Below are 121,896 nucleotides of genomic sequence, written 5' to 3'. Positions count from 1 at the left end.
TTGGGCCGGGACCGCAGTTGGCTTTTCCCAGAGGCCCGGTCCCCACCTCCTGTCCTTCCAAAGGACGCCCCCACCCACGGGCCTCTTGACGTCCCCGCCCCCACCCTCTCCCCAGACCAGCTCCACCGGCAGCCGCGCGCGTGCCCTCTAAGGCCCCCTCCCCGCAAGGGGCAGGGCGCTGGGGTGCCTCTCGGATGGGGGTGCCAGGGCACGCCGTGAGAGCGCGGGGCTGCGAGCTGTCCACACAGCGCCCGCCGCAGCCCCCGACTCCCGCGGAGACCTCCCGTCCGGGGTCCTGTCGCGGGGCCCCGCGCGCAGCGCTTGGCTCGCGCCCCCGCAGGAGGCGGGGGGAGGCCGGGCCCGTGCGCTGCGGGCGGCGGCCGCGGGGGGCGCTGCGGGGGCCGCGGTTAAAGCCGGGGGCGCGGGCGCGCGCGCTCAGAGGGAGCCGGGCCGCCGCCGCGCCCGCCCGCCCGCCCGCGCCCCGCGGCCGCCCCGGCCCCGCGCCTCGGGTCTCCGCGGCCCCCGCGGACGCCTGGCCCCGCAGCGGATCCCGGCCCGGCGCCCGGGCGCGGCGCAGGGAGCGCGGGCGGGCGGGCGGGGGGCGACATGGGGAAAACCCAGTCCAGGCACGGTGAGGCGCGGGCCGGCGGGCGGGCGGGCGGGCGCGGGCGGGCGCCGGCCACTCACTGCCCCTTCCCTCCCCGCGCGCCCTCCGGCCGCGCCGCAGCCGCCGCAGCCTTCAAGCGGAGAGAGAGCCCGGAAGGTGAGCGCGCGGGGCCGCGGCCGGGGCGCGGCGCGCGGGCTGCCCCCGAGGCCTCGGGCGGCGCGCCCCGGCCCCCGGTGCCGGCCCTGGGCCTGAGCCCCGCGCCCCTGGCCGCGCCGAGAGGGGCGGGCGCGCAGCGCGGCGGGCAGCGCCAGGCGCAGCGCCCGCGGGCTCACGCGCGTCTCCTTCTCTCCTCGGTGCCGCGTTCCCCCGCGTCCGCCCGCGGGCCCGCAGGGGACAGTGTCGTGGTGTCTGCGTACACGGGCGGCCGCAGAGGCGCAGAGGAGGTGGGGCGGCGGGGCTGCGCGGAGCACGGCGCCAGGGACAAGCAGGTAGGCGTGGTGGGCCTGGCGGGCTCGGCGGGCTCCTTGGGCCGCGAGCACCGGAGCTGAGCCCCTGACCGGGACCCGGGGTCCGGGGACAAAGAAGGCGGCGGCGCAGATGGCCGGCACACGGACTGCGGCGGGGCCTAGGGAGCCCCTCCCGCTCCTGGGCGGGGACCTGTGGCCGCAGGGCCTGCGTATCCCAGGCGGGAGCTGGACGCGGGGCTGGGGCTCGACTTTCTCTAGGATCCATGCGCTGCACAGCCGTGGTGGCGAGTTAAAAACCACCACGCTGCCCCTCTGCTGTGTCGGGGGTGGCTGGGCTCACGGGAAAGCCAGGCTTCGGAGGCATAGAGGGGCCCCCCAGACTGAAGTTGCTGTCAGCATCAAGACCCCCACTTGGGACCGGCGCCCCTGTGAGTGGGCGTGGAGGGTGTCCATCCAGGCCTGGGGCGCCAGAGGGGCCTTGGGTGAACCAGACCCTGCCCGTCTGCCAGGGTGGGTGGCTCCGGGCACCAGTGTGCACTGGGTTTGGGTAGATGGCCGGGCCAGACGGCTGAGACCCCTCCTCGCCCACCGCTCGCTCCCCAGCGGCCCCAGGAGTCCACTGCGACAGAGCACGCCCGCTCAGAGGCACGGCAGCTCCCGTTTGGAAGGACACTCTCTGGCCAGCTGGCAAATGAAATGCTCGGAAGGTGTTTGTAAATGCTTGTGAGGGGCAAGACATGTCCTCAGATCAGGTCCACTTGAGTCAGGACTGCTTTTTGGGAGTCAGGTTTGAATCCCACACCTGTAAAGGCAGGAATCCCGTTAGAGGATCTGCTGGGCATGTCACAGTGCGGCTGGAGGCTGTGTGCTCCTCGGGGCCAGGGGCCAGGGCGGGGCCGCCCCTCCTGTGGGCCGATCGTGTCTGCCTGGGGAGGTGAGTGTTGGTGACGGGGTGCTGTCTCCTGCCTGCTTGGTCCTCCTGGGCGTGAGGAGTCAGATGCTGGCAGGGGACGCAGAGTGGTCCCGGGCTTACCCCTCCTCTTCCTGGTGGCCGTCCACCTGGGGGCTTTTTCCCAGGCATGGGCACCTCAGGCCTTGAAACAGGTGGACGAGCCTCCGTCAGCTCAGGGTGTGGACCACACAGCAGGTCCTGACACGTAGCCCGTGCGTGTTATTTACGGAGATCGGAAACGGTGCTCCTGCTGCGTGGCCGTGAGGTGGTAGAGCCCACTGTGCTGGCCTCTGTGCTGGCCTCTGAGGCCCACGGATCCCACGCTCCTGGGACGTGTTTGAAGGAGCGGCGTGGCGTGTGACTCGGGTAGTCCCCTTGTTGTTTTGTTCTTTGCTGTGGTCTGAATGTTGGTGTCACCCCGAAATTCAGCCTCGCCTCCCTCCATGTGATACCTTTGGGAGGTGGTTAGGGCCTAGGGGCTGAGCCCTCACGATGGATCAGTGCCCATGTGAGCCCCAGGGCGCTCGGTGCCCCGTCTACCACGCGGGGTCACAGGCAGCGGGCACCGTCTACGCACCAGGAAGGGGCCCTCACCAGATGCCGAGGTGGCTGGGGCTTTGGTCTCGGACGTCCAGGCGCCTCGGTCTCGGTCCGGCCTCCAGGACTGTGTGGTGAGTTCCTCCTGCTCACCGGGTCCTGGCTTGCGGTGTGCTGCGGCAGCCGGCCGGGCTGAATCTGCGGTGCAGGAGAGTGGAACCTCAGAGCAACGGACGCCCCTTGTGTCTAGCACAGGTCACTGTTCCCCGTCTCCTTCTGTCCTTTCCTTGTTTGGCCGTGGGCTGAGAGCCTCTGCCCTGGAGGGTGGACCCCGGCCCGGGAGCTCAGGCGTCTTGCTGCCATGCTGCTGCCCCCTCTGAGCACCCCGCCCTGGCTCTCCCCAGAGCCTGTCGGTCGGGGGACCCTGGGGTGTCGGCTCTCCCTCTGTCCCGTCTCCAGCCCCAGCTTCGTCCCTGCCTCCCAGGGGAGGCTCCGAGGATGGCCTGCCTGACCGTGCTGTGCCCCCAGGACCTCCGACTGGGGCCGGCGTGGGGACACGTCCCCGTTCTCAAGGCCAGTGTGTGCTTCCTTGTGGGTCAGTGCCGGTCGCCGTGTGGCCACAAGAACCGTGGCCAGTGACCTTGTGCAAATTGGGTGCACATCCCCCCACCTAACCCAGCCGCTCCCACCACACACGAGAAAAAGGGAGCGAGGCTGACTCTGCCCGCGAGTTAGTGAGCCCGGCTGGCTCCTGGTGCTCCCCTTGCGCACGCCCAGAATGCCTGGTGAACATTAGTTTCCCGGCAGGTGGACACTTGCTTCACGAGCTAGAAGGGTCCTCCCTGCGAGTCTGAGAAGCGCTCTGCGTTGCTTCAGGGCCGCGTGTCCCAGAGGGCCGGGGCGGCCGTGGGGCCGGGCGGGGGTGGCACCGAGGGTCCCGGGAGGGGCGGCCGAGTCTGCAGGCGCCTCACGAGGCCACGGCCAGCATTTGGTGATGCTGCTGCCACAGGCGGGGCGGCGGGGGCTGAGGTCGCGGGGGGCTGGCGGGGTCGGAGGGCTCTGTGGGAACCTTGCTGCCCCCCCAGCACACACATGACCTGTGGGTTCCCAGCAGGCGTGTGTGGGCGTCTGGGCACCACACCAGCCCCAGCGGGCATGTTCGGTTTCCTCTTGGGCCCCCTGGGCACCCAGGGCCTGGTGTCTGCTTTCAGACGTGGCCTGGCCCTGTGCAAGGCCAGCACAGGTGCACGCAGCCCTGGGGACTCCTCAGGGTTTGAAGGCACCAATCCTAGCCCTGGGGGCCCAGACCCTGCAGATTAGGGAATCGGGAACCCCCCGAGGTCGGGCAGCGTCCGTGTTCCTCTCCCCACCTAGGCTTCCAGAGTTGCAGATGGCCCCCTGGGACCCCACTCAACCTAAGGATGAGCTGGTGGTCCCAACTAACCCTCATCTGACGAACCACCCCTCTGGGGCCCCGGAACCGCGAGGCCGCTTTGTCGGAAATGCCTGGAGGGGCTGGGGGCAGGGAGGTGGCCCGAGCACCCTGGGCGGGGGCTGCTGTGGATGGGCGTGTCCGGAGCGAGTGCCTAGTGTTTGCCTGGTTCTCACCTGGAAACCGTGAAGGGGCTGCCTGCAGGTGGGTGTCCTGGTGACACGCCCACCGGGATCCCCTCGGGACCGGAGGGGCGGTGCAGGACTGGGGGTCACCTACGGGCCTGTGGCCAATGGCGCTGGACACCCAGGAGGGCCTGAGGGCGCCCGGAAAGGCCAGATACCAACATGCAGTACCCGCCGCACCCAGGCTTCCGTAGATGGCGCCAGGGCAGCGTGTGTGCCCGTCTCTTTTGTGCTGAGGAACCCTCTTGTGGTGCGGCCAGGACTCTGGGGCGTGGACACAGCCAGGCTGTAGCCGGGGCCCCCGCCTTGGCCGCAGTGCCGCTCCAGGGGACCATGTTGGCTGTGGGGTGGCCAGAGGCTGACGGAGCCCTCCTGAGGGCGGGCAGGGGGTGTCACAGGGCGGCGGGCGTCACAGGGAAGGTGGGCGGTCACGGGGCGGGTGGGTGTCACGGGGTGGCAGGCGTCATGGGGAAGGTGGGTTGCCACGGGAAAGGCGGGCTGTCACGGGGAAGGTGGGCTGTCACTGGGCGGTGGGTGTCACGGGGTGGCGGGTGTCATAGAGGGAGACAGCTCCGCAGGGGGACCACAGTGCATGCAGCTGAGGCCTCCCAGCCTGTGTCTTCCCAGCTTTGGAGGACGGAGCTGGGGCCCTTCCTTTCCTTCCCTTGGTTTGTCTGAAGTGATTTACGCTGTTTTAAAACCGAGCGTGGCACCCACGGTTATCTCCTGGCATGTTCCCCAGCCCGAGGCCTAGTTCCGGTTCCTTCGGGAGCTCTGTGGGTGGTTGCAGCCTTGCGTCGGTGGCTTCTGGGACCCTGCGGCCCCCTTACCCCCGGGGTGGGCAGGTCGGTGCCCTCAGCCTCAGGCCCAGTGCCGCCCAGAGGGAGGCCCCGGCTGGGACCCGGTGCAGGGCCTGCAGTCAACTCCACCCTCCTGCCAGGGGTCCTCCCCCAGGAGGGCACCGAGGTGCTACGTTCCTGCTGGCTGCCATGAGGGGTCCCCAGGCCCTCTTCCTGCGGCTCGTCCCGGGGAAGGACCGTGCGCGCCGTCTGGGTGCTGGAACGGAGGGACCCCCGGAGCTGCGCTGAGGGTCCAAGGGGAAACCTGGAGGAGGGTGGGAGGCGAGAGCAGGCCCCCTGCTCGGGGGGTTCGTCTGCTGCTCCCAGACCATGTGGCTGCCCCGGGCCAAGGGCCGCTTCTGAGATGAGGTCATCATGTAACAGACGTTTTCCGAAGAATAAACGCGCGAGGTCAGCAGGTCTGTGGAAAGGTGCTGGGCATCCTAGTCATCAGGACTGCAGCGAGGCGTCACCTCCCCCATCGGGACTGCTGCCACCAGAAGAACACGAGCGACAAACGCTGGGGAGGGTGTGGCGAGAAGGGAGCCCCCTCCACTGCTGGTGGGGATGCAAGACGGTGCAGCCGCCGTGCAGAACACTGTGCAGACGCCTCAGAAGTTGCAGCAGAAGTGCCAGGTGACCCAGCAGGCTCCCTCCTGGGCACGCATCTGGAGAAAGCAAAACCAGCTCCAGGAGGTGACGTGCGGCCCCGCACTCCCTGCAGCGCCGTTCACAGTGGCCTCGGCAGAGGCTGAGGCTGAAGCTCCAGGACTTTGGCCACCCGATGCGAAGAGCTGACTCCTTGGGAAAGACCCTGATGCTGGGAAAGAGTGCGGGCAGGAGGAGAAGGGGACGACAGAGGATGAGACGGTTGGATGGCTTCACTGACTCGATGGACATGAGTTTCAGCAAGCTCCGGGAGATGGTGAAGGACAGGGAAGCCTGGCGTGCTGCAGTCCTTGGGGTCGCAAAGAGTCAGACACGACTGAGCAACTGAGCAACAACGAGACACAGAAGCGACTCAAATGTCCTTTGATGGTGGATGAATGGATGAAGAAGATGCCGTGTGTACGTGCAATGGAATGTTTCTCAGCCACAAAGAAAAAATCTTGCCCCAAACACGGATGGACCTTGAGGTCATGGTGCTAAGTGAAGTAAGTCAGGCAGAGAAAAACAAATGCTATGTGACCTCTCACCTATGAGGACTAGAAATACGTAAATATGTTTATAAAACAAGCTCCCCGTTGCAGAGAATGAGTTGGTTGTGGGAGGTGGGGGCGAGTGGGAGGAGCGGGGAAAGGAGGCTGGAAGGTTTCAGCGAGGCAAGCGCAAGTCTGCTCAGGGCTCTCTTTATCTTCCACAGTGGCCTCGCAGATGAATTGCTCTTGAGTCAATTTTGGTTCCTGTTTGTGAAACCAGGGAGGGGGCGCCGGTCTCCGCTCCGGCCCTAGGGGTCTGGACGCAGCCACAGAGCCGGCGGGTGTTGCCTCCCTGCAGGTGTTTCCACCTGAGGGTGTGCTGGTGCGTCCAGAGGTAGGGAAGCCCACATCGCTTCTCAGAGCAGCTCAGCCCTCAAGGTCTTGGGCTGCGATCAAGTGTAAGCCTTTAGCATCTCCAGCATGCTTGCCTCTGCTGGGGACACTGGCGTCACGTGTGAACATGTGGGGCCTTCTCAGCTAAAAACACAAAGCTGAAAAGGTGCGGGGTTCTTCTCTACTTTGGAACTCATCTTCTTTTGAAATGGGAAACACGAGGCTTTAGTACGGATGGAAGGGAATGAAAGTCCAGTGGTTTTTCCAAAGGAGGAGCCCAGGTGGAGGAAGGTGAACCTGGGTCTGCATTTCAGACCCAGCAGCAGGAAACCTCTTCTGCCCAAGTGCGCTGGCGGGCACAATGGCTCCCACACGGGCACGGGCGTCTTGTCAACACTCTGTATGCGCTGTGACCTCAGTGGCCGGGGGGCTCAGAGGGGAAGGAGGGGGCAGGCACCGGGAGGCGGATCCCGGGGATCTTCCTTCCTCTGTGAAGCTCCTCCTTGTTGGTTCTGAAGACTGAGCCAGTAGTGGGCACGACGGAGAGAAAACGAAGTCTGCAGATTTGTTGCAGAATGATTTTGTGTTAAATGAAAAACTGCCAGGAGCAGGGGGTTTCCTGAGGCTCGATCCCACCTTTGCGTATGCCAAAGCCTCCTTCCTCATGACCTCTGCCGTGGGCGGAGTTCCTCACGCTGGCTCCCGGCATCTCCCCCTTTTTTTTTTACAAAGTTCCAGGATGCTGAGAATTGAAACCACTGAAGGTTTTGGCGTATGTTACGGGCACGTCTTGATTCTCTGTGGTAGAGACCGTGTGCATCCATGTATATGTGGGTGTGCATGAGCTCACACACGTGTGTGCATGCAGTTGTGCGTGCATGCGTTTATTTGATGGTGCATATAGGTATGTGTGCTCACGTGTGTGTGTGCATGTGTGTTCGTGCGCGGGTGTGTGCACGTGTGCGGGTGTGCGCGCGTGTGTAAATGTATGTGCATCTGTTGTGCTCATGCATGTGTGTGCGTGTTCTGGCACACGTATGTGTGCATATGCGTGCATTTTTGTGCATATGTGTGTGAGTGTACACGAGTGTGTGTGTGTGCGCGCATCACTGTTCAGCTGCTCAGTCGCGCCTGACTCTTTGTGGCCCCATGGACTGTATCCTGCCAGGCTCCCCTGTCCTTCACGATCTCCTGGCGTCTGCTCAAGCTCGTGTTCCTGTGTGCACATGCAGAAGATTATAGGTCCACACGCGTGCATATGCATCTGTGCACACATGTGCGTGCATGCGTATGTTGCGAATACATTGTATGTTCACACACATGTATGTACCTGTGTGCATTCGTGTGCGCGTGTGTGCATGTACATACATGTGTGAACATGCGTGTGTGTGTGTGCACATGTCTGTGTGCGTGTGTGTGCTTGTATATAGGGCATATAGGGCTTCCCCTGTGGCTCAGACGGTAAAGAATCCGCCTGCTGTGCAGGAGACCTGACTTTGGTCCCTGGGTCGGGAAGATCCCCTGGAGGAGGGCCTGGCTACCCCCTCCACTATTCCTGCCTGGAGAATCCCATGGACAGAGGAGCCTGGCGGGCTGCAGTCCACGGGGTTGCAATGAGTTGGACACGACTGAGTGACCGACTCTTCTGTTCACACTGCAGTTTCTCACTGGCTCTGCACACATCTTAGGGTGCAGTTATTTCCCCGCGGGTGACCTTGGTAACCCCACCACATAACTTGTCAACAGCCACGGGCTGTGGGCTGAGCTCCCGTGGTGTGTGTTTTCAGGCCCCCCTGCCGCACATGTGGAGCCCTTCTCCAACAAGCTTCACGAGTGGGTCCTTGGGGACCTCTCTGGGGTCAGGGTCTTTTTTGTGTGTGGTTGCCAAGAAGGAAATCCCCATAGACCAGGGCAAATGGGCGTGTGATACTGCTGCTAAGTCGCTCAGTCGTGTCCAACTCTGAGAGCCTGTGGACCGCAGCCTGTCAGGCTCCTCTGTCCCTGGATTCTCCAGGCAGGAATTCTGGAGGGGGTTGCCGTGCCCTCCTCCAGGGAATCTTCCTGACCCAGGGACCAAATTCGCACCTCTTACGTTTCCTGCATTGGCAGGTAGCTTCTTTACCGGATACATTCTGCCCCTCCTGTCCCCTAGCCCCCTCTGCCCGTCTTCCCTCTCTCCCCTCTGCCTGGACTGCCAGCCACACTGGGCCCCTCCTGCCCCCCTGTAGACAGCTCACCTCGGGACTCAGGAATCCGCCCCGCCCAGGCCTGGAAGCACCCTTGACCTTAGGTTCCTCGGGGCCAGTATCTCCAGGACCCAGAGCTCCTGAGCCATAAGGGGACTGCAGACTCTGGAGCGCCTGTATTTGTGACGGAACGGGGCCCTTCTGAGGGCAGCGGAGGGGCTTGGGCAGTTCCTGGGGGTTGCGGGCAGCCGGGCTCTCCGCTAGGGACCCTCGGGGCTCTGGTCCTGGCTGCCCGTCCTCGGATCTGTCACAGGAGGCTGAGCCTGTCCTCCGGGGGCCCCGAGTCTGGAAGGCTTGCCCTGGGGGCAGGTTTGTCCTTGCGTCCCCGCCGTGACTGTGCCGCGGTCTCTCCTTGCTCAGGCCAGAGGAGGGGCCTGGCTTCTGCTGGGTTTCTGGCCGGTGTACTTCCTGTCTGTCCCCATCTGAGGGGGACGGCGCCCCGTGAGCGTGTGCACGGGTGGTGACCACACCCCGTCCTCGTGGGGGTTTGCAGCACCCCGTCCTCCGGGGTTCACCGCACCCCGTCTTGGGGGATCACTGCACCCTGTCCTCCTGGGGGGTGGCCGCACCATGTCCGCGTGCTGTTGGAAAAGGGTGGAGGCAGTGGTCAGCGGCCGGTCCAGACTCTCGACTGGCTGGTGGCTCCCGGACGTGTGGGGCGGCTCCCCGTCCCCGAGCCCGCAAGTGTGATCTTGCTGGGAAGGGGTCTCTGCAGATGCAGCTGAGTGAAGGGCCTCAAGGCGAGGGGTGGTCCTGAGGCCCTGACTGCCGCCTCCCGTCTTTGTAAGAAGGGCGGGCGCGGGTCCGGCCTCGGACAGGAGATGCATACGCAGAGGCCGAGCAGCCACACAGCGGAGGCTGGGGACGCACACATGAGCCCAGGGCCCCCAGAGCTGGAGAGGCAGGAAGGGTCCCTGCCCCTGGAGCCTGGGGGCTCCCCTCCATGCCGTGAGTCCTGACTCTGGCCTCAGAACTGGGAGGCGGCACGTCTTCAGGTTGTGAGCTGCCTGGCTGGGGACCACTTGTTACGGCCCTGGGACTCAGACGCACTGTCCCTCAGGCCCTGGGGTCCTGGGGGAGCTCCTGTCTGTTGAAGCCCAGATCCCCATATCCACGCGCTGAGACCCCAGGGACGGAGCGGGAACCAGCCTGGGTCTGTGAACAGCGTTGGGAGGGGCCTTGAGTCCCGGCAGCATTGTGAGGGGGGTGGTCGAAATATGAGGGCTCCCCCCAGGCTTGCCACAGACACGCTGCACACCGGGGCCCTGGGTGGTTTTTCTGGGCAGGCTCTTTATCGGGGCGACGGTGAAGCGGGTTTGTAAAGGCCGTCTTCCCACGTGCTCCGCCACCTCATGGATGCACTGTCTCCCTCGGGGATCTTTCAGGGGCTCTAGAGCCGGAGGGCCTCTGCCCCAGCAAGAGTGGGGCTTCCTAGGGACCTGGCCGCCCTCGAAGCCCAGGAGCGTTTCCTGAGGTCGCAGAGGCACCGGGTCCTGAAGGAACCTGAGAGCCTGGGCACTGGAAAAGTGGATGAGCTCAGGGGGTGGTCGGCGGCGCCACTGGCGCGCCCTCCTTCCTGTGCAGCCGGCCACCCCACGCCCCGTGGCCTCCGACGGGCGCGTGTCCTGCCCCTCGACCAGGCTGTGTGTACCCCCTGGCCCGCCTGCGGGGTGGACGGCCCAGCGTCCCCAGCTCCAGTGGGCGGAAGGGGACCCTGGCTGAGGGAAAGTGTGGCTGGGCCTCCTGGCTTCTCAGGAGAGGCGGGGGTCTGAGCTTTTCCGTGAACTCCCCTGACACCTCCGTGCCCATCGCCCCCACCTGGGCAGGTGGGCCGCCCCCGGCCTTGCAGCGGGACCTGGGAGGGACCGAGAGCTCGGGGCTGCACCGTGCCTCATGGGGCGGACGTCCTCTGGTGTCTGGGGTTCAGGGCATTCGTGCCCGGGGAGGCGATGCTGGGCTCCCCGAGAGTCCCCTCAGCCTAAGAGGCTGGGACGGGGCAGCAGGACCCTGCAGCGAAGGCAGAGGCCGCTTGACAGTGACGGAGAGGGACGACCTGGAGGAGAAAGCGTCCAGCGCGAGGGCCTCGGCCCGTCTCTGGCAGCCCAGAGCACCAGGCTAAAGGCGGGCCCCTTGGACGCCGGAGGAGGGGGCGCACTATCTCCCCCCGCTGGGGGCCCCCAGGGTTGTCAGAAGGCCAGGCCCGGGTCTGAGCAGGCTGGGTGGCAGACTGGGTCACCCACAGCCCCTGCTGGTGGGCAGAGGAGCCCCGGGTGCCATGGGGACGGAGCCGTGTCCCTCAGCAGAGTCGGAGGTGGTTGGTGCCAAGGACCGTCCAGGATAGGGGGGCGGGAAGGCGGGGCTGAAGGGTTTGTAGGCGGAGATGCTCTCCCTTGAGCATCGGGGGAGGGCATGAAGTGGGAGTTTGCTGCTGGGGAGCGTCTGTAGCTGGGGGCTCGGCCTGGGGACAGAGGCCAGCACAGGTGGGCCTCCCAGGAGGGGTGGGGCCCGGGCAGTGCCCGTGCGTGCGTGGGGACGTCATCTGTTCACCCCCAGTCTTTCTGGAAGGCCTGGGTCTTCCAGCCACGGAGGAGGTCGCCGGCGGGGCGGCCGCGCGTCTGGCCAGCAGCCTGGCTCTGCGTGTCCTGCGTTGCCGTCCGAGTTCTTGGCCCTGTTGCAGCAGCAGCAGCAGCAGCACAGGTGAAAGGGCATCTGTGCGACAAGGATGGGTGGGACGGAAGTCACCAGACACAGGGCCGAGCGTGGCAGCACTTCCCGCAAGCCTCCTCGCCCCCTTGTCTGATGGCTCCGCGTCACAGAGACTGCTAGTGACCCCTTGGATCTTAAACCGGCCTGTCCTTCCGTCGGGGTGTGCGTGGAGGAACGCTCCGAGTGTCCTGAGCCCCCAGCCCCGTTAGGGAAGGCGGGCACCGTCTGGGGAGACAGGCACGTCCCTTGCTGATCAGAGGCTGCTTGGTTTTGTCCTTGGTGTGTTTGCGATTGTAGCGTTGGGAGCATCTCAGGGTCCCACCAAGGCTCACGCAGACACTGTCCTGACCCCTCCCCAGCCCAAAGCACGTCTGTATCTCGTCTGTAACCAGCACTGCCTACCAAAAGTAAGTGCTCAGATTATTTTAAAGCAAAAAGATGGAATTATTGAACTTTCGACCTTTTTAAGCTCATGTGTAGAGGCCACGGGTGGGCTTTGCTCTTCCTTTGCATGCTCGGCCGAGCCAGGTGAACAGTGAGGAGATTCTCAGGTCCCCCACCCCGTGGCTCTGGGGGCCGAGTCCTCAGGGCCAGCCTCCCTGCCAGCCCTGGGGCTCCAGCAGGTCCCCAGAGGCGGGTTTCGGGGCCTCGGACGTTTCCCCACCGAGACTGGCTCTTTTAAAGAAAGGCTGTGCGCAGTCTGGTCTCAGATCCTTAGACCCCAGGGAGGTGCCTCCTGCAGCTCGTCTTGCCTCTGTAATTTAAGGAGGTGAATACAGGGGGCTGTGCTCCGGGTGGGGTCGTCAGGAACCACACAGGATCTGAGCCTCTGACCACCAGCCCAATGGGGAGGCTGGCCAGGCCCCTGGCGGGGGGATGTGGTGGAAAGTGGGCCATCCAAGCTGTGCGGCAGAGTCCTCACCAGGCACGTCCTGCCGGTGCCTGAGCCCCTGGGCCCGTTCGTCCGTGTTCTGGCCCCGCAGCGCGTGGCAGGGACCGCAGGGCCCACAGCCCCACTGGACGCCGGCTGGCTCCGGCTGCCCCCTGTGATGCAGTCCCTGGGGCCAGCTGATCTGCCTCTGGCCAGGCACTGCGCCTGCTCCCTGCAGACACCCGGAACCTCTGCTTCGCAGCTCGCTTTGTTCTTATGGAAAAAATTCAACTGAAAGCCAGGGTCTTATGATTGGAATTTATCTCGGTGTCCACGGGGCAGAGTGCGCAGGCTGGACTCCGCTTGGCTGGAGGACCCTTGTGCTGGAGTGCGGGGAGACCTCGGGGCCCTCCGAGCTGGGCCGGCAGGTGTGTCCCTTGGTGGCGGGCTGCATGGCAGAGGCAGTGGTGTCTCCGTAACCTGGTGTTTTGTTTCCTATTAAAGCGAGCTCGGACACACCACCCGCCTGGCCTCTCGAGGAAACTGTGAAAGTCATCTGCTTCGAAGTGGCGTGACGGGGCTGGGCGGTTAGGGCCAGGGCCTCTGAGAGGAGGATGCTGGGGATGCCTGGGGGCCCAGGAGACAGATGGGCAGGGCCCCCTCCACCCTGGGCCCAGCCCCGCTCGCCCTGCGTCTGTTCTGACCCTGGGGTTGGCTCTGCTGGCCCCAGGGACTCAGTTCTGTGGTTTCCCAGCTCTGCGGAAGGTTGGTCCTGTTTTCTCGTAACTGGCCTCGGGATCGGCCGTGGGGGCCAGGGCTGGGTGTAGGGGGCGTCTTCTGTCTGCGCCCTCGGCCCAGCACCCTGAAGAAGGCGGCCCCTGCAGCCCCGGCCCCCGGTTCCTGGGCCACGCGGGGGCGCTCCCTGGCTCTTGTCCAGCTGGGGCGGGAGGTGCCGTGTGCCGGCCAGTGAGCTCGCCCGTTCACGGCCCGGCTTCTGGTCTGTGCCAGCTTTGCTCAGCAGAAGCCGGGGTTCCTGCTGCCTCGTGCCCTCCGGTGAAGGCCGTGTCCTCGGTGGGGGATGCAAGCTCCACTGAGAAGCAATGGCCCGACCTGGGCCCTGCGTCTCGCCCTGGAGGCGGTTCTGATGGAGCCAGCCAGCCCAGGGTGGGCGCCTGTCATGTTCAGAACCCGAGGCTGAGTGCGCGTGGAGAGGCTGGTGCTCCTGCACCAGGAGCGTGGCACCCAGGAGGCTGGTCCGGTGCCCGCCGCCGAGCCCGGGTGGGCGTCCACAGTCTGCGCTGTCCCTTCTCCCTGCAGGAGCTGCTGGGCGAGGACCCCAGGGAAGGGCCTTTCCACGACGACCAGTGTCCCCTCGAGGGTGAGTCCCACTCCCCAGCCCTCACTAGCGCCCCCTGCCCTGGACACCCGGAACCACTCTCACCCCGCGCCCCTCCACTTACCCCCCAGACCCTGGCCAGCCCGGGCTTGAAGCTGCCGCACCAGGCAGGCAGGACAGGGGGCCGCCCCAGGCTGGGGTCATCCCGAGGGCCGCCCTGGCCTCCCTCCCAGGCCGCCTGATGCCCTGTGCCCGGACTCTGCTCAGACTCCCCTGGGGGGGGTTCCCACGGGGGGCGGTCCTACCCACTGCCCCTGCCCCTGGAGACGCTGGGCCCACCCACCCCTGCCCTGGGCCCGGACGCTGGGCCCACCCCCAACCCCCTGCAGTGGTACTGCCTCCTGAGAAGGCCGAGGCCCGCGAGGGGCCAGGACAGCTCTTCTGCTTGGACGATGGGGAGAGAGCGGCGAGCCGCGAGGGCGCCCGAGGGCTGGGCAAGCGGCGCCTGAACGTGGATGTAGGTCTTTGTCCCGAGCCCCCTCCTGTGGGTGCCCTAATGCGGGGTCCCTGTGGCTCCTGGGGCGGCAGGCCCTGCTGGGCGGAGGGATCCCCTGGTGCCTGGCCAGAGGTGCAGCTGTGACCCCACGAAACCCACGGGACTTTCCCGAGCTTCAGTGCCAGAGCCGCAGGAATGACCCAGAAGCTGGGCCATGCACGGACCGTCCCGTCTGCCTGCCCAGCCAGGAGGGGCAGGAACTGGTCCCCGGAGGACGGGGCAGGGCTGGGGGCCTGGCGCGTGGGCGGGGATGACCCTGTGCCCGTCCCCCGCACCCCACAGGCGGTCCAGTGCGACGTCTCGGTGGAGGAGGACAGCCACCAGGAGTGGACCTTCACGCTCTACGGCTTTGACAACAGCGGCAAGGCCACCAGAGAGGTGGCAGATAAGGAGGGCTGGGCCCCGCAGGCGGAAGAGGCAGGGAGTTTTCTGGGCTCAGGCTGCGGGGAGGGAGCCACCACAAGGCAGGACCCAGGTCACCCGGCAGGGCCGGCTGGAGCCTCGTCTGTCCCCCCTGTGCCCAGCCGCTGTCTGTGCCGTCCCTGGTGGAGCCCGGCACGCCCGTCTCTGCCCTGGCCAGCAGCCCCTCATCAGGGCACTGCGGGTCCCAGGGGTGCCCCAGCATGCTGCTCTGCTGCCTTCTGTGACCAGGAAGGCAAGGGGCCCGCAGAAGGGAGCAGACGTGGAGGATGACCGAGGCAGCGTGTCTGAGTTAAAAGCGACTCTGATCATTCGTCTGCTCACTAAGCCCTTTGAACTCAGACTCAGTTTAAACTTGAAAAGCTCAGAGAGGCATGGCGGCTCCGTCAGGGCTGCAGGCTCAGGCCTCTCGGTGCCTCCGAGGTGCAGAGGAAAGGGGTGGGGAGGCAGGCGGTGTGGGTGGTGTGGGCGGTGTGGGCTGGCCCCCAGTCCTCCTGTGCCCTGACGTCCGCCCGCCATCCCCCCAGGACATGTCCAGCCTGATGCAGACCATCTGTGAGGCCATTGACGCCTCGGTCCACCACTGCTCGCGCAGCAGCAAGACCCTCCGTGTGAAGCTGACCGTCAGCCCCGAGCCCTCCAGCAAGAGGAAGGACGGGCCCCCTGCCGCCCAGGGTGAGGGCCTGGGCTCCCAGGCTGGCAGCTCCCTGCGCAGGTGCCCCAGAGGCCTTGCCCTGCGTGTGGTCCCCACACCCCCGCCCCACGCTGCCACCCCCCCGAGGGCCCACTCACTGTGCGGGATCGGGGGGTGTTAACTATGACCTCCGCTCAGCGACCCCTCACGGCGGAGGGCTCCGTGGCATCCTGAACACGGAGAGCGAGCCCAGGGCTGGAGACGGTTCCACGAAGGAGAACAAACGCGTGCAAGAGGGGAGGGGCACGAGTGCGCGAGGCGTGGCCGCGAGTGCGCGAGGCGTGGCCGCGAGTGCGCGAGGCGTGGCCGCGAGTGCGCGAGGCGTGGCCGCGAGTGCGCGAGGCGTGGCCGCGAGTGCGCGAGGCGTGGCCGCGAGTGCGCAGTGGCGGACGAGTAAGGGAGTGACTGGACGTGCGGGTGGACGAGGAGCGAGCAGCTGGACTGAGGCTCGAGTGAGTGGAGGCGCGAGTGAGTGAGCGAGCATGCAGGGGCTGGTGAGCACCTGAGCAGAGAGTGAGGAACGGGGAGCACCTGAGCAGAGAGAGTGAGGAATGGGGAGCACCTGAGCAGAGAGTGAGGAACGGGGAGCACCTGAACAGAGAGAGTGAGGAACGGGGAGCACCTGAACAGAGAGAGTGAGGAACGGGGAGCACCTGAGCAGAGAGTGAGGAACGGGGAGCACCTGAACAGAGAGAGTGAGGAACGGGGAGCACCTGAGCAGAGAGAGTGAGGAACGGGGAGCACCTGAGCAGAGAGTGAGGAACGGGGAGCACCTGAGCAGAGAGAGTGGAACGGGGAGCACCTGAGCAGAGAGAGTGAGGAACGGGGAGCCGGGTGAGTCAAGGCTGCCTGCCCGCGTCCCCCCCTTTTAGACCGCGAGCCCAGTCGCTGCAGGGCGGAGGCGGAGCTCAGTGAGGACCCCAGGGTGGCCGACAGGAGGCTGTCTGCACATGTCCGGTGAGGGCCTGGGCCCCGGCTCTGCTCCCCTCGGACGGGAGCACCCTGGCCACACCGCTGCTCCCCACAGGCCTCAAGGGCTGTCCCCTCGGGGTGGCCTCGGGCACTCCCTGCCATCGGGTGGGTGGCCGGCCCCCGGGCGGGAGCTGGGCAGGCCCAGTGGCGTCTGAGAGGCCGCAGGGCTTCACGGGCCCGCTCGCTTCCGGGCCCCGTGGTGCCACCCCTCGAGGGCAGCGGCCACAGAGCCCTCACCAGCTCCCGGGGACAACGGCGGCACCAGGTCCTGGGGCCCTGTGGGCCCTGCTTGTCCCTGACCTCACAGGTCAGAGCGCCGGAGATCAGAGCTATGTCCCTCTCCTGCTCCTCGCAGGAGGCCCAACGCCGACCCCCAGCCCTGCTTGGAGCGGGGGCCCTACTGCGTGGACGAAAACACGGAGCGGAGGAACCACTACCTGGACCTGGCCGGAGTCGAGAGCTACGCGTCCAGGTTCGGGCCAGGTGAGTCCCAGGGGCCCGGGCCCTGGGCGGCAGGCCTGGGCGTCGCGGGTCCTGGCAGCAGCGGGCCCAGCGGGACAGAGCCGGCCCCGTGGAGGTCCTCACAGCTGCCGTGTCTGCAGGGTCCCCCCCGACGCAGGCCCGGCCGGAGCCCCCCGCCAGGGCCTCGCACCCACAGGGCCCGTCCCGCTCACAGGAGTCAGACGTGCACGCCGCCCACCATCGCCGCTGCCCGGGGCTGGCCGAGTGCGCCCTGCCGGCCGCTGAGCCGCTGCCCCGGGCCCTGGACCTGCCGCCCCGGGCCCTGGACCTGCCGCCCCGGCCGAAGGGCCCCGAGCGGCCGTTCCTGAGGTCCCCCCAGGGCTCGGGCCGGCCCCCTGGCGTACCCAGCGGGCCCAGGCCTGGGCGGTCCTTCAGCTTCCACCCACCCGCCCCCCTGCCACAGGCGCCCCTGGAGGCCCACCCCCTCCCGCAGCCGCCGCCCCCGCCCTACGGCCACCGGCGGTGCCGGCAGAGGGCGCGGGAGGGCCACTCGCCGCTGAAGGCCGTGCCGGGCCTGCCCGCGGCGCTGGAGCAGGAGCTGCCGCCCGCGCTGCTGGGCGAGGGCTTCGCGGGGCCGGCCGTCCAGCGGCATGAACACCATCACCACCACGAACACCATCACCACCACCATCACCACCACCACGCGGCCTAGCGCCCTCGGCCCGGCTGCCCTGCTCCGCCACGCAGCCCAGCGCCCCCGGCCCGGCTGCACTCCTCACCACGCGGCCCAGCGCCCCCGGCCCGGCTGTCCTGCTCCGCCACGCGGCCCAGCGCCCCCGGCCCGGCTGCCCTCCTCGCCAGCAGCCCGAGGCCACGCTGTCCCCCAGCTGAGCTTTCTGTGTCGTCCCTAAACATGCGTTCGCTTCGAGATGCCTGCCTGCACCCGCTTCTGTCGTGATTCCAGCGTGAGGCTCAAGGGCAGGAGGGACCTGCCGGCCGCTCCCGGCCTGTTGTTTTCCCCACAGAGCAAGCCCTGGGGGGGGCTTCACTGGGAGGGGGCGCGCGGGTGTGCGAGCCTTCTGGTCGCCCGGGACTGGGTGGACGGGGCCCTTGCAGCTCCTACAGCTCGTCCGTCATGAAGCCGGGAGGGCGGTCAGGGAGCCCCCGCTGCCCGCAGCTCCAGGGTGTGCGTGGCCTGCAGACGGGGGAGGCGGCTCCCCTTCAGTCGTCCGGGAGCCGAGAGGAGGTAGGCTGTGGGGGTGCCCCCAGCACCCTGAGAGGACGCAGAGGCCGCGGCGGGGCTGGGGAGGTGTGGGTTCCCTGAGAATACATGTGGACAGCTGGGCGGAGGCGGCCTCCCATCCTCCATGGACCCGAACGTACTCCATCGAGCGCCGCGCGCAGCTTCAGCTTCAGCTTCGGGAAAGCGCCCTTCCCGCTGGCAGGCCCGGAGAGGGCTGCAGGGAGCAGGGCGCCCAGCACCCTGGAGCCTCGGCCTGTGAGCCCCCCGAGGCCCGACGCAGCCGCCGCTCAGCCCCAGGCGAGCCGCTTGTGACTCCGTGCCGCTGGTTTTGTGTCTGCTGCCTTGGCACTGTCTTTACGGATGAAGCCGCTTGGTGGTCGACCTGTGATTGCGTTTTCCCGTCATAATAAAAATGCGTGCATTTGGTAACGTCACACCTCATTTTCACGTGAGTTTTCAGTAGAGTCGATCGGTCCGCCTCTGCCAGCGCATGTGGCCACAGGTGGGGACAGCTGGCCGCTCGGCCGGGACAGGCGTGCTCTTCAGGGACACAGCGTGTCTGTGTCTGTGACCTGCAGGCAGGCCACAGTTCCATGTGTACGGCCCACTCTTGCCTTGCGTCACTGCTCCCCAGACGAGAAAAAAACCTAAGCCTGGAACTGGGTTTGTGCCACGCGCGCGCGCTTGCCCCGCTGCTTCATCGTGTCTGACTCTGCACCTCTGTTGACTGTAGCTACCAGTGGGTTGCTATTTGCTCCTCAGGGGATCTTCCTGATCAAACCTTCATCTTGGGAAGACCCCCTAAGCCTGAGATTGCGTTCATGCTAAGGGGCCTCTTCGGCTGCCGTCTGGGGGGCTGTGTGGACCGAGGTTAGGCAGCAGCTTTGGCTCTCAGTGGATGAGAGTGTCTGGAGAAGGCGGCGCCCTGCGCCTCTGGGCCTCCCCCTCCAGACCCTGTGTTTGCTGCTGCTTGAAAGACCCCTTGGGGTTCCCCAGGAGCTGGTCATCCGTGAGCTGTGGCCTGCACACTCGGGGAGGAGCTGGGGTTTCATTTCAGGGTCTCGGGAGGAGCGGGCCGGGCCGGGTTGGCCCAGAGGCCCGCAGCTGAGCGGGCGGGGTGCGGCCTCCTCGTGACCGCATCTCGTGCAGTCGTCGTGAGCCCTGCTCCATGTGGCCTGCCCCTCAGCCTCAGGGACCCACAGGACTGTCCTCCCCAGCCCCAGCCTTCCTCCGTGCACAGACCCGCTCAGCCCTGCCGCTGCCTGCACCACCCTTGGGCACAAGCTCGCCAACCCGGCGGCAGCATGGGGAGGTCTGCGCTTGAGCTGGAGCCCAGACCCTGGCTTTAAGGACGAAAGGTTAAGGGGAGGCCACCCTCAGATGGAGCCGAAGCAGAGCGTGTCTGCGGCTTGTGGCTCTCCGAGGACGGACGCCCACCCCCACCGACCCCAGCACGGGTCCAGGTGGCGGAAGGGACAGAAGCCACAGGACAGCCACCACGCATGGGGTCCTGTGTCACACGGATGCGGTGACCAAACGTCCACGTGCGGATGGCGCCTGTCTCCCGGATGCGGTGGCCTGCCCTGGGGCTGGGGGCTGGGGGCTGGGCCCTGGGACCACCCAGGTCGGGAAGTGGACGCCCTCCTGGAAGAGGCTGTGACAGCCAGAGAGAGGTGGGGAGTCAGGAGGCCACATGCGGCCTGCTTCAGGGGCAGCCCCTGCCCGCTGACCGGAGGCCCCAGGGCCAAGTCAGTCTCTTGCTCTGCACCAGGAAGGCCTCGTGGTGACCAGTCAAGGGAGGAGAGATGCCTTTTGTAACAGAAACAAAAAAATGAACTTACTTGTTTAGACCTGGCTCCTGGATGACCTCAGAGCTGGGCCAACCTGTCTCACGTTCTCGAAGCCCCTCTGGAGGGTGGCTGCCAGACGGGCCTAGTGCTGAGAGGGCGAAGGTCCCCGAGACTGCAGTGCGGCCTCAGTGCCGCCCGATCCCCAGGCTGGCAGTCGGCTCGGCCACTAAGCCCTGGTCCCGGGCAAGGAGCTCTGGTGCCCCCGCCCCCTCCCATCCCCCCTGCCCCTTTCTGGACGGCGAGGCTCAGGTGCACTCCGTCGGCAGCTCCAGGCGGGCCTGCCAGGCTGGCACCACCCGTCTGGACCCTGCGGCCTGAGCTCGGGCCTGTGCTTCTGCCTTCCCAGCTGACACGGCCTGCGTCCCCGGTGTGGCCGTGCAGACCAGGGCCCGGCTGGCGCCCAGCCCGGGGGTCTCCTGCCTCCAACTCCCTCTGAGCACAGATGAGACGAGTCCTTCACGGCCACAGCCAAGGCCCCTGGTGTGGGACGTGGAAGGTGGGCCTGCCCAGGGACCCCCCAAGCCAGGACCCCACAAGATCCCGGCCCACCCCACCCCAGGCCCCACACGACCCCCAGACCCCACACGACCCCACACGACCCCACACGACCCTGTCCCACCCCACCCCAGACCCCGCATGACCCCCACATGCCCCACACGACCCCAGCCCAGCCCATCACCACCCTCCCTCACCACCCTCACCCCTCAGGCCTCTCTACACCTGAGATGACCCCGAGCCGCAGCCCACATGCCCCCGCCCCGTGCCAGCCTTGCCTGCTGCCTGGCCCCTGGCTTGTCCTGGACCAGGCCCCTCTCAGGAGCCAGTGTGGGGAGTGAGCGGGCAAGCATGTGGGGAGTGGAGGACACGGCCCCCCACAGCCTCCACACCCGAAAGTCGCCGGGTCTGGGCCTGAAGGGTGGGAAGGGCAGGCCCCCCCGCCGGCATCAGCCAAGCCCTCCCTTGGGCTCCAGAGCTTCCGCTCCCACCCAACACCCCCGGCGCCTCGGGTAGGGTTGGGGGTGGGGCTGGGGGGGGTCACTGCCCTGGGAAGAACAAACACAGACAAGGCCGGGGCCCCAGCCGCCTCTCCGCCCCCTGAGGAGCCTGATGCTGCAGCGGGTGGGCCACGTCCCCCACGGGACAGGCGATGGGAGGACCGTGGTCCACACGCACCACGGGAGGGGGTGGGAACACGGTACCTCCCCAGAGACTCAGCAAACAGCTGGGCAGGGACACAGAAGGGATGGACAGTCTGCCAAGGTCTCAGCCGGTGCTGCATCCCCTGGGGGCGGTGGGGGGCTGTACTGATGAGAGCCCGGGGCTGGGGGACGAGAGGGGGTCTGGGGGGAGAGTACTGATGAGAGCACAGGGGAGGGGGACAAGAAGGGGTCTGGAGTACGGGAGTCAGACGTCGCTGGGGAAACCGGGGAGGTACGGACCCCAGTGCAGAGGTGGGGAACTGGCCTGGAGGCCAAGGGCTCATGTCCTCCTCGGAGCATTTTTTGTGACCTGAACAGGCTGCACGCCCGCCCGGCCTCTTGCTCCGTTACCCCTTGTCTGCCCCTCGCCCATGCCTGTCTCTGGCTCCACTTCCGTGGCCCGAGGGGCAGCTGACCGTGGCACCCATCTCTCTCAGCGGGATGCTCTGGGCTCCCTGCGGGCAGTTCAGCCCGGCGCCGTCTCAGGGCTGACCAGCACCATCGGGAACGCGTGTGTCCTGCCCGCCTGTGCTCCCACATGGGGACAGCTGAGTCAGGAGGGACATGCTCAGCCACGCCTTCGTGGAGTCCGTGTCCCCCGGCTATCGTGTCCACCAGCAAAACTGCTGGGTCACTCGGCTTAACCCCGAGAAGTGGCAAGAGCGGCCGCATTGGTCTCTCCGCATTCGGGCGCACCTGCTGGTCTCCCTCCCCCCTCCCTCGGGTCCCTGTCTCAGGCGGGAGGGCCGTCGCAGCCCCAGCCTGCGTGTCCATACAGAGGGCCCCTCATCACGGTTCTCGCCCAATGATCACAGGCGGTCACCCCAGCTGACAGCAGGGCCTCACGGCCGGACTGCCCACCGGGGTCTGGGGACAGCTCGGACCCCCATCACCCGCTGTGTTTACTCTGGTCTGTTTTTACTTCTTTCAGCCAGTTCACACGGTCACTCTTTCAGCATCTGGGTTTGCCTTGCTGATCAGACCTGAGATCAACTCCAAGAGCAACAGCAGACAGCTCTGAGTGTTTCCTTTCTAGGCTGTAAGAGTCATATGAGATCCAACACATTCGGATTCTACAGTTTTATTCTGCTAACAAAATGATTACAACCAACCTAAAAAAAGGAAACAAGAAATCAACTCTAAATGGCTTGCAGTTCCATGGCTGATGGTGGAAAGGCCGCCGGTGAAGACACAGACAGGGCAGGGGGCCGCGTGCCCCTGCCCCACGCCAGCCGGGGCCACGGGACTCGGGAGCGGGGCCCGCGGGCCCTCCCCAGATGCAAGAGGGGGCCGGAAGCCACTGGGCTGGGTTTCCCTGCTAACTCAGCCCTGAACCAGACCCCCGCCCACCCGTGGTGTTTGGCACTAGCTGTGGCCGCTGCCCGCTGCCCAAGCACCCCTCGGGCGCGTCCGGAAGCTCAGCCCCGCCTGACCTGAGGTCCGTGGACCAGGCCGATTCCTTGGGAGCCCACAGAAGCCAGTGGCAGCAAGGCTGGGCCATTTGGGGCCCCTTCCATCGAAGCGATCTCCGTACAGACAGCTTTTACCAGTGGACCCCCGCCCCTCAGTGTTTAAATAAATAAATAAGCCGTAAGGAGAGGGAGGCACACAAGTTGCTCCAAGTTGCGTGTGACGGCGCGCGCGAAGTGCAGACACAGCCAACCACTGGAAGGCGGCGCGTCAGCGGCCTGGGGCCGCCCGTCAGTACTCTGAACGGGGCTGGGTGCCTTGGCTGCAGCCGGACCCCTCCAGCGTGAGGAGTGGGAACCGGGGTCGCCGGGGCAAGTGTGCTTCAGACGCTCACGCTGCGGGGCTCTAGGTCCCAAAGGCGTCCCCGCCGTCTCCTGCCGTTTCCCAGAGCCTAAACCCAGGCGGGGCTGCAGCTGGGGAGACCCAGTGTCCAGGGCCACCCAGGGTCTGTGCGCCTCCTTGGGGGCGCCTGGGGCGGGGCTCAGAGTAACCCTAAGTGCGCATCAGCCCAAAGGCCCAGCTGCGGAATCAGCTCTGAGTCTCCAGGGGCTTCCCGCCTCGGGGAGTCAGCTCTGAGTGTCCATCCAGGTGCTTCCCGCCTCGGGGAGTCAGCTCTGAGTGTCCATCCAGCTGCTTCCTGCCTCGCTGGGCCACATGAGGTGGCTGCTGCGTTCCAGTCTCTGCCAGCCTCCTGGAGGGAGGGAGGGAGGAAGGGAGGGAGAGAGGGGCCCGGAGGATGGACACAGGGAAAGCTTGAGTGCGTGCCGACGCTCGGCCTGGACAGGAGCGCCTGGGGGCATTCTAGCGACTTCCACGGGATGCCAGCGCCAGCCAGCGCGCTCTGCGGCTCCATCAGCACGCCCGCCTGGCCAGCCAGCAGGATCAGGGCCCTAGGAATAGATGGTGACCACCTCCCGGCCACTGCCCCTGACCAGCAGCACCCTGTTCAGCCCCTCAGTCAGGACCTCAAGGAACTCCATGTCTGCGGCAGGGCTGAGTTAAGGACGCGCCGGCCCCAAGCAAATGCGAAGGGAGCCCCTGACTCCCCAAGAGCCGCGTCATCTGGACCCGGCCGGAGGTGGAGGAAGCTGGGACCCAGGTCCTTCGGGGTGGGAGACCGGGGGGGGGAGGGGCCCTGTCTGCCCACCAGGACCCCCCGTCCTGGGCTGCCCGCAGCAAGCGCTCCTCCGCTCTGACCCCCGCCCTGGGTGCCTCCTCTGAGCAGGGGGGCAGTGTGGCATGGTGCACCCTGCGGGGACGGTGTCGGTGAAGGATACAGTTCTCGTCCCCCTGCCGGTTCTTGGGGGGCCCCGGCATGTTCAGCAGGACCAGCTGGGCGTCCTGGGACTTGTCGAGGACGACACCGTTGAGCCGCACGGCCGTGTGCATCCTCCTTACGTTGGACTGGTTCCTGGGGAGGGAGGCGCACACTCGGTACCTCCACCACGTCCTGGGTCCCGGCCCACTCAGCTCCCCTCAGGAAGGACAGGTGGGCACAGGTCCGACCCGCCGCTCAGAGCGCCCCAGGGGCAGCGAGTCCACAGGGGGCTGTGAGGACGCCCGGGGAAAGCTGGTTTCCATGCTCTGAGCACAGCATGAGGCCCGCGGAGGAATCGTGGACCACAGCCTTTGATCAGCACAGCCCTTTGGCCAAATGGAGCCAATTACAGCCACCAATTACCAGGAGGGAAACAGGGAAACGGAGCTCTTGGCTTCCTCTCTCCAATTTTGTCTGATAAAATTACAGGCTGGGCCTCTGTCCACGGCAGTCGGGGGTCTTTTGTTATAAGAACCATGATTTAGTTGCCGGGATGGACCACAATTACTAGTGTGTTTGGGGGCAGTGACCCCAGGAATGGGCATGTGATATTAAAGGGTCTCTCTGGGTTAATGGTCTGAAAATACATATAATCTAAAAATCAGGAGTCTGGGACCGGACAGACCCACACCTCCCAGACGACAGGCCCCGTGGAGGGCAGAGGCTGGGCAGCCCCTGAGTGTCCAGGGCACGAACAGAGACCAGCTGTGAGGCCACCGACAGGGACGGGCGGCCGGGAGCTGAGCCTGGCAGGGAGGGGCACTCAGGCCAGGGCTGCGGCGCGGGTGGGGGCGGCTGGACACACGGAGGAGGACTCGTGGCCAGCCTGGGCGCGGAGCTGGAAACCAGATCCCCGCTCCGGATGGTGGCCCGGAGGACACCGGTGACCACACCCCCGGTTCACGGGGCACAGGGAGGCCCCCTCGGGGCGGGCATGTGTCGTCAGCGGGCTGACCGCCACCTTCCGGGAGTCCCTCCTGCCGACTCCAAGGAGGCGCCTAGGGGAGGCCGTCCCCGAGCCCGCCTCCCACGCATCCTGCTGGCCCCCGGGGCACACGGGGCACAGGCCCAGGGCTCATGGCGCCTTTTGCAGGGATGGCCGCTCCTGTGTCCACAGACGGGTGTTTGTTTTTCGGCCAGGAGGCTTTGCGTGGAGAGCGCGCTAAAGCCACGAGAGAACAGCGGGCAACGGTGTTCAGCCCTGCGTTCCCGGCTCGTCTGTGGGTCTTGTCCCCCTCTGTGCAGCCCACTTGGGTTTAGGGGCTGGAAGTGCAGTCCCGAACCCCACGGCTCTGCAGGGCGAGTAGCCAGGGCTTCCGAGGGAGGGAAGACAGCCCGGAAGTCACAGGGCACCAAGGCAGACAGGCACGGACAGACAACACCCCCGGCCTGGAGGCCCGGCTCCAGAGGTTCACCCACATCCCTGCCCCCGAGACTGAAGGCGCCACCTCCTGGGGGCAAGGCGTGCCCGGCGCCGGGCAGACGGAGGACACGCTGTCCAGCTGAGTCAGAATGTGGAGCCCGAGCCCCTGGCCCCGAGGGACGTGGGTGAACAATCACTGCAGTTTCGGGCACAGCCAGCCTCCGCTCCACTGCAGAGCCGCTCAGGGCCATCCTGGCCTGGTCCTCACGTACTACCCAGAGAAGGAATTCCGGGTGTGCGCCCTGAGCGGCTCTGGACAGAGGGAGCAGGCTAAACAGGATATCACTGAAAGCGGGGGGGGGGGGGGGAGCAGCACACGTACACGGACACGCAGACACAGGTCAGGCGCGTGTACGCGGACACGCAGACACAGGTCAGGCGCATGTACGCGGACACGCAGACACAGATCAGGCGCATGTACACAGACACAGACACAGGTCAGGCGCATGTACACGGACACACAGACACAGATCAGGCGCATGTACACGGACACGCACACATATTTCAGGCGCATGTACACGGACACGCACACACAAGTCAGGCACATGTACACAGACACATAGACAGGTCAGGCACATGTACACGGACACGCACACACAGGTCAGGCGCGTGTACGCGGACACACAGACACAGGTCAGGCGCATGTACACGGACACGCACACATATTTCAGGCGCATGTACACGGACACGCACACACAAGTCAGGCGCATGTACACGGACACATAGACACAGGTCAGGCGCACGTACACGGACACGCAGACAGGTCAGGCGCATGTACACAGACACATAGACACAGGTCAGGCGCATGTACACGGACACGCAGACACAGGTCAGGCGCATGTACACGGACACGCACACACAAGTTAGGCGCATGTACACGGACACACAGACACAGATCAGGCGCGTGTACACGGACACGCAGACACAGGTCAGGCGCATGTACGCGGACACACAGACACAGATCAGGCGCATGTACACGGACACGCACACACAAGTCAGGCACATGTACACGGACACATAGACAGGTCAGGCACATGTACACGGACACGCACACACAGGTCAGGCGCGTGTACACAGACACATAGACACAGGTCAGGCACATGTACAAGGACACATAGACACAGGTCAGGCGCATGTACACGGACAAGCACATACAAGTCAGGCGCATGTACACGGACACGCACACACAGGTCAGGCACATGTACAAGGACACATAGACACAGGTCAGGCGCATGTACACGGACAAGCACACACAAGTCAGGCGCATGTACACAGACACATAGACACAGGTCAGGCGTATGTACACGGACACGCAGACACAGGTCAGGCGCATGTACGCGGACACGCAGACACAGGTCAGGCGCGTGTACACAGACACATGGACACAGGTCAGGCACATGTACACGGACAAGCACACACAAGTCAGGCGCATGTACACGGACACATAGACACAGGTCAGGCGCATGTACACGGACACATAGACACAGGTCAGGCGCATGTACACGGACACGCACACACAAGTCAGGCGCATGTACACGGACACGCACACACAGGTCAGGCACATGTACACGGACACGCACACACAGGTCAGGCGCGTGTACACAGACAGACACAGGTCAGGCGCATGTACACAGACACGCACACACAGGTCAGGCGCATGTACACAGACACAGACACAGGTCAGGCGCGTGTACACGGACACGGACACATAGACAGGTCAGGCGCATGTACACGGACACGCACATACAAGTCAGGCGCATGTACACGGACACATAGACACAGGTCAGGCACATGTACACAGACATGCACACACAGATCAGGCACGTGTACGCAGACACACAGACACAGGTCAGGCGCATGTACACAGACACGCAGACACAGGTCAGGCGCATGTACACGGACACACAGACACAGGTCAGGCGCATGTACACAGACACGCAGACACAGGTCAGGCGCATGTACACGGATACGCACACACACAGATGTGCACACAAGCCAGGCACACGGACACGGACATGCGCACACACACACACACACGAGCACGCACACAGGCCTGGCAAAAGTACACAATGGACACATGCATGCACGCACACAGGCCAGACACACGGACACGCAGGCACACAGGCCAGGTGTGTATGCATATCATGGACACGCAAGTACACACACACGGACATGCACACACACAGACACACACACACAGATGCACACACAGGCCAGGCACGTGTACACAGACATGCACACACATAGGACCGAGCACACCCACACATGGGGTTGCATGTGTACGCACTGACCCACACATGAGGCCAAGTAAATATGCATAGACACACGCATGCACAGACCAGGCACACACACATACTCACGGAAGCACCCACACACTGGGCCCTGCACACACACAGGGCTGTGTACACACTCGGACATGCACACGCAGTTCACGGGGGCTGTGCGTGCAGCGCATGCCAGGCAACCACGTCTACGAGGTCCGGGGTAAGGGGGCGACTTACAGGTTTCCCCATTCTCTACACGGGAGAGAAAACGGAGAGTGTGTTACTTCAGGAGCACACACAGCGCGCGTCGCACAGCTTCTAGCTCCGCCAGGCCACCCTTCTCAGCCGACAGCGTCCTTCTCGAGGGGCGGGCCCCTCGGATCCCCCAGACCCTGTGGCCAGCAGGGCTCCGTGGCTCAGCTCCACCGCCCGAGACTCTGCAGATGCTGTCCTGGCCTCCCACCCAGGACCCCTCCATCTCCCAGGCCCAGCCACACCGCACACTGGGACGGGGCCTGCCCCAGGGCTCTCAGCTCAACGCTGCAGCCGTGAGCCAAGCAGGGCTTGGGCCCCGGGCGGAAGGGCAGCCCAGAGGGTCCCCACTGGGGCTTGGCCCTGACCTCTGGATGCTGGGACCCCCACCAGGAACACCAACCGCAGCCTCACTGGCCTCCTCACCCACATCCCTGCTAACTGTGCCCTAGGCTGGCCCCCCCACCACCACCGCTCACAGGCCGTGTGGGCTGCGGCTCCTGACGGACAGCGGGGGACCCCTCAGCTGCGGTCGGGGCAGCCTGACACTCACGGCTTCAAGCTGAAGAGGTCCTTGAACCCGGACACAGTGGCGTCCTTGTTCCGATGCTTCTCAGCGACCAGCTTCTCCTTCGTCCAGGTCATCTGCACCCTGTCGGGCGTGGGCGGGGCCTGGGCCCTGGCAGCCATGGCCGAATGGGAGGCCGTGTTCCTGTCGTGGATCAGCTGAGCCTGGCGGGCGTGGGGAGCACGGCCTCACTCACCGGCCCGCATGATCGCGGGCACACAGGGCTCCCGAGTGCGCAGAGCTGGCCTGGGGCTGCAACGCTCTCCAGGACGGGAACCAACCCCCATGGGGAGAGCAGCCAGCCGGCCCCACGGACCCAAGACGGACACAGCAACTCGGCCCCCGAGCCCAGGCCCCCCTGAGGGCGTGACCTCGACCACAGCAGAGGGGAGGAGGAGGGCCAGGCGTGGAGGCGAGATGCCCGGAGACCAGGACCCCGCGCACCTCGCGCTCCCGCTCCGTCTTGGACAGCTGCATCTGCTTCAGCATTTGCGAGCGCTGCTCCATCATCAGCGTCCGCTCGTACGTGAAGGCCGAGATGTCGCTCTCCACCTGCAGGCCCGAAGCACGAGGCTGACCCCCGCCCCCCAACGGAGCGCCACGGCCCCTGTGGGCGCAGAGCCTGGCCCCGGCATGCCCGCCCCAGGACGTCATGACTGAACGCCCTTGCCCTTCCTGGAGCCCTGGTCACGGACGCACGAGCACGAGAGGCCCTCCGCCCCGGCTCTGGGCACAGGCCCGCCCGCCGGCACAGGACCGACGGGAGCCTCTCACTGGCCACGGGGCTCGGATCCCGACGAGCGGCTGGTCCCGCAGTCACGTTCAGTGCAGCTGAGCCTTCCTGCGGCGAACTCACAGCCCAGCCACCCACAGGGAAAGCCTCAGGCAAAGCTACACTGAGGGACTCGCTGCAAGACGCCCAGCCCTCCTCGAAGCCAAGCTCACACAGACAGACAGAGCCCGAGACGCAGCCGTCCGGGAGCCCAGGACAGGCTCCGGGGATGACTCGGCCCGGGCTGCGGGGATCGGGGGCCCCGCCCAGCGCGCGCCGGCCCTCACCATCTCCACCACCTCCACCTCGGCGCTGATCCGCAGGTGGTACAGGAAGGTCTGCAGGTCTTTCTTCATCTGGATGCTGTTGTCATCTACCTGGGCCACCGTGAAGATGCGCATCTGACACTTCCTCCACACCTGGGGGCGGGGCCGTCACTCCTGCCTGCTGCGGGGGACCGCGCGGGCGACCCCGCCCCCAGGAGCCCGCCACCCCCAGTGAGCCCAGCCTCAGGCGACCCCGCCCCCAGAGACCCCGCCCCCAGCGACCCCACCCCCACGAGCCCACCCTGGGCGCCCCCCCCCCCCCCCCCGACCGCACCCTCAGGCAACCCCACCTCCGAAGAGCCCAGCCTGGGGTCGCCCCATGCCCCCCGCCCCCAAGAGCCCTATCCCATGTAAACCCTGCTCCTCCTGAGCCTGCGTGCCTCCCTGTGTGGCCGCCCCCGGCGCCCCGCCCCCCGGCGCCCCGCCCCCCGGCGCCCCGCCCCCCGGCGCCCCGCCCCCGGCGCCCCGCCCCCCGGCGCCCCGCCCCCCGGCGCCCCGCCCCCCGGCGCCCCGCCCCCGGCGCCCCGCCCCGCGCCGCCCCCACCTTGTGCTGCCGCAGGAGGAAGGGCAGCAGCATGAGCAGGCCCCCGTCGTGGACGATCCACCAGACGTCGATGTGCCCGCCGCTCAGGCGCTGCTGGTTGTGCGGGAACAGGTCCACGTTCTTAGCCACCAGCAGGGCCTGCTGCGCGGCCGTGGCATCACGCACGGTGTCTGCAGGGAGGGGCGGTCACAGGTCACGCCCGGGGCCGCTGGGCGCAGCCGGGTGGGGTGGGCTGGGGTCCCCGGGCAGCCCCTCGGGGGCAGGGGCCTCAGGCCCACCACCCTGCGGCTGAGGCGGCCAGCCTGGATCCGCCCCCACACCCCCCCCCACCTCCCCGAGAACCGCGAGCCCCTCTCCGAGCAGGGCGGGGGCGTGGACCCACCAACGAAGTTCCTCCAGGAGGAGGGGTTGTCCTCCTGCTTCCAGGCCCCGGGCCAGCCCACAAGCACCGTGTTGTGCTTCATGGCCCCCAGGCCGGCCGACTGGATGAGGTGCGACGTGCCGTCCCGCAGGCTGGACGACACCACCAGCTGGCAGAAACCCTTGGTCTTCTCGGCGCTCATCAGGGCCCGGATGTTCTGCAACGCGGGTGGGCGGGGGGCAGTCAGCAGGGGGCTGGGGGTACCCTGTCACCCCCACCCCGGGTGCCGGGCAGCTTCCACATAGACGTCACAGCCTCACAGGCGGAGGCTGGAGGCCGAGCAGCTACAGCCCAGGCCAGAGCTCAGCACGCTCGGGGCTGGCTGTGTACACGTGAGCACGTACCCATGGGAGCACGAGGGCGAAGGTCATCACTGGGACCGTGCGGTCACATCCCACCCACCCCGGCACAACACCCTGCCCCGGCTCCTGCTTCCTGGGGGCCAGGCCAGGATGCGTGGGGCCCAACGGCTCCTCCTGGAAGCCTGTGGAGCCGGCGCTTCAGGAGGGAGAGGCCAGCCCCCTGGACAACACACCAGTGCCCGACAGGCAGCTCGATGCCCAGGGAGGCCACACACGCAGGGACCAAGGGAGGTCCTCTGTCCAGACGGCCCAACCTGCGCTTGCCGGCCACCTCCTGGCCCTGCTGACTGGCCCTCGGGGGCCTGGCGTGGGCCCCGCCTGAGCAGGAGCACGGCCCCGCGAGGGAGGCCTGGACACTGGGCCTCTGGCCTCAGAGCCAAGATAGCCAACCTCACTTGTCCTGAGCCCCTGCTGTGGGCACTTGTGATGGACACCCAGGAAACTCCCACCAACACATCTCCCCTTGGCAGCACACCCCCCCTCAACTGCCGACATAAGCGACCACCTGCAAGGGTCCCAGCAGCTGGGACGTGGCCCAGGGCCGCCTCGGTGCAGCCGCACCGCTGCTTAGGACCCCTGGACACGCGCTCCCAGAGACCAGTCCAGGGGCTTGGCCTCCCCGCTCAAGCGGCTCAAAGGCCACACGTTCCAGCTCTGAGACCAATGGTTTTCCAGATCACGGGCGGGAGTACAGACCTGTGCTGGGGCTTCGAGGAGCCCCTGTGGGGTTCCGAGCAGCAGCGCTCTGGGGCCTCAGACCGCAGCCCCACGCTGAACCCGAGTGTCCACAGTGAGCCCTCCTGCCCCAGGAGACCAGCCTCACCCACACTCCCCCTACACCCGGCCGGCCCTCTGCTCACCGGATCATCTGATGTGGGCCCCTCCGTCCCCCCAGAACCAGCAGGGGCCCCCACCCAACAAGGCCGCCACTTCCACGAATGCGCCGACACACAACGTGTCAAGTCAGGCCCACAAACACGGCCCAGGCTTCCGCCTGCAAAGCCGCGTGGGTGCACCCAGCAGACACATCCAGCACAGCAAACCTGGGCACCCGACCATGGGCTGCCCGTGGGCCTCACCCTGAGGCCCCTGCGAGCGCCTCCACCAGCCCCTCCCCTGGGGAACCCACACAGGTCTGAGCTCCACCCTTGCTGGACACCCGGGGTGACCCCCAGCAGAGCCTCCCCTTACCCCCAGCAGCGCCAGAATCCAACCACCGGCTTGGGATGGGACGGGGCCCTCAAGATAGAGATGACGGAGCACCCGAGTGGGGCGTCCCGCCTCCCCATAAAGCATCACGGAGACCCGAACCGCACCCGAGACCCGCCTCCCCATAAACCATCAAGGAGACCAGAACCGAACCTGAGGCCTGCCTGCCCGTAAACCACCACAGAGACCAGGACCCCGCAACACTGCCCGGCCTCGGGCGTCAGGAACCACCCCCACGCCAAGGACAGCGGATTCCACAGAACAGGACTCAGAGCTCATCCGGGAAAGGAACCCTGTGCAGCCTTTGTTGAAACGCCACAAGCGCTTGACCAACTGGGAGAGCAGTGGTTAAAAGCAAAACGAGTACGCGGAACAGTATTTCCACAGAGTCGTTTGTTTAGAAACAGCAGCCGGGGAAGGGCCAGAGGGACACGCGGGTGACACCCCTCAGGGCTGGAAGGGGGGCCGTGACTCGAGCTGTGCTGGTGCCGTTTCAGGCGGCGCTGAGCTCTGACCCCTCGCCCTTCAGTGCTGGGCCAGACGCCCACCTCCCCACCCATCCCCAGAGACGCTGGGGGGCCGAAGGGGCCACGGTCACAGAGAGAGAAGATGCTCTCTGAGCTCAGGAGTGCAGCCGGAGGCCACCCCGGCACTATGAGCACAGAGCCAGCCCCCACCTGGGCGCGGGCATCGGGGCTGGGGCGTCTTCACACCAGATGCAGGGGCTCCAGAAGACAGCGCCGGCACACGGAGCCGCTCTGCTGGCGAGGACGCCACACGGCGTCCGTACCAGGATCGCGCCACGACCCGGAGTCAAGCCCACGGCCACAGACGACTGGGGTCCACGCCCAGGATCACAGCCACAAACCCACTATCTACACCCAGAGCCACAGATGACCCCGGTGTCCGCACCCACGGCCCAGGCTCGAGGCCGTGATTTCGGTGTCCACACCCACAGCCCCTGGCCTCGACCCCGGTGTCCGCACCCACGGCCCAGGCTCGCCACCGTGATTTCTGTGTCGCGCCCAGAGTCATGGCCATGCCCACGGCATCTACACGCACAGCTCACACCAACAGCTGCCACGTCAAACCTCTGGGTCATGATGACCCCAAAGAGGACGGCTGGAGCCCTGCAGACGAGGAAGAGGCCGCGACCCATCCCCCACAGGCTGCGTCAGAGGCACCAGCCCCCAGGTGGGTCCCCGGGGCTGCCTGTCCCACCGCTGAGGAAGGGGGCAGATGCCTCAGGATACACGGGCTTAGACCCTCCGAGAGGCCGGGGCCGCTCCAGGCACTCTGGGGGACCTCCGGGCGCAGCCTGGTTTATAAACAGATGGACGCCAGGCAGCCCACACACGGGGACAGCAGGCGAGGGCGCCCACGGTGGCCCACACCCCGCAGCCCGGCAGGGGTGAGCAGGGAGGCCGGACGGGGCTTGGGGACTGCTGTCACAGACCCCTCCTGTCTCAGGGACAGAAGCGTAGCTGGGGAGGAAAGACAGCCGGTGGCGGACCGCCTGGAAATGCCGCTGGCGGGCGGAGGTGACGGGACAGGCCACGCGGGCACAGCCACGCGGCGCAGTCACTGTCTGTGAGCCTGAACTGTCCCCAAGACGGGGTTTGAGGGTTAGGGAGACCAGGCCAGCAGGGCTGCCCCAGACCCAGGGCCGAGGCCACGGCCGCTTCAGTGGAGCGTCCCAGTCGGAGGACGGAGTGCTGGCTGGCCCCCGGGGCCCCCTCTGGACGGGCCCTGCAGCGGAGCAGAGGGAACTTGAGCCAGTCCCGCCCACTGGGAGTCCTGCCTCGGGGCAGCGCCCAGCCAAGCCCACTGCCTGCCCGAGGCCTCAGGGTGTGCACTCCAAGTCTCAGTTTCCCTCCCTGCTTGTTCAAACTCAGAAACCACACCCGCTCGGAAACCAGAACAGAACCAGCACAACCCGAGGGACGGTGGCGGGCGTGCAGCGGAACGCTAACAGGGCCGCCCGCTTCCTGGACGCTGGGCCGCCCACCTCCTCGGCCTGCTGGGCCTCCGCGTGCTTGTCCAGGAAGGTGCCCTCCAGCACGGAGCCCACGATCGTCAGGCCCTTGCCGGCCTTGAGCTGCGAGGTGAAGGAGAGCAGGCGGGGGTGCTTCACGCGCTGCTCCTCGTCCAGGTTCAGCAGGACCAGCACCTGGGGCCTGGGGGGCGGGGCGGGCGTTAGTGCGGCATCGCAGTGCCAGCCTGGGAGAGCCCAGGTTCCAGGGGGCAGCCCCTCCCAGGAGTGCGGAGGTGGGCAGGCCCCCCCCATCCATGGCGGGGCCCCACTAGCTCGGCTCACCCCTGCACCCGACGCCCCAACCAGAGAGCAGACCAGAGCTGGGCGGCCGGCTGGGTGGTCCCGGCTCCCAGTCCCACTGCCCTAAAGAGTGGGCACCGCTTCCCTCCGTGAGGCCTGACCTCAGGACAGGGCAGGGGGCCAGCTGAGGGGCGGGCGTGGGCCGGCTCACCTCCAGTTCTTGGTGTGCAGCGGGCCGTGCTCCACGTGGAGCAGGGCATAGCGGGCGGCGTTCAGCGACAGCCCGCGGATGCCGTCTCCCCACTCCTTCTCTGCCCTGCAGGGGAGGCGCACGGGGATGAGGCCCGGCCCCCAGCCCACCCAGGTGGACCTGCAGGCAGCCGGCCGGGGGCCGTGGGGGCCTCTCGGTGCCTCTGTGACAAACGGGGGGGCTTCCCGGGCTGGGCAGGACTGGGGCAGCAGGACGAGGGGCGACCTGTGCAGAATGGGGGTGGGGCGCAGGAGGGGCAAGGGCCCCAGACCCTCCCTCCACGCTTGGAAGAGCTGGACGGGGCCTTCAGGCTGCGCCCCTGGGGGCCTCCCATTGCCTCAAGCCCAAGAAGCCCCCAGGTCCCACCTCCCCAAGGCCTCTGCTCCCGAACGGGGCCAGGGTATCCAGGGAAAATGCCCCCGTGATGGACCCAGGGCTCTGAGATGCAAGTGACCCGCCCATCGCTTAGAGTTCTATGGGGACCCCTTTAGAGACGCTGTAACCCGCCACCCGCCACTGCTGTCATCAGACGGATCTCACGGCTTAGAGACACGCCGCTGAAACAGCGTGGCTTCTACCCTGGGACACAGACAAGCCCAACGGCAGGGCGAGACAAGCACGCGGCAGGCTTGGGAGGGCGCGCGGCCGCCGGCTCACCCGCGGTACTCGATGTACTTGTAAATGCAGCCGGCGACGAGCATGGCGCACAGCGCGTAGTACCAGGAGCAGATGAACATCAGGGCAAAGCACAGGCTCATGCCCAGGAAAGACAGCGTCCTGCGGGCGGCGGCAGCGCGGCACTCACCACCCGGCCCCTCGCCAGCGCCCGAGCAGCCACCTGGAGGCCTCCCCCGCCCCAGCAGGAGGACCCGAGCCTTGGTGCCGGCTGAGGCGCGCCCACCCGGCCGTCCCGAGGGCTGAAGCAGCCCCGGGGCTGGGGGACGCCCGGTCCAGGAAGGGCGGCCGGGGCCCGGGGGCTGCCCCCCACGCCCTCGGGAAGGCAGAAGCAGCCCCGCGCTCACCAGTGGTAGTACTTGAAGCGCGGGCGCCAGCTGGGCGTGCGGAGCAGGGTCTGCAGGGCGCAGGCCAGGTTCACGAACATGTAGCACATGAGAAAGAACCTGGGCGCGGGCGGCAGCGTGAGGCCCGGGCCCCGGGGGTCCTCCCAGCCGCGCCCGCACCCCTGCGGGCAGGCGCCCCCGGCGGCTACTCACATGGACAGGATGGGGGCCACGCTGTCCAGGGAGGCGATGAGGATGCCGGTCTCGCAGATGAGGGCTGTGAGCAGCAGGGCCCATGTGGGCTCCCCGTTGGCCTTCCCGTGGCCGAACACCTGCCGGGAGCAGGGGGTAGGCGCCGGAAGAACGCTCATGTGCGGGCCGGAGGCAGAGACACTGCGTTCAGCTCAAAGGAGGCCTCAGGGCTGCAACGCCAGGACGGACCCCACACAGCCACAGCCAGGAGAGGCCAGAGCGCGGAGCCCGGGGCTCCCGTCGAGTGCTGGCTGGGGGCACAGCCTGGGAGGGCCCCATGGGGACCGTGGCTCCTGGGAGGAAGCTTTACCCCCCACCTCCTTCCCGCATGCGGTCCGGGATGGGAAACCCAGAGCCTGGGGCAGACACAGAGCAAGACGAGAACACAGGCTCGGGGTGGGGCGGCCAGGCTGGAGGCGGGGACCTACGTCCCCCGGCTTTGCGCTCAGGGGCAGACCCCAGGCCCTCAGAGGCAGGCTTCCTGGCGGGGGGGGAGTCTCACACATGATGGGGGGCGCTCACCTGCAGGAAGGGGACGATGGAGTCCCGGGCGATGGCCTGCAGCAGCCGCGGGGCCCCGGTCAGGCTCTGCAGGCCGGCCCCACAGGTGGAGAAGAAGGAGCCGATGACGATGACCCAGGGCGACGGCCAGGCCAGCATGCCAATGACGAGGTTCCCCTGCAGGGCCTCCCCGAACCTGAGGGGGCAAGAGTTTCCAAAGTGCAGCTGAGAACAGAGACCGCCTCCCAGCCTCCGAGAGGGCGTGACAGCCCCCCGGAGCCCCTGCACCCAGCTCTCCTGGAGGCCAGGGTCGCGGTGTGGGCTCTAGGCTCCAGTACAGGAGGGATGCACAGGCCTGACCCCAGCACGCTGGCCGCTGGGACACCCTGACACGCGAGGCTGGACACCCTGCCCTCCCCAGTCTCAACGCTAGTCATCAAAGAAACCAGCTGGCCCAGGAGCTCCCGCAAGCCATGAGCGAAACGTACTTATCTCGCAAGATCACGCCTTCGATGCAGGCGCCGAAAAGCACGATGCAGGACAGGTCTGTAGCTGGGGTCAAGGACGCGGCAGGCAGCACACGCTGGCCACAGGCGGGCCCGCACCAGCCCCCGCCTGCCCACCCCACTCGGGTCGCGGCCCCCCTGGACGGAACACCTCGGGTCAGTCGGGACGGGCCTGGCCCTCGTCGCGACCACTGCTGGGACCAAGCGGGAACCCTCACCAGCTGGGGAGGCGTGAACTCGGGAGAAACGGCCCCACCGGCACGGCGACACCAGGGACCCCCGCTCGGCAAAAGCGTGGCGCCGAGCGCACACACAGCTGCACGTGGTCACGCACCACAGAGCCGTGTGCTCACGTGCGGCCCCCAGGCAGAGCCACGCTCTTCACCAACCCAGGCTGGAGTCCAGGGGTCAGGGCAAGGCCAGCCCAGCCCCTCCGAGGGCGGGGGTGCGGTCAGGGCAGCCCGACACTGCCTGGAGGCAGGGGTGGGGGCACCTGGAGGAGGCCCCAAGGGCGCGGCCACAAGCGGAGGGCGGTACAGGCGCCCGGCCCCCAAGCCCGGCTCGGCCCCCACACTGGGTCCCCACGCCCGGCCCCCACGCCCGGCCCCACGCCCGGCTCGCCCCCACACTGGGCCCCCACGCCCGGCCCCACGCCCGGCTCGGCCCCACGCCCGGCTCGGCCCCACACTGGGCCCCCACGCCCGGCCCCACGCCCGGCTCGGCCCCACGCCCGGCTCGCCCCCACACTGGGCCCCCACGCCCGGCCCCCACACTGACCCCCGAGGATACAAATGAACGACGTGGTCACGATGGCCAGGATGGTCCCCGTGGGGATGGACTTCTGTGCATCCCTGAGGTCCCCGGAGCGGTTTGAGCCCGCCATGATGCCTGTGGAAACAGAGAGTGGTGATGGTTCCCGGGCCCACCTGGGAGAGGCCGCCCGCCCAGCCCCGTCGGGCAGAGTCCAAGCACGGTGGGGGGCAGGGGGGCTTCCTCACAAAGTATGGGAGAGACCCCAGGCTGCACGGGGCAGCTGTCGGCACGCTGGGCCTCACAGACTGGCCTGGACCTCACCGTACGCCGCGAGACTGCAGGACACGCGGGTGGGCACCCTAAGGTCCCCGACAGTGTCCGCAGGATCAGCCGCCCGGCCGTGAACCAAGTCACGGCACAGAGCAGAGCACGGCTCAGCCCCGGGCACCAATGCCAGAGCCAGCCTCTGTGAGCATCCAGCTCGGACCTCGTCCCCTGAACGCCGTTAATCCCCGCAGCTGGGAGTGAGAAAGTCCCTGGAGGCTGCTGCCAAACGCTGACTCACCCCCAGGCCAGGCCTGGGTCAGTGCATGGCCCAGCCTCAGCCTCACACCCCCTGCAGGGAGCAGCCTCCACCTCCACCCGCATCGCTCTGTCCAGCACATAAACTCTAGAGTCCACCTGAGCTCAGAGCACGTCCTCACGGACGCACGTCTGTCAGCGCCTGTGATCCCGGGCGAGGCCTGAGCAGAGCCTGTGGGTCCGGTGCCACGGGGCGTGGAAACACCCGCACCCACGGGGGAGGCTCCTATGCCCTCATCACCGACAGGCGGGGAGAAGGACCCCCGAGGGGCTGGACCCCAGCCCAACTACCGCCTAAGTGAGGTGTGACCCACTTCCACGGGGAGGCTAGACACATGCCCGTCCACCCCCGGCTCTGAGCCGCGGGCAGGAGGGGAGCGGTCCCCAGCAGGCCAGCCTCCCCAGTGTGTGTGGACCGGCTCTGGGGAGCCTGGAGCAGGAGGGACCAACACACCACCACAGGCTGCTCAGTTGGCTGGGGGGCCAGGGGACCATGGCGAGGCTGAGGGCTTCCCAGGAGCAGGTGTGTGTGCGTGTACTCACACGCGTGAACCTACGGACAAGTGTGTGTGTGCGTACGCGTGGGGGTGGGGGTGGCCTGCACCCCAGTCCCTGCAGGAAGACTCAGCGGACTCTCTCGCGAGCACGAGGACGGCGGCCTCCGACAGCGGTCGCGTCCGCTGCCAGCACCAAGGTCACGGGGCTTCTCTGCATAGCCTGGCCTCTCAGGAGAGCGTGGACGAACCTGCCTGATGCCACAAAGCTTCCCAGGCCCCCGACTCGGGACAGATGGGGAGTGGAGACCCTTCGGCTCATTTCTTGAGCCAAAAGGAACCGGGGGGGGGGCCCTGACCCGCGGGGGCAGACGGGGGTGGGGGGCACGGGGGAACCTGACCCACGGGGGCAGGGACGGGGACGGGGGCAGGGGGGGCCCTGACCTGCGGGGGCAGGGATGGGGACGGGGGCAGGGGGGGCCCTGACCCGCGGGGGCAGGGATGGGGACGGGGGCAGGGGGGGCCCTGACCCGCGGGGGCAGAGAGGGGGGCGTGTGTGGGAGCCGGGGGGCCCTGACCGGCGGGAGGAGAAACAGCGGCGGAGGAGGGGAAGGGGGGGGCGGCGTGTGCTGGACCCCCGGACTCGGGCCTCACCAGTCACGGATGGGAAGTAGATGCCGACCAGCATGGTGAAGTACGTCATGATGTCGGTTAGCACGTAGGGCAGGCCGTGGGCTCGGGCCTCCTCCGGCACGGCCACCGAGGGCACCCCCTTCTTCTCCACGAACGCCCCCTTGTCTGCATACGCGCTCCACAGGTTGTCTGCGGGGGCAAGGGCGGCTCACAAGACCCCAGTACTGGCCCAGGGCTCAGCTCCCCAACGCTGACCCTGCCTGGACAGGGGCGCGGACTCAGAGCAACTGAGCCCAGAGAAAATAACGTCTCCTGACAGCCGAAGCAAAGGCTTCAGTGCCGGAGTCTGAAGAAGACACCCATCACGGACAGCAGCTGCGCACCAACACGCTGCCCGACCGCCGCCCTCCACCTCTTCATTAACCCCCGACTGCTGCTCCGCAAGCCAAGAGCTGGGGGCATGACGCCGGGGCCTGACCTGCCCCCTCCACGGCGTCTAAGCTTGGGGAGCACTAGCCCGGGGGGCCCAGAGGGTCAGCAATGGGGGACGCAGTCACACGGCCACCAGGAGGACAGAAGGACAGGGCCCCAAGGAGCGGGCGTGGATGCCCACCAGCAGGGACCTGCTGGACACTCACCCAGAGGACAGACACTCACTGGGGGGGATGTTCACCTAGAAGGGGCCACTCACCAGCGGGGGACACTCAGCAGGGGAGACACTCAGCAGGGGGGACACTCACCCAGAAGGGGATACTCACCAGGGGGGACACTCAGTGGGGGGGACACTCAGCAGGGGGACACTTAACGGGGGCGACACTCACCCAGAAGGGGACACTCAGCAGGGGAGACACTCAGGGGGGGACACTCACCCAGGAAGAGACACTCACCAGGGAGGGACACTCAGCAGGGGGGACACTCACCCAGAGGGGGACATTCAGCAGGGGGGATACTCACCCAGAGGGGAACATTCAGCAGGGGGGACACTCACCGGGGGGGACACTCAGCAGGGGGGATACTCACCCAGAGGGGGACATTCAGCAGGGGGGACACTTACCCAGAGGGGGACACTCACCGGGGGGGGGACACTCACTGGGGGGGACACTCAGCAGGGGGGATACTCACCCAGAGGGGGACATTCAGCAGGGGGGACACTTACCCAGAGGGGGACACTCACCGGGGGGACACTCACCAGGGGGGACACTCAGCAGGGGGGATACTCACCCAGAGGGGGACACTCACCAGGGGGGACACTCACCGGGGGGGACACTCAGCAGGGGGGACACTCACCGGGGGGACACTCACCCAGAGGGGGACACTCACTGGGGGGGCCACTCAGCAGGGGGACACTCAGCGGGGGGGACACTCAGCGGGGGGGACACTCAGCGGGGGGGACACTCAGCGGGGGGACACTCAGCGGGGGGGACACTCACCGGGGGAACACTCACCGGGGGGACACTCAGCAGGGGGACACTCACCGGGGGGGACACTCACCCAGGAGGACTCCGCTGGCCACACCCGGGATGCCCTGGATCTCGGTGACGTTGTTGTGGAGAAAGTACTGGTCACAGGAAGTGCTGTCCGCGGAGCCATTGCAGAAAACGCCCCAGAGTGCGGTGGTCGCCGAGATATTGTTGGCGGTGTGGACTTTGGCACAGACGTCGAAGCCACGTCGGGACAGCGTGCGGTTCCCCAGCAGACAGACCCTGGTGGGGGCGGGCAGTGAAAAGCCTCTGCTCACTGTCCCCCTCTGTAACCAGCGCAGCTCAGGGGTCTCTGGGGAGGAGCTGCTGATACTCTCCACTCAGCCACAGAGGTGTCCACGAGCGGCATGCCCGGGTCTGTCCCACCACCGCCCTCTGCCCTGGGGTGTCTGACATGGTGCAAACAGCTCGCCCACAGGTGCACAGCGGCACACAGGAGCTGGGGGTGGGGGACTCAGGGCCAGCACCTCCCCCACCAGGCGCCCCCGGACCAGCCCCATGTGGGCAGCATCGGGGCTCGCTCGGTGACCGGGGCTGCCGCCGTCAATCCCGAAGGGGATAAGGAAGGAGCCTGCTCAGGGGCTACAGTGAGGACAGGCCTCGGCCGGGAGCAGTGCGGTGCTGCCAGACGGGCCCCAGGCCTGCCAGCCCGTCTTCAACCCAGCCAGAGCGCCGACGGCTGTGGACACGGCCCAGCCCCCGGCCCGGCCTACACGCTCAGCGGGTACAGCCCCAAGATCCGGCGGAGGACTCACGGGATGTCGGGCGGGTCGAAGGCGGTCTTGATGACGCCGGCGTAGATGGCAAGGATGGAGAGCACCACACAGGCCAGGAACACCAGAGCCAGCTTGTTGACGTACTTGACGCCCACGAAGACCACCGTGGCCATGAGGGCCAGCGTGCAGGTCCCGTACAGGCGCATGTTGTGCAGCAGGGCTGCGGCCTCGCCCCCCGCGCCCGCGGGGTGCACGATGGCTGCACCGGGCGAGATGTAGGTCTGCAGGGCGCAGGGCGCAGGGCCAGGTCAGGAAGGCCGCCCGCCCTGCCAGTGGGACCCCCGGGAGCAGGGAGGGCACCCGCCCTGCCAGTGGGACCCCCGGGAGCAGGGAGGGGCACCCGCCCTGCCAGTGGGACCCCCGGGAGCAGGGAGGGGCACCCGCCCTGCCAGTGGGACCCCCGGGAGCAGGGAGGGGCACCCGCCCTGCCAGTGGGACCCCCGGGAGCAGGGAGGGGCACCCGCCCTGCCAGTGGGACCCCCGGGAGCAGGGAGGGGCACCCGCCCTGCCAGTGGGACCCCCGGGAGCAGGGAGGGGCACCCGCCCTGCCAGTGGGACCCCCGGGAGCAGGGAGGGGCCGGGGCGCTAGCGCCTCCCAGAGGGCCATCTCAGGGGCTCTGTGCTGGGTGTTCACCCGACCCCATGAGCCCCCATACCCGCAGATGCCACTGGGACAGACCTTGAGTCACCCGACAGGGACGTCGGATGCCCACCAATGTGCTGGACAAAGGAACCTGGGCCCAAACAAAGCACTTACCAAGAAAATCTCAATGGTTCCCAGAATGTACATGGCCCCTGCAAACGTGGTGCCCAAGTAGAAGCAGAGGCCCACGGCCCCCCCGAACTCCGGCCCCAGAGACCTCGATATCATGTAGTAAGAGCCGCCCGCTGCAAGACATGCCAGATGGGACCCGGCAGGTTACACACGCGCCAACGGGCTCATTCCGGAACAGGGCGCGAGGTGGCGGGCAGGGGACCCGCGTGGCATCCACGGGTACCTCCTCCCAGCGGGTGGCCGACTTTGGCCGCCGTGACTGAGGAGGTGCAGCTCCAAGCGGGAGGCCAGGGCCCAGGGCCCAGGGCCGAGAGCACGGCGGCCGGCCCCTGCGTTCTCTTAACTTCACCCGAGAACACTTAGGAAGCTGAGTCACCTGCTCCATGTCTCACCTCTGGGCATGGTGGCACCCAGCTTGCCAGCCCACCCCTGCTCCTCCTGCTGGCGGGCTGAGATCCCACTCGGACACCGACCAGGGGCCGTGCGTGGCAAGGGGCACCTGGAGGACACCTGAGGGCGCACACCCTCCTGAAGAGCGGCAGGTCCCTCCGGAGGCTGACCACAAGGCCCTCCTGGGACCCCCTGGCCACCTCCCCCAGCCCCATGGCGCTTTGGCAATGACTTGCCTCGGGAAGAGAACCACAATCTGCAGGAAACCAGAATCCAGAACCAAAGAGACACCACAGCTTGTGGGGCGCCAGGGTGAACAGGACAGGAAACGCCACGGAGGCGTCTCGGAGGAGAAACCCAGTCTCACAGGGACCCTGGGTGTTCGGGCTCCAGGGGACGAGCCGCAAGTACACACCCCACCTGGCCTCACAGAAGCCCCGACGCGCCTGGGGCTGGGGACATGGTGGGCAGGGGGGTTCCCTGTTCAACCTCCCTGTTCAAGCCCTGTCTCCGCCCATGGGGCCCCTGGAGGGCGAGCCCCCCTGCCGTCTGCCCCTCGGGACGCAGGCTCCCTCCCGCCACGGGACTGCTCTCTGCTATCCTGAGGCCACCTGGTGGTGGGGGTGCTTCAGTCACTCGGTCGTGTCCGATGCTTTGCAACCCCGTGGACCGCGACTCCTCTGTCTATGGGATTCTCCAGGCAGGAACTCTGGAGGAGGCTGCTATTCCCTTCTCCAGGGATCTTCCCGACCCAGGGATCCAACCCGGGTCTCCCGCACTGCAGGCGGGTTCTTCTCCACTGAGCCGCCTCGGAAGCCCGAGGCCACCCAGGGTGCAAAGGTCATAGGAAATGGCCACGCAGCCCCTCCCCGCCTGGCCCGGCTGCCCACAGCTCCCCTACCTGGGACCACGCCGTTGGTCGCGATGGCACTCATAGAGATGGCGGTCAGCATCGTCTGCGGATAAACAAGGAGCCCCTCAGAAGATGGACGGTTTCCAAGACACCTCAGCACGAAGATGGCGCCAGGCCCGGGCAGGGACACCTACAGGCCAGCTCCCAGCTTCTGACCACAGAGGGACCAGGCAGGCGCGTGGCTGGGGCACTCAGGACCTCGGCTACTTGACCCCCAACGTCGAGCTCCTGGGATCACCCAGGGGTTCCCCAGCTCAAGGCCCTCCTGCCCTGAAGGGCTGGCTTCTAGTGGGTGCCCACTCCCCGTGGGAAGCAAGGGGCCCCATTGAGATGCCTGTTTCCTGGGAGGATGCAGGGGAATCCCGTGGAGGCACACCTCCTGTGACGTGCCCAAGACCCCATCTGTGCACCCCCACCCTGGGGCGGAGGACCACGGGACCCTGTCCAGGGTGGGCCGCCTCCCCCCACCATCTGCACAGGGGGCCACACCTGCGGGCTGCGGGGCAATCGCTTCACAACCTGGAAACCGGATGGAGCAGCCCCGGGAAGCTCGAGGCCTCGGCAGCCCGCCGGCCGGGTCCTGCTGCGAGCGATTCCAGCTCACGAGGCCCTGCTCTGTCTCCCGCTTTCATAGGTTTTGGGGGAGATTCTTCCAAAAGTGCTCCCAGGGGCACTAGGTGCAGAACAGTGTGGCGCGACCCCACCGTGACCCCTCTTCTGCTCACTGGGTCCTCTCGGGCTGGTGGCACTCGCGATCAGGGCGGCTGACTGGCCCTCCTCGCCACAGGAATGGAGGCGGGGGCAGGGCAGGGGCCAGGGGCCACCTGAGGGGGCCTGGTGCACCCAGGTCTGAACGCGTCACCAGTAGGCGTCCCCTCCTGCCAATAGGAGCCCCGGGAATCACCCAGAGGCTCCCAGCGGGCAGGGGCGCTGCTGCAAGCGCAGGGCGGCCAGCTGGGAGTGGAGACCGTCCAGGGGTGCTCACTCACCCTGCTTCTGTGGAGACCTCAGCAGCCCCCAGCCCCACCCACCCGTCAGCAGCCAAGGGCCAACCTGCCCACGGGCCGGGCCCCCACACACAGCCGAAAGTGGGGGCACCCTCACAGGGGCCCAACGCCCCCCCCACTCACGCAGGTGCAGCACATGGATACGATCAGGAAGGACTCCAGCACGCCAGCCGCCCCCACGATCCACGTGAGGCGCAGGAAGAGGATCACGCCCAGGATGTTCTGCAGGCAGGGCAGGTAGACGCCGATGAAGGTGCCCATGCCAGGGCTCTGCAAGGGGGAGGGCGCCGTCAGGGCGGGCGGGGGCCACGTGCACGCCGGGGGATGGGGGACGGGGAGACACGCAGAGGCCGCCAGGGCCGGGCCGGCCCCCTCCGCCCAGGAGCCGCATGCACGCCCCGGGCTGGGCCAGCTCCCCTCAGCCCAGGAGCCGCGTGCACGCCGGGCCCCGGGAAGACACGGAGAGGCCGCCAGGGCCGGGCCGGCCCCCTCCGCCCAGGAGCCGCGTGCACGCCCCGGGCCCTGGGACTGTAAGCCCCAAGGATGCGGAGGATGCCTAGGGCTCGGACAGAACCCGGAGCAGGATCCCCCACCTGGGGCAGGGGCAGGCTCCACCCTCCTCTCCTGGTAGCGCACGAGAAAGTGGGGAGATAGAGCGACCTGCCCAGCACACCTGCACCCCATTTCTCAGGAGACCCCAACTTGGAGGAAGAGAGGCCAGAGGAAGGACCGGGCACTAGCTGCCAGGCCCCAAACCACAACAGGCACCCGCTGGGTCCTGACCACAAGGTGGATGTCCAGCGAGGGGAGACCCGTGAGGGTGCAAGGGGCACGTGCCGCCTGCGGGCCACCGCTTCCCAAGGGTCCCACCCGCACGGGGCCCAGACGCAGTCTGGTAGAGGGGCTGCCCCACTGCGGGGTAACTGTGGGAGGGCGTGTGATGGAAACGGCCGGGACCCTGCACAGACCATGGCCCAGGAAGCCCCCCAGGGGAGAACAGGGCCGGGGGCCAGCCCATCCTGCCGACGGCCGGCGAGACCCCAGCGTCAGGGCCGGGGGCCAGCCCGTCCTGCCGACGGCCGGTGTGACCCCAGCGTCAGGTGGCCCGCTCGGGATCTGGGGTCACCTGGCCAAGAAGAGAATGTTTAACTGGGGGAGCAGCTTAAATTCTGGTGAGCAAGAGGAAAAAAACCGGAGGACCAGGTTGCAAAAACATTTCCCTTAAAAGTGGCCAGGCTGCCTGAAACGCGGCATCCTGTGGAGGCTGGGGAGACACAGTCCAGCCCCCAGACACCCCTCCAAGGAAGCCAGGGGGGCTTCTGAGGAAGACTGGGCGGGCGACACAGGAACGCCTGCAGAGCAGATGCCCCGGGAGCTGACTCTGGGGCGCGCCGATGCCGGGCAGGCTCAGCCTGAGGCCAGGACAGCCCCACAGCCTAGACCCCGAGTGTTGGCGACTGACGATCAAAGCAGTTACGGGGGGAATCTGGGGGGGACTGGGGGCTCAGGGCCTGGCGGCAAACAAGAGAGTGATGCGAGGCCAGCCCCCAGCCCAGCCAGGGCCAGCAGCTGAGATGAGCCCCGTCCTGAAAGGCCACTCAGGGCCCCCAACACTGCAGAAGAGGCCACTTTGAAGGGTCAACCCGAGTGGTCCCCAGGCCCAGGACATGAAGAGGCGCCTGGACCCTGGAAAAGGTACCTTCGGGGGATGGACACCCCACCTCGGTGCCCCTCATTTGGAGGGACCCACGCTCAGTCCTCGGTGGGGCGGTGGGGGCATCCGGCAAACCCGGCCACACAGACGGTTATACAGAGAGTCCTGGGTGGCCTGCGGCACCTGCTCCCAGCCCCCGGAGGACGGAGGCCGGGCCATCTGCCCGGGACACGAGTTCACAATCTCCCCTGTGCACACAGGGCCTCCGCGGGGATCCGCAGGCAGCTCAGCTCATCTTGGGAGAGTCCCAGAGACAACACTCAGAAATAAGGCCCCTGGGAAGGCAGGGGCAGGATAGGGTTCTTGACAACCCAGGGAGTCGGGGGCCCGGGGTGGGGGCCACCGTGGGCTGGGGGCCCAAGGGCTGGGGGCGGCTGCAGGGTGGGGGGCACCTTGGCCTGGGGTCCTGGGGGCTGGGGGGCGGCTGCAGGGTGGGGGGCACCGTGGCCTGGGAGCCAGGGCAGGGGGCAGTCACAGGCCTGGGACCCGGGGTGGGGGGCACCGTGGCCTGGGGGCTGGAGCCTGGGGAGGGGGGCACCGTGGCCTGGGGGCCGGGGCACGGGGGGGCAGTTGCAGGCCAGGGGCCGGGGCGGGGCTCACCTTGGCCTGGCGCCGCCGGCTGTCCTCTGCTTCCTCATGCTCCACCACACCCTGACTCAGGTTAGTGTAATTGGCCAGCTTGTTGAGCAGCGAGGACACCATGGGGTTACTGTCCATCTCCTCCTGTTTTGGGGCCAAGCTGTGGAGTCAGTTACCCATCCCCACCCCGGAGATATCGCCCAACTGACCAAATCAACCACCCGGGGGGTGCCCCCGCTCCGTTTGCCCTGAGGCCCACATATCCAAAGTGGGCAGGGGGCTCAGGACACAGCCCAGGGGTCAGGGGTTCGAGGTCAGAGCTCCAGGGCTCCCAAATGGCCCAGGTCCAGCCCCTCCGAGGGGCTCCCTGAGGCCTCGGCGGGGACCCTCCGTTCACCGTGAGCCCGGGGTTGGGCCTCTCGTGTGGAGAACGGCTTCTCCCGCCACCTCCCGCTCAGAGGGGGAAGTGAGGTTCACCTCGAACAGCGCCATGTTCTTCCCTTCGTAGACGCTCTCTGTGTCCGCCTCCCCATGGCTGATGAACGGGCTGCTCTCCCTGGGGTGTCCGTCTCCTGCGGGGCAGGGCGCGGTCAGACGGGGCGGGGCTCAGTGAGACGGGGCGGGGCCCGGTCAGACGGGGCGGGGCTCAGTGAGACGGGGCGGGGCCCGGTGAGACGGGGCGGGGCCCGGTCAGACGGGGCGGGGCTCAGTGAGATGGGGCGGGGCCCGGTCAGATGGGGCGGGGCTCAGCGAGCCGTGGCAGGGGCGTGGTCAGACGGGGCGGGAGTCCCGGGGAGGGGTGAGGGGGGCGGTGACAAGGGAACCGGCCCCTCTCGGCCTGGCTCTCACGCCCTCGGTGATCTGCCCAGTCGAGGGCGCCAGGCAGAGACGAGGCTGAGGGCAGAGCTGGGTCCAAGAGCTTGGGGTCCGGCTCCAGCATCACAAGTTCCCCCAGGACAAACATCTCCTGACCAGCGGCTCCCGCCAGCCTGGCCTCGAGTGTCCGCGGGGACCGGCCTTTGTAAGAAGGCTCTGCCCTGACAGCGCCTCCGTCCCCCGGGCCTAGGGACCCCGCCCGCTGGGAGCCCCGCCCCGTGAGGGGCCTGGAGCCCACACGCAGCACCCACAGGCAGGTGGCCCACCGCGGCCCTGCCGTCTCTGCAGCTGTTCCTGTCGGGAAGGCCTGGGCCGCGAACCCCACTGCGAGTGTATGGAGGCCACTGGCATCAGCCATCCACAGAGCAATGATGGGTCAGCCCAGATCCTCAGACACGGACCTAACGGTGTGCTCCAGCGCAACATAAGCAGAAAAACCAGGTGGGCACCGCTCTCAGCATCGCCCTGGCTCAGGACCAGCGCCACTCTGGGGGCCGCCCGGGACACAGGCGAGCTGGAGGAGTGGCCGGGGCCTCCTGCACGTCAGCACCACCCATGGGCCCGCCACGGCCGACCCGGCCCTGCTGAAAGGACTGAGCGGGGACCAGCCCCAAGCCCGGCCACGGCAGAGAATCACCCACTCACTAGGCCCTGTCGGGGGTCGGGGTGGCGGGTGGGGGGTGACTCACGGGTGACCCCCAAGTCCCCAGAAAAAGCCCAGCCCAGACACACAGGGTGAGCATGTTCCGTCCGTCCACGTCCCCACGCCTCGCCACGAGACAAATAGGAGCTGCTGAGGCCCAGAGGTCGCCCCCTGCCGAGCCCCCCAAAATCCAGAGGCTCCACTCAGCTCCATGCCCCACCTCCCAGGCCTCCTAGCCCCTCCCTAGAAGCTGCCCAGGGCCCAGCCCGTGGAAGCACTCAGCAGGCAGAGCCCTGGCCCCTGCTGGATGGACCCGCACTGCCCGCTGCCAGCCCCGGGGACCACCGTGGGGGCACAGGTCCGTGGGGCCCAGAGATGGGGTCAGTGCTTGCAGGGGGTGGGGGCATTGCCAACAGACACTAGGAGCATGGGTGAGAGCTGGAGGCAGGGACAGGGCTGCCCATGGCCCCTCCAGCTGCCCACATGGCAGGGTGGTGCCCAGATGAGCCGACCACCCAGCAAACCAAGGTCAGGTGAACGTGAGGGTCATGGGCTGACGATACCCAGGAGAGGACGTGCCTGCTGGGGCTCCTGAGCCCCAACATGAGCTGAAAGCCAAGTGGGGACCACCCTCCTCAGGAGAGAGGCCACGGGGACAGAGGCCGGCTCCATAAGGCTCAGGAAGGTTCCAGAAGGGGGTGAAAGAAGACGGAGGTGGGGCGTCAGGGTGCAGAGCACGGCCCGGCACTTTTCACGAAAGATGTTGTTGGGCTGATGGCGAAACCCAGGACCTGCACTCACTCACTGCAGGTCCTGATGCCTGTGACTGGACCGCAGGGCTCGCGAGAGGAAACGCGCCTGTTCTGGGAGCCGCAGACAGCACAGCGCCGGCGCCTGCTCTCGGCAGATGGGACGGAGTGAGAGGAGGGGCAGCAGGGAGCGCGGGGCGGGAGGGCCAGCACCAGGGGGACGCGCAATCCTGCGCTCGAGTGTGTTCTCTGAAGCCGAGGTTCTGGTGTCAGGGTGAAACAAAGCCCACAGCACACACCTACGGACCCCGTTTCCTCCCCAGGACGTCTTCCCGACTCAGGGGTCGGGCCTGCGCCTCTGATGTTTCCCGCACTGGCACGCTCTCTGCCACTCGCGTCACCCGGGAAGCCCTTTAAGAAGCACAGCGGCCTTCAGCTGCCCTCAACCGGGCGAGCACTCGCGCCTGAGCGCCCCCTCCCTGCTCGGCGGGCGTCTCGGGCAGCGCGGCCCCTCCTCTCCTTCCCGCCGGTCGCTCAGCGTCCTGTCCCGTCCCCAGGACCACGCTTTTCTGGTAATCACGATCCTTTTTCTGGTAACGAGATGCCAGCGTTTCCGACTGAGTCTCTGGCGTAAACAGAAGCTGCAGAGAGCTGTCTGCGGACGGGACGCTGGAGGACATGCAGGCGGCCCAGCCCCAGGCGCCGGCCGCCCCCGGAGGGGTGTCGGGTTCCCTGTCTGCCCGACCTTGCACAAAGTCACGGCCCCCGCCTGGGTCTTGTATTTCTCAGCCGGGAGAGGCGGCTGGTGCCAGCAGGGCCTCCGCTCTGCTCAGCACAAAAGCCCTGGGGCGCCCACCCCAGCCCCCACCTTGGAAGCACAGCCTGTGGTTGGGGGTTCTCTGGCAGGTCGGCCTGAAAGCCCTTGGGCACAGGGCGGCCAGGCACCTGCAGAGGGTCTAACTCCCAGGCACGGCTGGGAAAGCAAGCGGCGACCTCAATCGGGAGCTGGGACAGCCCGCCCGTCCCCCCCGACCGAGGGAGCTCTGAGACCAGAGGCTGGACGGGAACAGAAGGGGCCGGGGCACGGGACAGGCCACCACCAGGTGCGCGGACCCGGGCCAGGTGGATGTGGTAGCCACACAGGACGACGTGGAGACTGGGAGACGACGCCTCGAACACCCCCCAAGCCACGACGGGCCGCACGCTGCAGGTGGGGCGAGTGCGGCAAGGGCGTGCACACAGGAAGCCCGGCGCCTGGGGGGCCTCTGCTGTCCCACCTGCGGCTTCTGACCACGGCGTAGACGCCACGTGCAACGCGCACAGAGGACGCGGGACACACACAAAACACACCACAGGCACAGCAGCACACGCCTCGAGCATCTCTGAAACCCCCGGCCTGGAGGCCTCCCCCAGCACACCGCGAGCCTCAGTTCCCACGGGGGACCACCGTCTGCTCCGCTCAGCCTTCAACCAGGACTCGCCTGCCTCCCCTCCTGGAGACGGGGGCGGGGAGTCAGCCCTCGAGGCGTCCCCAGGGCTCGGGCCCAGCACCACGGAGACAAGCGCGTTCCAAGCAAGCAGCGGCCACGGGTGGGGGGCTTGGACCGGGCCAGGGGCAGCCTTCTCCTCAACCCGCTCCAGCCGAGACCCGACTAAAGGTCAAAGAACAAGTGCCTCCTGGGCCCCCCGGCGGCCCCGGGGTGAGGAGCGGCCTGCCAAGCAGGAGACGTGTTCCAGCCCTGGGCTGGGAAGACCCCACGTGCCCTGGAGCCTGTGGTCCACAGCAAGAGGGGCCGCCACAATGAGAAGCCACTGCTCACTGCAGCAGAGAAGGCCTGGGCAGCAACAGAGACCCAGCAAGGCCAAGATAAAAAACGCAAAACACCCACGCACAGAGATCAGGGTTGTAATTAAAGGAAAAATCCAACGTTTCCACCTGCGGGGCTCACCTGTGCTTCCACAAGATGGAAACACCTGTCACCCTGAATCACTATCGCTTCTGGACAGCGCCCACTTTTACCTCAAGGGAGCAGCAGGCCACAACTCCTGCGTGCACAGAAGAGTCCCTGGCGCGGAGACCCCCAGGGCCTGAGCCCTCCGTTCACGTGGGGGCTCTGAAGGGCGGGGGTCCTCCTGGGGCCCAGACCCCGCCCCAGGCCTGCAGCCCGTGTCCACTCTGCTTGTCCGTGATGACGGGGCCCCAGGACCAGCCCAAGCAGAGGGAATCCCGGGGGCCCCGAAGCATCCATCCTCCGGGGGCAGGTCCCCCGGTGCCCCCAAGGGCCCAGCGGCCTTCAGGCCATGTGACGAGGGCGCCCCGGATGCAGACCAGGTGTCCGGGGCCAGGCCGGGCCGGAGGGCAGGCCCCACCCTGCTGTCCCCAGGCATGGCGCTCAAGACAGGCAGCCCCACAGGTTAAGGTGGGGCAGGTTAACCCCCACGGTTAACCCCACGGGCAGGCCAGGCTCGCGTCAGACGTCTAATCACAGAATGGCCTGGAAACCGTGGGGTGGACCCCCACTGCCCCCAGCAGAGCTGGCCCGTCTGTCTGTTCCCCCTCACATGCACAGCCCACCTCGGTTCACAGGCGGGGGCCCCTCAGAAGCCCCCAGCGTGCCGCAGCTGGGGCTCACCCCACACGCTGACCCACCCCGTGGCCTCCACGCTTGTCATCTGCCCTGCAGCTGGCTTCCCCTCACCAGTTTCGATGCCCGACTGATGGCTCCACGAGATGGAAACTGAACCCCGGATCAGTACGTGCAAGTGGGGACCAGGGATGGGCGGGACGCAGGGCCCCAGATTCGGCCGGGAGGTCTGCACGGCGCTCCAGCTCCTGCTCCCCAGAGGAGACTGGGAGTCCCTGTCATGATCACGGCAGGGCCTTCCGCAGAGCGTGGGGGGCGACCGGGACCAGGCGGGGGCAGAGCCTCGGTCAGAGCCCTGCCCGCCGAGGCCCCGAGGACAGCAGCTCCTCCGCCTCCGTGTTTGGGGTTCAGCACGAGTCTCGGGAAAGAACCCCAGGCTCAGGGCCAGGGGCGCTCCCGAGGGTCAGCTGGCCCACGATGGCCCCCGCCCGCCACCAAGCATGGGCGGCCTGCACAGGGGCGCGGCCGACGGGGGCACCCAGCCCTCCCGGGGGTGCAGGGCACCGCCAGGACAGCGGCCTCGCCTGCCAACCTCGTGGTGAGCCCGGCTGGCCACTCCCTGAGCTCCCCATGTGGCCACAGCCCCCGCGGCGGGCTTTCCTCCGCGTCACCTGGGGCTCGGACTAGGAGTTTTAGGTCCCACAACACTCAGAGTTAACGAGCGGCCCCTGCCCTCCGTGCTCTGTGGCCAGGATTGACGCTGGATCTGAAATCCAGGGCCTGGACACCAGTGCACGCCCCGAGGGGCACGGGCCAAGAAGGAGCGCCCTGCGATCAGGCTGGAGAGTCAGGACCGCTCGAGCCCGGGGGCCACGCTGCTCCCACAGCAAGCCCGGGGCTGCGATCAGGCTGGAGAGTCAGGACCGCTCGAGCCCGGGGCCACGCTGCTCCCACAGCAAGCCCGGGGCTGCAATCAGGCTGGAGAGTCAGGACCGCTCGAGCCTGGGGGCCACGCTGCTCCCACAGCAAGCCCGGGGCTGAAGCAGTGACTCGCTCTGCGGCAAAGACAGAGGCAACCCTGAGAGGGGAGCAGCAACCAGGCGCCCCCACGGCCCCTCCAGCCGACACCGCCCCCGGCACGGCATCTCCCCCAGCGTCTGTCCTGGAGGGCTGACCGGCCTTCCCACCCGGGGCTCCGGCGGGAGACGGACGCTCCAGCCCACAGCTGGGAGCCGCAAGGGGGGCGGCAGGTGGGTGGGCTCCAAGCGCCCCAGAGCCTCCGCAGTGGGGCCGAGACCCCTGGACCCTTCGCAGGGGGGACGAGCCCCCCAGAGCCTCCGCAGGGGGGACGAGACCCCTGGACCCTTCGCAGGGGGGACGAGCCCCCCAGAGCCTCAGCAGGTGGGGACGAGCTCCCCCGGAGCCTCCGCAGGGGGTACGGGCCCTGAGTCCCCCAGAGCCTCCGCGGGGGGAACGAGCCCCCCAGAGCCTCCACAGGTGGGGACGAGCCCCCCGGAGCCTCTGCGGGGCGGATAGGCCCCGAGCACCAGAGCCTCTGCGGGTCTCCCTGACGCTTGCTCTTGGCCTGCGAGGCCCCCTTGCCATCTCAGGGAGGACCAGACGCTGAGTCGCCATGTGCTAGGGGCCTGGCCGGGGGACCCCGGGTTGGCAAATTTAGTCTCTCTCCTGTGCACCCAGCCCTTCTGCCCCAAGCTGACCCCACCACCAACACAGCCCCCCTGCCAAAGCTACAGGCAGCGTCCCACGCCCGGACCATGGTGCCAGGCAGGAGGCGGGCCCGGCACCCTGCCCCCACCTGGGAGTGCCCTCCACACGTGTGCGCCTGGCATCTGGCTGGCCGCCCGGAGCCAGCGCCTGGTGGGCGGGGGAGCTCAGTGTGGAGAGGCGGGCAGGGCCTGCTCACGGCACCTCCGAAGGGCCCTCGTGAAAGGACACTCACTCCTGGGGGGGCATCCCACCACCAGCACTCTGGCGTGACCAGGAATGAGCCGAAACCCGCAGCGGGCGGCAGGGCCACCGGCCCAGCTGTGTCCCGCTCACCGGCTGCTAACCCGCCACCGCCGCCTCTCACGCTGTCCCACAGAGCCCAGGGACAAAGGTGCTCCTGCAAGACACCTAGGACGGGGGGGACTCAGAGAAGGACTCAGGAAGGCTCCGGGGCGGGAGGAACACGGCTGCCCTTCCACCAGGCCCAAGGCCACGGCCACCCCAACAGCTGGGCCGCAGACACGACCTGCTGAGACGCAGCTCCGGGCATCTCGGCTGCCAAGAGGCGCCGACACCGAGGAGCAGCCGGACACCCGGGGTGCACACAGCCGCACGGCCAACACACGCGTGTGGGACGGGGCGCAGCTGGGCCCTCCAGAACAGAGTGTGTTCCAGGGACTTTCCCCCCGTCTGGACATGACCCCGCGCTGGGTGGTGAGGGCCGCCGGTGGACTCAGGGAGCCTGGCTCCCTGCCACCCCTCCGTCACGTGGGGGCCACGGCCGCTCTGGCCACTCCTTTCTCGAGGATCCGCGGCTGTGATCCCAGCCTAGGTGGGGCACAGAGCTGGCCCAGCCAGGGCCGAAGGCGGGAGGCGGGCACCCCAGCAGCCTCTGGGGACGGCTCCCATTACCGGCGCAGGCTCCATCTGGCTGTGGTCAAGACCCTCTCAGAGAAAGGAGGAAACCCAAGAACCACCTGGGGCTCCTCTCCTCTGATGCTGGCTCCACACGATCCCTCCCCAGGGACCGTCCCATCCCGCGAGCCTCCTGAGAACTGGGCCTGACCCAAGGGCCACCTCTGGGACAGGCCAGCTCCAGGGCAGGAGAGCAGGCAGGGTGAGACGCCTCAGCAAGGTGTGGAGTCTCTGAGGGGCCTCCCGACTCCCTGGGGGACAGCCCACTTCAGGGGACACATGAGAGATGGTACCCTGGGGGACAGCCTTACACGAACCGCGTGCAGACCCCAGACAGGCTTGGCTGCAGAGCAGCTGCAGGCCCGCAGGCCCGTCCAGCTCCCCTCCCAGCACACAGCCTGAGGACAGGTCATGGGTCCCACCCTGGCCACACGGAGCTCAGAAACGGAACTTACACCTCCCCCGACTCTGTTCTCAAACAGAAAGCACCCCGAAAAGAGGAAACTAAGGCAGCGGGGGCCCGCCTCTGGGCTCGCGCAGAGACGCGGGCAGCTGGCCTGTACAGACGCCCAAGGCCCCAGGCAAGACCCAGCACCAACGGCTCCCACCCACCCTCCAGGGGCACGGCTGCGGACCCCCGCCCCCCCAGCCACAAGGGCACCTGGACGGGGCACTCACTGGGGCTCCTGGCAGCAGGCTCCGGACCCAGCACAGCGCGGGTTGCCGTGGACGGGGCAGCAGCCATGGATGGGGGAGCCAGGGCGTCTCATTCCTGGGCTGGTCCCACCGCAGCACAGCTTATCTGCGCAGACCAGGCCTGGCTCTCGGGGAGCGCCCGCTTTCTCATGGAAGAAACGTGTTAACCCTTCGTGCTCTGCTCTCTGCAGACAGCGCTGCTCCAGGCCGCCCGCCGCAGCCCGCAAGGCCCCAGGGCCCAGCTGCCAGGCCCAGGTGCCGTCCACTCCCGCCAGGCCCCAGACCTGGCCTGGCCTCCGTCTCACGGGCCCCAGGGTGGGGGGTCTGCCCCCTTGAGCAGAAGGCAGTGGCTGCAGAGACAACAGCCCACACACCGCCGGACGGCAGCCTCTGCCCTGAAGCCGCCCACGTGTGCGGCTGGGGACGGAGACCCCGGGCGGCCGGCCAGCGGCACACGTCCACCCACAGCCTGTGCCTCTGATTCCCACCCTGAGCCCAACCACGGGCCCGGGAAAGGTACCCCCGCCTGAGGCCGCAATCCCCCCGCACAGCAGTGCAGGCCAACCCAGGGGTCACCCGGCCAGGCACCAGGGCCTGCCGGGGTCGGCTCGAGACTATGGCCGCCGGGCAGAGCCCCGTCCCCACGGACAGGTTCTCCAGGAGTCAGGAAGCAGAGGGCAGCCCCCTCGCCCACGGTGTTAGGCCTGGCAGACACCACTGGCCACCCCTGTGACGCCCTGAGCCGCAGCAGACCCAGGCCCTGGGGGACCACAGCCCTGATAGGCCCACGAGCTCGTCACTGCCCCTGGCCGGCCCCCAGCGGCCCAGCGAGTCTCCCCCATCCCCCTCCTCCAGGCAGAGCTTGCCAGCCCACCGCCCGCCTCCACGCAGGGGCCGTGGTGTGCTCAGTGACACAGTCGTGTCCGACTCTCTGTGACCCTGTGGAGCATAGCCCGCCAGGCCCCTCTGTCCGTGGGCTTCTCCAGGCAGGAATACTGGCGTGGGCTGCCATTTCCTCCTCCAGGGGATCTTCCCGACTCAGGAATCGAACCCGAGACTCTTGTGTCTCCTGCATTGCAGGCTGGTCCTTTACCACTGAACTTCCCTGGTGGCTCAGACAGTAAAGAATCTGCCTCCAATGCAGGAGACCTGGGTTCAGTCCCTGTGTTGGGAAGATCCCCTGGAGGAGGGCATGGCAACCAGCTCCAGGATTCTTGCCTGGAGAATCCTGTGGACAGAGGAGCCTGGCAGGTTGCAGTCCCTGGGATCACAGAGTTGGACGCAACGTAGCAACTTCACTTTCTTTCCTATCTTTCTTTTAGCGCTAGCGCCACCCAGGAAGCCGGGAACAGCAGACATTTAGAGTCAAGCACTTGAGTCCCCTCCAGTCCCAGGGCGAGAAGGGGACCCCACTCTCCAGCAGGACTCGGGGCGCCATCAAGCAGCAGGCCCCGGGCCTGGAGCAGCAGCGGGTCCCTCCAGCCCAGCCGGCCGCCCCACCCAGGTGCCTGGCCTGGCACACTGGGCAGAGTGGCCCCTCCACACACACACCCTGCTGGCCTTCGGGGCCCCTTCTTCCCTGATGGAGCCCGTGGAGCACACAGCCGCCCCTCTGCCTGGGGCTGCCAGGGACCCACACACCGGGCAGTGCTCCAGCCAGCGCCCCAGACACACACAGACACACACAGACATGCACAGACACGCACAGACATGCACAGACAGAGATACCAGAGAGACACGCAAAGACACACACACAGAGACACACAAAGACACAGACACGCAAAGACACACAGAGACACACAAAGACACAGACACGCAAAGACACACACACAGAGACACACAAAGACACAAACACGCACAGACATGCATACAGAGACACACACACCAGACACACAAAGACACACACAGACACGCACAGACAGGGACACGCAAAGACACACACACGCGTACACACAGACACACACACAGACACGCACACACACAGAGACATGCAAAGACAGAGACACGCAAAGACACACACATACAGACACGCATACACAACAGACATGCAGACAGACACAGACACACACAGACACAGAACAGACACACAAAGACACATACACACACACACAGACACACATAGAGACACAGAGACATGCAAAGACACACACACAGACACAGACATGCACAGACATGCATACACAGAGACACACACACCAGACACACAAAGACACACACAGACACGCACAGACACGCACAGACACAGACATGCACAGACATGCATACACAGAGACACACACACCAGACACACAAAGACACACACAGACACGCACAGACACGCACAGACACAGACATGCACAGACATGCAGACACAGAGACACACACACCAGACACACAAAGACACACACAGACACGCACAGACACGCACAGACACAGACATGCAGACATGCAGACATAGAGACACACACACCAGACACACAAAGACACACACAGACACACACAGACACACACAGACACAGACATGCACAGACATGCATACACAGAGACACACACACCAGACACACAAAGACACACACAGACACACACAGACACGCACAGACACAGACATGCACAGACATGCATACACAGAGACACACACACCAGACACACAAAGACACACACAGACACAGACATGCACAGACAGGGACACGCAAAGACACACACGCATAAACACAGAGACACACAGACACACAGAGACATGCAAAGACACAGAGACACACAGACACACACACAGACATGCACACACACACACAACAGACACGCAAAGACACAGACACACGCAGACACGCACACACACAGACATGCAAAGACACACACAGAGACACACAGACACAACAGACACGCAAAGACACAGACACACGCAGACACGCACAGACATAGACACACACACACAGAACAGACACAGACAGACAGGCACACACTCACACGGCATCAACCCCGACAGGACCCGGCGCCCTGCTGGCTCCAGGCCGCCTTCCCAGGGAATCCCCCTGGGTAGGCTCACTGTCCCGTGGCTTCAGGCCCTGAGTCACTGCCGTGAGGTGGCGGCCTCAGGCCAGGCTCCCCTGCCCCCCACTTGGGGCTGCATCCCAGGGAGCTGAGTTTCTGGAGGGCAGACTGCAGGTCTGTGTGACTGTGGCCAGCCTGCCTCCCTTCGCTCTACTCAGGCAGCCAGGCCCAGCAGAGGACACACGTGCCCCCAACACCAGAGGGGGCCACACTCGCAGAGGGTGTGTCTGCAGGGCCAGCCGCTCCCGGCTCGAGGCCACAGCCCGGCTACGCGCGGAGGCAGGTGGGTGCTGTCTTCCCCCGGATGGAGCAGCTCCCAGGGCAGGGGGCCTGCAGCTCAGAGGCCCCCGGGGGGGACTGTCACAAGGCCGGGGCACAAGCACCCACCAGATCGGCCCGCAGCCCCTGCTCTCTACGTGGGCAGCGCCGTGGCTCCCTGCCAGGGCACAAGCGGCCCCTTGAGAGGCCACCCTGCCGCCCAGCGGCTCGTGAAGCTCCAGTCTCCCCTTGTACCCTAAACCACGAGCTGGTTCCTACAGCCACCCTCGCCCAGGGTGACACAGAGACGCCGAGCTCACTGATGCCCTGGACCGCGACGGACCAGGCTGGACGCTCCACGACCGCCACTGAGCAAACTGCCGCTGCTGGGAACTAGGGCCCAGCGGCCCCAGGCCAGCCCGGGCCCTGGGGGGCTGCTCTCAGAGGCAGGCCCTTGGGAGGATCTCTCACACCCACTCAGGCGGCCAGCACCGCTGCTGTCCACAGCCCAGACGCCCACCCAGCATAGTGTTGAGATCAGGGGTCCGGGGGCGTTCCAGAGGAAAAGACCCCAGGGCGGGGTCTAAAGCTCCTCACAGAACCTGGGGGCAGGTGAGCGGAGACCGGCCTCGGAACCAGGCACAGGCGTCTGAGCGGGGCCAGCACAGCCCACAGGGGACGGGCGTCCCCGGGAGGCAGCACCTCCAGCCCTCCGACCAGACGCAGGCACCCCAGCACACATGAGCCGGCCCCGGGGACTCCCACGGCGAGGCCCGCACACGCCTGCAAACACGCACACATGCAGGTCTGCAGGGCTTGGCAGGGAGATTCAGAATGCTTCTCCCAGTTTCCAAGAAAAGGACCCGTGGCCTGGAGGTGGCCCCGGAGCCTCGACGGGCACGGGGAGGCCAGGACGCAGGCCACCTGGCCCGTGAACATCCAGGCCTGGGCTGTCCTGCGCCTTTAAAGATGGAATCTGGCCCTCCCACCCCCTCCATCCAGCATCACAGACTCCCTGAGCGAGGTCCAGAGCCCAGACCGCCCACAGATTCCCATGGTGGGGGTGCCGGACACGGGCCGGGGTCAGCCCTTCCTGCTTAGCGTCCGCAGCCCTTCCTTCCTGGAGCCCGGCGACGGGGCAAGGCCGCACGCCTGACCCGCGGGACGAGACCCACAGGCTCGTCTCGGGCTCCTGCGGCTGCGCTCACGTCCTGCGCCTGGCCGGCCCACGGGACCAGCCCTTGGAGGGCCGCGGCCACACCAGGCAACGGGCAGCACAGAGCCTGCTCCCCGGACCCCTCAGCCCCAGCAGGACCCAAGATGATGCCCCCAGGGCTTCTGGGGTAGGAGGCTCGGCTGCCTTCACAGAGGTCAAGGAAGCCCCCAGGTGACCCTCAGGGCTTGAGCCACAGAGCAGGAAATCACAGGAAAGGCATCCAAAGAGGAACAGCCAGGAAGGAAAGGGAAGTGAGAGCAGAGCCGGGGGAGGGGAGAGTCGGAGGGGAGAGTCTGTGGGGAGACGGGCGGGACCGAATACCCCGGGGGCACACAACACCTCCCGAGTACTGGACGCCCCCCCCCTCACTGCCTGCAGGCCTCCCCCCAGCTCTAAAGCCCAGGCCTGCCAACTCGACTCAGCCAAGGTCAAAACAACAGCAGCAGCGCAAGGTTAAGACTTGGGTGTCGGCCGCCGCACCCCAATGGAGGCCCGGGCCTCGGACAGCCAGGAAGCGGGCCCTGGCTTCACACGCTGACCACAGGGCCCCACGCAGGCCTGGCCCAGAGCACAGGGGAGCAAGCAGAGTGCAGGAAGCAAAGGCAGCCTGGGCCGGCCTCCACGCGTCACGGGCTCACGTGCCAGGCCCGTGGGCTCGGGTGGGCTGACTTGGGCTGGTCCTGCGGCCGTGTCAGCCAAGTAGGCTGCAGAAGTGAGCCCAGCCCCTCCCTGGGAGCAGCCCTCCCCCAGCCCTCAATCTCCAGCCTGCTCCAGGTCAGGGAGGGCCTCCCTGAGCTTGTCTCATCAGCACCATCAGGAGGCCCACCCAGAAAGCCAGGTGCCTCCCCAGGGGTTCAAGGGCCAGCCACAGAGTTGGGAAGGATCTTCAGTGACCCTGTGATGAGTAGGCATGGCCCCGGGCTGGGCCAAGGAGGCAAGGACCCCGCACACGGGTCTGCGAGGGGCTCCACCAGCAGTTCCGTGCTGCAGGGTGGGCCCCTCAACAAGCAGAATGTGAGCTGCTTCCCGGCCGCCCCATCACACTGGCAATGCCTCGGCCATCACAAGGCCTCTCTGGGCACCACTGTGGGCTGACGGCTTCAGGCACACTCAAAACGCAGCAGCCCACCTGCCTGCAGGGCCACAGGGGCTCAGCGCAGCGAACCAAGACCTCCGCGGCCACTCCTCTAAGGCAGCTCGAGTGAAGGACAGAAGTCCCAGGTTCAGTTCTGCGCCGGCTCGTTCAAGTGCCAGGCTCAGCTTAGACCCCGGAGGGCTCGTCAACAGGCACGCAAGACGCCCACATGTGGCGTTCGCCGGGGTCCCTGCCTCTGAACACGCAAGCAAACGCGATTCTAGACAAGCCCACGGCAGGGGCTGAAGTGGGCTTGGTGGAGAAAGCAGGAGCCTCAGACGGAGGGCGAGCAGGGTGCTCATGGCCCCCCTGCAGCCACGTCCAGGTCTGCAGACAGCCACTGAGGCCCGCCTGAGAAGGGGCCAGCGTGTGGGGGAGCGCCCTCCTGGGGGGCGACAAAGGGTCCCCTGAGGACCCGATGGCTCCCGGGGACCAGGGAGGTGTGGCTCACCTGGGAAGGCCACTGGCCCGCTAGCTGGAGCCGCAATGGGGGGGGGGGGGCGGGGAGCTGGGCTCAGGGACTCTACCTGCAAGTCCCGCCTGCTTTCCACCAGGCAGGCGGCTGGAGCCCTGCCCAGTCCCATACCTCTGTGCAGGGGAAAGCAGGCAGACCCCAAGGGAGGGGGCAGGACCCTGCGGAGCCGCCCTCACCGGCCGGGACGGTGCACAGCCCCAGGAGGGATCCGGCCTCTCGTCCTGGAGCCGGCTCGAAGGACCTGTCGCCTGCCCTGGCGTCACCGTCTTTCCTGCCTGGTCACCTGCTCCCTGATGCTGCACTCAGCCCAGAGATGAGGGGAGCCCTTGGGCGATCCACCCATCCCCTGTAGGGAAGTCAGGGCCTGGAGCCCGGTGATGGAGAAGCAGGCCAGGGATCCCCACCCCACCAAGAGAAAGTGAAAGTGCCAGGGACCTCCAGGCTCCAGAAGCACAGAGGCAGGAGGACCCGCGTCTGAGCACAGCTCTGTGGGGGCGATGGAGGCCTTTTCCCGCCCAGCAGGGACCTGCTGTCCTTCCAGCTCAGGACCCCACAGGTCAGCGGGCTGGTCCTCCCGGCAGCTTATCTGCCTGGCGGCCCTTTGCCCCAGAGCGAGCGGAGCGCAGTGGAGCAGAGGCGGCCGGGAAGGAAACAGGCAGGCACTCCGCCCCCCTCGGCCTCTCCGGGGGTGGAGGTCACACCAGGTCACCTGGGGGGCCAGGGGACGCTCTCGGAGAGACCCCCCCTCCGTCTCCACAGCTACCTAGGGCGTCTCGCACCTCCTCATGAAACCTCCCCGAATTGGGGAAAGGTGCCTTCTGCGTCCCGGGCCGGGGCGGCGTGGGGGAGGGACACGGGGGCGAGCACACGCGGGCCCACGGCCCCTGAAGCCCTCGCCCTGCGCCCCGCTCCACGCAGCTCGGGGCGGGCGCCGCGGCAGGCAGCCGACGGGGCGGCCAGAGGGGAGCCGCAGGGGCGGGCACAGTGGTGGGAACTAGCGAGCAGCGAGAGGAACCGGCGGGGCCCGGGAGCGGGGCGAGAGCAGCCCCGCAGCCCTCCCCGGCGCGCCGTCCGCCTCCCCGCCCCGCCGCCGCCCCTCCTCGCGAGCCGCCCTCGCCTCCGGCCCCGGCCGCCCCCACCCGCCCGCCGCCCCGCGCGGCCGGGCCTCCGCCTTTGTCCCGCGGGCAGGTGCGGCCGCGCTCACCCGGGCTCGGGCAGTCGGGCTCGCCGCCCTCGGGCGGGCCTGGCGCCTCGCTCGGCTCCGCCGCCTCCTCCTGGCCGCCGTCCGCCCGCGCCTCCACGGGCACCACGGTGAAGTTGGTGGGCATGGCGAGCCCGGAGCCCCGGCCGCTCTGCGCTCCCCGCTCGGCTCCGCCCGCTCCCGCCGACGCGGCCGGACCAGGGCGCAGGGGCGGGGTCCGCGCGGCCCGCCCCCGGCCCGCCCGCCCCACGTGACCGCACCTGCCGGCCCGCCGGCCCCGGGCAAGTTCGTGCGCCCGCAGCCGCGCGCCCTCCGCCGAGAGCCCGCCCCGGCCCGCGCGCGGGGGCCGCCGCCGCCTCCGGGCCCCCGGCCCGCCCCGCGCCAGCGGCTGACTTTCGGTTCCGGAGCTGCCCGCTCTGCCAGTGTCCGGCGCAGGCCTCTGCCCGCTCAGCGCCCTCGCTGCCAGCCCGCTGCCCGGAGCTGGACCCCTTCCGGCCTCACTGCCCCCTCACCCGAGAGGGCGTCTCCCCTCCCCCGTGTCTGACTCACCCAGAGCTCGATTTAGGGAAGCGCTTCCCGGCGAGCAGGGGGCTCCGTCCACAGGGGACACAGGCGGGACACAGGTCGCCAGGCCCATCCCTGCGGGCTCCGGGAACCCGCCCTGCCGGACCCTGGCGGTGTGGTCTGGGGAGGCCCCTGGGAAAGGGAAGCCAGGGCATGAAGGGCACAGGTGAGCCACCAGACCCAGGGTGCCACCTGCCAGGTGGCCTCCAAGCACCCTGTAAGTCTCTTAAAGACAAGAAATCTGGCAACGGCTGAAAGTCCATCGAAGAGAAATGAGTTCAAAGAGTTGCAGCAGCGGGGTGCCGTGGGTCACCCCAGGAACGTTTTTACAAAAATGGGGTGAAGCGTATTTGGTGTGGGCAGCGAGGTCAGGGCACTGCAGTGGGTCAAGCAGGCCCAGATCCTGTTTGGAAAGGCCTGGGGCTGCTCCCGGCCCCAGGCAGGAAAGTGAAAGTGTTAGTTGATCAGTCTCGCTGACTCTGCTACAGACCTTATGGGATTCTCCAGGCAAGAATACCGGAGTGGGTTGCCATGCCCTCGTCCAGGGGACCTTCTGACCCAGGGGCTGAACCCGGGTCTCCTGTGCGGCAGGCGGGTTGTTTACTGAGGCCTGGAGGTTGCTACAGACCTTAGGCAGGAGGCTTTATCTTGATCACTGTTCAGGGATCTGGCTGTGCATTCCCCTGCCTTGGGTTCTTGTCAACAACCAAACCGCAGAGAGCCAGGCCCAGAAAAGCCGATCCCCATGGAAGACGAAAGAAGCAGTGAGGCAGTCCAGACTCCCAGCCCGGCCCGGGATGGCTGGGCCCTCTGGGAAGGCTCCCCTGTCTCCCGCCCCTAGCCGGCACCAGCCTTCTGAGGAGGGGTGCAGCTGACCCGGGCCACCCCCGCAGCCCAGCCTGTGCAGAGGGGGCTCTGCAGGCCTGTGGAAGGGGCTGGCACGTCAGATGGCAGAGGTCGGCCTTTTCCAGTGTCAGCTGGCTTCCAAATGAACTTCCTCGTTCCGGAGCAGAGTCCCTGCTGGGACAATACTGTCAGCCAGTCTGCCCCTGAAACTAGGCAAACAGTTACAATGAGGCCCCCAAACACAAAGGCCGTAACTCCTGGAGGTGACCTTCAAAGTATCTAGTGATTGAGAAGGAAAGGACTCACAGGAAAAAGCCGAGCCGAGGCTCAAGCTCCGGGCTGCGGGTGGTGCTGGGCGGCTGTCCACCCCCTGCAGGTCGGGGAGGGTCCCCAGACGTTCTCTGGGAAGGGCCAGCTCCCTGGGGAAGATGACACCACGGATGTGGGGCTGAGGGGTGGGGGCAACAGACCCTCTCCTGCCACCCACGAGGGCCCTGCACACCGTGGCTCAGAAAGGGGTCGCCCCTGCCCCAGGCCTGGGACACCCCCCCCACACACACACACCAAGCCAGCCTGGGGCCTCCAGACAGCAAGCTCCCCGCCCGGAGAGAGCAGCAAACCCAAGGGCGGACCCCAGCCCCTGCCGGCGGCCTCTGGCCTCAGTTTCCTCATCTGGAAGGCCGAGGGGTGGACCTCCTGGCAAGCTCCCGGGGCCACCACGAGCTGAGACCCGCCCGGGCTGTGAGGAGGCTGGCAGGCCTCCTGCCCTCTGGGCCTTGCCAGTAAAACCTCCCCGCCAACCCGCGCCCACAGGCGGCAGTAACTCGGGGTGGCAGTCGGTGCTGAGTCTGCAGAAGCCTTTGTTGGTGACCCTGCATCCAACCCCGCCACACACGGTGACCCCAAGTCCAGGCCCCCCACCGGGGGCTCCCCCTTGGGGACCCGAGTCCCGCACACTCAGGAGCCCTGCATTTCGAAGCCGCCAGCCTGGCCCCAGCTCGCTCTGGGTCCCGTGCAACAACGCCTGGCTCCCGAATCACGTCGTTGCTACCTGAGAAGCAAACAAAGCCCAGCCCTCTTTCCAGGTGAAAGGGCTGAAGTGGGGGTGGGGTGGGGGGTGCGGCGGGTAGGGACCGCACGGGGCACGTGTGAATCCTTGCACGTTCCTGTCGGTTTGGGATTTTTTCAGACTAAGATAGTTTCATAGCTCTCGGTAAATAGGTTTCCTTTTTTCACTGTGTGTAAGAGACAAACCTCAAGGACCTACTTACGTAGCACGGGAGCCCCTGCTCGGCGTCTCGTGATACACTGTGAGGGAGACGGCCTGAGAAAGGGCGTGTGTGTGACTGCACCGCTTTGCTGGACACCTGAAGCCACCACAGCTTTGTAAATCAGCTGGACGTCAAGTGAAACAGCCGAACGGACAACAGAAGCGCCTCGTTTCCAAGGGGCCTCGCGGTATCTTGGACGCTATCTCCACGCCCTGCTGTCCCCCGGGGAGGCCCGCCCTGCCTGTCCCCGCCTGTCCCAGCCCAGGACGTCAGCTGCCTCCTGGCTGAGTGGCCGGCTCGTCCTGGTGCCTGGATGTCCCAGGCCCGCCCACCCTGCCCCTCGGCCTCCTCCGGGGAGCTCAGCACACACAGCAGTGGGCGGCACCTCCCTGCAAGGTCCCTGTCGGGCAGCGCTGAAGACCAGCAGACCCCCGAGACCTGGCGGGGCAGAGGAAGGGAAAGAACACATGGCTCAGCAAGCCCAGGGCCTGAGTGCTGGAGGGCTGGGAGCCAGTCGCCCGGCAGACCATCCGGGAGACCCCCACGGGGCCGGTGGGGCGTCTCACCTCCCGCCACCCAAGGCTGGGGGCCCTCACACTGGCGGGCAGTACCCTCCTCGCCATTATTGTGACCTCACCCCCAGGACTCCCGAGTTCGAACAACCGAGGGCTTCCCACTTCCTTTAAAGTCCGAGACGCATCCTGTCCTCTAACTCCACAAGTAGCCTCTTTTCAAGGAATCTCGAACAAACGTTCGCCGTCAGCTCTGGGAACAGTCCTCACAGGCCCTGGCCGGGGTGGGACGCGGGCGGGGTGGGGGGAGCACAGCCTCGGGTTCCCGGTTCCTGCCCGCGTTCCACCAGGAGGACCCAGAGCCCCTGATGAGAGAGCGGCATCCCCACCCTGAGAAACTCGGCCCTGTAATTTGAGGACTTTGCAAAGAGCTTTCCAAACTGCAGAGAAGGGATGGGGCTGGCAAAGGGAAGCACCGGGCCTGGCCGGGCCCCACGGGATTCTTGGCCCTCCGCCCGCAGGGCATTCGGACGACTGGACAAGCTCAGCCAGGGCTGAGGAAGGCCGCTCTGGGCGTGGCGGACCCTGCGACGGGGACGCCCCCGCCAGGAGAGAGGGTGGGCCTGGGCAGAGGTGGGACGGGGTGGGACACGGCCAGAACAGGCCGGGGCGAGGCTGAACTGAGTTGAAACCCCCGAAGGCGCCGGCCGTTTCTGGGGGTCATTTCAGCAGGTTTATTGGGAAGAGGGTCAGGGCCCAGATCTGCCGGGGGGCAGAGAGCGAGGGAGCCCAGCTGCCTGGAGCCCCAGCGCCTTCAAAGAGGACGCCCACTGCCCACCTCGGGGAGGGTCCCGGGAGGGCGGGGCCGCACAGGACACCTGGTCCAGCAGGCCGGCCCTGCTGCTCTTTTCTGAAACCAGATCTGGCCTGTGAGGCCCTCCCTGGGAAAGCACATGTGCTTGTCTGGACCTCAGACTGCAGACAGGAGCTGAGAGGTCCCAGGCAAGCTCGAGGAAGTCCTCCCCAGTCCACAGGGTGCTCGAAGTCTCACCGTGTCACTGAGGGCTGCACCTCTGACAACATGGCGCTTTTCAAGCAGCAGGACCCGGGGGTACAAAGGCCAGTCCTGTGGTCACTGCGGGCCCCACCTAAGCCTGTGCTGGGGCCCCAGAGGGGCTGGAAGCCTGGAGCCCTCATCACCCCGGACCCCGACTCCCGGAGGGCCGTCTGCCTCGCAGGGATCCTGGGAGCAGCCCCCGCCCTCGGCCATGCCTGTGTGTGGCGCCACCTCCCATCCACCCTGGTCCACAGCTCCCGTCTTTTCTCACCCTCAGCCTGGCTGCCAGGAGCAGAGGCGACCCTCAGGGCCTCGGGGCTCTGAGCCCAGTCTCTCGCCCCCCTGCCCCCCTCTGCCATCTTCGGGCAGCCCCCAGCCCCCTGCACAACCACCCACCCCCAGCCCAGGCCTGGGACGGCTCGGGGCGACATCAGGGCACAGCCGCCCTCGCCGGACTCCCCAGGGAGTTCCCGGGTGGGCCGGCACCAGCCTCCTGTGCCAGGACGAGGTGAGAGGCTGGGGGGCTTGACAGGAGTGTCAGCTTCAAACTCTGGAGCCCCTGAGCTCCCTTCAGGCCCAACGGCTCCCCTTCGCTGCTTGGTCCTCCACCCCAGCCCCGCGTGCAGGTGGTTCCCAACAGCAGTGCTCCTAAAGGGCGTCAGGTTCCACGCGCGGCACTGGGGTCCCCTCGGACCTTCCTGTTGACGCGGTGACCAGGCTCCCATCTCACCCCTCAGAGTGCCGTGGGCGCCCTCAGGGCTGCGGGCAGGACACCCGTGGGGTGGCTCCGGGCTCACCATCAGGGAGGCGGCAGGCCTGCAGCCTGAGCTTAGGGCTGCAGAACACCGCCGTGCTTAGCCGTATTGGACTCTTTGTGACCCCAAGGGCTGTCCGGGCCAGAATGCTGGAGTGGGCTGCCACGCCCTCCTCTGGGGCCTCCTCGACTCGGGGACCAAACCCACAGCTCCTGTGCCTCCTGCACTGGCCGGCGGGCCTTTCACCGCCGAGCCTCCTAGGAAGCCCACTCAGGAGTGGAGTGGAGGCTGGGGACTCTGTCGTGACCTGGGACACTTTTCACGAGAGGACCCTAAGTGGTCACTGGGGACAGCGACCACCTCTGTGCTTCACAGACACGGCTGGGGCGGGAAAGTGGGTGCAGAGCCCACGGCAGCCGCGGGCTGGGCAGCCAACCCAGGCCTGTGCGGACCCGGGAAGGACCTCAGCAGAAGGGCAGGGACCGGGCGGGGGAGGGCAGGGCACGGGGCTCCCCGACTGGCAGGTGTGCAAACCAGGCTCTGTCACCACCCAGAGATCCCACGGTACCGTGTGGGCCCAGAGACACCCCAGCTGTTCCCAGCAGCAGGCCGGGTCGGTCCACTGCAAGCAACGCACAAGCCCTGCCCACAGCCACCGGCGAGCGGGGAGTGGGCCCTTGTGGTGGGCTGTGCGAGGCGGGGAGGCCAGGGGGGCCGCACTGTCCTGCCCGCGTGGCAGCCGGGAAGGAGGACCAGCAGCCGGCACAGACCGCTGCCGGGATAGCGAGCTGGACGGGGCTGGGTGGGGCTCCAGTGTGCACTGGGGTGAGCAGCCCTCACCGGAGGAGAAAGACCATCGGACTCTTTACCATCTGAGCTCCCAGGGAAGCCGCCTGCTGGGCAGGGCCCCACAAATACTCCGCCGTGTTCATTCACATAAGCGCGTGGTTAAGCAGCCACTACCACCATCTCCATTTCTGGGACTTTCTCATACTGCAAAACTGAACTTTTCTCCCTTAAACATCAGCTCCCCACCCCTGCCCCACCCCAGGAACCCACCGCCCTATGCTCCGCCTCTGTGGCTCTGACTATCCAGGTCCTTAGCCGGGACCCGCTCAGTGCCTGTCCTTCCCTGACAGCAGAGCCTCGAGAACCTTCCATGCTGGGGCCTGTATCAGAAGGTCTTTTTTTAAATAATATTTATCTATTTATTTCGCTGCTCTGGGTCTCAGCCTCAGTATGTGGGATCTGGTTCCCTAACCAGGGATCAAACCCAGGCCCCCTGCTTCGGGAGCTTGGAGTCTCGGTCACCAGATCACCAGGGAAGTCTCAGACGTCCTTCCTTGGAAGGTGGAATCCCATTCCAGAGTCTGAATGGGCCGCGCTGTGTTTATCCATCAGCCACTGGCAGACACCTGGGTTCCTTCCACCTCTGATCACTCACTTCACTTCGTGCTCCCTGTTGGGGTCGTGGGGGGCGCTTCCCAGGGTCTGTGTCAAGTAAACATGAGCATTTAAACTATGCTCCCTGTGGGGACGGGGTCACAAAGGTGCGCACACGTGCACACAGCCCCCAGAAGGAGACAGGAGGCCTCTCAGTGGCCGACTCTGACCGACAGACGGGGGTGCCGACTCTCGTGGGACACTCCTCTGGACCTGCTGCGTCTGGTGACATGCAATGGAGACAAAAATACCTCACAACCTTTTAAATGAAACAGCTGCTGAAGCCCGCAGATAAGTGGGCCACCCTCAAGTGCCCAGGGCAGTGATTTCTGCCCTATTATTACCCACAGCGCAGATAGCGAGGCCAGGACCTGCCCCAAGGTCATGCCACCCGTCCTGGGCCCAGAGAGAGGACTGCAGCCGGGCTGGGGGCCGCACGTGGCTCTGGCTGACTCCCGGGCACGAACCTCTGAGGGACGCTTGAGAGTGTCGCAGCGCGTGGGGACACACGCAGGCCTGGCTGTGGCCAATTCTGCTAACCGTTCCCCACGCGGGCTGAGCCGTCACCCTGAGTTTCAAACTTCAGATCTGCTCTGGCAAATTGAACCAAACCCAGCTCTCCTCTCGGCTTTCCTTGATTCCCTGAGGAGAGAGAGACGGGAAGTGCGTTTGATGGGCAGTCTCTGGGCTGGACAGCTCTCTCTCGGCCTAATGACCTCATTCAAACCTTAAACGCTGGGCTTGAGCCACGTGAGCATGGAGAAGGCTGTGCTAGCTCGTAAGTCCCGCCTCTGTCTACAGAGAACGGCTTTTTGTATAAAAGCTACAAGCCATTAATTTCTATTTTCTCACGGCAATGAGTTAAAAATACATTTTAAAAATAAGCTCTGATTGCCACTGAGGTTTGCCAAGGTCACACAGGCCTCAGACTCAGAATCCACCAGCTCAGGCTGTGCCCAGCACAAGATCCGGGTCCTTTGAGAGACAAGCTCGGCGGGTCAGACCCTGTGATGTGAGGGAACGCTGAGCCCAGAGGAAAACAAAACCCAGGGCTAGACCGTCTAATTGCTACACTCCCGAGGAGAACAGGGATGCAGGACAGGAAAGCGGAACCAGAAAAGCCCTGTGACTGCAGCTTGGGAGGGGTCACGGGAGGGGCCGGGCCAGAGGGGAGGAGGTCATGGGAGGGGCCGGGCCAGAGGGGAGGGGGTCATGGGAGGGGCCGGGCCAGAGGGGAGGGGGTCATGGGAGGGGCCGGGCCAGAGGGGAGGGGTCATGGGAGGGGCCAGGCCAGAGGGGAGGGGGTCACAGCAGGGGCCCGGCCGGAGGGGACAGGAAGAGAGTTTCAGGCACCCTGGGACAGCAGCTCCTCCGGGCTCCCACGCCAGCAAGGATGGGCATTGAAAAGGAAAGACACACACGCCCCAGCGTTCACTGCAGCGCTGCTCACAGCAGCCAGACACGGAGACAGCCCAAGTGTCTGGACAGAGGAATGGAGAGAGACGTGGCCCGTAAGACGACAGAATATTGCTCAGCCGTAAAAGCAGGTGAAACGCCGTTTGCAGCAACGTGGACGGACCTAGAGATGACTACACTAAGTGTAGTGAGTCAGAGAAAATGTGTCGCTTACACGTGAGTCTAAAAAAGAGACACAAATGACCTTATTTACGAAACAGACACTGCCCCCTGCCCCAGACAAAGCAAACTGAGGGCTCCCAAAGGGGAAAGCGGGGGGTAGACTAGGGGCTGAGGGTGAAGCGACACCCGCTGCTGACACCACGGCGCCCAGCAGCCTCCGTCTCGGGGAAAGTCGCAGCCTGACAGGTGGCGCGGAACTGGCGTGATGGAGCCGCAAGAAAATACAGGACCTCGGCCGGCATTACACTCACAGAAGCCAGGGACACCTGCTTCCAGTTCAGTTCAGTTCAGGCGCTCAGCCGTGTCCGATTCTTTGCGACCCCATGAATCGCAGCACGCCAGGCCTCCCTGTCCATCACCCACTCCCGGAGTTCACTCAGACTCATGTCCATCAAGTCAGTGATGCCATCCAGCATCTCATCCTCTGTCGTCCCCTTCTCCTGCCCCCAATCCCTCCCAGCATCAGAGTCTTTTCCAGTGAGTCAACTCTTCCCATGAGGTGGCCAAAGTACTGGAGCTTCAGCTTCAGCATCATTCCTTCCAAAGAAATCCCAGGGCTGATCTCCTTCAGAATGGACTGGTTGGATCTCCTTGCAGTCCAAGGGACTCTCAAGAGTCTTCTCCAACACCACAGTTCAAAAGCATCAATTCTTTGGTGCTCAGCCTTCTTCACAGTCCAACTCTCACATCCATACATGACCACTGAAAAAACCGTAGCCTTGACTAGACGGACCTTAGTCGGCAAAGTAATGTCTCTGCTTTTGAATATACTATCTAGGTTGCCCATAACTTTCCTTCCAAGGAGTAAGCGTCTTTTAATTTCATGGCTGTAGTCACCATCTGCAGTGATTTTGGAGCCCAAACAAAGTCTGACGCTGTTTCCACTGTTTCCCCATCTATTTCCCATGAAGTGATGGGACCGGATGCCATGATCTTCCAAGGCCTGCATTATTCCCCTGCCCCGAAACCAGGTGATTCAGAGGCAAAGATGCTGGCTGTCGTCAGAGGTCGGGAACCTGGGCTGTGCCCTGTCACCTGACCCCTGGGCCTAGGGCCTGCGGGTGGGGCTCAGCCCACCAGGGGCGGGAGGGGGGGACGTGCTCGCTGGGGCAGCCCAGGGCACAGGACTCTGCTCTCCCCTGAAAACCCAAGAAGCCTCTGGTGTTGCCTGAGGACTTCCTTTCTGGATGTGATTCAGAAAACAGGGTGAAAGTCGCTCAAAAGTGCGCCCGTTCGGGTTGCAGGAGTCTCGTCTCGTGACTCTCTGCTGCCCCACCGAGGTGGCCGATGTGGCAGCTCTGGAACCTGCAGAGACGCCGGCGCTGGCTCCAGCCAGGCGGCCAGCAGGGCCCCCGGGCGAGGCTGACTGCGGGGAGGTGCCTCCTCGCCGAGCACCAGGGTGGGCGCTGGGGGAGCTTCACGGGGCAGGACAGCAGGCAGGGGACGAGGGAGGTTGGGAGGGTTCAGCCCAGGCCTCCCACGCCCAGGAGCGGACACGCCGGGCCCAAACCTGCCCAGCCTTGTGCCTGGTGCCCCCGAGTCAGGTGGGAGGACGCGGAGAACTTCTCCCTGCCCTGAAGCTGCAGCCTGGGACACACGTGGGCCTCAGCCAGGAGAGGTCCCCGGGGAGGAGGCGGGGAGGCGGAGGCCTAGGGCTACCAGGGTGCCTGGGGGGGGGGGGGGGGGGGGGCGCACGGCCCAGCCTCGGGGGGGCAGAGCTTAGGAGGACCCCGAACCAAGGGGGACCCCCAGGCCGGTCTGATGGGGGCAGCCGAGGGGGCCTGAGGGCGGGCACCACGGAGCCGGCAGGAATCTGTCCGGTGAGGGTGGTCTGGGCAGGCACTGAGGTGCAAGTGGGGAGACACCGAGCTGAGCTGGGACTGGCCGGATGGGAGAGGGTCTGGGCGTGAGGGTGTGCGGCGGGCTTGGAACCTGCTGGAACGCCTCTGCCTCCTGGCCTCCTGGCAGGATCTGAGAGGAGCCAGGCTGAGCAGCAGAGGCCCAGGAGGCCCACGGACAAGGCAGCTCCCCCCGGGGATGTGGGCCGGAGGCAGAGCTGGGCAGCAGGCCCGGGTACAGGCTGGGGCCCCCTCGGTGCCCTCCCCGCCCCTGCTGGCCGTCTGTTACTCGCCCGACAGTCACCAGGAGGCCCAGGGGCCTGGACGCTGCCCTCCGGTGCTGTGGCCCCTCTGGAGGGCTGAAGAGGAGGCCAGCACTGGCTCCACTCCGGGAAGGTTCTGGAAACTCTCCTCCCCTCTCGCCAGGCTCCAGCACGGGTGAGCTCTGAGGACCCCGTGCTCGGTGACATGCATGGGTCCCAGGAGAACAGACCCTGCGACTCGCTCACACAGGGGCCCAGAGGAGTCGGGCTCCTGGAGGACAGGGGGTGGCGGGTGGGGGCAGGGAGTCAGTGCTCACGGGGACGGCGCTCCAGCCTCACAGGACGAGGAGGGGCCACACGGAGGGTGGTGTGATGGGGCTGTGCGCTGAGAACGTTTCGGGTGGTAAACACTGGGTCACATGCACCTCAGCACAAACAGGAAGCAAGGCTCGAGTACACGGCGGCGGGAAGGGGTCGGTTCTGCTGGGTGAGGAGCCCACGTGTGGCCACAGGGGCCGCGGGAACCACGGACGAAGGCGTGTGCACACGCGTGTTACCAGCAGGCCCCGTGAGTGCAAACCTCAGTCCCCCGGCGGGGGGGTCACCAGAATCCAGGTTCCAGCTTGAGCGGCCAGAAACCGACCCCCTCCTGCACACACACCTGACCTGCCCCGAGGCGGGGCGGCAGGCTGAGCAGGGCCCGTCAGCTCAGCCTAGGGGCTGCGAGAATCTCAGCTCCCAGCGTAGGGACAGGGCAGAGCGCGCACGTGGTCAAGAGCAGGGGCCAGCGGGGCCCGGGGGACCCTGGTCAAGCCAGGCAGGGCGCGAGCCACGTCTGGAACGGCCACGGGGCCACCACATGGGGGGTCAGGTGCGCCTGGCAGGCAGGCAGAGAAGAGAGGCCGCAGCTCCCGTAGCTGGTGGGGGGCTCTGTAGCCCCCAACTCAGGGCCAGGCCACAGGTGAGCCCCCAGGCCCAGCTGGCTCAGCCCAGGGCCAGCAGGCCGCCCCAGCCCTCAGCCTACTCCCAGCGGCCTCCCCAGAAGGTCCCTGCCCCCGGGCGGGCTGCGCAGTGGCACGAGGAGCTGTACCCGGGCTCCTGAACCCCAACTGGCCGCCCCCAGGGTGCCCGGTCTCCCCCAGACGGTCCTCTCGCTGCTGACGTGGCCCGTCCTGTGGGAGGCCAGCCTCCTCCGCTCAGGACATCCCCATCCAATGCCTCCTGAGGCCCTGCCTGTCAGACCAGGGCCAGCGCAGCCCCTACAGACACACGGACACACAGATGTGCGGGTACAGACACACGAACACACATATGAACACAGAAGTGCAGATACAGACACACAGACACACACTGATCACACCGATCTCCCACACGGACCCACAAGTGCACGCACAGACCCAGGACACCCCCACAGACACAGACACACCACCGTGATCCGGGCCTCGCTCTTGTATCCCCACGGGGGTGCCCGGCGCCAGCCTGGTCTCCACTCACCACAGACACCCTCCCGAGGCCTCTGCCGCCCAGGGCAGGGAAACTGTGGGCCAGGGCGGGCTGGGCAGGCCAAGCATCAGGGGACACCAGGGCAGGGCTGTGCCCCTGGGGCAGGTGGGGGCCTGGGGGAGTCAGGAAGGAGCCTGGGGGGAGCAGCCACAGGTGCAGACGACGGGAGGCCCAGCAGCAGAGCCCCCACCCCACCCTGGCGCAGGGGCCGGCGGGAGGGCGAAGGCAAAAGGCACTTGCATCTGGGGGGTGTTTCCTCCACTTTGTGAACCTACAGGAAGGAAGAATCCCTCCCCAGGCCCACAGGCCTCCCCTGGGACCGTGGGGGCCGTGGCCGTGACTGTGACCCCGACTGGCTTGGGAAGGCAGCCTCTCACGCCCCTCCGGGGCCTGTCTGGGGGCCGAGGTGATGGCGGCGGGGGCTCCTGACTACATCTGCAGCGGTTTCCCAGGAACAGAACTGCAGCCCCAGTCACGAGGAGGCCCGGGACCCAGGCGACACTGGCTCAGAGTGAGAGAGAGAGAGAGAGGCTGGCGTGGGCCGTCCAGGAAGCCCACGGGCAGGGGCGTCCTCCAGGCTGGTGGCCAGCCTGACTCCCCTGCTCTCTGTTAGGCGGGTCTCCCACAGGGGCTGATGCCCCAGGCCCAGGCGTCACCCCGCAGGTTGTGCCCTGGCGCCTGCAGCCGCAGGGACTTTGCTCTGGACTGAGTGCCACTCAGCAGGGCCAGCCTCTGTGCCTGCGTTTCCACCCTCCTGGGCCCCCTGGGGCTGACTCTGCCTCCACCGCGGGGCTGTCCACCCCACAGCCATGGCGGCCACATGCTCCTCTCCGGAAACCTAAAAACAAGCCCCTGGCTGAAGCACTCTGGTCCCGCCCCGCGTGGAGCCCCGTCAGCAGTGTGGAGACTCCGAGGGCAGGCGGCCAGCTCACAGGAGACCACGGATGCTCGGCCCACAGCCTCTGCCTCCGCCAGCCCAGGAGCCAAACCACAGCCTCAGCGGCGACGGGCCCCCGCGGCCACTGATGCGCCTTCCAGCTCAGGACCAACCACCGGGGGTCCGGGGCTCCTCTCACCAACCTGGGGGGACGCCGCCTCCCCGCCCCGTCAGTTTCCCTGGTTGTAGCCTGGTCAGGACACCTGAGCCCCACCCCCAGCTGGGATGCCCCCCCCCCCCCCCCCCCCCCCCCGCTCCCAAATGAGCGCCATGGCGGGGCCGAGCCCTCGCCCCGGGAGTCCCCACTCCTGTGCACAGCAAGGCCTCTGCGCTGCCGCGCTTGGTGGACAGTGGCCGCCGAGGCCCCTCCTCCTGCCAGCGGCCCTTGCAGCCAAGCCCCGCCTCCCACCCCCTTCCGTTCGAGAGCATCCTCAGGACCCCCGGCCAGGGGCAGGGAGCTGTGCCCCCCGCGCCTTAACCAGGACCCCGCACACAGCAGGCAGCCCACCCCCGGCCGCATTTCTGAGACCAGCAGCATTTCCCACCCCGCAGCATCACCCGCCCTGCCTTTAGGTTGGGATGATCCCCAGGTTGGGGCTTGTGAAGTCCAGGCAGACACTGCTCTGGGGAGAGGCCGGGGCACCATTCTCCACGTGCTGGCCTCATGGTGCTGGGCACCTCGCTACCTCGGGCGGTCCGAGGCCCTCCTGCCACCCTCTCCCACCTTGCTCGTGTCCCCTGGCCCTGCCTGACCCGTTTGGACCTTCGGTGACCACTCCCAGCCTCTGGGGCCAGTGAAGTTGCCCCCAGGGTAACTCAACCAGTTCGGTTCAGTTCAGTCCGTGAGTCGTGTCTGTCTCTTTGTGACCCCACGGACTGCAGCATGCCGGGCCTCCCTGTCCATCACCAGCTCCTGAACGTGCGGGGCCCCTCGAGGACTGCAGGCTGCAGTGGGGCCACTCCCTCGCGGGGGCTTCTCTTCATTCGAGGGCCTTCAAGGGGGGCACAGCCCCGGCCCCATGGGAGCAGGGTTGGGGGGGGAGCCCAGCCGCTTGCGGGCCGCACACTGTGGTCAGGTCTGCTCCGGGCAGCGGGTCCCAACAGGCCCTGTTTCCGAGGGCTCCTCGGTCACCCCTCGGCCCACAACAGGACACAGCCACCCCCTCCGCGGGGGCCCAGGGTCACTTGGCGGGGGTCTCCTCCTCCTCCTCCTCCTGGGGTAAGCGGATGGGGTGGGGGGGTCCCTGGAGACAGAACCAGGCTCTGGTGACGGAAGAGGAGCCATCCGGGGCCTGAGCTACTTTGTCACTGAAGCCTGAAGACAGGCTTGCCCTGGGGGGTCTCAGCGATCAGTGACCTTCGGGGAAGGGAGACAACAGGAGCTAAGGGTTCAGTGTAGAGCAGTCTGAGCCCCTCCCGAGGGCCCGCCCCGGCCGGGGAGGGCGGTGTTGACCGGGGCGGCTTCCGTCAGCTCAGGCCTGGGGTCTGTGGACTCTGGCCCAGTCCTAGGCTGAGTCCTCTGCTCAGGCCCCTCCGCGAGCGTGCCTGCGCCCTTAGTCTAAGGCACCCCAGTCTTGTCGTCTGGGGGAGACCCCAGGGCCCTCCTCACTTGCTGTGACACCGCATCCTTCCTCTCCCGCCCGGTGACTTTTGGCTCACGCCCACCAAGAGGTTCCAGATGTTCCAGCTGGTTTTAGAAAGGGCAGAGGAACCGGAGATCAAATTGCCAACATCCATTGGATCATAGAAAAAGCAAGAGAGTTCCAGAAAAAACATCTACTTCTGCTTTACTGACTATGCCAAAGCCTTTGACTGTGTGGATCACACCAAACTGTGGAAAATTCTGAGAGAGATGGGAATACCAGACCACCTGACCTGCCTCTTGAGAAATTTGTATGCAGATCAATCATCAACAGTTAGAACTGGACATGGAACAGCAGACTGGTTCCAAATAGGAAAAGGAGTGCGTCAAGGCTGTATATTGTCACCCTGCTTATTTAACTTATATGCAGAGTACATCATGAGAAACTCTGGGCTGGAAGAAGCACAAGCTGGAATCAAGATTGCTGAGAGAAATATCAATAACCTCAGATATGCAGATGACATCACTCTTATGGCAGAAAGCGAAAAGGAACTAAAGAGCCTCTTGATGAAAGTGAAAGAGGAGAGTGAAAAAGTTGGCTTAAAGCTCAACATTCAGAAAACAAAGATCATGGCATTTGGTCCCATCACTTCATGGGAAATAGATGGGGAAACAGTGGAAACAGTGTCAGACTTTATTTTTGGGCTCCAAAATCACTGCAGATGGTGATTGCAGCCATGAAATTAAAAGACGTTTACTCCTTGGAAGAAAAGTTATGACCAACCTAGATAGCATATTCAAAAGCAGAGACATTACTTTGCCGACTAAGGTCCGTCTAGTCAAGGCTATGGTTTTCCTGTGGTCATGTATGGATGTGAGAGTTGGACTGTGAAGAAGGCTGAGCGCCGAAGAATTGATGCTTTTGAACTGTGGTGTTGGAGAAGACTCTTGAGAGTCCCTTGGACTGCAAGGAGATCCAACCAGTCCATTCTGAAGATCAGCCCTGGGATTTCTTTGGAAGGACTGATGCTGAAGCTGAAACTCCAATAGTTGGGCCACCTGATGTGAAGAACTGACTCATTGGAAAAGACCCTGATGCTGGGAAAGATTGAAGGCAGGAGGAGAAGGGGACGACAGAGGATGAGATGGTTGGATCATCACTGACTTGATAGACATGAGTCTGAGCCAGCTCTGGAAGTTGGTGGTGGACAGGGAGGCCTGGCGTGCCGTGATTCATGGGGTCACAAAGAGTCGGACACGACTGAGTGACTGAACTGAACACCAAGAGGCGCCACCGGTTTTGGGGCGACACCGGGACCACCCCATGAAGCCCTCGGGAAGGCGGGTCCAGGGAGGCCGTGCCAGCTCCTGGGCAGCAGGGAGGGTGCTCGGGAGGGGGTAGGGCCTGGGCTGGGCCTGCTGCCCCCAGACCCCTCCGGCCCTGTACTTGCAGTCGGTGGTGCCCCCGTCCCCAACCACACCTCCCAAGCAGTGCACACATGAGGCCTCCTGGAGCACGGCCGTGACGATGCTGCCCAGGGGTAGGCCCTGGCGGGTCCAGCGAGGTGGCGTCGGGCACCCAGGCTCCTCTGCACCGCCCCACAGGGCCAGGGTGCACCTCAGACAAACCTGCCCAGCCCTGCAGGCACCCCTCGAGAGCGGGGTCCTGTGGGTGCTGAGACCTGTAACCACAGGCGGGTGGCCTGACTCAGAAACGTCCGCTCGGCTCTGGGGCTGGAGGCTCGCATGGGCCCGGGGCTCAGGGGAGCGTGCGTCCTGCCTTGACCAGCTGCAGGACAGCCGAGGCTCTGAGGCCGCAGGCGGGCCCTCTGCCCTCGTCTTCCGCGTGCCTGTCCTACCCCCATGTCTCCCCAGGATCCTCGTCTTACAGCCAGGACCCTCAGTGAACCCAGGACGCCCTCGTCATCTCCAGACCCTGAGCCACGTCTGCAGAGAGCCTTTTTCCAGGAAGGCCCCAGGGGTCAGGGCAAGGATGTGTCTTTAGGGGTCACCATTCAGCCCACGAGTGGCATCAACCCTGGGCCCCGCACCCCACCACGTGCCTGTAGCAGGGGCTGCGGGCCACACACACAGGGCGGGCAGGGCAGGACGCGGCATCCAGAGCCCCCAGCCCCCACCAAGGGCGCACAGGCCAAGGAGACTCTGCACACCGAGGCCTGGCCCGCCCAGCAGACGAGGCTGCTCTGCAAGGTGATCTGCCTCCCAGACGGGCCGTGTGACGGTGCCGGACACCTGGGCAGCCAGGCTCCACATTTGCGACCCGACTTCAGGCCTGCATATCTCACGAACGTCCATGAGCCCCCCACCCTGCCGTCCTAGCCCCCCACGTTCTGACGCCTTCACAGCCTGCCCTAAAACAGCATTTCCAAGGGCACCTGGGTACACACTCCAGGCCTCCAGACGCTGCACCGTGGCCGGGAATGTCCTCGCCTCGGTGCATCGAGGTCGGTGGGCACAGACCCCCGTCCCCGGCCAGGCTGGTCCAGGCTGAGGGCCTCACGGCTCCCCTGCAGTGTTCAGCAGCCCCCCGAGACCCAAGGGGCCCCCACACCTGTCAGACTGGGAAACCCTGCAGGGCCACGAGGCCCAGGCTGTGTTCACAGGTCAGGACTCCGAGGAGGGTGTGCGGTGGAGCAGGATCCGGGGTCCTGGGGACCCCTCCCTGCGGGCCAACGGAGGGCCCTTGTCCACGGGAGGGCGGGGTCTCTCCTCGCACAGGTGCGGGGCAGGACCCAGGCCCCTAGGACCCTGCTGTCCCCGACCTGCATGGGCTCAGATGGCGCTGGCCGGCTCCACCCAGCGCTGGAGTCCTCCCGACCACCGTCTGGATAGCGGCCACATCTGTGGGTGGTCGCCTTCAGCTTACTAACAGCCCTGGGCGGGTGGGCACAGGCGTTCGGGCTGGAGGCGGGTGGCTGGCATTACCTGCAGGCTCCACACCCCACCCCGCACCCCGGGGAGGCGTCCTGTAAACAGGGGACGCGGGGCCCGTGCGCCCGGCACAGTCTTGCTCAGCGTCGCAGTGCTGCCTGCTCTGCTCGTGAATCCAGGGGGACGGGAGTGCTCGCGTCTCCAGGCAACGAGGACAGGAGCCGGCTCTGGGGAGGGTTCAGGTGGCAGGGAAGAGGGGGCAGGAGCCTTGGTGCAGGTGAGGCAGTTCCCGGACACCCGGCCGCAGGGCCCCCGCGCCCTGTGGCCGCCAGAGTGCCCCGTGGGGAAGAGGGGGAGCGACCTGGGGGCTGAGGGCAGCACAGAGCCGGAGCACGGGGCAGGGTGCACGGGGAGGTCGCCCCTCTGTGTGCCTGTGTCCCGAGCTCCCCGTCTCATAAGGACAGTAGGGATGAAGGCCGCCCTAGTGACCGCATCCACCTTAACCGCCTGTTTAAGGCCCGTCTCCAAACGCAGTCATGTTCTAAGGTCCTGGGGGTCAGGACCCAGGCGGAGGAACGCGGGGGACACCAGCCAGGCCGGCCCACTCGTCGGTCACCGCAGAGCCCTGGGGCATCCGCCCCACCGCCGGTCGTCCCGCAGGCCCTGCCTGGCCCCTCCCCCGCGGCATCCCGGGCGCCCGGACCATTCGGCTCAGCAGCCGCGGAGCACGCGGTTAAGTGTCTCGTTTAACTAATTAAACATTTAAAGACTAAATCCTGTTCCTGGGTTGGCTGGCCACGTTTCAAGGGGTCAGCGGGCACCCTCCCCGCCCCCTTCTCTGTGTGCACCTTCCTGTCTCTTCATCTTCCTGTTTCTCCGTCTCTCTCTGTCCCCCAACCCCGGGCTGAAGTTACCGCCCAGGGTGCCAGGCAGTGAGCTGCCCACTGACCCACCCCCACGAGCCCCGTCCCTCCACAGCCCACACTCTGCCCTTTGGATGCGTGTGGAACTCAGTGCAGACAAACCGGCTGAATGTCGAGAGAGGAGAGTGGACTTTACTCGCCCGTTCCCCCCGCGGGGTGGCCGCCGAGTCCTGGGCGCTTGCTTGCAAGGCCAACAGTGGCCGAGGAGCCTGCGGCCCTGTGCCAGCTCCCCTGAGGCCTGGGGGTGCGACCCGCCTGTGCAGGGGCAGGGCTGGGGAGCCTCCAGTTCCCAGGAAGTCCCCCTGGAAGGGGGCGGCCCGCACAGCCCAGGAGGTGAGCCCACGGGACGCCGGAACGTCCCAAGCACCCCCTCAAACAAAGCGAGAGAAGCCCCGAGCTGTGCTGTGGGTGAACCTCCCCGACTCGTGGCCTCTTCTACCCCAGGGCCCCCTGCTCCCTGAGCTCAGGGCAGGGAGTCAGGGAGGCTGGCACCACACCCTGCCTCCACTGAGGCTGCCAGAAAGCACCTGCCAGCCCCACAGACAGCAGGAAAGAGGGCGGCCAGACAGCGGGCAGGGAAGGCTGCCCGGCTCTAAGCCCATCACAGGGCCCTTGGTGCCACACACGTGCACACACAGACACGTGCACAGAGACACACACGCACACACACGCACACACGTGCCCACAGACACACGTGCACACACAGGCATATACCACACACATGCCCACAGACACATGCAGAGACTGTCCGCACAGACACACGCGCACACACACGTGCCCACAGCACACATGCACACACAGGCATATACCACACACGTGCCCACAGCACACATGCCCACAGACACACACAGAGACTGTTCACACAGACACACGTGCACACACAGACACGTGCACAGAGACACACACACACACGCACACACGTGCCCACAGACACACATGCACACAGACACACATGCACACACAGGCATATACCACACACGTGCCCACAGACACACACAGAGACTGTTCACACAGACACACGTGCACACACGTAGGCACACTCCCTGCCCATGGCCAAGACACAGCACAGAAGTCAGCGCCGGGCCCTGCCTGCCTGCGGGGCCCCGCCTCGAGCGCCTGCACCCAGGCCCCTCTAGGGCACGAGGCTCAGCCCACCCCGGGAGGTTTGCTGCTTCCCGGGCGGAAGTGCAGGCGGCTCCCACCCCACTCTGAGCAGAGGACAGATGACAGCAGAGGCTGCGAGGAAGGGCGAAGAAGCCGAGAGGCCACGAGCACCCAGAGCCCGCCCGCCCTTCCCTCTGACAGACCCGACCTCCCGGGTCTGTGTTGGGGACCGCCAGCGGGGGTGGGGGTGTGGGAGGGGGAGTCCGGTCTGTGCCCCCAGCTGAGGGCAGCCTTGAGAACCCCACACATCCAGAGAGGAGGGCCCTGGGTGGGTAGGGAGGCTCAGGGGGATGCCGCCCCTTCCCGCCGGGGGCTCGGGCCCATGGGCAGCGCCAGGGGCAGCAGCATGGCTGGGCCGTCCTGACCTGCGCCCGCCCCTCCAGGACGGGAAGGGCCTCACGGGGAGTCCTTTGCGACAGGAAGGCCCGTGGACAAACACACTCTTGTGAGAGGCCTGAACGCACACCTGCAGAGAGCAATTTAGATTAAAAAGGACCACTCCTGGGAGGGCCTTGTGGTGTGAGTTGAGTTAATCAATCTGGCCTCTCCCGGAAGACGGGAGACCAGGGTTCTCTGGGTGGAACAGAGCCTGGGGAAGGACTGACTTTTCCTGTCTACCCAGCCCTTCTCCTGTGTTTCCATTTTGGGGGTGTTTTGTTGTATTGTAAACTCTATATGGCATGAAACAGCATTTTCAGCCATTTAAAAATGCACAGCTCACTGGCGTTAAGGACACCCACACTGTTGTGTGAACACCACCCCCACCCCCAGAACTCTCTGGTCTCCCCGAGGGAAACTCTGTCCTCAGCGTCGCTGACCCCCCTCTGCCGCCCCAGCCCCCAGCCCCACCTCCCAGCTTTCTGTCCCCGAGACCAGGCTGCTCGGGGGCCTCACAGGGGCGGAGTCCGGCAGGCTGTCCCTTCAGTGTCTGGCTCAGCTCACTGAGCACAGAGCCCTCATGGCTCGCGCGCGCTGTCGCAGAGGCCAGAGCGTCCTCCCATCCCAGCTGGAGCCACATTCTCTCCTGCGTGCACACCACGGCTGTGGGGCTGCCCGTCCGGCGACGGCACCGGGCTGTTTGCACGCCGCCGCTGTGGACGCAGGTGCTCGGAGTCCGTCCAGGCTCCTGCTTTCCGTTCCGCTGGGTCCACAGCCAGGAGTGCAACCTCTGAGTCAGGCAGTAGCTCTGTTTAGTTTTTTGAGGAATCGCCTGGCCGTTTTCCGCGAGGGCTGCACGTTTTCCGCTTCCATCAGCCGTGCACAAGCGCTGCTATTTCCGCATCCTCGCCAACACTTGTGATTGTCTGAGTTTTTTTTAACAGCCATTTGGATGGGTAAGAAGCGGCATCTCTGTGGTTTTGATTTGTGTCTCCCTGATAACCAGCACAGCTGAGCATCTTTCCACATGCTTACTGGCCGTTCATGTCTTCTTTGGAGAGATGACTATTAAACCTTTGCCCATTTTTTAGTGCTTGGATGTTGTTGCTATTGTTGAGTTGTGGGCGTTCTCTGTATATTGTGGGCACTAACCCTCATCAGACGTACGAGTCGCAGGCACCTCCTCCCGTCCGTTGGCTGTCTTTCGACAGTATCCCTTCATGCCCCGTGTTCCCAGCCACCCCTTTAATCACTATACTGGGCCAAGAGTCAACCCCGTGGACACACCTCTGGAGTGCCAGCCCAGGCCTGTTTGGGGCCACAGCCCTGCTCATGGGGACAGGGGCCAGGTGGGAGGGGGAGGGCAGGGGAGCCAGAGGCCAGGCGGGCACTGCCCACAGGGCACAGGAGGGCAGCCTGGGGTGGGAGGCCACAGGGGCCCCGGGGCAGAGCCTGCCTGTGTGCGCAGCCGCCAGTGGGCGAAGGGCGTCGCGTGGCCACCGACAGGGACCCCCTTGAGCCCGTTTACGGCATGAGCTGGCACGTGCGGGGTGGGCAGAGAGGGCCCACCCAGGGTGTCGGGGGCCGGAGCCCCACCGTGCCGCCTGACACAGGCTCTGGCTCTTGGGAGCTGAAGCTTCTATTTAAAGACAAGCTTGATGGGTAAAGGGAGCTGGTGCCCCAGAACCCATGACGCCCCTGCCAGGCCCCAGCCCCGGAAAAGAGGCCGAGATGAATGTCCCGTAGCAAAGGGAACCCAGGGGTGCGCTGGGGGTGGTTTAAACCACAGGAGGAATCCTCCCCCAGCTCCCACAGGGGCCCGTACACGACACACACACACAGAGGACACACACACAGCTGCACGCCAGTGAGCCTGGTGCTGGGCACTTACACACTGACACACACACACACACACACGCACAGACACACACAGACACACACGCAGACACACAGACACACACAGACACGTAGACAACATGCACACAGACACACACACACAGCTGCACGCTCGTGAGCCTGGCGCTGGGCACTTACACACTGACACACACAGACACACACACAGACACAAACACACACACAGACATACACGACACACACACACAGAGAACACACACAGCTGCACGCCAGTGAGCCTGGTGCTGGGCACTTACACACTGACACACACACACACACACGCACAGACACGCATGCACAGACACACACAGACACACACAGACACACACGCAGACACACACACACACAGACACGTAGACAACATGCACACAGACACACAGACACACACACACACAGAGCTGCACGCTTGCGAGCCTGGCGCTGGGCACTTACACACTGACACACACACACACACACACATGCACAGACACACACAGACACACACGCAGACACACAGACACACACAGACACGTAGACAACATGCACACAGACACACACACACAGCTGCACGCCAGTGAGCCTGGTGCTGGGCACTTACACACTGACACACACACACACACACGCACAGACACACACAGACACACACGCAGACACACAGACACACACAGACACGTAGACAACATGCACACAGACACAGACACACACACACACACAGCTGCACGCTCGCGAGCCTGGCGCTGGGCACTTACGCACTGACACACACAGACACACACAGACACAAACACACACACAGACATACACGACACACACACACAGAGACAACACGCACACAGACACACATACAGCTGCATGCCTGTGAACCTGGCGCTGGGCACTTACACACTGACACACACAGACACACACACACGCACAGACACACACGCATGCATAGACACACACAGCACACACAGACACACACAGATACACACAGACACACAGACACACACAGACACATAGACAACATGCACACAGACACATACACACACACACACAGCTGCACGCTCGTGAGCCTGGTGCTGGGCACTTACACACTGACACACACAGACACACAGACACACAGACACACAGACACACAAACACACACAGACATACAGACACATACAGACACACACAGACACACACAGACACACAGACACACACATACTAGACAGATACACAGACACACACATACTAGACAGACACACAGACACACACAGACACACACAGACACACAGATACACACACACAGACACACAGACACACACATACTAGACACAGACAGACACACACAGACACACAGACACACACATACTAGACACACAGACAACACACACAGGCGCACACACAGACACAGACACACATACTAGACATGTAGACAACACACAGACACACAGACAAAACACACACACACAGACACATACACAGGCACACACACAGACACACAGACACACAGAAAACACACACACAGACACACAGACACACACAGAGACACACACATACTAGACATATAGACAACACACAGACACACAGACAACAGGCACACACCCAGACACACAGACACACACAGACACACAGACACACAGACACACACAGACACACACATACTAAACACATAGATAACACACAGAGAAACACACACAGACACACACACAACACACAGACACACACATACTAGACACACAGACACACACACATAGACACACACACACAGACACACACACAGAAACAGCACAAAACACACTCCCTCGAGTGTTCAGAGCGAGAGGCCTGCGCTTCACTCCTCCAGGCGTAACCCAGGGAGCCTGCAGGACTCGCATCCCACCAGCATAGCCACCCTGCCTCCCGAAGGACCCGGAGGGCCAAGCCCTGATCAGGCGGGGCGATGCCGGGGGCATGGTCCCCCGACAGGGGAAGCCAGTCTCCCCGCCCCTCCCCGGCCTCTCCAAGGGCACAGGCCAGGGCTGCCCACGAGGCAGGCAGACAAGGGGGCTGACGTCCCCCGAGCCCCTCAGCCTCAGGCCCCTGGGCACCTCCCACCCCCAAGCCTGCACACCCACCCAGGCCAGCAGCAGGAGGGCCGGGAGCCCAGAGCAGACAGGCAGAGGCCAAGCCCACGCTGTGGGCATCACTGAGACCCTGGCAGAGGCCCTGCCGCGCCCTCACCTGCCTCCTCCCGGGGCAGCCGTGCAGCTGACGCTGTGGTGCCCGCCTCCCCAGGCCCAAGGCAGGCCCAACCAGGCCGCGTCCCTGAGCTCCCGCTGCCCAGATGGACAGGCTGGCGGGTGGTCCTCACAGTCCCTTGGCCAGGCAGGCCCCACCAGCCCAGCGGGAGGCCCCTCCTGGAAGTGACGGAAGTGACAGGCCGCTGTCCACTGACCCTGAGAGGCAGGGCCTGGCCCCCGCTTCTAGAACCTTCTGCTCAGGGCCTGTTTCAAGGGCAGCCCGCCCCGGGCCACAGAGATACGGAGGTGGCCGAAAGCAGTCTGGCCTCTGAGAGGCGTGGCCTCTGAGAGGCGTGACCCTCAGGGTGGGGACACACGGAGGAGGGTAGGGGGAAGCGGAGGGTCTGGAAAGCCTACCGATCCCACCAGAGGGCCTGCCCCGGGGTCTCTCTGCAGCACCCCTCTCCTGGGAAGCCCCCATGCTTGCTGCCAGCCGGGTCCTCCCCAACCACCCGTGACCCTGCCCACCCCCCGCGCCGGGCCCCTCCTGGGCGAGCTGTGTGGCCACCTACCCGCCCTGCGCGCGGGACCAAGTCAGTGACCAGCCCAGCCAGCAGCTCCTCCAGTCAGTCGTCAGCGGCCGGGAGGCCAGGGAGGGCTCCCGACACAGCCTCGGCCTGGACCCTGCCGTGAGGAGGCGCCCCTGGGTCACCCCACCACCTGTGGGCGAAGGGCAGCTCAGGACAGGAGCCCTCCGAGCGCTCCCTGGCTCGGCCCCGGCGCCGGTGAGACCCGCACTTGCTGCTTTCAACCTGGTCTGCGCTGTCCTCTTAACGGCAGCGTCAAATAACAGGGCCTTTGTTCTCATCCAGTGGGAACGGCAGAAAACCGCAGGACTGGCCCCCGGCCGGTGCTGTGCCCGTGAGCTCCGGCACCGCTGGGGCCTGGCTGTCTGTTGGCCGGGCCGCCAGGCAGCGGCCCCGGACTCAGCGCGGCTTCCACCCTGAGGGCTGGACGCTGAACGGGCCGGGGGGGCGGAGAGCCTGAGCCCGGACAGCTGCCCCACAGGAAGAGGTGGGTGCGGGCGTCCTGGGGTCAGGGGCCCCCTTTCTCACACCTGCAACATCGAGGACGCTGGGCGGTGCCCTTCCTGCACGCCAGTGTGAGCACGGAGACAGCAGCAGGCCAGCGGAGGGTGTCCCCAGCGGCACAAGCCAGCACAGCAGGCACCGAAGGTGGGCATCACAGTGGGCGCCAAGGGTGGGCACCACAGTGGGCGCCACAGGTGGGCATCACAGAGGGCGCAACGGGCATCACAGAGGGCGCAAAGGGCAACAAGGAGCGAGGAGGGTTGGAAGGTCAGCCTGACCCAGGCCGCGTCCCCCTGCTGGGCCCTGCCGGGTAGGAGAGCAGCCCCACGCGGGACGGCACCCATCGGGGTCCAGCCAACAGGCCAGGCTGAGGCCCCTCGGCCCAGGCCGAGGCTGTGTCGGGAGCCCTCCCTGGGCGGGGGTCCGCGGGGAGCCTGGTGCCGAGCCTCTCGCTGCCGCAGCCCCGGAAGCATGCACCCCTCCGCCCCGGCCCCCCAGAAGGGACGCAGGCTGGCACGGCACCCCAGAATACGGAGTGGCTCTGACACGCACCGCTCAGCGCCTGCAGAATCCCCACTCAGGAGCGGGGAGGCCCCTCGGAGGTGGGGAGGACCCCCTCTGGTTCTGGGGTTGAGACTGCAGGCAGGTCAGTCATCAGGTGAGCACCCCACCCCCGACCCTGGAGCCCAGGAAATGGCTCTGGGCCGAGAGCGGGGCCGAGACCCAGTGGCCTGACCAGTGTCCGGTGAACCAGCCCTCCGAGCAGACGGGGCGGCCACCGGTGCCTGGGCCGTCTCCCTGGCCCGGGGTCTGGAGGCTGAAGGTGAGGCGCAGACAGGGGTTCGGGGGTGAAAGGCAGGGGTGGGGGCGCTGGGGAGGACACAGCGGGGGCGGGCGGGGCAGGCTGCTGGAGGGGCCCGCGCTTCCTCGGTGGTCCCCGAGTCCCCGCCCCTGCACACCACAGCTGACTTGGCCTGGACCCCGCACTCCCAGAGCGGTGATGTCACTGGGAGCCTGGGGGTGTCGCCAGCCAGTCCCCAGGGACAGCGGCCCAGGACGGGTTCCTGTCGAGCCCCGCGACAGGCAGGGGGGCCGCGACGAGGGGCGCTAAGCCAAGGCCCTCCCCGCCCTCCCCCCGGGAGCAAGGCGCACGGGCGCACCAGGTGAACCCCAGTTCCACACCGCGCAGCCACCCGCGGCGGCCCCGAGGTCAGCGCCCCTGCCGCCGCCTGAGCCGCACGGCGCCGGCCCGGCCCCGCGCCCCGGACGCGGGGGAAGCGGCGCCCCGGGGGGCGCACCTACCGTAGTAGCGGCTCGGCTCGCGGCAGTAGCGCAGGATGGGCAGCGCGTCCACCGCCGGCGGCTCCGGGGAGGCTGCGGGGTCGGCGTCGGGGCCCCGGCCGGAGCTGCAGCTCTGCCCGCCGCCGCCCCCGGGCCTGGGCCCCGCGTCCCCCGCCCCGCCCGCCGCGGGGGTCACCACAAAGCGCTGGGACATGGTGGCCCCAGCGGCAGCCCCGGCCTCCGGTGCGGGCGCTGCGAAGGCGGCGAGGACGCGGGCGCGGCCCGGGGTGCGGAGCGCGGGGCGGGGCCGGGAGGGGCGGGGCCGGACGGGCTGCACCCGAGCGGCCAATGGACCCTGAGCCCCTGGGACCCAGGCCGGCGCGGGTGCGGGCGCCCGGGGCCGGCCGGGCGGGGCAGCCCGGAGCGCAGAGAGGGACGCGGGCACCGCGGAAAGCCGTCGGGCGGTGGGCAGAGGCTGTGCCCACCTTCGCAGCGCGCCCCTGCGCGCCCCAAGACGCTGAAACCTTGTTCTGGAAGCCAGTACTGTCTCTTTAGAAGAGCGCAGCCGCGGAGTCTCCTTGCAAAACCTCGGAGACCCCGCCCCAAGCGCCAGGGCTGGTCTGGGGAGGGACAGGCCGGGGACGCTGGAGGTCTGCTTTGGTATGGGGAGTGCGGCCACCCCTAGAGGCAGCCGGTGGCCTGGGGACCTTAATGCCCACTGAGGGCCAGGACCAAGACTCCCCAGTGCCCGAGGGTGGAGGTCTCCCACGCGGAGACTCTGGGGGCTGAGGACCCTGGCCTGGCATTTGCTAGCCCCACTCCGGCCTCTTGGCCACCAGGATCTAGCCATTCAGCCCGCGAGGTCAGGCAGGTCGCCTCCCTCAGAATTCTACCTGGCAGAAGCCCCAGGAGGGCGGGAGGGCTGAGGTGGGGCTGGGGAGGCAAGGGGGCCCTGGGCAAGAACCAGCCCCCTCTGCCCTCGGGTGTCCACGGCAGGCCCCCGGGGTGCTCGTCTGCGCTCCCTCCAGCCTCAGGCTCATCCCCCGGCGCTTCGCCCATGTGCAGCGCCTCACTCACTCACTCATTCACGGCATGTGTGTTGGTGCCTGGCAGAGCCCAGCCCTGGGGTGACGCAAGGAGGCAGGAGTCCCTGGAGCTTGAAGCCTGAGATCCATGCGAGAGGCAGTGACAGAGCTCCGAGGAAGAGACACAGAGAGAAGGGGTCTGGGGGTGAGACTTTAAGTGGGGTGCCGGGGCAGGGCCAGCAGGCGGTGATGTTCAAGCAGCGGCCTGAAGGAGGCGGGTGGTCAGCAGTGCAGGGGCTTCCTTTCACTCACCTCTTTTTCCATCATGGCTGCTCCTGGTCCAGCCCTCACATCTGTATTCCAGCGGAGGAGGGAGGGGACGATCCACACCCTTCCCCAGAGCGTGGCCCAGAAGCCAGACACTGCACCGTTAGCCAGAAGGTGATCATGCGGCCACGCCTGCCTGTTGAGAAGGCTGGGACACGGACCCACCAAGGTTTGGAGCTCTGCTAAGGAGGGAAGATGAGAAGTTAGGGCTAGAGGCCCCCAGGGCACAGGGGGAGGGGTGGAGAGCTGTGGGTGAAGACTCCCCTCTTGCACTCACCCTCTCATTATCTCCCCTACCACCAACCACATAGCAGCAGAGCGGGTGAGCAGAGCCCTGTACTCACACCTGCAGGCACACCCAGCCACTCCCATCTCACTCCTGCTCACACCTGCAGGCACATCTGGACACTCCCATCTCACTCCTGCTCACACCTGCGGGCACATCTGGCTTCTCCCATCTCACTCCTGCTCACACCTGCAGGCACATCCGGCCTCTCCCATCTCTCTCCCGCTCACACCAGCAGGCACACCCGGCCTCTCCCATCTCGCTCCTGCTCACACCAGCAGGCACACCCGGCCTCTCCCATCTCTCTCCCGCTCACTCCTGCAGGCACACTGGGGCCTCTCCCATCTCTCTCTCGCTCACTCCTGCAGGCACACCCGGCCTCTCCCATCTCGCTCCTGTATGGCCTTCTTGGCTTTTTCTAGGTGCTCAGGAGGCCCTCCTGGCAGAAGTGGGGTCTCCACAGACCCTCTGTTCTCCATAATTCACTGGGACGTCTTTCCTGCCTCCGCCCCCCCCCCCACCCCCGGTCTTCAGTATTCTCTAGGCCATTTTTGCCCTTCATTTTTTCCCCTCAAGACGAGTGTTTGAATCATTGTGGAAAGTTTTCCCCCAAGTGCCTTCATGTTTTGATTCACTCTAAAAGCAAATCTGCGGGAAACTGTCTTTACCGCGTCTACTCTGTCCACCCAGGTCCCGCCAGTCCTTCTCGTCATGCTAATTCACGCACGTTCTCATTCCTTGTTGCTACTGCGATGGGTCTTGTAGTTATGCTGAAACGTGAAAACCAAAACAAGACCAACACTACTGGCTGTTGTGTGTGTGTTTTGTAACCTGCCACCTCCCTGAACTCTAAATTCTGTTATCACTTGTTTTCCCAGCTCCCCCTGTGGTTTGCAGGGATTTTTTAACCTGTAAAGAACGAGCTTCTGTCTTTCTTTGTTGCTTTTATTTCTTCTGTTTTCTTCCCTCCTTTTGTTCTTATTTTGGAATTTTCTAGAAATTCTGGGGAAATACGAAATAACGCCTTTTCCAGAACTGAAAAGGGAACAGCCCTGGAGGCCGTCAGCAGTCATCAGAAGCACCCAGCTGGGAAAGGACCTCCGAGCCCTCCTCTGCCCTGACACTCCACCCTGAGGCCAGAGGCGGCTGTAGGCAGGCTTGACCCGGGAGGCCTTCTCTTCCCTCTGTCCGGGGCCCGTCAGGTGAGGGGGCCCTCCCGGCCTCTGCCTGAGGACACCCTGCGCCCCCAGCCTTGCCTCTGCGATGCCCACAGCGGCCTGGCCCAGTCAGGCTCCCTGTCTGCGGTCCTGGAAGTCTGTGGACCTCGGGTGAACAGGCCCACTGTACCCCCAGGCCCTCAGCCCCATGTGGGCAGGGGCTGTGTTCTGAGGATAAGCATGGAAATGGAAACAGACAATTGCAAAGCAGACGTTAACAGTGGCATCCCGGCCATACAAGCGTCCTAGGGGAGCACGCGCGCACCCACAGCCTAACTTCCAGAAGCCAGGTCTCCAGGCGGCAGGTGTGGCGACGCTCGGGCTCTTCAGGGGACTCGAAAGGCAAGTCTCAGAGTGGTTTGTGGACAGAAGGTGATGCGCTGGGCCTGGGAGGGGGGCTCTGGGTGTCCGCAGCAGTCACTGCCGTCGGCCATCTGAACGGAGCCACGCTGCCCGCCTGACCGCCTGGCGGTCACTCAGGAGCTCAGGCGGCACTGGCCTGTCTGACGGGAGTGGCCCTCCTCGGCGTGTCCCGCTGGCCCTGCCAGGGCAGCCACAGGGGGCCCCTGCGGGCTGTGGTCCACGCCAGCCCAGGGCACCCACCGTCACCTGGAGCTGCCCAGAGGCCCCGCTGCACCAGGAGGGACAGGACTGCTGTCATCCAAGGAGAGGGGCTGAGAGCTTGGGCGGTGGCCTGTCTCTAGACCCCCTCTGGACGGCCCGGGCCCTTTGGAGCCATCCTTCAAGACGACATGTCTGTGAAAACACACGCGTGCACCCACACATACAAGGCATCTGGGGGCTTCATTCCGTTGCCAGGGAGGCCCGTGCGTGGTCAGAGGCCTGAGCAGTCACTGTAGGGGGCTGGGCTCTGCCTGGTGGGAGACCGCAGCGGGGCTTGTCACTGACCTGGAGGCCGCGCCCCTCCCCATCAACAGGTCCTGTGAGCACCTCAAGGAGGCCAGCATCTCCTTGGAACGTTCCCCCGCCCCCCCCACCCCCACTCCAGAGCAGGCTCCCAGGGAGAGAGGGCTGCAGTGTGAGCAGAGCCTGGTGGGGAGACGGACAGAGATCGAGACCGAGAGAGCGATACGGCAAGGCGGGGGGCAGGGCCGTTGGCCTTCTGCTGCGCCTGAGCTGGGAGGCCTGCGTGACCCCCTGAACGGCTGCGCTCGGGCCTCGGGACCCCTCTGGTCCTCGTGGGGCTGACCGGCCTTTGGAGGTGCAGACAGGATGGCGGGGCAGGAGGTGAGGCGCGTGCAGAGCCGTGGGGGTCGGGGGGCTGCCCCAGCATGCGAGGCGAATCCCGAGCACCCACGAGCGCCCTTGGGGCTGAGCCTCCCCGGGGAGGTGCCCCTGGGGTGGAGGGCTGGCCCCGGGGGCTTCTGAGGTCTCAGGCTCAGATGGCCTCTGCCCGCCCTTCTCCAGTTTTCCTACCACTGACCGGAGCTTCCGGTTTTGCTCCGCCTGTGACTGTCTCTGTAAACAGTGTCTCTGTAAACAGTGTAAACAGTGTAAACAGTGTCAGTGGGAAGAGCCTGCTGGCTGGGCCTGGGCAGTGGACTGAGCTGGGTCGATTCCCAGACGCCTGGAGGGGAACAGCGGACCCGACCCCCGGGGCCCAGGAGCAGCTGGCGAGCCTGGGGTGGCGGGAAGCCTTCAGGAGTGGACCTGACCCGGCCCCGCGGGCAGCCACGAGGTCACACAGGGCCTGTCTGCAAGGTGACTGCGCTGAGCCCCACGGTCATATCCCTAGGTGGGCCTGCTCCTGGGGGCAGCGAGGAGGAAGCCGTGCAGCTGGGCATCCCTGCTGGGGACCAGGACTCACTGTAGGAGCAGCACCGTCACAGGCATCCCCTGCAGTGCTTTTCTGCAGGGGTCTGACCGTGCGAGGCAGACGGCCTGAGCTGACGCCCGTCCTGCCCAGGCTCAGCCGCGTCCACCCCACCCGTCTTCCTGAACGATTCCCAGCGTCCCAGGGTCTCACCTGCGAGCATCCAGATGGCCTTGCATTTAGTGAACCCCCTCCCTCCGTCCGTGGACTCAAGCCTGATGCTCTCTAGCTGCCCGAGACCACCCCCACCTCCCAGAGGAAGGTGCAGCCGCTGCGGGGGGGGGGGGGGGCGCGGGGGGGAGGGTCACCGGGTCCTCCCGCTCTGCAGGTGGGCCCTGAAGTGGGCGCTGCCTCTGCTCCTTAGCCTCTGCCTCCTAGGGCCCCTCCTTCCTGTCTTCTGAGCCAGGGTCTGGGATCGCCTCTTCCAAGTTCACAAGGGAGTGACGGTGGGGAGGGCGGCTCCTCGGGTGCCCTGAACGACAAGCCTTTTGGAAAGTGTGGCTGGAGGCGGTCCGTCCTCTCCAACAGATTCGTCTGCCAGCCTAACGCTCCTCTGAAAATAAAGCCCACGAGTGACAACGTCAAGCGGAAGGGGGAGCGCGAGCGTCCTGCGTCCACGGGAAGGCCTCCTCCAGAAGGGGCAGGGTCCCCCTGAGCCGAGCCCCCTGCATGCGCGTGACAGACGGTGCCCACTGGGCCCAGCGGCCCGAGGCGCCCGTCCTGCAGCCCAGCCAGGGCCCGAGGGCAGGTGGCCTCTCTGGGCCGGACGCTGGAAGGGGACTGGGCCTGGGGTAGCTCCCACAGGGACGCCCGCCTCCCTCTCAGGCTGCAGGGGTGCCACGAGGGGGGCTCCTTTGCCCGGAGCTGCAGGCTGGGGCCCGGGGCAGAGGCGGGTGGCCGGTCTGGGCCGGCTCCGCTGTCTTGGCCCCGCCGCCCCCGGTGGCCGGGGTGCTGAGTCACAGACCGCCCTCAGGAGATGGTAACGAGGCTCCTTCGTCCCCCAGGGCAGGGGCGTCGTGCCCCCACTGTGCTGGACTGCCCAGGCAGCCTTGCTCCCAATGTTGCCGCGACAAGCACGTGCCTGGCCGGCCCGCAGGCCCCAGTGGAGCACAGCCCGGAGGGCGCTGGACGTGCCCGAGGCCTGGGGCCACAGCCAGCTGAGGGCGTATGAGCTGGGCAACTGGGGCCACCTTGCGTCCCAGGCAGGTGCCCCCAGGGCCCGGTCAGGAGGCGGGGGTGACACGGCGCGTCCCGCGGGGCCGCTCCAGGGCCAGGTGGGTCAGGTCCCAGGAACAAACTGCTCAGCGCAGCAGCAGCTTCCAGCCAACGGCCTGCACCCTCCTAGTCCTGCAGGGCCAGGTGAGACGCGGGCCGCCTGGGGGTCCCAGCCCCGCAGAGTCCGGAGGCTCCCTCTGGGTTACGAGTGAGGGAGCCCTCCCCGCCCCCCAGGGGCGCCGCGGGGTCGCGCCCTCTTGCCCAGGAGGCGGCTCCTCGAACTGCCTCCGGCTTCAGTTCCGCTTCCTTTGTGGCTCCAGGCTGTGAGGGCAACGCACACCGAGTCGGCAGAAGATGAGTCTCGCTCTGGGCCCACCGCCCCTGTGAGACCCTCTGCAAGGCTGGGCCCCCTTGGCAGCTCTGAGATGCTTCCCAGCGAGGGGTGGGCTAAGGGTTAGATGTGTTTCGGGGACAGCACTGCCCTCGGGAAAGGAGGCCCCTGCAGCTGCAGGACGCAAAGCCCCAACTTGGGGGGACGGTGTCCCCAGCCCTGGGCACCCCTCTCCTCAGCTAAGGCAGACACAGACCCGCAGCCACCACGTCTCACTGACTTCGGGATGCTCCTCTGGGCCCTGGCCAGCCACCCAGCCCAGCCCTCTGTAGCCGCCCATCAGGAGTCCACGGGCGGGTGCAGCGGAGGAGGGGGCTTAGGGGTGAGGCGGGGGTGGGGGGTGGCGGAGGTGCAGACTGAGGGGTGATGGGGAGCTCAGCAGGGATCACGAAGGTCCCTGCATCTCTGAAAGGTGATGCCAGGCTGCAGGGTCCTCACTGCCAGGGAGGGGTGCCCCAGGCTTTCTGGGGAAGCAGAGATGGACCCCAAACATGCAGGGCCCCCTGGACAACACCCGGCTGACTGGCTTCCTTTTTGTGTCCGTCCCCCGCCTTCAGAACGTCCTCTTCAGGCTCTGAGCCACCCCAGTGCCCACACCGGATGGTACCCACCAGCCCAGCAGGACTCCGGGGCACGGCGGCGGCCTGCGGCCCTGACTCTCTGTGGGCGCCTCCCTATTGTTTCCTGCTTCGCTCCAGCACCCGGGACGGCGCGCAGCGCCTCAGACATTCAGAAACCGATGCGGCATGATGGGTGGATGGAGGGAGGGCGGGGGGAGGGAGGGGTACAGAGACGGAGGGTGGGGGGAGGGAGGGGTGGTGGTGGAGGAGTGGACGAAGGGGCAAGGATGGAGGGGGATGGGGGAATAAATGGGGGGGGCACAGAGATGGTGGCCGGGGGGGGGGGAGGGACAGATGGTGGCCGGGGGGGATGGGTGGTAGACAGAGGCGTAGAGGAAGCATGGGCCGAGGGAGGGTGGATGGACAGATGACGGGTAAACGGAGGGGCGAGTGGATGCAGGGGCAGTGGAGGACTGGATGGATGGCCCGTGGGTGGGTGCCGGGCGGAAGGATGAATGCCTGAAACGCCCCTCACAGTGCACTTGTGCTAGGTCGTGCAGTCGTGTCCGACTCTGCGACCCCACGGACTGCAGCCCGCCGGGCTCCTCTGTCCACGGGATTCTCCAGGCAAGAATAGTGGAGTGGATTGCCATACCCTCCTCCAGGGGAGCTTCCCAACCCAGAGATCGAACCCAGGTCTCCCCCATTGCAAGCAGGTCCTTCACCATCTGTGCCACAAGCTGGCACTCAGTAAAGGTCAGTTTCCATTCTTCTGTTCCTCTGAAACCTGTTGAAAGGCTGTTATCTTCCCTGGACCCTCAAGGATGTTTGGCTTAAGTTCCCGTTTTCTTCCTTTAATTGTGTGCTGAGCACGGTGGTGGGGGAGGTGGGGGGGGGAGAGAGGGGCGGGCACACAGGCGGTGGGCTGCGGCCGGGCACCCTGGGGTGAGGCAGGACGGGTCCAGGTCCGGGGGTGGCAGGCTGGCCCCAAGGCTGCTGGGGTGGTCCTGGGCGGGACTGGACAGGAGACCACCCAGCAGGGTGGGTCCTGGCGGCAGGGGTCCCCGCGGCCCCGTGTTGCCCCATCCTGCTGGGGATGCCCACGTTTGCCCGGGCACCACCTCTCTGCACAGCCTCCCGCAGGTGCCAAGGCCCTGAGCCCAGGCCTGAGCCCTGCCCCCCAGCCGCTGCTGGCTTGGCCACGGTGGGTGACGAGGGCTGGCTGGTGAATGGTGGTTGGAGGTGGGTGAGGGCTCGGGGGACATTTCTGCAGGGCCAGGGAGGAGGCCCCAGTCAGGGGCATGTCCTTCTCAGGCCAGGGCTGAGGGGCTCGGTCGGCGGCTGGCAGGAGGCGGGCTTTGTCCTCACTGGGGACCCCCCGAGCAGCAGAGTCCTGAGCTGTGGGGGTTTGACCAGCCTCGGCTGGGCTGCCCTGGCTCTGGAATCAGGCCCAGGGCCCCGGGCCAAGGTGCTCAGACTCCCCAGTGGCCCTTCTCTTGCCCCCCGACCCGGTCCCCATTGCTCCCGGGTCTTGGGGTCAGCCCCCAGCTGTGGGCCCCTCCCCACAGCCACGCCTGCCCCACTTTCGACGCACGGACACGGAAACTTCGGCCACCTGACCTGCCACCTGGCCCAGCATAGCCACCCGACGCGTTGGGCTCCTCCCGCCCCCACTCCCTTGGGAGGTCAGGTTTCCTGGGCTGGGCATCTCAGCCGGCTCCAGCGACGGGGCCTCCGGGTAATCCTGGCCCCAAGCCTCCCCACGGCGCCTCCCACGGCTCCAGGGACAGGTGGCACCCGGAGCCTAAGACCTTCAAGCCTCAAGGGACGGCAGACCCCAGCCGGCCCTGCCTCCCACACCAGGTGGCCTGGGCACTGCCTGCAGGTGGGTGATCTGAGCTGCAAAGAATCCTCATGCCACGGCCAGCTGGCTCCTGGAGGAGCTCTCAGACAAGGCACCCAGCTCACACAACATCTTTGCACCATCCAGCCATCAATCCACTCACCAACCAGCTGTTCTAGCTCACAATGGTCGAGGCAGGCCTTCCAGAGCCAGGCCTTCTGGGCTTCAGTCCGCAGTGGCCGCAGGCAGCAAGCGCCCAGCGTCCTCAGAATCCTGCAGTGGTTGTAAGAGTGAACAGCAGCCCTTGTCATCGCTTCGAGAGTCCAGCACTGTGACTGTTGAGGTTGGCAGGAGCCTGGAACCCGGGAGAACAGCTGGGAGGGAGAGGGCTGGGCAGTGGGTCTGAAAGGCCACCTTGCAGGGTACAGGCTATTTTGGGGTCCTGCCGCTCTGAGGCCTGCTGGTCATCAGTTCGCCATGGTGTGTTTTTTGGGGACATTGGCAGAAAAATGACGGCATTTGAGAATATGGCTTTCAGTTCGGTTCAGTTCCTCAGTCGTGTCTGACTCTTTCCGATCCCATGGACTGCAGCACACCAGGCCTCCCTGTCCATCACGAACCCCAAGCTTGCTCAAACTCATGTCCATTGAGTTGGTGATGCCATCCAACCATCTCATTCTCTGTCGGCCCCTTCTCCTCCTGCCTTCAATCTTTCCCAGCATCAGGGACTTTCCCCATGAGTCAGTTCTTCGCATCAGATGGCCAAAGTATTGGAGCTTCAGCTTCAGCATCAGTCCTTCCAATGAATATTCAGGACTGATTTCCTTTAGGATTGACTGGTTGGATCTTGCTGTCCAAGCGGCTCTCAAGAGTCTTCTCCAGCACCACAGTTCAATAGCATCATTTCTTCAGCACTCAGCTTTCTTTATGGTCCAGTTCTCACATCTATACATGACCACTGGAAAAACCATAGCTTTGACTAGACGGACCTTTGTTGTGAAAGTAATGTCTCGGAAAGTAATGTCTGTTTTTTAATATGCTGTCTAGGTTGGTCATAGATTTTCTTCCAAGGGACGTCTTTTAATTTCATGGCTGCAGTCACCATCTGCTGTGATTTTGGAGCCCAAGAAAATAAAGTCTGTCACTGTTTCCATTGTTTCCCCATCTATTTGCCATGAAGTGATGGGACTGGATGCCACAACCTTCATTTTCTGAATGTTGAGTTTTAACCAGCTTTTTCACTCTTCTCTTTCACTTTCATCGGGAGGCTCCTCAGCTCCTCTTCACTTTCTGCTATAAGGGTGATGTCATCTGCGTATCTGAGGTTGTTGATATCTCCTAGGAATCCTAATTTCAGCTTGAGCTTCATCCAGCCTGGCATTTCACATGATGTACTCTGGATTTAGAAAAGGCAGAGGAACCAGAGATCAAATTGCCAACATCAACTGGATCATTGAAAATGCAAGAGAATTCCAGACAAACATCCACTTCTGCTTGGTTGACTACGCCAAAGCCTTTAAGTGTGTGGATCAAAACAAACTGTGGAAAGTTCTTAAAGAGATGGGAATACCAGACCACCTGACCTGCCTCCTGAGAAATCCGTATGCAGGTCAGGAAGCAACAGTTAGAACTGGACATGGAACAACAGACAGGTTCCAAATTGGGAAAGGAGTATGTCAAGGCTGTATATTATGACCCTGCTTATTTAACTTATATGCAGAGTGCATCATGTGAAATGCCAGGCTGGATGAAGCGCAAGCTGAAATTAGGATTGCTGGAAGAAATATCAATAACCTCAGATACGCAGAGGACAACACCCTTATAGCAGAAAGTGAAGAGGAGCTGAGGAGCCTCTTGATGAAAGTGAAAGAGAAGAGTGAAAAAGCTGGTTAAAACTCTACATTCAGAAAATGAAGGTTGTGGCATCCAGTCCCATCACTTCATGGCAAATAGATGGGGAAACAATGGAAACAGTGACAGACTTTATTTTCTTGGGCTCCACAATCACAGCAGATGGTGACTGCAGCCATGAAATTAAAAGGCGCTTGCTCCTTTGAAGAAAAGCTATGACCAACCTAGACAGCATATTAAAAAACAGAAACATTACTTTCGCAACAAAGGTCTGTCTAGTCAAAGCTATGGTTTTTCCAGTAGTCATGTATGGATGTGAGAGTTGGACCATAAAGAAAGCTGAGCGCCGAAGAAATGATGTTTTTGAACTGCGGTGTTGGAGAAGACTCTTGAGAGTCTCTTGGACTGCAAGGAGATCCAACCAGTCCATCCTAAAGGAAATCAGTCCTGAATACTTGAATATTCATTGGAAGGATTGATGCTGAAGCTGAAACTCCAATACTTTGGCCATCTGATGCGAAGAACTGACTCATTGGAAAAGACCCTGATGCTGGGAAAGATTGAAGGCAGGAGGAGAAGGGGACGACAGAGGATGAGATGTTTGGATGGCATCACCAATGCAACGAACAGGAGTTTGAGTAGACTCCAGGAGTTGGTGATGGACAGGGAGGCCTGGTGTGCTGAAGTCCTTGGCATCACAAAGAGTCAGACATGACTGAGTGACTGAACTGAATTGAATTCTGCATGTAAATTATATAAGCCTTGACGTACTCCTTTCCCAATTTGGAACCAGTCTGTTATTCTGTGTCCGCTTCTAACTGTTGCTTCCTGACCCGCATACAGGTTTCTCAGGAGGCAGGTCAGGTGGTCTGGTATTCCCATCTCTTTAAGAACTTTCCACAGTTTGTGGTGATCCATACAGTCAAAGGCTTTGGTGTAGTCAATAAAGCAGAAGTAGATGTTTTTCTGGAACTCTCTTGATTTTTCTATGATCTAATGGGTGTTGGTAATTTGATCTCTGGTTCCTCTGCCTTTTCTAAATCCAGCTTGAACATCTGGAAGTTCTCAGTTCACGTCCTGTTGAAGCCTGGCTTGGAGAATTTTGAGCATTATTTTGCTAACATGTGAAATGAATGCAATTGTGCGGTAGTTTGAGCATTCTTTGGTGTTGCCTTTCTTTGGGATTGGAATGAAAATTGACTTTTTCCAGTCCTGTGGCCACTGCTGAGTTTTCCATATTTGCTGGCATGTTGAGTACAACACTTTAACAGCATCATCTTTTAGGACTTGAAATAGCTCCACTGGAATTCCATCACCTCCACTAGCTTTGTTAATAGAGATGCTTCCTAAGGCCCACTTGACTTCACATTCCAGGATGTCTGGCTCTAGGTGAGTGATCACACCATCATGGTTTTCTGGGTCATGAAGATCATTTTTGTACAGTTCTTCAGTGTATTCTTGCCATATTTTCTTAATATTTTCTGCTTCTATTAGGTCCAGACCAATTCTGTCCTTTATTGTGCCCATCTTTGCATGAAATATTACCTTGCTATCTCTAATTTTCTTGAAGAGATCTCTAGTCTTTCCCATTCTATTGTTTTTCTCTATTTCTTTGCATTGATCGCTGAGGAAGGCTTTCTTACCCCTCACTGCTATTCCTTGGAACTCTGCATTCAGATGGGCATATCTCCTTTTCTGCTCTGCCTTTCGCTTCTCTCCTTTTCTCAGCTATTTCTAAGACCTCCCCAGACAGCCGTTTTGCCTTTCTGCATTTCTTCTTTGGGGATGGTCTTGATCACTACTTCCTGTACAATGTCACGAACCTCCATCCATAGTTCATCAGGCACTCTGTCAGGTCTAATCCCTGGAATCTATTTGTGGCTTCCACTGTATAATTGTAAGGGATTTGATTTAGGTCATACCTGAATGGTCTAGTGGTTTTCCCTACTTTCCTCAATTAAAGTCTGAATTTGGCAATAAGGAGTTCATGATCTGAGCCACAATCAGCTCTCAGTCTTGTTTTTGCTGACTGTATAGGGCTTCCCCATCTTTGGCTGCAAAGAATATAATCACTCTGATTTCGGTGTTGACCATCTGGTGATGTCCGTGTGTAGAGTCTTCTCTTGTGTCGTTGGAAGAGGGTGTTTGCTATACCCAGTGCGTTCTCTTGGCAAAACGCTGCTAGCCTTTGCCCTGCTTCATTCCGCATTCCAAGGCCAAGCTTGCCTGTTACTGCAGGTGTCTCTTGACTCCCACTCTAGGTGTGGCTTTAGGTTTGCTGACTTTTTAAACTTAAGAGAATTTGGTCACGCTTGGAACAGAAACACGAACCCAAACCCTACTGTGTTCACAAGAGGCGTCCCCGTCACGGCCCCACCCAGTCTTCGTGCCTGTGACCTCGCGTCCATGTGGGGGCAGAGAGGTCTGTACCAGCCACCGGCCAGCTCTCGGGTGTCCCTGGCTGTCCCTGTGGACATGGCGAGCAGACAGCTCACACAGCGGTCACTGACCCGCAGGAGCTGAGGCCCGCCCTTCAACGTCAAGCAAGCAGCAGACGTCATAGCAGCCTCCGCCCGCCCTCGAGCTCCCCCCGGCAGGACCCCCAGCAGGACCCAGAGGGCAGGGGCCCCAAGGCCCTCCCTGCTCTTCAGCTTCCCTGGGCCTTTCCCCGGGGACAGCGCTGCTGGGCAGAAGGTTCAGACAGATCTTCCTGGGTTTGATTACCCCGTGTGAGCCCAAGGTCCCCGTTGGCAGGGACATGTCAACCTGCACGAAGCCCACGATGGATTCCAGTGAGGGCCACCCGGGGGTGGCGGTGGGGACGTGCACCCTCCGAGGTGGGCAGAGGAGGGGAGAGCACCCAGGTGAGAGCACTCAGGGGCCAGAGGAGGCTGATGGGGGCCAGAAGGGGGCGCCCCACGAGGTGGGTGAGGGCAGCGCCCGGCCCCCTGCGGTTGGTCCTGAGCTGGGGATCAGTGGAATCAGGGACGTAGGGCTTGTAGGGGTGAATGGCTTCCGGGGCGGCCGTCACAGGCCCGGGGCCGAGTTCTGCTTGCACGGCTGGTCTGGCCGCTGTCTGTCGCCATCGTCAGCCTCTCACAGATTAAAATAGACGGCAACATCCACCCCGTTTCTCAGGGTGAAGGAAACATCCCCTCACACTGTGAGCCCCCACCGCTGCTGTTCACAGGGCACAGGTCCAGCTCCCCCTCACCCTCTCGCTCACCTGCAGGTCCTAAAAGCAGGCCCGCTGGTCCCTTTCCGAGCACCTGCCCAGGCTTCGCTGGCCAGGACACGCAGCAGGAAGGGCTTTGCCTGTTGGGAGGGGTGAGCGGTGGGAGGGGTGAGTAGAGGAGGGGTGAGGGGTGGGCGTGGTGATCGGTGGGTGGGGTGGGGGTGGGCAGTGGGCGGTGGGCAGGGTGATCAGTGGGCGGGGTGAGGGGTGGGTGGTAGGAGGGGTGAGGGGTGGGTGGTAGGAGGGGTGAGGGGTGGGTGGTAGGAGGGTGAGGGGGTGGGTGGTAGGAGGGGTGAGGGGTGAGGGGTGGGCGGGGTGAGGCTGTGGGAGGGGTGAGGGGTGAGGCGGTGGGAGGGTTTATCCGTAGGCGGGGTTAGTGGGATTGGCGGAGATCCCCCGAACCCCATCTAGGAGGCGGGGCCTCTAGAACCCCCGCTTTCGCTGATGCAGCTCCCAGGTCCTCTGAAGCGCCCTTGGTTGCCAGGCCCCGATAGCTGACAATTTCCAGGCAGGTTCGAGACCAGGCCAGAAATAGTGGAGGGGTCTGCATGGCAGAGACCCCCAATTTCCTGTCCCTGAATACTTTGGCCACCTCATGCGAACAGCTGACTCATTGGAAAAGACCCTGATGCTGGGAGGGATTGGGGGCAGGAGGAGAAGGGGACGACAGGGGATGAGATGGCCGGATGGCATCACTGACTCGATGGACGTGAGTCTGAGTGAACTCCGGGAGTTGGTGATGGACAGGGAGGCCTCGCGTGCTGCGATTCATGAGGTCGCAAAGGGTCGGACACGACTGAGCAACTGAACTGAACTGAACTGAAGTGGAGGGCGCTGTGGGTGGGAAAGAGCCTGAGGTAGGTGGGGGTGGTCTGGGCCTCGGAACAAGGAGCAGCCCACAGAGCTGCCTGGAGGGACCCGTGTGCCACCTGTTCTGTGGAGGACACTGAATTCCAGCACAGCCGCACTGGCCTGGGGGCAGCTAGGGCAGATCAGGTCCCAAACCAGCCTCAAGGCCCTGTGGGAAGTTCAGTCGCTCAGTCGTGTCCAACCTTTTGCAACCCTGTGGACTGAAGCACGTCAGGCCTCCCTGTCCATCACTAAATTTGAGCTTACTCAAACTCAGGCCCACTGAGTCGGTGGTGCCATCCAACCATCTCATCCTCTGTCGTCCCCTTCTCCTCCTGCCCTCAATCTTTCCCAGCATCAGGGTCTTTTCTACTGAATAAGTTCTTCACATCAGGGGTCAAAGTATTGGAGCTTTAGCTTCAGCATCAGTCCTTCCAATGAATATTGGAATATTCAGGACTGATTTCCTTTAGGATGGACTGATTGGATCTCCTTGCAGTCCAAGGGACTCAAGAGTCTTCTCCAACACCTCAGTTCAAAAGCATCAGTTCTTCAGTGCGCAGATTTCTTTATAGTCCAACTCTCACATCCATACATGACTACTGGAAAAACCATAGCTTTGACTAGACTAGACAACACTACTTTGTTGGCAAAGTAATGTCTCTGCTTTCTAATGTGCTGTCTAGGTTGGTGATAGCTTTTCTTCCAAGGATCAAGTACCTTTTAATTTCATGGCTGCAGTCACCATCTGCAGTGATTTTGGAGCCCAAGAAAATAAAGCCTGTCGCTATTTCCATTGTTTCCCCATCTATTTGCCATGAAGTGAATTGCCAACATCTGCTGGATCGTCGAAAAAGCAGGAGAGTTCCAGAAAATATCTGTTTCTGCTTTATTGACTATGCAAAAACCTTTGTGTGGATCATAGGAAACTGTGGAAAATTCTGAAAGAGATGGAAATACCAGACCACCTGACCTGCCTCTTGAGAAACCTATATGTAGGTCAGGAAGCAACAGTTAGAACTGGACATGGACCAACAGACTGGTTCCAAATAGGAAAAGGAATATGTCAAGGCTGTGTATTGTCACCCTGCTTATTTAACTTATATGCAGAGTACATCATGAGAAACGCTGGACTGGAAGAAGCACAACCTGGAATCAAGACTGCTGGGAGAAATATGAATAACCTCAGATATGCAGATGACACCACCCTTATGGCAGAAAGCAAAGAGGAACTAAAAAGCCTCTTGATGAAAGTGAAAGAGGAGAGTGAAAAAGTTGGCTTAAAGCTCAACATTCAGAAAATGAAGATCATGGCATCCGGTCCCATCACTTCATGGGAAATAGATGGGGAAACAGTGGAAACAGTGTCAGACTTTATTTTTGGGAGCTCCAGAATCACTGCAGATGGTGACTGCAGCCATGAAATTAAAAGACGCTTACTACTTGGAAGAAAAGTTATGACCAACCTAGATAGCATATTCAAAAGCAGAGACATTACTTTGCCGACAAAGATCCGTCTAGTCAAGGCTATGGTTTTTCCAGTAGTCAGGTATGGATGTGAGAGTTGGACTGTGAAGAAAGCTGAGCACCGAAGAATTGATGCTTTTGAACTGTGGTGTTGGAGGAGACTCTTGAGAGTCCCTTGGACTGCAAGGAGATCCAACCAGTCCATTCTGAAGGAGATCAGCCCTGGGATTTCTTTGGAAGGAATGACGTGAAAGCTGAAACTGCAGTACTTTGGCCACCACATGCGAAGAGTTGACTCATTGGAAAAGACTCTGATGCTGGAAGGGATTGGGGGCAGGAGGAGAAGGGGATGACAGAGGATGAGATGGCTGGAAGGCATCACTGACTAGATGGATGTGAGTCTGAGTGAACTCCGGGAGTTGGTGATGGACAGGGAGGCCTGGCGTGCTGCGATTCATGGGGTCGCAAAGAGTCGGACACGACTGAGCGACTGAACTGAACTGAACTGAACTGATGGGACTGGATGCCATGATCTTAGTGTTTTGAATGTTGAGTTTTAAGCCAGATTTTTCTCTCTTCTCTTTCATAAAGAGGCTCCTCAGTTCCTCTTCGCTTTCTGCCATTTAAGGGTGGTGTCATCTGCATATCTGAGGTTATTGATATTTCTCCTGGCAATCTTGATTCCAGCTTGTGCTTCATCCAGCCCGACGTTTCACATGATGTACTCTGCATATAAGTTAAATAATCAAGGTGACAACATACAGCCTTGTCGTACTCCTTTCCATATGTTGAAATAGTCTGTTGTTCCATGTCAGGTTCTAACTGCTGCTTCTTGACCTGCATACAGGTTTCTCAGGAAGCAGGTCAGGTGGTCTGGTATTTCCATCTCTTTAAGAATTTTCCAGTTTGCCATGATCCACACAGTCAAAGGCTTTAGTGTAGTTGCTTAAGCAGAAGTAGATGTTTTTCTGAAACTCTCTTGCTTTTTTTTTTTTTCCCAAGAATTCACGCTGTTGGGTAAGATGGTAAAGCATCCGCCTGCAATGCAGGAGACCCAGGTTCGATCCCTGGGTCGGGAAGGTCCACTTGAGAAAGAAATGCCAATCCGCTCCAGTACCCTTGCCTGGAAAATTCCATGGATGGAGGAGCCTGGTAGGCTACGGTCCATGGGGTCGCAAAGAGTCAGACACGACTGAGCGACTTCACTTTTACTTTCGCGCTTTCTCTATGATCCAGTGGGTGTTGGCAATTTGATCTCTGGTTCCTCTGCCTTTTCTAAGTCCAGGTTGAACATCTGGGAGTTATTGGTTCACAGTGTTGAAGCCTGAAAAGAAAGTGTTAGTTCAGTCATGTCCAACTCTTTGCGACCCCATGGACTGTAGCCAACCAGGGTCCTCTGTCCATGTGATTCTCCAGGCAAGGATACTGGAGTGGGTTGCCTTTTCCTTCTCCAGACAACCTTTCCAACTCAGGAATCGAACCCAGGTCTCCTGCAGTGCAGTTGAAACCTAGCTTGGAGAATTTTGAGCATTACTTTGCTAGCGTGTGAGATGAGTGCAATTGTGCGGTAGTTTGAGCATTCTTTGGCATTGCCTTTCTTTGGGATTGGAATGAAAACGGACCTTTTCCAGTGCTGTGGCCACTGCTGAGTTTTCCAAATTTGCTGGCATGTTGAGTGCAGCACTTTCACAGCGTCGTCTTTCAGGATTTGAAGGAGCTCAGCTGGAATCCCATCACCTCCTTCGGGAAGAGCCACCACCAATGTGGCCTCAGCTGAATTGGGTTTTGGTTTGTTTTTAGCTCAGTTGTGAAAATCTGAAGTCAGGCTGTGGCTTCCAGGCTTGGGGACTCAGGGTCTGTCTGCGTGGGGAGCGTGCAGACCCGCCAGGGCCTGAGCCTCACCCTCGCTGCGTGAGCCAGTGACCTGGGGGGGGGTCTGAGCCCATATGGACGGCACCATCCTGCAGCCGTTCCCGCCGCAACTGCGGAGCACACCCCTCCTGACTCAGGCCCTCGGGGTGCCCCTCCTGCTCCCACCGACCCCTCTCAGGGCCCTCTGCCCTGACCCTTCCCTTTGCTGGGCAACCACCCCTCCCCGGAGCGTGGAGCACCCCCAGTCTCTTTCCACCAGTGGCTCTGGGAGACAGAGAGACCGAGAGAGAGAGACGGGGCTGGGTGTCATTTCAGTGATTTTGGAATAAGAAGTAGTGCTACTTGCTAAAGAGTGAACATGTTTTAAACTTTAGTGAGACTTTGGGGCTTATGTCCCAGCCTTTTCTCTTTTCCTGGAGGAGCGTCAGGAGAACCTGCGTGAAAGCCCCAGGTGGCCCGCGAGCGGGCAGCCGGGTGCCTCGCCCTCCACACGGGGCTTCTCGGCAGCGCCCTGAGCGCGGGGCAGAGGGCCCCAAGAAGCCGGGACGGGGATGGACCGGCGCGTGGATAATGCCCTTGCAGCAGCAGGGCTTGCAGCGGATGTGCAAACCCCAGTCTCCAGGGAGTCCTGGGGGCCCCGCTGGGGTGCGAGTGCGCGCGTGAGCCTGTGTCCTGCCTGCGGGCGCCGCGTCTCTCTGGGCGCCCGCGCCCCCTGCTGGCCTGTCCAGACATTACCGTCAGCAACGTGTCCCCTGAGTGTGCTGGCCCGCTTCAACCGGGACAGGCTTGTCTGGGAGTGACCCTCACCCGCCCCTACCCCGCCCCCAACCCCAACCGCCCCTGGCCGCCCGCTTCATGCCAGCGCCGCATACAGATTTGGAAGGCGGTCCTCGGGGGCCCACCCGGTGGAGAAGGTCATGGCCCAGTGAAGACACAGGAGCAGCCCGAATGGGCCGCGTCTGTCAGGGGTGCTGCCTGGACCGACTGGAACCCTGGTGCGTCCAGTGCTGCCCCAGGGCGGCGGTGGGGCGATGTCCCTGGTGGTCCAGGGCTGAGATTCTGCGTTCCCAGGGCAGGGGACACAGCTTCAATCCTCCGTCCAGGAACTAAGACCCCGCGCCCCACACGGCCCAGCCATAAAGGGGGACAGGGGTCTCGGCACCTGGCGGGCTGTGCGGAGAAGTGTGGCTTGTCTGCCTCGTCGACATCCACAGTGACCGCATCCATGGGGATGTCACTCTGGAAGGAACTCGGCTGCCTTAGTGCCCAGACGGAGGGAGCCTCTGTCCAGCACAGGCGGCCTGCAACCGTGCTCCTCTGAGCACTGCCCCCGCCTTTATGGGGCCCCCTCCCCTCCAGCCGCTGACCCAAAGGTGCCCCTAGCCTGCGCGGCCAGCTGCGGAGGGCCCAGTGACCCCGACAGGAGGGGCGAAGCCGGTCCTCCCCACCCCTGCGGGGGGCCTCCACGTGCAGAGGGCCCGCCACCCGGGTCTGCCCACGCAGGCCACAGCCACCTCCTTCCCGGTGCCTGGGCTCCTCTGGGGCACGCCCCCAGCCCAGGCAGGCTCTTCTCTGCTGTGTCCTCCGCTCAGCTCCCCAGGGGCCCCGCTCTGTCCCCAAGCGCAGTGACCACCTCTCACTGGGGACACTGCCCGGCCCTGCTGTCTGGGAGTGCGGGTCCCTGGCCCCCAGGAAAATGTTCGGAAGAGGGAAATGCCCAGCCCCCACCCACCCCAATCCAGGGCACCCCCGCCTGCTCACCCCCGGGGCCTCTCTCCCCAGATTTAGCCACCCAAGCTGAGGCTTTCAGCAACACCCTCTGCCTGCCGTGGAGGTGCCCGCTCCTCCTGGGAGGAGGCCCAAAGTCCTGCCAGCAGGCCCCGCCCCTCCTCCTCCCAGGCCCCTCCTCCTCCCAGGCCTCAGCACGGTCCGGGTTTAAGATTAGCAGCACCACCAGGGTCATGGCAGTGAAAGCTGGAGACGAAGAGCTGATCCCAGCAGGACGGGCCCCCTGACTCAGGCCACAGGCAGCCTGCCAGGGCTTGCCCTGTCCTTCCGCTCTGCCCGCCTGTGTGCCCGTGTGCTCTTGCCCGCCCCGAGCTCAGCTGTGCAGGTCCTGACCTGGTGGGTGACTGGCCCTCAGTCCTGAGCGGTCACCCGGCACGGCTGGTGAAACCCTCCCCTGACTTCCCGGGGAAGCTCGGAGGCCCTCAGAGGACACCTGGGCCCCAGCGCACTCCTTGCTGTGGACGGAGTTGTGTCCCCAGATTCTCACGCTGAGGCCTGACATCTTGTGGTCGCATGTGGAGGTGGGGCTTCTGGGAGATATTAAGGTTAAAGGAGGTCAGGGGTGGAGAACCGATCCCACAGTGTCAGCGTCCTTATAGGAGGAGGCCCCAGGGAGTCTGTCTCTCCCAGGGAGGACACACAAGACGGGGTGTCTGAGCCAGGAAAGGCCTCCCCAGGAGCCGGACTGGTCAGCACCTCGAGCTCGGATTTCCAGCCCCCAGCAAGTGTCTGCTGTTTCAGCCTCCAGGCTTCGGGTTTGCCACAGTGGCTGAGCAGGCCCAGCAGGCCCACCCCTGGGGTCCTTGGTGGTCAGGAGCCAAGATCCACCAGCTGTCCAGTGGTTCCGAAGCCCCAGCAGCCTGGGAGGCCCGGGCAGCCCTTCAGCCCCACTGGCGCCCCTGCAGGGAGCTCCCCGAAGCTGCAAGGCTGGGCTCAGCCAGGAGCGGTGCAAAGCATGGACCCCACCACCCCACCATGGGCCCAGGAGACGGGCAGCCCCCAGGCCGGCGCTGACGGGCAGCACACCAGCCCCCAGATGGCGCCCCGGGCTGACAAGGGGCCTTCAGCCTGCAGGCCTGCTTTCTCTCAGGTCAGCCGTTTCTGGGGTCTGGACTCGTTCCAGGGAACCCATCTCTCACCTTTATCTGTGAAGTGAGTTTGGGGGTCAGAAACACCCCATGGAGAATCTTCTGAATAAACATTCAGGGGGATGGGGTGAGTGAGTGAGAAACCCTCTGGGTGGGGAAGGCGGGTGGATGCCCCAGCCAGCACCTGCCCAGCAAGGACATGTTTCCCCATGTCCCCAACTGCAGGGGGGACCCTGCTGGTTCCTGGGCGCTGAGCAGTGCACCCAGCCCTGGCTGCAGCCAGCAGGGCCGCAGTGAGGGGCGGCCAAGCCTCCAGCCCACCGGGTCTCATCTCTGCCTCCTCTGCCCTGAGCTCCCCAGGAAGGGTGGGGAAGAGGCGGTTCACCCACAGAGAGGGGTATGTCATCCAACTTCGCAAGGGGCTCCAGGTCCCTCTGGGGAGCATAAACAGGGCCAAACAGCCTCTGGTGCTCTGCGATCACGCAGGTCCATCCGCAAAGCAGCACCCAGGCCACCCGGTCGCCAAGGCCCCGGTCACCTTCCCTCCAGGTTGACCATCAGCCAAACAGGCAGTGGTCCCCAGGCACTGGTGTGGATGGGCCTCTAGCCACTACTCCTTTTTTATTTGGGGGGGCTCCAAAATCACTGCAGATGGTGACTGCAACCATGAAATTAAAAGACGCTTTCTCCCTGGAAGAAAAGCTATGACCCACCTAGACAGCAGATTGAAAAGCAGAGACCTTACTTTGCCAACAAAGGTCTGTCTAGTCAAGGCTATGGTTTTCCAGTGGTCATGTATGGATGTGAGAGTTGGACTGTGAAGAAAGTTGAGCGCCGAAGAATTGATGCTTTTGAACTGTGGTGTTGGAGAAGACTCTTGAGAGTCCCTTGGACTGCAAGGAGATCCAACCAGTCCATTCTGAAAATCAGTCCTGGATGTTCATTGGAAGGACTGATGCTGAGGCTGAAACTCCAATACTTTGACCACCTGATGCGAAGAACTGACTCATTTGAAAAGACCCTGATGCTGGGAAAGACTGAAGGCAGGAGAAGGGGACAGAGGATGAGATGGCTGGATGGCATCACGGACTCAGTGGACATGGATCTGAGCAAGCTCCATGAGAGGGTGAACGACTGGGGAGCCTTGCGTGCTGCAGTCCCGGGCGTTGCAAAGAGTCTGACAGGACTGAGCCACCGAACTGAGCTGACAGGCTGTGCTCGGATCACCTCGTGCCCTGATCGGCTGGCGGAGCTTTGCGCATCACCAGCCTTCCGGCTGAACCTCATCTGCGGTCCTTGCGCTCGCGGCCAGCCCTTTCGTCTTGTGGGGCCCTCTTCCTGCAGAAACACTTAGGAATGCAGGCCGGGCCTTCGCCGGTGCCTTCCTGGCCGTGGGGCCCACCCTCCTCCTGGAGGGTTTGTAGGCGGAGGCGGCGCTGCCCTCGGCTCTGGGCCGTCGTCCTGGTCCGTGCCGGAAGCCCGGCTCTTGGGGAGCTCGTCCCTTGGGGCCTGTCAGGCCTGCTCACCCAAGGCCCTTCCTCCTTCCTTATCCAGAGGGGCTGTGCTCGCCTTCCCGCCTCCCCTGGACGCGCAGGTCCCGCCGGGCCCCCCCAGCCCCGCCTCTCCAGACGCTTCCGCCTGGGCCCCGCTCCTCCGGGGCCTGCGGCTGAGACCTGGCTCCGCTGGGTGTGCATCCAGGCCCTGAAGCCGCGAGGCCCAGGGTTCCTTCGGGGCCCCAGGCAGCGTCACATCCCCGGGAGCCCCTAGGAATCCCCAGAGGCCACAGCCCGCTTCCGCGCTGACCCCACCCGGAGTCTCACCTGGCGCGCGCCTTCCACGCTGCCCACAGCCTGCGGTGGTCTCTCCCTTCACGGCCAGGAGCTCAGGCAGAGGCCTCGGCAGGGGGTGCTGCTCCGCGAGGCTTTGCTGGGGGTCGCACCTGGGCTGGGTGGGGCTGGAAGGTCCAAGATCCGCCCCCCTGTCACCTTGGTGTCTCCCACCTGGCCACTTTCTCTCTCCGTGGGACCTCGTCTCTCTCCGTGTGACCCCATTTCTCTCCACCTGGCCCCTTTCTCCCGCCGCGTGGCCCCTTTCTCTCTCCACGTGGCCCCCTCTCCCTCCGCGTGGCCCCCTCTCCCTCCGCGTGAGCCCGTCTCTCTCCAGGCCTTGTCTTGCCTGAGCCGGGTTACCATGTGGTTACCCGGGTCCTCGCTTCTGAGCAGAGCAAGCTGCAGCCCAGTCTCGATCCGAGGGGAGACCACGGGCCTCAGCGCTTGGCGGGAGCCTGGGCCGAGTGCACCAGGAGCAGAGGGGAGCAAGCCCAGGACTCCCAACACCCGTGGCAACGACGCGAGTGTGTCCCTGCCGTTGCTGGAGTGTCACCAGTCAAATGTCCGGACCCGACACCACCGCGGAGCGTCTGCCTCTGGGTTCATCTCAGCGGTAAGTCCTCAGCCAGCAGGGGACGGGAACACAGAACCCTCTAGCCTTCCAGGCAGGACGGGCAGCTGGCAGAGGCTGGGAACCCATCTCAGGACACCTGGGCTGCGGGCTGGGCCCCGGGGTATCTGGAGATGCGGGAGGCCCCCTCCTCCTGTGCCTGAAGCGTCCAGACCTGGGTGCTGCCTGGGCCAGTCACCCACTGCCCACGATGCTCTGTGACACAGGCCCCAGCGTGAGGCCCAGGAGAGAAACTCCGGCCACCCAGACACGGGACCCTCAGAGAAGCACAGTGGGCCCGCATCCCGGGTGCGGCACGGCTCGCGGGGACCGCAGGGCCTGGCCCCTCACTCAGGCGCCCTCCCGCAGCGCAGCAGGGGCAGGGCCTGGGAGCAGGCTCGCCTCTCCCCGCCTGCAGGGGTCCTGGCGGAGGGCGCTCAGGGGAGTTTGGCGAGAGGAGCCCCCATGGCCCAGGCCCATCATCACTTTCCAGACTCCGCCCACCCACCCTGCATGACCGTCAGGGTCTCTGCCTCTCATGGGAACAGAGGCAGGTCCCCCACGGGCTGTGAGGAGCCCGGCACCCGCGCCCACGGCTACCATGAGTTCTGGGGTCTGATCACCCATAACTGGCACCGTTGTTTCCTGTAGCTTCTTAATAGCTCATTATCCATCTCCCAACACCTCCCGTTCTCCACTTCCCACAGTTCTAATAATACACAAAACTATGATACTTAGTATTTAGGAAAAATGTTATTTTTAAGAATGGCCGACTTCTCCCTGGATACCCTGAACCCAAAATCAGTCAGAGGCTGGGCCTGGGAGGATACTAAGCTGGGAAGTGACATCATTCGTGTTCATGGCCCTCTGCTCCCCACCCTTAAGCCGTGCCCCTCCTCCACCAGGCACGGGCAGCAGCCACCTCTCCTCTGCTTCCTCCTGGTCCCTGGTTCCTTGCCTGTCCCCGCCTCCACCGCCCGCTGGGGCCTGGCGACCTGAGCCTCCCACCCCGAGCAGGGTGGGGAGCTGTGGGCACAGCGGCAGCTGTGCAGTTCAGGCCTGCAGCCCACATCCCTGCATCCTCATCCTCTCCTCCATCTCCTCCTCCCTCCCTGCCTCCCTCCATCCCTTCCTTCTTCATCTGTTCCACTCTTTGTCCAGCAAACACAGCCTCAGCTCCCACCGCACTGGACGTTGCGGGAGCTCTCGGCTCTGCAGAACTGAGGAGCAGCCCATCCACTCCAGCATCAGGACCACCACGGGGCAGAGAGCACGCTCACCTCCTTCACGGGAAACTCCCCTCCAAAGCCCAGGGGCCGAGTGCGGTCCAGGGCCGATGGGGAGCCAGCCCACCTGCCTGGGCTCTGAGCAGGGCAGTGACAGAGTCCTGGGGACAGTGGGACAGAAGAGGGGGAGCTGGACACCTGCCCGCAGAGGGAGGGAGAGACCGCAGCAGGGGAGGAGGGGATGGAGGTGGGCCTGTCTGTGCCCACAGCAGGGTCAGTGGTGGCAGAGGTGTTGGGATGCCCTCCATTGAACGGGAGGAGGGAGGGGAGAGGAGGGGGCCCTGGGCGGATTCCTCGACCTAATGTCCAAAAAAGGGACCCACCCACCTGCAGCACCCGGGCCCTAGGTGAGTGTGCTGGCATCCAGGCAGCCGCCATGGGCACCTCTGGGAGGGAGATGCCCCTGGAGGGTGCAGAGGTGGGGGACCTGTGCCCCCTGCACTGACTGGAGGCTGGGGGTGCCAGGCCCCCTCCCCACCACGACAGCTTGGCCCCCAGCACACTGGGATCTGGCAGGGCGCCAGGCCCCCTCCCCCACCAGGACAGCGTGGCCCCTGAAGATGGCCGGCTTCCCCTCATGAGGATCCCACCAGGGCAGGTGGTTGGGGGCAGGGTCTCCCTGAAGCCCCCTCCCCTCCCAGGAGGGGAGCCCAGGGCTCCCCACCCCTCCCTCCGGTCACTGCTGGAACCCCCGGCACCCCTCCTCAGGCACCCCCACCCTTCCCTCCTTGCCCTGCACACCGAGGGCTAGGGGTGGGGGGACCGTCCCCGCAAGGGGGACAGGCTTGTCTTTCAAAACTTCCGAGAGGAGTAGGGGGCGGGGCGGGGCTTAGGCAGGCCCCAGAATGGCGCCTCCTGGACCGTCGTCCTGGACGGTCCCATCTGGCACCTTCGGGCCGGCAGAGGCCCTTCAGGCTGGGCACAGCAGGAGAGAGAGGGTGTGGGCCATGGTGACTAAGGGTCTGTGTTGGGGCCTCAACGTGGGCCAAGGTGATGCAGGGGGTGGGCCGTGGGCGCTGGCCCCAGGCAGAGCCCCAGGGCCGCGGGGGACAGAGGCTGCTGGGTCACAGAAGGGAAGGCGGGAGAGGGCGGGATGGGGGTTTGGGTTCTCTAATGAGCCTCAGACAGGGAGAGGGGGGGCTGGCTCCTGACCCCGGGGTGAGGAGGGGCCTTACCTGCTCGGGGGAACTGAGGACGTAGGGCAGGGGTTTCCCTCGGAGGCTGTCCCCTCCGAGCCCCGTGGACTTCAGGGCGGAGGGCCCACCTGCTCCCCAGCTACCTCTGACCCTGCCTTTCCCAAACCCCAGTCTGAACAGCCCCTCCTCCTTCCTCCAACCTCTGACCTCCAACCTGTCCCCCATCTGAAGACCTTGGTCAGGCGCCCCACCCTCCTGGACACTTTGCCAGCCTCTCATGGGTTCAGAGCTGACTCAGGCAAGGCCTGCCCCACGACCTTGCCCTGTGGACGCTGGCTGCCACCCAAGGCCACACCCTGGGCCTGGCCCAGCTGACCCTGCAGCCCGGTCCAACACTGGGCAGGCTCCTCCCTCACAACCGGGGCCCTCCGGCCACAGGGCCCCCCAGCCTGGCCGAGTCCACCTCCACCCCTGGCCTCACCCCAGTCCTCACTGGCCCTGCTGCTCTAGAGCTTCACGCCAGCAGCACCTGCTCCGGGGCAGAGCTGTGTCCCGCGGATGCGCCCCTGACCTCAGGAGGGTCCCCAGAGCTTGGTCTCCTTCCCCTCGCCCACCTCGGGCTTTCGGTGGTGTCGCCGCAGCTGACGTCCAGCCCGGCCTCTGCTGACCACCCTGACGTCACCTCCTGACCTCCGGCCCAAGGCCCTGGGGGCGGAGCCTGGCTGCCTGGGGGCGGAGCCTGGCTGCCTGGGGGCGGAGCCTGGCTGCGTGTTCTGGGCAGCCGGAAGCTGGTCACAGTGGTGCTCCAAGGCGCAGCGCCGCGTCCCTGCCCAGAGCCAACGTTCCTCTACAGGAGTTACTGCGGAATGTGCGAGAGTGAGCTACGAGAGAGGCCTTCTCAGGACGTCCTCCCCTGTCTTCCTCTCTTCACTCAGCTCTCTCTTACGGGCCACTTTGACCTCTAACCCTGGACATCCCTGAGATCTGCCCGTCCGCCCCGCCAGGAGCACCCAGACTGCCCCCAGGGGATTGGTGATGGGTCGCTTCCCCCACGCAGCTGGGGCTGGCACTCAGGGGCGGGTCCCTGCAGCCCCTTCTGCGTCGTTCCCAGGTCCCTCAGTGTGAGCGGCCAGCCCACCCAGGGTTGCTCCCCCGCCCCGCCCCACGCTGTCCCCTCACCCGCTGCAGCCACACCGTCTCGGCCCCGGGAGCGCTGAGGGGCCCCCAGCCTGCCTAGCTTGGATGGCTCACCCCTGGGTGGTGCGCCGCCCCGCTGGCCTGACCCCCGCTGGCCTCTGCGGCCCAGCTCTGGCCCCAACTCCCTTGGTCGTCCTTGAACGTGGGGGCCCTGGGGGTCCTTGCCCGGCCCCTTTCCCCACCTACAGCGACCTGTCCTGAACGGCGCCTGCAAGTAGGCTCTCCAGACGGGGCGCCGCAGAGCCGCTGTGCTGAAGGCGGTCAGCGGCCGCTCTGCGAGGCGTCCTAAGGCCGGAGCCCCACAAATGTGTCCCTTTGCTCAGCTGTGCCTTCCCTCACAGAGGCTGCGGGAACCCAGCGGAGTCCCCACCTGGGCAGCCGTTGGCTGGCCGCTCCGGCCCATGGTCCGCGCAGCTCACAGTGAGGACTGTTTCTGGCCCTGGGGCCCAGGGAACTGCACGGTCACGCAGATACGGTTCTCAATGGTTGTTTGGGTGCACCTCGAATTTCATTCTCATGATACAAACGCTCCCTGCAAACTACACCCCCTCGCAAGCAACCGTGGTACACCTGAGGGGCAGCGGTGCCAGCTCCACCCCCCCCCCCCACCCCCCACTGCCTGGCAAACGTCAACACTGTGCTTTGGGCCAGATGCTCCCCAAAGGGCAGTTCCTGCCTACGTGCAGCTGCCCAGGCCGCCAGCAGTGGAGATCCGGCCCAGACGCCCTGGGCCTGGGCCCAGGCACAAAGTGCTGAGCTCAGGGGACCTCCCCTCCATGGAAGACCCCACCCTCCCACCTGCTCTGTGTGGTCCCGGTCACCTAGGGTCTCCCCGATCGCTGAGTGAGGAGCCCTGCCCCTCCCCCACCCCAGGGGGACTCGGGGTCCCTGGGGAGGAGAGGGTGAGGAGGGCAGCCCCAGGGTCCCCTGAGTCCCTCCGTGGGGCTGAGGAAGGGCGCGGAGTCAAGGGGAGCTGGGATGCAGGACGGGCAGACCTGGGGGCAGGGCTGTAGTGCCTGAAGGCTCTGGGCTGGTCTGGGGCGAGCTGGGGAGGGGGCTGGAAAGGCCAGGTTTGGGGAGAAGGGACCCGGGCTGCAGGTGCCCTGTCCAAGGGCACACGGGGCCCCCCGAAGGGGTCACAGGTGGGAAGGCGGAGTTCCTGGGCTGCCCTACCCACCCAGGCCCCTGCCCACCCCGCCCCCGGAGTTTTCCCCAGGGACAGAGTTGAGGGTGGGGTGCAGGGCCTTTTGGAAAAGTACTGGCCTGGAGGCTGCTGAGAAGTCAGTTCCTCAGGTTAATGGTTAATCTGCAGCTGAAGCGTAAAAACAAATTAACCCAAGCAGGGCAGCTACTGATAGTGGTGGGGGCGGTGTTTGCGGGCCACGCTCACCCCCCTCCCCTGCTCATAAACTCATGCCTCACTGGGGGAGGGGGGCGGTGGCCAGGCTGCCCCTCTGCTCCTGAAGCCCTAGGGTCAAGTGGATGGATGTGAGGCCCGTCCCCCCTGCGCCAATACACACTCTGCCAGGAGCCCCAGGACCCCTGTGCCCACCATCTGCCCTGTTTCTCTGGGCCGCAGAAGAAGGCTGCGACCTCCTCACCCGCTGATGGGGCTGCCACTGACCGGCCCGACCCCCTGGCCAGACCCTTGGAGGCTCCTGCAGCCCAGCGCCTAGGAGAGGCTGGTGGAGTCCTTGTCCCCGGTGGAGGGACAGGCAGCTGGGGAGCCTGGAGGGACCCTGAGCAGCAGGGAGGAGGGACGGACGCATTGGGTACAGCCGCCGGCAGGAAGCTGTTGCCTGCATCCAGGCTGGAAGGTGCACCACCGCACCATCACCAGCAGGAGGAGAAAAGAGCCTCTCCCGCCTGGCAACAGCTCAGCCAATGAGAAGCCAGCCAATGAGAAGCCAGCCAATGGGAAGCCCCTCTCCCGCCTGGCAACAGCTCAGCCAATGAGAAGCCAGCCAATGAGAAGCCCCTCTCCCGCCTGGCAACAGCTCAGCCAATGAGAAGCCCCAATCGGTTCAGTTCAGTCCCTCAGTTGTGTCCGACTCTTTGCGACCCCATGAATCGCAGCACGCCAGGCCTCCCTGTCCATCACCAACTCCCGGAGTTCACTCAGACTCACATCCATCAAGTCAGTGATGCCATCCAGCCATCTTATCCTCTGTCGTCCCCTTCTCCTCCTGCCCCCAATCCCTGCCAACATCAGAGTCTTTTCCAGTGAGTCAACTCTTCGCATGAGGTGGCCAAAGTACTGGAGCTTCAGCTTTAGCATCATTCCTTCCAAAAGAAATCCCAGGGCTGATCTCCTTCAGAATGGACTGGTTGGATCTCCTTGCAGTCCAAGGGACCCTCAAGAGTCTTCTCCAACACCACAGTTCAAAAGCATCAATTCTTCGGTGCTCAGCTTTCTTCACAGTCCAGCTCTCACATCCATACATGACTACTGGAAAACCATAGCCTTGACTAGACAGACCTTAGTCGGCAAAGTAATGTCTCTGCTCTTGAATATACTATCTAGGTTGGTCATAACTTTCCTTCCAAGGAGTAAGCATCTTTTAATTTGATGGCTGCAATCACCATCTGCAGTGATTTTGGAACCCCCCAAAATAAAATCTGACACTGTTTCCACTGTTTCCCCATCTATTTCCCATGAAGTGATGGGACCGGATGCCATGATCTTCATTTTCTGAGTGTTGAGCTTTAAGCCAACTTTTTCACTCTCCTCTTTCACTTTCATCAAGAGGCTTTTTAGTTCCTCTTCACTTTCTGCCATAAGGGTGGTGTCATCTGCATATCTGAGGTTATTGATATTTCTCCTGGCAATCTTGATTCCAGGTTGTGCTTCTTCCAGTCCAGCGTTTCTCATGATGTACTCTGCATATAAGTTAAATAAACAGGGTGACAATATACAGCCTTGACATACTCCTTTTCCTATTTGGAACCAGTCTGTTGTTCCATGTCCAGTTCTAACTGTTGCTTCCTGGCCTGCATACAGATTTCTCAAGAGGCAGGTCAGGTGGTCTGGTATTCCCATCTCTCTCAGAATTTTCCACAGTTGATTGTGATCCACACAGTCAAAGGCTTTGGCATAGTCAATAAAGCAGAAATAGATGTTTTCTGGAACTCTCTTGCTTTTTCCATGACCCAGCGGATGTTGGCAATCTGATCTCTGGTTCCTCTGCCTTTTCTAAAACCAGCTTGAACATCTGGGAGTTCACGGTTCAAGTATTGCTGAAGCCTGGCTTGGAGAATTTTGAGCATTACTTTACTAGCGTGTGAGATGAGTGCAATTGTGTGGTAGTTTGAGCATTCTTTGGCATTGCCTTTCTTTGGGGTTGGAGTGAAAACTGACCTTTTCCAGTCCTGTGGCCACTGCTGAGTTTTCCAAATTTGCTGGCATATTGAGTGCAGCACTTTCACAGCATCATCTTTCAGGATTTGAAACAGCTCAACTGGAATTCCATCACCTCCACTAGCTTTGTTCGTAGTGATGCTTTCTAAGGCCCACTTGACTTCACATTCCAGGATGTCTGGCTCTAGATGAGTGATGACACCATCGTGATTATCCGGGTCGTGAAGACCTTTTTTGTACAGTTCTTCTGTGTATTCTTGCCACCTCTTCTTAATATCTTCTGCTTCTGTTAGGTCCATATCATTTCTGTCCTTTATCGAGCCTATCTTTGCATGAAATGCTCCCTTGGTGTCTCTAATTTTCTTGAAGAGATCTCTAATCTTTCCCATTCTGTTGTTTCCCTCTATTTCTTTGCATTGATTGCTGAAGAAGGTTTTCTTATCTCTTCTTGCTATTCTTTGGAATTCTGCATTCAGATGCTTATATCTTTCCTTTTCTCCTTTGCTTTTCACTTCTCTTCTTTTCACAGCTATTTGTAAGGCCTCCCCAGACAGCCATTTTGCTTTTTTGCATTTCTTTTCCATGGGGATGGTCTTGATCCCTGTCTCCTGTACAATGTCACGAACCTCAGTCCATAGTTCATCAGACACTCTATCTATCAGATCTAGGCCCTTAAATCTATTTCTCACTTCCACTGTGTAATCATAAGGGATTTTATTTAGGTCATACCTGAATGGTCTAGCGGTTTTCCCTACTTTCTTCAATTTGAGTCTGAATTTGGTAATAAGGAGTTCACGATCTGAGCCACAGTCAGCTCCTGGTCTTGTTTTTGTTGACTGTATAGAGCTTCTCCATCTTTGGCTGCAAAGAATATAACCACTCTGATTTCGGTGTTGACCATCTGGTGATGTCCATGTGTAGAGTCTTCTCTTGTGTTGTTGGAGGAGGGTGTTTGCTGTGACCAGTGCATTTTCTTGGCAAAACTCTATTAGCCTTTCCCCTGCTTCATTCCTCATTCCAAGGCCAAATTTACCTGTTACTCCAGGTGTTTCTTGACTTCCGACTTTTGCATTCCAGTCCCTTATAATGAAAAGGACATTTTGGGGTGTTAGTTCTAAAAGGTCTTGTAGGTCTTCATAGAACCGTTAAACTTCAGCTTCTTCAGCGTTACTGATTGGGGCATAGACTTGGTTTACCGTGATACTGAATGGTTTGCCTGGAGATGAACAGAGATCATTCTGCCGTTTTTGAGATTGCATCCAAGTACTGCATTTCGGACTCTTTTGTTGACCATGATGGCTACTCCATTTCTTCTGAGGGATTCCTGCCCGCAGTAGTAGGTATAATGGTCATCTGAGTTAAATTCACCCATTCCACTCAATTTTAGTTCACTGATTCCTATAATGTCAACGGTCATTCTTGCCATCTCCTGTTTGACCACTTCCAAGTTGCCTTGATTCATGGACCTGACATTCCAGGTTCCTATGCAATATTGCTCTTTACAGCATCGGACCTTGCTTCTATCACCAGTCACATCCACAGCTGGGTGTTGCTTTTGCTTTGGCTCCATCCCTTCATTCTTTCTGGAGTTATTTCTCCACTGACCTCCAGTAGCATATTGGGCACCTACCGACCTGGGGAGTTCCTCTTTCAGTGTCCTATCTCTTTGCCTTTTCATACTGTTCATGGGGTTCTCAAGGCAAGGATACTGAAGTGGCTTGCCGTTCCCTTCTCCAGTGGACAGCATTCTGTCAGGCCTCTCCACCATGACTCGCCCGTCTTGGGTGGCCCCACATGGCATGGCTTAGTTTCATTGAGTTAGACAGGGCTGTGCTCCTAGTGTGATTAGATTGACTAGTTTTCTGTGAGCATGGTTTCAGTGTGTCTGCCCTCCTGAAACATCTACCGTCTTACTTGGGTTTCTCTTAACTTGGGCGTAGGGTATCTCTTCACGGCTGCTCCAGCAAAGCGCAGCTGCTCCTTACCTTGGATGAGAGGTATCTCCTCACCGCCGCCCCTCCCTACCTTGAACATAGAGTAGTTCCTCTAGGCCCTCGGGCGCCCGCGCAGCAACCGCTCCTTGGACATGGGGTCGCTTGTCCCGGCCGCCGCCCCTGGCCTCGAGCTGGGGTAGCTCCTCTAGGCTGCTGCCCTTAACCTCGGACACGGGATAACTCGATTAGAAGTTGTGGGGATGAGAAGCCCCAGCCTCCTCCGATGGGCTACTTGTGTTAAAGCCCCGCCCACCTCCCCATCTCCCTATAAAACGACGGTCCTCTCCCTGGCTTCCCACTTGCCCCCAGGTCAGCAAGTTCACCTTGCTCTTGCAGCCAGAGTGGCAACCCTTTGCTGCCTTGAGTAAAAAATGACTATTTATTGTTTTAGTTTAGCATGATGAAAACCCTCCAATAGCAAAGAGACATGAAAAATGTTAATCAGCCAGGACTCAGACACATAAATGGACCCTGCGAGACACCAACTCCTGATTCACAAAAGCAAGGGAGACCCACACTGCTGTGCGGAGGTCTTTCCAGAAAGAAATTTTCATACCCTTCAAGCTGACAAGTCACTTCTAGAAAAATCTGTCCCAGGATTCCAAGATGGGGGGTGGTGGTTTTGAACAAAGATGCTTACTGCAGCGAGATTAACAATAGCTGAAAGCTGGAGCATCAGAACTGCCCAACGGTAGAAAACTTTGTGCTAAACCTTCTCATATGTCCGCACTCGGGGGCTTCTGGGCAGAGCGAGTTTGCAGTGTGGGATCCCAGTGTGCTAACTGAGAAATACAAAACGGTGATTACTGTATGTGTGCCGTGTGCCCAGTCGCTCAGCAGGTCTGATTCTCTGCGACCTCACGGACTATAGCCTGCCAGGCTCCTGTGTAAAGGGGGTTTCTCCAGGCAAGAATACTGGAGTGGGTTGCCATTTCCTCCTCCAGGGGATCTCCCCAACCCAGGGATTGAACCCAGGTCTCCCAGATTGTGGGCAGATTCTTTACTGTCTGAGCCTGATTATAATATACCTACTGTGTGTGTATACCCACACGTGTACACACATACACATCAGAAGAAAAGTGCTAAGTTAGCTTTGAAAACAATTTATGATGGTGACGTCTGAATGCTTTTTACCCAGGTCTTGAAATTGTCCTGCATTTTCCAAATTACAGTGCACGTTTCCGCTGCAATAATCACAAGTTATAAAAATATAAATGTGCGCGTATT

General features: G+C 64.1%; 3 protein-coding genes and 2 long non-coding RNA genes across 12 annotated transcripts; 2 read left to right on the top strand and 3 right to left on the bottom strand.

The window, feature by feature from the left end:
- The first annotated feature begins 437 nt into the window (after positions 1-437).
- Positions 438-18,491, top strand: NKD2 (NKD inhibitor of WNT signaling pathway 2). Of its 2 annotated transcripts, XM_027980197.2 has the most exons (10): positions 438-631; positions 728-763; positions 998-1,095; positions 13,692-13,752; positions 14,100-14,227; positions 14,549-14,644; positions 15,214-15,361; positions 16,253-16,337; positions 16,708-16,835; positions 16,955-18,491. In XM_027980197.2, the coding sequence occupies exons 1-10, from the start codon at positions 607-609 to the stop codon at positions 17,524-17,526; spliced, it is 1,377 nt and encodes a 458-aa protein (XP_027835998.1). In that variant the 5' UTR covers positions 438-606; the 3' UTR covers positions 17,527-18,491. The 2 variants fall into 2 exon arrangements, with proteins under 2 accessions (XP_027835998.1, XP_042089910.1); XM_042233976.2 differs by lacking the exons at positions 438-631; positions 728-763; positions 14,100-14,227 and having other exon boundaries at positions 1,003-13,538; positions 14,549-14,683.
- Positions 18,492-22,171: 3,680 nt separating this feature from the next.
- Positions 22,172-88,673, bottom strand: SLC12A7 (solute carrier family 12 member 7). 7 transcript variants are annotated; one of them, XM_042233972.1, is made up of 25 exons: positions 88,433-88,673; positions 47,395-47,489; positions 46,939-47,061; positions 44,748-44,894; positions 43,606-43,660; positions 42,297-42,427; positions 41,519-41,760; positions 40,774-40,985; positions 39,304-39,471; positions 37,610-37,708; positions 36,803-36,860; positions 36,336-36,510; positions 35,775-35,893; positions 35,583-35,681; positions 35,218-35,337; positions 34,522-34,626; positions 34,044-34,212; positions 30,426-30,621; positions 30,044-30,213; positions 29,461-29,592; positions 28,846-28,953; positions 28,387-28,565; positions 27,819-27,833; positions 23,854-23,987; positions 22,172-23,558 (listed from the first exon to the last, which is right to left on the bottom strand). In XM_042233972.1, the coding sequence occupies exons 1-25, from the start codon at positions 88,623-88,625 to the stop codon at positions 23,467-23,469; spliced, it is 3,336 nt and encodes a 1,111-aa protein (XP_042089906.1). In that variant the 5' UTR covers positions 88,626-88,673; the 3' UTR covers positions 22,172-23,466. The 7 variants fall into 7 exon arrangements, with proteins under 7 accessions (XP_042089906.1, XP_042089908.1, XP_027835994.1 ...); XM_042233974.1 differs by having other exon boundaries at positions 29,461-29,550; XM_027980193.2 differs by lacking the exon at positions 88,433-88,673 and adding an exon at positions 62,425-62,593.
- LOC132657929 (uncharacterized) lies at positions 25,985-26,881 on the bottom strand. The gene is made up of 2 exons (XM_060400290.1): positions 26,114-26,881; positions 25,985-26,080 (listed from the first exon to the last, which is right to left on the bottom strand). Exons 1-2 carry the CDS (start codon positions 26,879-26,881, stop codon positions 26,051-26,053), a joined length of 798 nt encoding a protein of 265 aa, XP_060256273.1. The 3' UTR covers positions 25,985-26,050.
- Positions 88,674-95,633: 6,960 nt separating the features above from the next.
- Positions 95,634-98,258, top strand: LOC132657930 (uncharacterized). The gene is made up of 2 exons (XR_009596733.1): positions 95,634-96,022; positions 96,835-98,258. It is a non-coding gene; the product is annotated as an uncharacterized LOC132657930 (long non-coding RNA).
- An 11,588-nt stretch (positions 98,259-109,846) lies between these two features.
- LOC121816832 (uncharacterized) lies at positions 109,847-114,294 on the bottom strand. Its single transcript, XR_006056561.1, has 2 exons — positions 114,160-114,294; positions 109,847-113,085 (listed from the first exon to the last, which is right to left on the bottom strand). It is a non-coding gene; the product is annotated as an uncharacterized LOC121816832 (long non-coding RNA).
- Positions 114,295-121,896: the final 7,602 nt, after the last annotated feature.

The sequence above is a fragment of the Ovis aries genome, chromosome 16 (assembly GCF_016772045.2).
Source record: "Ovis aries strain OAR_USU_Benz2616 breed Rambouillet chromosome 16, ARS-UI_Ramb_v3.0, whole genome shotgun sequence".
NCBI classification, from domain to species: Eukaryota; Metazoa; Chordata; class Mammalia; order Artiodactyla; family Bovidae; genus Ovis; species Ovis aries.
The sequence above is the reverse complement of the archived record's forward strand: the minus strand, read 5'-3'. Positions and strand labels throughout refer to the sequence as shown.

Coding starts and splice junctions, on each gene's coding strand:
- NKD2 (XM_027980197.2), top strand. CDS start 607: ATGGGGAAAACCCAGTCCAGGCACG. Junction 1,096..13,691: donor ACGGCGCCAGGGACAAGCAG/GTAGGCGTGGTG, acceptor TTCTCCCTGCAG/GAGCTGCTGGGCGAGGACCC. Junction 14,645..15,213: donor GCGGCAAGGCCACCAGAGAG/GTGGCAGATAAG, acceptor CCATCCCCCCAG/GACATGTCCAGCCTGATGCA.
- SLC12A7 (XM_042233972.1), bottom strand. CDS start 88,625: ATGTCCCAGCGCTTTGTGGTGACCCCCGCGGCGGGCGGGGCGGGGGAC. Junction 37,709..39,303: donor CTACTTCCCATCCGTGACTG/GTGAGGCCCGAG, acceptor CTGTTTCCACAG/GCATCATGGCGGGCTCAAAC. Junction 30,622..34,043: donor AGGCCCAGCAGGCCGAGGAG/GTGGGCGGCCCA, acceptor CCCGCGTTGCAG/AACATCCGGGCCCTGATGAG.
- LOC132657929 (XM_060400290.1), bottom strand. CDS start 26,881: ATGTGCCTGACCTGTGTGTGCGTGTCCGTGTACATGCGCCTGACTTGT. Junction 26,081..26,113: donor TCCGTGTACATGCGCCTGAC/CTGTGTCTATGT, acceptor CATGCGCCTGAC/CTGTCTGCGTGTCCGTGTAC.